Source organism: Myotis daubentonii, chromosome 2, assembly GCF_963259705.1.
Source record: "Myotis daubentonii chromosome 2, mMyoDau2.1, whole genome shotgun sequence".
Lineage (NCBI taxonomy): Eukaryota > Metazoa > Chordata > Mammalia > Chiroptera > Vespertilionidae > Myotis > Myotis daubentonii.
Genome location: NC_081841.1, coordinates 62,250,107 through 62,394,285, shown reverse-complemented (window position 1 = coordinate 62,394,285; position 144,179 = coordinate 62,250,107).

Below are 144,179 nucleotides of genomic sequence, written 5' to 3'. Positions count from 1 at the left end.
GTATACTTAGATTGCTGGTTTGGATATTTAGATTGGATAACAGATTGCTGAGGTTTTATACCTTAGTTCTTCTCCCAAAGTTAGTATGAAGTACTTTAATCTTATTCCACTGGCTCTATCTGTAGATCTTTTCTGCTTGATCTTGGAAAAGACTTGCTCATTTCATTGACTATTAAATAAAAGGTGTTCTCTGTATCTCCGTTTTATGTAGATGTGATATTTTAGAACTACTTTTAAATTCTACTGGTACAACCTAATAAACATGAGGAAGGGTTACTAAGATGAGTGAATCAGTTTTTAAGTGTTAAAGTAAATTGTACTGACAGCTAAGAGAAAAGTAAAACCTGTGTCAAGCTGGTGATATGATGGTTGAAAAATCAGCCTTTCTCACTTAAAAAATAGAAGCTGGAAGACTTGTTTAGAATTGAAGGGTGAGTGATGTTCCTTTCTTCCCAATAATTTTTGACTAATACTAATAAAGGCTTCTTTGAAGTGCATAATAAGTATGATATATAAAAATAACAAGTATATAAAAAGTATTTCTTTCCCATTCACCCTTTTTAAAATAGCCAATTTCAGTATCCCAATGGAGTATTTCTTTTCAGAGAACTACTGAGTTTCTTAAAGTTCATAATGAGTTTTTTCTCTAGATGTTCAAAGAGCTCAGTGACATATACCCTTCAGTTGCTTTAGGTCTCAGTGGAGCCCAAAGTAATCTCCATTTTTCCTCCCTCTGTTAAAAATTAATAAAATGTAACTTTCCCATTTACTGTATTACTTTTCATTTATTACATAATCATTTTTATTTTCTAGAATGGTGGACCATTCTCTCTGAACAAATAAAACTAAATAGAGGCTTTTTGATTCTGAGAAGTTTGAAAGATAATGTTGTTCCTCCTCATTTGGGCAGTCAGTATTAAGCCTTCAATTTAAACAATACACACATTCACACAGAAGTCTCTCAGAGTTATTGATAGACTTGTCATTTTTACATCATAATAGGACTTAATTTAAGTTCCCCAATGTCTGTCAGTATTTCCCCAATCTAGAAATGTCCCATTTGTTTTATGGCATTAAGCTGTGCTGTTCATATAGTAGCCAGTAACCACATGTAGCTATTTAAGTTAGTTAAAGTGAAATAAAATCAGAAATTCATTTTTTCAGCCACACTAGCTACATGGCAAGTGCTCAATAGCCACATGTGTCTAGTGGCTGCTGTACTAAATAGCACAGATATAGAACATTTCTTTTTTTTTTTTTTTTTAAAATATACTTTTATTGATTTCAGAGAGGAAGGGGGAGGGAGAGAGAGAGAGAAACATCAATGATGAGAGGGAATCATTGATTGGCTGCCCCCTGTACGCCCCCTACTGGAACAAGCCAGGTATGTGCCCCCTTGACTGGAATCGAACCTGGGACCCTTCAGTCTGCAGGCCAATGCTCTATCCACTGAGCCAAACCAGCTAGGGTGATATAGAACACTTCTACAAAGTTCTATTCAACAGTGATGATTAGAGAACAATATGATTAGTTTTTTCAAAAGGATAGTGGGGGAGTAGTACAGGGTAAAGAGAACCAAATTTTGGTGATGGATGGAGATTTGACTTCGGGTGGTGAACATACAATGCAATATACAGACGGTGTGTTATAGAATTGTATACTTGAAACATATATAATTTTATTAACCAGTTGTCACCCCCAATAAATTTAATAAAACATTTTAAAAAATCAAGGTGCTATTAACTACTTTTCTTATTCCCTCAATCCCTGGGGGACAGATATACAAAACATATTTAAAAAAAATACATTATTAAAATTTACTAATGCATTTATAATAATGTAAGTTGTGTAACTCCATCTATATGATCATTAGCTATTCAATTTTTACCATGTGTTGAGAAGGTCATGTTAACTAATTTGAATCAAAATTACTAATAACTTTCCATCAAAATTAGAATCAACAGAGATGGTTATCAACAACACAAATGACAAGAAAATTAATGGATCAGAGACCTCAGATTTTTGATAGGCAATAACTTAGGTTGAAGAAATTAACAAAGAGGGTAAGCATCACGTTACATGATCTTTCTATGCCCACTGATAGAAAGTGCATTTAAGAATTGTTTGAAAATGCTTACTGATATTGAAATTCAGTGCAAATAATCACAGGATCTTTAGGATCCTAAACTAATTGGAATTGAAAGACATGACTGTGGTAGAGAACAGTCCTGGTCCTTCATTATCTGCTTTCTCCCTTTTTCTTTTATAATAAGACCCTTCGAATTTCAGCTGGACACATGGCAACCCAAAATAAAGATCAAAATTACTAGCCTCCCTTGCAGGTAGTGGTGGCCATCTAAATTTTGCCAGTAAGATATGAATGTGCAGGAGTGATGTGTGCAACTACCTTTTTCTTCTCTTTTCCTGCTGGTCAACCATGTGGGTGAAGATGATTCAAGTACTGGCAGAGCAACCAGAAAGAAGGAACCTGAGGCTTTGACACAGTATTATTCCTCAATTGCTTATGCTCAGATACTTCCATAAAGGATAAATCAACCTCTATCTTTTTAAGTCACTATTATTTTGAGTTTTGTTTTAACAGTTAATACAATAGAACTAATACAATGATCTATATAGTACTGGAATATATGGGGGATAGAATGGAAAAATGTTCACATTAAAAAGTGCATCTACCCTCATTGTTCCATGTGGATTTTTAAACCAATTTATGAAAAAACACGCATTTCATCATGTGCAGTTTCCTGTGCAAAGGTCTATTTCCTCTCCTATCAGGGTTAATGGATTCTATTTATGATAATATTTACAGATGTAACTTTTATAATTTGAAAAGTCACACTTACACCCGTTATTTTAGTTTTTGTATGAGTTTGATAAAATATAACTATTTCCTTAATTTTATAGACGAGGAAACAGAGACTCAGAGAGTTTGAGTGACTTACAAAGTACATATAGCCCATAAGTTGTGGACTAAGTGCCAGGCTCAGAGGTGAAACCCACTGTGAATACAATTAATATGTAATTCCATTTGTGTTATTTATATAAAAATGTATGACTTTAAATGAAAGTGTTATTGAATTGGTGTTAAAATAGGGCAATTTCTAATGTGGAGATGATGGCCTCTATCCCAATAGCTAGTGTTCCTGAAAAGGTTCCTTGGTGAGCTAGTGACTATCGTAAAAGGGATTCTTTTGTCAGTTGTTTAGATAAAGCTGCAAACTCTATTTCTCTCCAGAAGAGTCACATTTCACATTTGTCTATTAAAGGCCCTCAGCAATCCCACTGTAAAGAGGTCTTTCAAATTTAAACCTTGACTTGATCAAATGCATTCACGACAGAACTCCCTTTTAATGAACATTTGAAGGCAGAACATTCTTTAGGAAGTTGTGCCTTATTACTAGAAAGTTCAGTGTTTGCTAGAGACGTATAATAGTGGTCTAAAACTTGAAGGCATTTTAGAAACAATGATTTAATGAGTTTCTTAAACCACAAAATCATATGCCCACAAAGATGCTTGGGGATTTGAGGTATGTGGGAAGTAGACAACTCATTCATTCTTAGACTTTTATGGACCCCGATTCTTGGGAAGTTCTTTTTATGGATTTGGCAATACAAGTTACTCCTCAGGGAGGTCATGTCTGCTCCACATCCGATTCTGGGTTACTAATCTTTTTGGACTTCTCTGACTCTAGGCAAGGCAAATACATTGAAGGTTACTTGCTGGAAAAGTCTTATAATGATATGCTCGCTACATGAGGCAGGACACTACAGTGGTTAGAAGAAATTTTTAAGATTGCAAAAATAAAATCTATCAGTTTCACATATATCCTATATAATAAAAGCCTAATATGCAAATTGTCCCCTTGACTGGGACCGGGAGTTTGACTGCTCGCTATGATGTGTGCTGACGACCAGGGAGCAGTGGAGAACATGACAGGTGTCGGCAACACAGTGCTGGCAGCAGGCAGCAGTGGAGGTGCTGCCAGCACTGATGGGCCCCGATAAGAGTGGGACCATGGCGGGATGGTGGAGCAGGTGAGTGGGCAGTGCCAGGCCAAGGCGGGTGCCAGCGGGGCCTGATTGCCCCACCGATCGCCTGGCAGATGGTGACCAGTGGTGGTGGTGGGGGGCACTGCTGCCCAGCTCCCAGGCACTGAGGGAGCCGGGCAGGGCCCGATTGCCCCGCTGGTCACCCCACAGACAATAAAGTTGTAAATACTTCATCACAAGGGAAATTAGTCAAGCACTCTTAAAGTGTTTTTACTCTTAATGTAGTATACAGGCAGATATTAGAATAAGTTTTCTCAATTTAGCAGTCATTGTTTTTTTCAGTGTTGTTTTTATATCATGTTTTTGTTGTTTTTATATCATGTCTTTGTTGTTCTATCATGTTATTGTTTATTTATTAATAAATTTATATATTATTTTCATATACATTTTACTAATTTTCTTTCATCTCTGATACTTCCAGAGAAAGGGCAAATAGCAATATTAAAATACTAGAGGCCCGGTGCACAAAAATTTGTGCACTCGGGAGGGAGGGGGATCCCTCAGCCCGGCCTGTGCCCTCTCACAGTCTGAGACCCCTTGGGAGATAACGACCTGCTGGCTTAGACCTGCTCCCGGGTGGCAGAGGGCAGGCCCAATCCCTAGGTGCAGCCACTGGTCAGGCTCAGAGCAGGGCCGATTGGGGAGTTGGGGCGCCGCCCTCTGTCACACTCAAGGCAGGGTCGATGGGGAGGTTGCGGTGCCACCCCCTGTCATGAACAGAGCAGGGCCAATCAGGGGGTTGGGGCACTGCCCCCTGTTACGCACAGAGCAGGGCCAATCAGGGGGTTGGGGCGCCGCCCTCTATCACCCACAGAGCAGGGCCGATCAGGGGGTTGGGGCACCGCCACTCTCACACTCAGGGCAGGGCCGATGGGGAGGTTATGGCTCTACCCCGTCACACACAGAGCAGGGACCGTTTTGGGGGCGGTTGGGGTGCCGCACCCTGTCACAGGCAAAGCAGGGCCGATCAGGGGGTTGGGGCTCCGCACCCTGTCACACACAGAGCTGCAGGGCGATCAGGGGGTTGGGGAGCTCTCCCCTATCACGCACAGAGCAGGGCAGATCAGGGGGTTGGTGCGCCTTCCCCTGTCACAAACAGAGCAGGGTGGATAGGGAGGTTGTGGCCCCACCTCCTGTCACACACAGAGCCTCAGGGCAGTCAGGGGGTTTGGGTGTTGCCCTCTGTCATGCTGATCCCGGTGCTGGGAGGCATATTACCCTTTTACTATATAGGGTAGAGGCCTGGTGCACAGGTGGGTGCCGGCTGGTTTGCCCTGAAGGGTGTCCTGGATCATGATGGGGGTCCCCACTGGGGTGCCTGGCCAGCCTGGGTAAGGGGATGATGACTGTTTGCAGCTGGTCACACATCCTTCAGGGTGGGGGTCCCCACTGGGGTGCCCGGCCAGCCTGGGCGAGGGGATGATGGCTGTTTGCAGCTGGTCACACACCCTTCAGGGTGGGGGTCCCCACTGGGGTGCCTGGCCAGTCTGGGTGAGGGGCTGAGGGCCGTTTTCAGGCTGGCGGGTGACTGAAGCTCCCAACCGCTCCTTTTTTTCTTTTTTTTTTTTTATTCTGGGCCAGCTTTAGCTCTGAGGCTTGGCTCCAGCTCTTAGGCCTCCGCTGCTGAAAGTAGGTTTCTGGCCTTTGCTTACAATGTTGCGATTCTGCTGGCTGAAGCCCGGCAGACTAAAACAGGTTTCTGGGGTTTTGTTTAGCTTCTATATTTGTTACATAGTTGCTTAGAGTTGCAGCTCAGAGGCTTGCAGCGGCAGCCGGGGAACGTTGGAGTCCTCCATCACTGAAGCAAGCAAGCCTCATGTTAGTTTCAAGCTGCCTGGCTGCCGGCCGCCATCTTGGCTGGCAGTTAATTTGCATATTTCCCTGATTAGCCAATGGGAAGGGTAGCGGTCGTATGCCAATTACCATGTTTCTCTTTTATTAGATAGGATTTCTTGTAATTATTTTCCTTTCAATGTGCACAAATCCGTGCACGGGGCCACTAGTATATATATATATATAAAAAAAGACTACTAGTTCCTCTCAAAATTCCCCAAACTGATAAATGATTATTATGTTTGCCTTAGATTTTTAGCTAGTTGATATATATTATTTACATATTAGATCATTAGTCACCAAAGAAGGATGGAGTTTCTCAATGTTCATGTTAGATATTGGATATGAAGCAAAAATAAAGATAAAACCAAGTTATTATTATTATTTATTATTTTTATTAGCTTTAAAGGCCAGTACATAACAATAGCCATGTTTATTACGGCTAAAGACAAGACTGTGAAATGTTTCCTGGTAAGTTTCAATTTAGGCTTATAGATGAATAAAAGTAGTTCTGAATTAGAGTAAGATGATTAAGGGTTTAATGCTGGCAAGGATGTCCAGAAGAGCAACTACATATTTTAAAAATCTAATTCTATGTAAAATAATTCTAATATAAATCTCAATAGACTTTTCTTTTGAGGTTTGAAAAAATCATTTCTAAAATCATCAGGAAGAATAAAAAGAATTTTGTGTGGGAACTTTTTTTTATCTTTTCACATATTTATTTTTATTTTTTCCCCTTTATTGAATAAGATATTACAAATGTGACCTTATCCCCCCAATGTCCCCTCATCCCCCCAATCCTGCCCTCACCCTCACCCCCTGTTGTCCACATCCATCACTTATGCTTATATGCATGCATACAAGTCCTTTGGTTGATCTTTCCCCCTCACCCCCACCCTCCCCTGCTTTCCCTCTGAGTTTTGAGCATCTGTTCGATGCTTCTTTGTCTCTACATCTGTTTTTGTTCATCCATTTACGTTGTTCATTATAATCCACAAATGAGTGAGAGCATGTGGTATTTATCTTTCTCTGACTGACTTATTTCACTTAGCATAATGCTCTCCAGTTCCATCCATGCTGTTACAAATGGTAGGAGTTCCTTCCTTTTTATAGCAGCATAGTATTCCATTGTGTAGATGCGCCAAAGTTTTTTAATTCATTCATCTGCTGATGGGCACTTAGGCTGATTCCAAATCTTAGCTATTGTAAATTGTGCTGCTATAAACATAGGGATGCATATATCCTTTCTAATTGGTGTTTCTGGTTTCTTGGGATATATTCCTAGAAGTGGGATCACTGGGTCAAATGGAAGTTCCATTTTTAGTTTTTTGAGGAAACTCCATACTCTTCTCCAGAGTGGCTGCACCAGTTTGCATTCCCACCAGCAGTGAATGAGGGTTCCTTTTTCTCTGCATCCTCGCCAGCATTTGTCATTTGTTGATGATAGCCAGTCTGACAGGTGTGAGATGGTACCTCATTGTCGTTTTGATTTGCATCTCTCAGATGATTAGTGATTTTGAGCATGTTCTCATATGTCTCACAGCCTTATGTATGTCCTCTTTCAAAAAGTGTCTATTTAGGTCCGTTGCCCATTTTTTGATTGGGTTGTTTATCTTCCTTTTGTTAAGTTGTATGAGTTTCCTATAAATGTTGGAGATTAAACCTTTATAGAAGATATCATTGGCAAATATGTTCTCCCATGCAGTGGGCTTTCTTGTTGTTTGTTGATGGTTTCTTTTGCTGTGCAGAAGCTTTTTATTTTGATGTAGTCCCGTTTGTTTATTTTCCCTTTAGTTTCCATTGCCCTAGGAGCTGTGTCAGTGAAGAAATTCCTTCGGCGTATATCTGAGATTTTGCTACCTGTGGATTCCTCGAATAATCTTATGGTTTCCTGTCTTATGTTTAAGTCCTTTATCTATTTTGAGTTTATTTTTGTGTATGGTGTAAGTTGGTGGTCTAGTTTCATTTTTTTTTTGCTTGTGTCTGACCACATTTCCCAGCACCATTTATTGAAGAGACTGTCTTGATTCCATTGTATGTTCTTGCCTCCTTTGTCAAATATTAATTGAGCATATTGGTTTGGGTCGATTTCTGGGTTCTCTATTCTATTCCAGTGGTCTATGTCTGTTCTTGTGCCAGTACCAGGCAGTTTTGAGAAAAGTGGCTTTGTAATACAGCTTGATATCTGGTATTGGGATCCCTCCTACTTTGTTCTTTCTCAGGATCGCAGCAGCTATTTTTTTTTGTTGTTTTTTTTTTTATTCCAGGTGAATTTTTGGAGTGTTCTTTCTAGATCTGTGAAATATGCTGTTGATATTTTAATGGGGAGTGCATTGAATCTGTAGATTGCTTTGAGTAGTATGGACATTTTGATGATGTTGATTCTACCAATCCATGAACACGGTATGTTCTTCCATCTGTTTATGTCTTCCTCTATCTCTTTTTTCAATGTCCTGTAGTTTTCTGGGTAGAGGTATTTTACTTCCTTGGTTAAGTTTATTCTTAGGTATCTTAATTTTTTTGGTGCAATGGGAAATGGGATTGTTTTTTGAATTTCTCTTTCTATAAGTTCACTGTTGGCATATAAAAATGCCATAGATTTCTTGGCATTAATTTTGTATCCTGCTACATTGCCAAATTCATTTATTACATCTAATAATTTTTTGATGGAGTCTTTAGGGTTTTCTAAGTACAGTATCATGTCATCTGCGAATAATGACAATTTTACTTCTTCTTTTCCAATATGGATGCCTTTTATTTCTTCTTCTTGTCTTATCGCTTTGGCTAGCACTTCCAGTACTATGTCGAACAGGAGTGGTGAAAGTGGGCATCCCTGTCTTGTTCCTGGTCTTAAGGGAAATGGTTTTAGTTTTTGCCCATTGAGTATGATGTTGGCTGTAGGTTTTTCATATAAGGCTTTTATTATGTTGAGATATGATCCCTTTATTCTGTGTTGGAACTTTTGACATCCAAATATTAAAATATATTATAAACTTCAGTAAATAATGTACCATATTATTGGCAAGAAAATAAGTTATATGTATAAAATGCAAGAAATAGACTCTAACATATACCAAAGATAAAGGTGCATTTCAAATTACAAGATTTGAAAGGCAAGATTATTTAATGAACAAAACAGTGGACACAGTACCATCATTTGGACAAAAGAATTTCCTCTCATACCCTTATTAAAATGAATTCCTGAAGGTCTAAAGAGTTCAAAGTAATATTGAGAAACTATAAATATACAAGTGTAAAAGATTTTCCAAGCTTAAAAGCAAAAGAAAAGACAAAAGTGAAAAACTCAGATTTTACTACACAAAAAATTCAAAATTAAAAGGCATGCAAACTGGGGAAGTATTTGTGAAATATGTGACTGACAAAAGTTTAATATCCTTAATATAACAAAATTCTTATTTTTTAAAAAATATATATTTTTATTGATTTCAGGGAGGGAAGGAGAGGAAGAGAGAGATAGAAACATCAATGATTAATTGGCTGCCTCCTGCCCCCCACATTGGGGACTGAGCTCGCAACCCAGGCATGTGCCCTTGACCGGAATCGAACCTGGAACCCTTCAGTCTGCAGGCTTATGCTCTATCCACTGAGCCAAACCAGCTAGGGCACAAAATTCTTATTAATTATTAAGAGATTCATTCATTAATAGGAAAATGGGCAAAGATGTGAAGAAGACATTTGAAAAAGAAGAGCTATAAATAGCTAAAGTGATATGAATACATGTACAAATCAGTAGTCATAAAGTACATGAAAAATTGGATAATAAAGTACAATAAAATATACTAAGATTTTTCAAAAAACTATCTTTGGTGATGGTTAAATAATAAAGGAGACTCCTTTCATTGCTGATGGAAAAGTAGATTGGTGTAATCTTCTTGATGGTCAATTTGGCATACACAGTATATCAAGAATCTTATGCATGCTCAAATGGAGATTTGTTAGTTCTACTTCAAGCAATTTATCCTAAGAAAATATTCTAAAATATGTATAAAATTTATGTACAGAGGTTTTTATTGTTAAAATTTGAATATTCCCTAAAAGATGAATTATTATCCCAGAGAAAATTGTACTTAAAACCATTATTAGCCTTGGAGGACACAGACCTAGTTTGAATCCTAATTCTTATTAAGCATTGTGTCTTGGAGCGAGTTAACTTCTCTGATATTGTTGCTTGTTCTGAAAGAGAGATATAAAAATGCCTGCCTTATGAGACTGTCCTAAAAATTACTTGACAATATATGTAAAGTATTTGGTAGGATACATAGAATTCCTCAATTGCAGAGCTTAATAAATTATAGTTACTACAATAACTACTATTATCCATAGATGAAAACATGTTTTTGGAGAATATTAATGCCACCAAGATATACCTATGATAAAATATTAAATGAAAAATCCAGTCACAAAGCTGTGATTCACATACACACATGCACACACGCACACACGCACACTCACAACATACCCATGGAGGAAGAACAATTGGTGTGTTGAATTTTAGATGACTTCATCTTATTATCTATGTTTTCTGTGTTTTTATTTTTTAAAGATGCACCTGTAGTAATGTATAATCTGAAAAAATGCTTTTAAAAAACTTTAGGGAGTTGCTTTAATATTTTATTAAATGGAATTGAGATAGATGCTAATCACTTCTCGGTCTTTTGGCTAAGGTTAAGTGAAGATGGATGCTAGAAAATTGCATCTAAGAGTTCCAGAATGAAAGATAAAACCTATACTGTTAGTTTATATTTATTGTCATAGAATATTATTTAACCTATTCGAATGTTATGATTTATCTGTTTTATTGTTTTTTTTTATTGCTTAAAGTATTACAAAGGGTATTACATATGTATCCATTTTATCCCCCCGCCCTAGACAGTCCCCTAGCCTCCCCTATCACCCAGTGTCTTATGTCCATTGGTTATGCTTATATGCATGCATACAAGTCCTTTAGTTGATCTCTTACCCCCCTACCTCCTGCCCCCCAACCCTCCCCGGCCTTCCCGCTGCAGTTTGACAATCTGTTTGAGGCAGCTCTGCCTCTGTATCTATTATTGTTCAAAAGTTTATATTGGTCTCTATTGTCCATGAATGAGTGAGATCATGTGGTAGTTTTCCTTTATTGACTGGCTTATTTCACTTAGCATAATGCTCTCCAGTTCCATCCATGACGTTGCAAATGGTAAGAGTTCCTTCCTTTTTACAGCAGCATAGTATTCCATCGTGTAGATGTACCACAGTTTTCTAATCCATTCATCTACTGATGGGCACTTAGGCTGTTTCCAGATCTTAGCTATGGTGAATTGTGCTGCTATGAACATAGGGGTGCATATATCCTTTCTGATTGGTGTTTCTGGTTTCTTGGGATATATTCCTAGAAGTGGGATCACAGGGTCAAATGGGAGTTCCATTTTCAGTTTTTTAAGGAAACTCCATACTGTCTTCCATAGTGGCTGCACCAGTCTGCATTCCCACCAGCAGTGCACAAGTGTTCCTTTTTCTCCACATCCTCTCCAGCACTTGTCGTTTGTTGATTTGTTGATGATAGCCAGTCTGACAGGTGTGAGATGGTACCTCATTGCTGTTTTGATTTGCATCTCTCGGATGATTAGTGACTTTGAGCATGTTTTCATATGTCTCTTGGCTTTCTGAATGTCCTCTTTTGAAAGGTGTCTATTTAGGTCCTTTGCCCATTTTTTGATTGGATTGTTTATCTTCCTTTTGTTAAGTTGTATGAGTTCCCTATAAATTTTGGAGATTAGGCCCTTATCAGATATGTCATTGGCAAATATGTTTTCCCACACAGTGGGTTTTCTCGTTGTTTTGTTGATGGTTTCTTTTGCTGTGCAGAAGCTTTTTATTTTGATGTAGTCCCATTTGTTCATTTTTTCTTTAGTTTCAAGTGCCCTAGGAGCTGTATCAGTGAAGAAATTGCTTTGGCATATGTCTGAGATTTTCTTGCCTTTGGATTCTTCTAGAATTTTTATGGTATCCTGTCGTACATTTAAGTCCTTTATCCATTTTGAGTTTATTTTTGTGTATGGTGTAAGTTGGTGGTCTAGTTTCATTTTCTTGCATATATCTGTCCAATTTTCCCAACACCATTTATTGAAGAGACTATCTTGGCTCCATTGTATGTTCATGTCCTTTGTCAAATATTAATTGAGCATATTGGTTCGGGCCGATTTCTGGGCTCTCTATTCTATTCCATTGATCTATATGCCTATTCTTGTGCCAGTACCAGGCAGTTTTGAGAACAGTGGCTTTGTAATACAACTTGATATCTGGTATTGAGATCCCACCTACTTTGTTCTTTTTCAGGATTGCTGCAGCTATTCGGGGTCTTTTTTTATTCCAGATGAATTTTTGGAAAGTTCGTTCTAGATCTCTGAAGTATGCTGTTGGTATTTTAATGGGAAGTGCGTTGAATTTATAGATTGCTTTGGGTAGTATGGACATTTTAATGATGTTGATTCTACCAATCCATGAACACGGTATGTTCTTCCATCTGTTTATGTCTTCCTCTATGTCTTTTTTCAATGTCCTGTAGTTTTCTGAGTAGAGGTCTTTTACCTCTTTAGTTAAGTTTATTCCTAGGTAGCTTAGTTTTTTCGGTGCAATGGTAAACGGGATTGTTTTTATAATCTCTCTTTCTGAAAGTTCACTATTGGTGTATAGAAATGCCTCAGATTTCTTGGGGTTAATTTTGTATCCTGCTACATTGCCAAATTCATGTATTAAGTCTAGTAGCTTTTTGATGGAATCTCTAGGGTTTTGTATGTATAATATCATGTCGTCTGCAAATAAGGACAGTTTTACTTCCTCTTTTCCAATTTGGATGCCTTTTATTTCTTCTTCTTGCCGAATTGCAATGGCTAACACTTCCAGTACTATGTTGAACAGGAGTGGTGAGAGGGGGCATCCTTGTCTTGTTCCTGTTCTTAGGGGAAATGGTGTTAGTTTTTGTCCGTTGAGTATGATGTTGGCTGTGGGCCTGTCATATATGGCTTTTATTATGTTGAGGTATGATCCTTCTACTCCCACCTTGCTGAGAGTTTTTATCAAAAATGGGTGTTGAATTTTGTCAAATGCTTTTTCTGCATCAATTGATATGACCATGTCGTTTTTTTCTTTCAATTTGTTTATGTGATGCATCACGTTTATTGATTTGCGGATATTGTACCATCCTTGCATCCCTGGGATAAATCCTACTTGGTCATGGTGTATGATCTTTCTGATGTACTGCTGGATCCGATTTGCTAAGATTTTGTTGAGGATTTTGGCATCTATGTTCATGAGGGATATTGGCCTGTAATTCTCTTTCATTGTGTTGTCTTTACCTGGTTTTGGTATTAGGGTGATGCTGGCTTCATAGAATGAGCTTGGAAGTGTTCCTTCCTCTTGAATTTTTTGTAGTAGTCTGAGGAGGATAGGTTTTAGTTCTTCCTTGAATGTTTGGTAAAACTCCCCTGTGAAGCCGTCTGGTCCTGGGCTTTTGTTTGATGGAAGCTTTTTGATGACTGCTTCAATTTCTTCCATAGTTATTGGCCTGTTGAGATTTTTAGATTCTTCCTGATTGAGTTTTGGAATGTTGTATTTTTCTAGGAATTTGTCCATTTCCTCCAGGTTGTCTAGTTTGTTGGAGTAAAGCTGTCCATAGTATTTTTTAACAATCATTTGTATTTCTGTGGGGTCTGTTGTTATTTCGCCTCTATCGTTTCTGATTTTATTTATTTGGGTCCTCTCTCTCTGCTTCTTGGTGAGTCTGGCTAGAGGTTTATCAATCTTGTTTATCCTTTCAAAGAACCAGCTCTTGGTTTCATTGATTTTCTGTATTGTTTTTTTGGTCTCTATGTCATTTATTTCTGCTCTAAGCTTTATTATCTCCTTCCTTCTGCTCACTCTGGGGTTTTCTTGTTGCTCTCTTTCTAATTCTTTGAGTTGTAGAGTTAGATGATTTACTACCATTTTTTCTTGTTTTTTGAATAGGCCTGTAGAGCTATAAACTTCCCTCTCAGGACTGCTTTCAATGTGTCCCATAGGTTTTGGATTGTTGTGTTCATTGTCATTAGTTTCCAGGATGTTTTTAATTTCTTCTTTGATCTCATTGGTAACCCAATCAATATTTAATAGCATGCTATTCAGCTTCCAGGTGTTTGAGTATTTTGGGTTGTTTTTATTGTAGTTTATTTCTAATATTATGCCATCGTGGTCTGTGAAGACGCTTTTTATGATTTCAATCTTCTTGAATTTGGGGATACTTTGCTTGTGACCCAATATGTGGTCTATTTTTGAAGATGTCCCATGAGCACCTGAGAAGAACGTATATTCTCTGGCTTTGGGGTGAAGTGCTCTGAAGATGTCTATTGAGTCCATCTGATCTAGTGAGTCATTTAGGATTGCTGTATCTTTGCTGGTTGTTTGTCTATAGGACTTATCCAGTGCTGTCAATGGTGTATTAAAGTCCCCTACTATGATTGTATTGTTGTCGATCTCTCCTTTGATATTTTCCAGGAGTTTTTTTTATGAATTTGGGTGCTCCTACATTGGGTGCATATATGTTTACCAGGGTTATATCTTCTTGTTGTATTGATCCCTTTAGTATTATGAAGTGGCCTTCCTTATCTCTTGTTAAGGCCTTCACTTTGAGGTCTATTTTGTCCGATATAAGTATTGCTACCCCAGCTTTCTTTTCCTTTCCATTTGCCTGAAAGATATTTTTCCATCCTTTCACTTTCAGTCTGTGTGAGTCCCTTCTAATGAGGTGGGTTTCTTGTAGACAGCAGATGTATGGGTCATGTTTTTTTATCCATTCAGCCACTCGATGTCTTTTGGTTGGAGCATTTAGTCCGTTTACGTTTAAAGTTATTATTGAAAGGTGCTTGTCTGTAGCCATTTCTTTTTTTGTGTGGCTGTTTTCTTTCTGAGCTTTTTATTTCTTATTTTTATACCAGTCCCTTTAGCATTCCTTGCATTGCTGGCTTGGTGGTGACAAACTCCCTTAGCCTTTTTTTGTCTGTGAAGCTTCTTATTTCCCCTTCAAGTTTGAATGATAGCCTTGCTGGATAGAGTATTCTTGGATTCAGTCCTTTGCTTTGCATCACTTTGTAAATTTCAGTCCATTCTTTTCTGGCCTGATGTGTTTCTGTTGAGAAGTCATTTGACAATCTAATGGGAGATCCCTTGTATGTAACTTTCCGTCTCTCTCTTGCAGCCTGTAAGATTCTCTCTTTGTCCTGAACATTTGCCATGGTGATTATGATGTGTCTTGGTGTGGGTCTTTTCGGGTTCGCCTTGTTTGGAACTCTCTGGGCTTGTGTGACTTTTTTCTTCCCCACCTCAGGAAAGTTTTCTGATATTATTTCTTCAAGTAGGTTTTCTAATCCTTGTTCATCCTTCTGTTGTTCTGGTACTCCTATTATTCGTATGTTGTTTCGTTTCATGTTGTCCCAAAGCTCCCTTAGGCTCTCCTCCTGTCTTTTAATTTTTTTCTCCAATTGCAGTACATTTTGGGTGTGTTTTGCTTCCTTGTCTTCTAATTCACTAATTCGGTCCTCCGCTTCTCCTAGTCTACTGTTGATACTTTCAATGGAGTTTTTCATTGCAGCTATATCACTCTTCATTTCTTCTTGGGTCTTACTTAGGTTGTTGATTTTTTCATCTGTTTCTTCTAGCTTCTTCCATATGTTATCGATTTTTTCATCTGTTTCTTCTAGCTTCTTCCATATGTTATCGATTTTTTCATCTGTTTCTTCTTGCTTCTTGCAGAGGTTGTCGATTTTTTCCTCCATCCGGTTTATGCACTCTAGGATCCTTATTCTGAATTCTTTATCTGTCATGTCGCATGCCTCTGTATTACTTAGCTGCTTTTCTGGAGAGTCCTCCTCTTTCCTTTGGGGGTTTCTTTGTCTACCCATGTTTGATCTCACTGACATATCTAGACGTTGAGTTGTTCAGTGGTTGCTCCCTTGGTGGCAGTGACTCCTTGGTCTGTGGTTGCTCTTCGGGTGGTTGCGGTAGCAGCTGCTCTTCAGTTGACAGCAGCTCCTCTGGTGGGTGCTGTTCACAGCTGTGGTGGCTCTTCTGGCTGGTGGGGCGAGGTTTCACGTACAGCTGCTGTTCCTCAGCAGAGGATGTGGTGCTCAGGAGGTTGCTGTTGCTTGGATCTGCTGCGTTGATTTAAAGGCACAAAATACAACACAACAAGGCACCACGTACCAGGCACTATACACAAATATATTCACGATATTAATAACCCCAATTAAAGGTGACCACCTGAATTAAGAGAATTAGGGGATAAGGAAGGAGGAAGAGAAAAAGATAAAAGAGAAAAAGGAAAAGAAAAGTAGGGACCAAAAAAAGTGAGTGCAAAAATGAAATTGGGAAAAAGGAAGGGGGAAAATAAAAGCGAGAAAAGAAAAGAAAAAAAAAAAAGCGAAAAGAGAGAATGAAGTGGAAGAGGGAAGAGAGACTTTTTATATGAGGAGAATACTCCTATAGAACAGCCATTAATCCCAACAAATTCCAGCAACAGCTCCCTGGATATGAATGCAAACTAGAAACAACCAATAATATAACGATGAAAATAGAATGGGGAACACTAATCCCAAAATAAAATAAAGAAAAAATAAAATGGCACTTTAAAAGATGGTAAAATGGTAGCAGTAATAATACTGGTTAAAAATAAGAAGGTAGTAATTAAAAGGGTAAAATCAGGTGATGGAAAAAGAAGAAAAGAAAGAAAGAAAAAAAAAAGAACAGAAAAAAAATTGGTTTCTTAGTTAAAAAGTGAAAAAAGAAAAAAAATTGCAGTAGTGAAGGTCCTTCGTTTCTTCTATTCTTCAGTGTGGCTCGCCTTAGACCTTCCAGGTATTCAGGAGAGTGTTGAGATTCCCTGCGATATACTGTTCCTCTGTGTTGTAAACCACAGTCCTTATTTTAAAGCATGCCGCATTTATTTCCCAGACTGCCTTATTTTGTGTTTAGCAAAGAGTCAGTTTGTGGGTCAGCCTCTGGGTGGCAGTGTTCTGGGGTTGGCCTCTGAGGCTATAGGGCCTCTCTGTCCAGTGGAAGTTCACTGCCCAGAGCTGACTGCGTAATAGTTAGTTACCGGCGCTATGTTGTTGCTGGGATTGAAAATCCCCCTATAGGCCAGACCCTGTTAACTCCCAGGGACTGATCAGGTTATCTTAATCCTTGATCTCGTACAGGATGGAATCTGGGTGTGGCTGTGCTCCTTGCCTGGGGGCTGGGGGGAGGAGACTCACTCTCAGGAGAGGGTGGTTGCCCCAGTCCTGGGCTCAGGGGTGTCTCAGCACTCAATTCACTACCACCTCTCCCGGCTCCCCCTCTTTCCCCAGTCTCTCCCCAGATTCCACTCCTCAGCACACTCTCCCTCTCTTCAGCACAGGTGAGTGTCTGTATCCGAAATGTCCCATGAACAGGATTCAGTGAAAACAAACAAACAAATGCCGGCCGCGGAAACGGGGAAGGCTTGGCTTCTGTAAGCTTCTTCTCTTACTGGGACTGCATGGTCAGGTCAGCTCTTCAGGCTGCCCCCTTTAGGCTCAGTCCTCCGTGATCACAGAACCCAGCTCTCAATTTCCCTGGCGGCGCCAGGAATCCCGCGGTTCTCCTTTCCCCCGTCAGGGGCTGTGCCTGTCCCAAGGGACGCGGCTGTCTGCCACGCGGTCTCCCTCCGACTCTCTGGGCTCAGAGGTCTGGCAAACTTTCCTGCCCAAATCCCTGTGTTTTTTTTTACCTTTCCAGGGGAGTTCTGCTCTTCCTGGCTGCAAACCCTCTCACCAGCTGAGCAATTTCGCCAATCCGGTGTGAGTGCTACTAGCTTCAGCTGCTCGCTCCATTTGCTCCGGGACACGACCTGGGACACGTCTGCCTATATCGCCGCCATCTTGGTTCTCTCCTGTTTTATTGTTGACTCTTTAAGATTTGATGATTATTTTGGCCACTTTGAAGAGTCTTATAAGAGACTTTATCAAAATTTAAATGTGTACAATGAGAAAAATGTACACCATATGAATATACAACAGGTAGGCACATAGACAACTCTTTTATATTTATTCAACTAACCCCTAATTATCCATGGGTATATTAATCATATTGTATGCTATTTTTAGTCTTTTAAACAAGAATTAATTACCTCCAATAATACAAAGTACTAGTATACGATAACTGAAATACTTCTTGCAATATAAAAGGTATTTTAATAGGCCGCTTCTTTTTATCAGCTTTAGAACAGTGTTCACACTTGTTCACATATGTGTCAGGATGGGTACTTTCTTCTCTTACAGCATATTTATCATCTTTGAGGTTATCTGCTATCAACACATAAACAAATGAAGAAAATGTGTACTCCCCATCTTCAAATTCTTTAAATTTGTTATTGTACAAAAACATATATATATCTAATTAAAGAGGTCTTTCACATGTCTTCATCAGTTAGGACAAGTCATGTTTTGCAGTGGTAATAGCATCCTTCAATATCTAAATGACTTAAAACCATAGAATTTCATTTGCTGTTGTTCCTGCTACATGTCTGATGAGGATCAACAGATATGAGCTCCTCATTAGCCATTCAGATCCCAGGATTGTTGGGGGCACAAAGGAGGAAATGAAGTGGAGTACTAAGCAACAGCAATTAAATACTGTACGTCCTCACATAATGACATACTCCACTTTGTTCAAATTTATTGGCCAAAAAAGTCACATGGCCATGGTGTCAGGGAAGTATAATTTTCTTGTGTGACTAAAGGAGAGAGAAATCCCATGTTGCTGAAAAGTTAGTAATGTCTACCACACATGTCCAATAATATTACAACATTGGTCTTAAAGTGAATTCTAATTTCCAAAATCACCTGGGGAGAAAATGGTTATTGGAAGAAAGCAACAGATTGCTTTTGATCGCGGTATTAACTAACTTTATTGTGGTAATCATTTCATAATATATATGTGTATCAAATCATCATGTTGTTCACTTAAACTTACACAATGTTACATGTTAATTATATCTCAATAAAGTCGGGGAAAACACCAACTTTAAAATGAAGCATTATTTTGTGATGTGCCTAATAAAAAAAGTAGCTATTGTATATCTCAAAGTTAATAAAAAACTTATTTTTTTAAATTATAAAAATACATGTTATCCATTCTGCAGGAAAGGATTTTTTTTTAAAAAAATTTTTATTTATTGATTTTGAGAGGGAGAAACAGAGAAACATCAATTTGTTGTTCTACCTGTATATGCATTCTTGGGTTGCTCTTTGTATGTGCCCTGACCAGAGATCGAACCCACAGCCATGGTGTACCCGGATGACGCTCTGACTCACTGAGCTACTGGGCCAGGGCAGGATTTCTCAAATATGAAATTTAAGCAGCAAGAGAAAAATGAATGAACTTGTAGTACAGACAAGATAGCAATTTTTCTTTCTTTCTTTTACATTTCCTTTTGGTGAATTTCATGCTTATCATCCAGCTATTTAAAACCAGAAAATGGAGCTGTGCAGCCCCAACCAGCCACTGGTCCAAGGATGAGAGACGTGCTGTCTCACAGACCAGCAGCAAGAAGTGGAGCCTCTTTGGCCACTGCAGCCTGAAGTGGGCCCCTCAGCCACGAATCAGCTGAACCCCAGCCAACCCTCAGACCCGTAAAAATCAATTCTTGCTGCTGCATGCCACTGAGAACTTGGGGTTGTTTTTATATGATATGATTATAGCAATCTTAAACTGATATAGCAGTCAAGGTAATTTACCTTCTCATCCTATATCATTAATCATCATATGTAATCTATCCCTAACAGCTAGAAGCTTCTTTTCAATACTTTAAAATCCATCCCAATTTATTATTAATGCTGAATAATAAACATTAATACGAGATGTAATTTTAAAAGACAGTAGAGGAGAAAAGAAATTGATAACTATTTTTTAAATTTCAGTTTAAATATCATTTCTTCAAATGGGCTTTTACTGACTCTCCAATTTGTATTAGGTGCCTCTTGTTAGATTCGGTCACAGAAATCAGCCCTTTTCCTTTATAAATTGTCCATATTGGACTAATTCCTGAAGGTGAGGCCATACTTTTTTTGTTTTTCACTCTCCTGTAAAATCAAGCACCATATTTGGCAAAGAGTAGGTACTCAGTACATATTTGTTCAATAAGTAAAAAGAAACAATTTGCGGCTCTAACTATTATGAGGGCACGTGTGATATTATCTGATTAAATTCTCTTATAGCACAGTTCTCTGACAGACTACTCTCTGCCACCATCTCTGTCAGGTGAAAAAACAACAACACTTTATATGCTAGTGTCTCTGGGTGGGTTATAAAATTCACACATGTTCACTCTCTAAAAATAGTGTCTTCAATGCCATTTACCACTTGGCACATTAAGGTGGGTTCTCCATATCACACAATGTAGTAACATCTTTAATGTCCTGTTTTCACTGCACAGGCTTCCCGATGATTATTTTTTGTTTCACTTTATTTATATTTATTCATGTGTTTTTATTTAAATCTTTACTGTTGAAATTATTACAAATGTCCCTCATTTCCCCCCATTGGCCTCGTCTCTTGCCCCAGGCCTTCACCACATTATTGTCTGTGTCCATGGGTTATGCATATATGCATACAAGTTCTTGGTGGATCTCTTCCCAGCTTCCCACCCCTGCCTTCCCTCTGAGATTTGACAGTCTGTTCCATGCTTTATGTCTCTGGATCTATTTTGTTTATCAGTTTATTTTGTTCATTCGATTCCACATATGAGATCATGTGATACTTGTCTTTCTCTGACTGGCTTATTTCACTTAGCATAATATCCCCCAGATCCCTCCATACTGTCCCCAATGATTTTGGAATCTAAACCATATGCAGATATTTTCATCCACAAGTACAGATGGAGCATATCATATCAATAGAGAATCAGAGTAATTCAGTGGAGAAAAACTGGGCTTGGAAATGAGATAGTTGAGGATGTGTGTGTGAGTCCCAATTCCACAACTTTCTCATTATGCTGTTAGCCGGAAAAAACTGGGATGATAACATCTATTCTGTGGAGTGGCTGTGAGGGTGAATGAATTAATTATGAAAAAATTATCAGTGAACTGTAGATTATTATATAAATATTAATAATTCTAATATCTATATATTTTATAAAATGCATGTAGAATACATTAAATCATACTTTAAAATTTTTCATAATCACTGCTAAAAATGCCCACTGCCATGCATTCTGGCTTATTTAAGTGTTTTTAAATTTAATTCCTACAATTAATAACTACAATGGCCATGTGATATTTTCTTTATTTTCAAATCTCTGCAACTGTGTCTATACTTACTGAAGGCATTCCCACTGACTAGAGTGGGGATGATTTTTGTATAGAAAATATAGAGGCTGAAGATTGCTGGTCTAATACAGTACCTGAAATACATGCTGAGCACTTCATTATTAGATTATTTAACTTTATTTAATGTTGCTAAATCCAAGAATCATGGTATTTTGTCACTAGTACATTGTCAAAACTGACTGCGCTAATCATTTTCAAAATTAGAAGTTTTATGAAGAACATGTGGGTTTACATATTGAATCTAATTTTTCTTAGTGAATTTGATAGAATGGATCAAATTCAGAGTTTTTTTTTACAGCACAAATCCATTGATTCAGGATGCTAATCCATACTCACAAAGCCAAACTTCAGCTGAGAAAAATATTATGTCTAAAATTCCTGATTCATTTTGTAAATCTTTGACACGAGCAAGAAGTTTATATGTAAACTCTTCTTGGTCTCATTTAAAAGAGTTAGAAGCAAAGTATTTCTCACACACACTGCTGCCTTATGAAGGGCATATTTACCACTATAATTCTTAAAAATGGAGAAAAATGTTTTATCCAGAGCAACCAAGTCACATAATACCTCGATTTCAATGTTTTGTTGCCATTTAAAATTGTAACCACTTCATGAATATTAAAGGGAAACCTGTAGAGTGGCATGCATTTTAATTATGATGTGTCTTGGTGTGGTCCTCTTTGGATTCCTTTTGTTTGGGGTTCTCCGCGCTTCTTGGACCTGTAAGTCCATTTCTTTCACCAGGTGGGGGAAGTTTTCTATCATTATTTCTTCAAATAGGTTTTCAATATCTTGCTCTCTCTCATCTTCTGGCACCCCTATAATTCTGATATTGATATGCTTGAAGCTGTCCCAGAGGCTCCTTACACTATCCTCGCATTTTTGGATTCTTTTTTCATTCCGCCCCTCCGGTTGGGTATTTTTTGCTTCCTCGCATTTCAAATCATTGACTTGATTCTTGTGCTCCTCTGATCTGCTGTCGGGAGTCTGTATAATATTCGTTATTTCAGTCCGTGTATGCTTAATTTCTAGTTGGTTCCCCAACATAACATCGAGGGTCTCATTAGATTTCTTGTAGATCTCATTAAGTTTATCGGCGGCTTCTAAACAGTTCTTGAGAGACCTTAAAAGTGTGGTTCTGAACTCTATATCTTCCATTGACAATTTTGTCCTGTTTCTTTGTCTCCGCATTTTGTTATGCTTTCTTGGTGCACCCCCTAGTGGTCTTTGTGCGCAGTCTTGTAGTTAAGCCTTGATTGTTGTAGCTAATACCAGGGAGGGTTTGACCTCCAGGCCAAGTGGCTATGAGAATCAGCTGTGTCTGCAGTGAGAGAACTTCTGTCCTCTAGGGAGGTGCTAATCTAGCCTTTGCCTGAGGCTATCCGGCAAATGCCTCTGTGCAGGGTTTGGGTGGGGCGGGTCGCACAGGATCAACAGGGTGGGCCAGAGAGAGCAGTTATGGCGGCTCTCAGTCCTGTCCCCAGGGGCTCTGCCTCTCTGAGTCCCAGCACCCGCTGCAAACCTCGGAGAGAAAGCTGCACTCGCTCTGACCGAAGCTAGACAGTCCCACTTCTCCCGTTTGAGTCTGGGTTCCTAAAGACTCGCCTGTATCTGGAGCTCAGAGTCTGCGACTCCCTCCCAATTGAAAACGCCAACCGCGCCCTCTGCCGCCAGCCGGCTCCGCGCACTCCGCATCTCAGAATTTGACTTCAGCACTGCGCCTCCTCTGAGTGTCCGTATGCGTTTCTCTTTCCTCCTAGTTGTAGGACTTCCACTCAGCCAGCGTTCCTGTGGTTCTGGGTGATGTCCGTTCCGTGTTTTAGTTTCACTTTTGAAGTAGCTGTTCAAAGCAGCAAACTCTGGCGTTAACCTATGCCGCCATCTTGGTTCTCCCAATAATTTTTTCTGAGGTAGTTTTGTTTTAATCTTACATTTTTTGGAGAAATTTCTCCTGATTTGAAGAATGGACTCATATTTTTCTTTGATGTAGGCTTACTTATTTGTAGTAATAGTCATTTAAATTCAATTACCACTAAAATTCATTTTTCTTCATAGTATTCATATGAAATTGAGGCTGGGAAATTTGTTTCATTTCACAGACACCTTATGTGTCTTCTGAGATAGTTTTTATTTTATACATCTGATACTTTGTGATGTGGACTGAGCTTTCAGACACTCTGCCAACATCAAAGACTTTGAAATACCAAAGTTTAGAATAAAAATATAGTTATATTTTAAATGAAAAAGCACTTGACTATATTTATCCTTTAAAATTTCATTTTAGTCCTTTTAACTTCAAATATAAAATAAAATTAAAGCTACCACTGATGTGATAGAGGGATTTACAGTTTTAGGATGCTTCAGTGTAATATTTCCTCTTGAAAAATAGAACCAACATTAAAAAAAAATGGAGTGAGGATGACTAGACTAATTCAGTTAATGTATTTAATATATTTTAAAAGTGGGCAGTAAAATTAGTGCTGGGTTTTGTGGCTTAGCGTGTAATTGTCTGAGGAATCCATTAAGACAAAATTATCCTCTGTACAAGCATCTCTTTATTAGGAGGCCATTTAATAATGGCCTTTTAAGCTCTTGGAACTTTCTCCAAAAATGTATTTTTTGAAAACATTTTTTTTTCTAGAGTTGTGTTTTAGACCCCTCATACAAGCATGCTACTTACTAAAAAATTATTTCATCTCAGTTTTCTCAGAGATAAAGTATGAATAATCATAATATCTAAGGTATAGCATTTCTATCTGATAATTGAATGATACTCCATGTAAAGCACAATAATTGTACATAGTACATACTCAATAAATAGTAGCTATAGTTAATATAATCATATTGTCTTTCATTTCTAGCTCCATCCTGAGTCTCATCCTCCTTGAATAAGTAAGGAAATTAAGATTAAGATATCAAGTTCAGAGATAGCAAGTCCAAGTTCACACAGCTAAGGAGACTCATGAGAATACAAAACCACAATCTCTCACCATCTCTGCATGCCATATCCCTCAGTGGGCAAATGATATTTTAAAGAATGGGTCAAAGCTAAATTTCCCAGGATCACCTTCTTACCTTTTCCTCAACTCCTCTTTCTTCAACCTCATGAACCAATTCTTGTCTCTGTTCACAGCAGACCCCTTATTATCCCTGCATGTGTGATGAATTTGCTCCTCATTCCTTTATCTTTGATAATCTCCCTGGCCTCCAGGTTTGCCCATTTCTTAAACCTCAATGCCATTGTCATCTCCTTTGCCCCGCTCTCTGCTGCTTCTCCACCTCCTGTCACCACACCTCCTTAAACATACGTGACTGTAAGAACATTATTTGTTTATCTTTCCAGTTCCTGGAGTTTCTCTAGGACACAGATTAGAATTTACTAATTTTCAACCCCCTGAAGTCTGGCATCTGATTGAAACTTATTCTGCGTTTCTTAAAAAGAAGAATAAATGAATGAAAGAATGAGTGAAATAAATGTATTTAAAGGACTTTGAAGGTGTGAGATGAGAGTTGGGAAGGTAAGTGTTTCATCTCTTCCCTATGTTTTCTGTGCAGAATCTTCCACTGGGCCGCCTTGTCCTGTGATTATCAGCACAGCCCCTCACGCTGTGGGTTACAGAAGGCTATTTCCGCCTTTGTTTCTAAATGATCACTTAAATAACGCAAAGGAAGTTAGGATAGCTTTCCTGGGTAGATATTACTGTGCATTTTCTTGTGTTTTCCCAGGTGACTGCATCGGTTGCTGGGAAGTCAATTGTAAAAGGCAGGGCTTACCTGGGCTGAGTGGTGCACATGACCTGTAAGTAATTAGAGTCTAAAAACTTCCAGGATATATATTTTCTTTGCCTTGGCAGGCACTGAAGTCTTTTCCAGCCTGGTGAACAGCGACGTGCAAAAGAGGAACATCGGGCCATGGGACACAGGACAATTTTAAGCAATTTAAAAAATGTGTCTAGGGAAACGTTATAAAGCCATAATCATGACCAGCAAAGGAGACATCAGACCATAAAACTGAGGACAACTCAATAATGTGAAATCAAAATATAAAGTATGAAGACAATCCACATGAAGAATATTCAAGAGGCATTAAACTAGACAACACAAATACTAAGAAAATTGGATTTCCAGAAGTGGCAAGACATGAGCAATCTAAAGGAACAGTTTGTGCAAATGAGCGTCCCCCTAGCACTGTAGTATATACAAAGAAATTAAGAATTGTTATTCTCCCCCTTTACTGCTACTCTCTTTGGGAACAGTAATTACTAGACAAACTAAAAAAGAAGGGATTGATGCTTTAAAACCTCTCCATAGTGGTGGGCAGTTCATATAAAATATCTCATTGCGTCCTCCCAACCGTTTACAAGGCAAGTATTACTGCTGTTGGCCTTGGTGGTCAAAGGATGTGTGTAAGGTCACATGGTGCAGTAGCAGATCCGGGATTCAAACCCAAATCTGGACTCAAATTTTACCATTTATCTCACTGTGCTACCTGTCAGAATATTCCAGAATAACCTCATTATAGGAAATGTCTGCTATGATTTGGTACCATTGCACTGAATCCAAAGATAGAATGAGAGTGATGTTCCTAAGTAATGATTTGGTTACATTAGCAGTTATAGAGCATGTATTTTCCCTTAAAAGAAAATTTTAAAATTGAGAAAAGTTATCATGAATATTGTAACCACACTCATGTACCTACAGAACGAATAATTATGAACTACCATATTTTATTTACATCATTTTTCCCCCTGTAGAATAATACAGATTAAGTTTAAATCTTGTTGTTTTTCCTCTTCCATTCTCCCCCCTGACCCACTTCCATGGGTAGAAACACACTAAATTGGGTGAGTTACAGATGGCCAGCCGTTGGCTAAAATGCCTCCTTTCTTTCTCATAGTTTAGAGTTGTCACTTGGAAATGGCTGTCCAGCCAGTGGTTCCATGTCCATATTGCTCTTCTGTTTAGGTGTGGCCTTAGGACTATTTCTTACCAATGAAATGATCAGAAGTCACTTCTTGCCAAAGCTTTTAAGAAGCAAGTGTGGGTGCGTGAGTGCGGGACGGGCAGGCATGGCGTCCCGGCAGGCGCTGCAGCCGGCGGCCTGTGGCCTGGTGAGCAGCTCGACTCCAACTGGGACAGGCGAGAACCGCTCTCCCTGGTCAGCCTTTGGAAGAGGAGCCTGGGCTCCAGAGACGAGGGCGTGGCATCCAGGATAGACAACTACAAAGCCAAGGCCACGCGGCACATCTCCCTCATCAGGCACTCCCAGTGCCACACGATGCCTCCCGGGGAAAGGACCGCACCTGACACCCCTGGGTCGTGAACAGGCTGAGCTCACTGGACTCCGACTTGCAAGCTTGGGGTTGAAGTTTAATGAAATGGTCCATTCCTCCGTGACCCGCGCAGTAGAAACCACCGACATAAACCGGGCAGATGTCAAGCAGCAGGAGGACAGTTACGAGACCTTCTCATGCCATGCGCACGTCATCCGCCAGAGTTCCCTCCCGAAGGCTGGCTCCGCCTCGCCCTCCACAATGGCAGCATCGGCCACCTGGTGGTCCGGCCTGATGGCTGCGCTGAGCTCAGGACCCGGGGACACGGGGTTCACGCCTCGGACAAGATCTCCCGCTCCCGAGGCCCCGCTCTCCTCGCCCATGCCCGGCTCTGGCATGGGAGCCGCCGAGAACACGAGCCCTGGCCTCCGTCCGCTCCACAGGCTGCGCTGGGTCACTTCATTTCTCTAGGACCAGGCGGAGGTGGAGTGAAGTGTCTCAATCGCCGCGGTTGCCTTCTGGCCCAGGATGGAAAGGGGGAACGTCCTGCTCCTGAGGTGTCCTGCCCCAGTCTCAGGAGCCTGAGGGGTGAAGGAGACCTCACAGGTGTCACCGTGGGGACCACAGCACCTGCAGTTGCCACTCGACCCCTTGAGGCACTCAGCAAAGCCCGCGGGACACAAGGGACTTGAGAACCCAGCATGTCCATCCATGACTTATTTATTTCGTACATTCTTCACATTCTTAAAACCCCTGTTACTTAAATGTTTGTCCAATAAAGATCTTCCATCTGGTTCTTGTATTGAAAACCAATGCCTCACTCCCAAGTCCTGCGCCCCTGATGCTGTTGGGTGTGAATGCACCTGTGTTTAGGCCTCTCCGGACACAGAGGCATCTGAGCAGGTGAGAGGGGGTGCCACCTGCTGGTCTCACGGAGAGGGGCCAGGTGGGGACAGCCAGAAGAGGGTCCTTCCTGTTTAAGTCACATAGCTAACTCACAGCTCATTCTGTTAAACTTTTATGCTTATGGATTAAAATATTTGGACAATGATGTGTTCATCCCAAATATTTACAAAAACAGTACAATTTCGATGAAGTGGTTATGAACATTTTCTGCAGTGCAACTATATGGGATATCTGATCCATGTCTCTGTCAACTTTGGAAATAACTACAAAACGAAACTTTATTTTACCGGTTAAAAAAAAAAAAAAAAAGCAAGTGTGTTCCCTCTATATCTCTTTTCCCTTCTGTTGGCTGGATGCAGAGGGCAAGGTCTAAAAAGATGTTAGATTTTAAAGATTGAAGAAGTCTGAATCCCTAAATAACAAGAAAAATTTGCACTGTTTTATGAGCAAGCAATAAATTATTGGGTTAACCACTGGATTTTTAGAATTATCCTATCTAATAATGGAGAAACATGGTAATTAGCCGTACCTCCGCTACCCTTCCCATTGGCTAATCAGGGTGATATGCAAATTAACTGCCAACCAAGATGGCGGCCGGCAGCCAGGCAGCTTGAAGCGAACAGGAGGCTTGCTTGCTTCAGTGACGGAGGAAGCCAACGTTCCCCGCCTGCCTTGCCAGCCTCTGAGCTTGCAGTTTAAGAAATATTGTTACAAATATAGAAGCTAAACAAAACCCCAGAAACCTGCTTTCAGCCAGCCGGGCTTCAGCCAGCAGGACCGGAACATTGTTTCAATTATAGAACAAATGCAGATCCCTGCTTTCAGCCAGCTGGGATCTCAGAGCTGGAGTGAGCAGGACCGCAACAGTGTTACAATTATAGAACCCAAACAAACCAGATACCTGCTTTCAGTAGCTGAGGCCTCAGAGCTGGAGCCAAGCCTCAGAGCTAAAGCTGGCCCAGAAATAAAAAAGAAAAGAAAAAAAGGAGCGGTTGGGAGCTTCAGTCACCTGCCAGCCTGAAAACGGCCCTCAGCCCCTCACCCAGACTGGCCAGGCACCCCAGTGGGTACCCCCACCCTGAAGGGGGTGTGACCAGCTGCAAACAGCCATCATCCCTTCATCCAGGCTGTCCAGGCACCCCAGTAGGGACCCCCACCCTGATCCAGGACACCCTACAGGGCAAACCAGCGGGCCCCCACCCATGCACCAGGCCTCTATCCTATATAGTAAAAGGGTAATATGCTTCCCAGCACCGGGATCAGTGGAGCTGGGAGGCCTCCTGGCCCCTGGAGCAGCGTGACAGGGGGCAGCGACCAAACCCCCTGATCGCCTTGCGGCTCTGTGTGTGACATGGGGCAGGGCCACAACCTCCCTATCCGCCCTGCTCTGTTCGTGACAGGGGAAGGTGCCCCAACCCCCTGATCAGCCCTGCTCTGTGCCTGATAGGGGGGAGCGCCCCAACCCCCTGATCGCCCTGAGGCTCTGTGTGTGACAGGGTGCGGCGCCCCCCCCTCCCCCCGCCCCACGGGCCCTGCTCTGTGTGTGACTGGGTAGAGCCATAACCTCCCCATCGGCCCTGCCCTGAGTGTGATAGTGGCAGCGCCCCAACCCCCTGATCTGCCCTGCTCTGTGTGTGACAGGGGGCGGTGCCCCAACTCCCCTATCGGCCCTACTCTGTGAGTGACGGGGGGAGCTCCTCAACCCCCTGATGGGCCCTGCTCTGTGCATGACACGGTATGGAGCCCCAACCCCCCTGATGGGCCCTGCTCTGTGCGTGACAGGGGGCAGCGCCCCAACCCCCTGTGATTGGCCCTGCTCTGTGCATGATAGGGGGCGGCGCCGCAACCTCCCCATTGACCCTGCCTTGAGTGTGACAGGGGGCGGTGCCCCAACCCCCCAATCGGCCCTACCCTGAGCGTGACTAGGGGTGGCATCGCAACCTCCCAATGCGCCCTGCTCTGTGCATGACAGGGGGCGGCGCCCCAACTCCCCAATCAGCCCTGCTCTGAGCCCGACCAGGGGCTGCACCTAGGGATTGGGCCTGCCCTCTGCCACCCGGGAGCAGGCCTAAGCCAGCAGGTCGTTATCTTCTGAGGGATCCCAGACTGTGAGAGGGCACAGGCCCGGCTGAGGGACCCCCTTTCCCCCCGAGTGCACAAATTTTTGTGCACCTGGCCTCTAGTTTTATTATATTACCCTGATTAATCATTCTTGTCAATTGCCAAATTAGTGACTCTAATTTCGTTTTATTTTTATAGACATATTGCTTTACTTAACCTTTCTAATTAATCCCACTTTATACATACATTTCCTAATTAATTACTCTAATTTAATATTTAGTCTTTTATGTAGAGATGTTACCCATATTTTAATTAACCCAAATATTTTTCTAAATAATCAATTTCTATTTTGTGTAGGTATTTATAAGTAAAATAACTTGTATTTGTATCTTTTAAAAGAAACAATACATAAAGCATATAATGTGAATATTGAGCTATGAATTATTTTTTTTTTTTGCAGAAGAGTAGAAATCTTTCTATGTTGATATAAGGAAATACATCCGTATAAAAATAGAACATTTCTATTAACTGCTATGTAAATTCTGTTTTATGAACATAAGTCACATTATTTATTCACTTCTGATAAACATTTAAGTTGCTTTCTCTTTTTTTCCTTCTATTTTGCTATTATAAATACTGCCACAGTAAATAGCTTCCTACAGTTTCCTTGAGTATAAATGCAAGAACCATTCTAGAATATAAGCCTACATTTAAAATTAAAAATAAATAAAAAATAAAATAAAATAATAGATAGTGCCCAATTGCTCTCCAAAATGGTTGTTCCAATTTCTACAGCCATGTATAGTGTTCCCATTTTCCTGCATCATTGTCAACACTTTAATGTTCTTGAAAAACTGATGATGAGAAATGGTATCTTCTTGTTGTTCGAATTTTAAGTTTTCAAATACCTGAGCATTTTGTCAGGCCAGTTCTTTTACAATTATTACCTGTTCATATCCTTTGTCCATTTTCTATGGGGTTTTCCTTTTCTAATAGATTTTAAAGTTTTTCAAAAAAATTTTGTATTTGAATTTGGTTATGTTTTCTCTTTTTGTGCCCCTCAATTTCAACTTTGATTATATGTCTTTGTTGAACATACATTTTAAATTCTGATGTAAAATTTATCAAATGTGTTTTTATAATTTTTCTTTTTTAATATGACAATCTTTCTTACCACAAATATTACAAATTTGTTTTTATCTTTTATTCTAATGTTTAAATTATTTCATCCTATGTCTCAATCTAGATGGGACTTATTAAGATAGAGTTCTAATTTTATTTTTTCCGTGTAATAAGCCAATAGCCCCAATGTCATATATTGAGGAGTCTTATTTTCATCTATTTATAATGTTATTCCTATCACTTTCTAGCTGTGTAATTTAGGCAAGTTACTTAATGTCTCTGTAAAGTAGGAATAATAATAATAACAACTTCCTTATAGGGTTATTGTGAGTAATAAATCATTATATACTAGAGACCCAGTGCACAAAATTTGTGCACAGATAGGGTCCCTAGGCCTGGCCGGCAATCAGGGCTGATTGGGGCCTTCTGGCTGCTGGCCTGGGCCTGCCTTCATTCTGCGCCACCCCCTGGTGGTCAGTGCATGTCATAGGGAATGATAGAACTCCTGGTCTCCCGGTTGAACTCCCGTGGGGACACTTTGCATATTAGTCATATATATATATATCACTTTGAATGATAACTGGCATATGGTTAGCTATATATTTATTAGTCATTATTGTATCATGTTACATCAATAATATTCTTTGGAAATAAGCATGTATCAAAAATGTGTAAATGAAGAGTACACAATTTTAATGGGAAGTACATATTTTCACGATCTACTAACCTTACTAAAGCTGGCCCTGTCAAAGGCAGCCATTGTAGACTTGTTCTGCTCACTGGAAATAAGAAAATCACATTCGACATGTGTAATATACATAAACTGCATAAACATTTTTTTGTGTACAGGAACATGGTAAGCATGTGATGATGTCTTTGAAAAAATAATTGACTTAATATTATTTAGCATGAATGAAAATGACAGTTGAGGTAATGTCAAAATATCCAGCCTTCAATTTCAGAAGCACTAAGAGATACCAGCACTTAAGTCTGAATTTGACAAAGTGATGGAAATTGCAGATGGAGAGGGGAAATATAGGCTTATGACGACTTATGGGCAATGAGAAATGGAAACAATAATAGACACCTATCAACAGAAATGACAGTTAGAACAAAGGCTAAAAGAATATAAAACTGGAAGCAGCCATGGCTCATAGGTAAGTTGCATCATTCTAGGTCTCAGACATAATAACGGCAGAGGAAAGGTTCAAATCCACATCTGTCTGACTTAAAAATCTGAGCTCTTTGCTATACTAGATCCCCTCTTATGTACAGAATGTGAAAAATACATGAGATGAGGTATCAGAAAGATTTAGATTTGAATTCTGTCTGCACCACTATTAGATCTGTGACCTTGCCTAGTTTCTTTCTCACTAAATTGGGAAAAATAATAACTACCTTGCCTTAGTTGTTGGAAGAATTGAGATAATGTTTGTGATGCTCTTGGCATTTCCAGGTGCCAAAATAATGTTCGTTCCTAGCTCCTTTCCTGAGAAATCATAGTCTGTATGATTAGCAATTAGATTGAACCATCCTCCACTTCTCTGTACAAAGTACTTCTACAGAAAAATTGCACTCACTTAACTTTGTACCCTTTTAAGAATGAAAACTTTCAGCAAAATAAAGGGTGATTTTGTGACTTGGAGATGGAAACAGCAGCCTAATTCTGAGCACACATAAGCACACGCACGTGCATGTGCACACACACATCTGGTGTCCTAGACATAGTCCCCCCAACACAGCCCCAAGGTTCTGTCTCTTTATCAAAGCATGTTCCTAGATTATTAAAAATGCCAGGCCTGCCCTAGCTGGTTTGGTTCAGTGGATAGAGTGTCAGCCTGTGGACCAAAGGGTCCCAGGTTCCGTTCTGGTCAAGGGCAAGTACCTCAGTTGCAGGCTCCTCCCTGTCTCGGGCCATGGTCAGGAGGCAACAAATCCATGTGTTTCTCTCACATTGATATTTCTCTGTCTTTCCCTCTCTCTTTTCTACTCTTTCTAAAATTCAGTGGGAAAATATCCTTGGGTGAGGATTAAAAAAAAAAAAAGCCAGGCCTAAGATGAGTCAACCTTTAGCAAGTATCAAATATTCTAGAATGATGAGGAAATGTCATGATGCTATGCTTATAATTTAGTTATAGGTACTAGCAAACAGGTAGGGAAAGTAGTTGAAGGGAAGAGAAGGTTCCCCTGCAGACCTTTGAAAAATATGATTTCGAAACTCCTTTTCAGACAAGAGCGAACTTGGGGTGGTTGACCTGCCTTAGATCACAGGGGAGCCCCAATTATATATCACACTGCAGGGTGCTCCAAGGGACAGAATTTGGAGCATAAAGCCAAGAGGATAGTCTGAGTATTTTGTTAGCATGAAGATGCTAGGCAGGGAGACAATCCAGGTCTGAAAAATGGGACAGAAATTAAGAAGAGGGTTCATGATGGAAGGGAAGAGGTAGGACAGGAAACATAACCTGAGTCCCCGGAGTGTGTCCACACAGAGCTCTGTGGGGAGAGGACGCCAGGAGGCGCCTCAGGCACCTGGGAGGTACCACCGCTGAGTCAGCTGCCTCTGCACATAGCGCTATAAAATGGCATGGAAACTGTCAACTCAGTGCTGGAGAACACAGAGCGCATCCTTCCAGAATAAAGAACTTGTAAAAGGAAATAGCGGAATGTCTGCAAACAGCTCCTGGAACAGTGAGCACATATTCTGAAATAAGTGCAATTGTCCAAACGGCAATAACGAGATTTTGTGGACGTGAAAAGACTTCAGAGCCTGTTTTGCTTTCAGTGATCACACCCCCCCCTCCCCCATATTAATTTTAATGAGTTAATCACATCACAGTTTTGTGTCAGAGTTGTACTTTTTGTGTCCAGCATGTGTTAGTTCACAGCTGGGACTTTTAAAGACACTTGTTGGCAGCATTATGCAACTTTATAACCACAGCTTTTTTTTTTTTCAGATGAAACCCAGCTTATTTGTATTCAGTGGACATTCTGTCTTTTTAATTTAGGAGTTTGCCCAGCATTGGAACTCTATATCCATGTGTGTGTGTGTGTGTGTGTGTGTGTGTGTGTGTGTGTGTGTGTGTGTGTAATTCTTAGTTAAATACAAAAGAATGAGGCGGGAAAGGGTGAAATAGAGAAGCCTGCGGCCTGGCCGCCAGGGAGGAGGGCAACGTGCTGTCAGAAAGTGTCCCGTGTTTCAGTTCATGCTGCAATTCCATTTTCCAGTGGGGCACCAAAGTGGATATTGCTCTTCCACTAAAAGGTTTGGACGGTAGCTTCACTCATCAATAAAGTGCACGCAGAAGAATAAGATATCGGATGTGAGGGCGATCTGGCTGCGACATCTGTCACCCCATTGATCGCCAGGGTTGATTCGGCTGATCTGGCTGGTAGGCGGGTGTACCCCTCCTTCCTCACCTATCCATGTGCTTCCCTCCCGAAGCTGCGCGCTCGGTCGAAGAGGACGACCTTCCCCCCCAAGGAGAGGACCCGTCTTCGGTCAAGGGAATACGAGTAGCTGTGCTCCCCTGCTCCAAACAAGCTCTCAAGAATAAGATATTGGTGGGAGGAATTTTGCCAAGAGTTGGGAGAAAACAAGAGCCCTTAGAAACACGACGGAAGACAATTGCTCCTAACGTGAAAGTTGCGCAGGTACATCATTAGAGACAGAAAGCACGGACCCTGATCTTCATAGAGCAGGAGCCACGTGAAACACACACGAGGGGAATCAGCAGGATGTGGGCTATGCAAGGAGAAAGAATACGGCGGCATCAGAACAGAGGTGAATCTTCTAACTGCAGCTCATCCTCCACTGTCTAATACTCAGATTAAATATTTAGTAAAAGTGGGTATATTTCATATTTCATAGCATGGTGTCAGCCACACTCAACTAATCTAGTATTTTCATTAAAACCTCAAACATGAATTTTGAGCTTGCTTCTATTCTATGTGTGGAGTAAGGGGGAATCATCTATTTACTACATAATGGACCTCTGAGAATTGAATGTTTTTGCTTTAACAATTGCTATGCTAATTCTGACACACAGAGTGATCTGTTTCTACTTGAAAAAAAATTAAATGTCATTATGATATGAACATTAATTTTATCTGACTGAATTTTTCCTGCCATTTGAGTATCTCAAAAGAGCATAATGAAAACCAGGATCTCATCATATGCTAGCTTCAAGTATCTTTCCAGCGGAGTTTTATATTTGTGGGCACAACAAACAGGATGACAAATGCATAATAGGGGCTGCCTATCTCTTATTAGAGACACAATGGGGGTCCATCAATAAAACTTCCATTCGTTTTGAGGTTTTATGGACAATGTTCCTTAGAAGCATGGATTGGCTCACAAACCACATGTGAGATAGTCGTCCATTACAAGAAACCCTCTACAACGTATTGGTCCTCCTGAAGGTACTTACCACCTTACACACGTTATGCCTCCCAGTGTACTTATCAGGTCCATGTCCTGCTTCTCCTCCTTTGTCCTTAGCACAAGCTCACACCCCCTGTCCTAGCCTCGGGATTACAGTGCGTCCTCACATGGCACTGTGTGCTCTTCCTACTGCAGCAATTAACTTACTGTTTTATGATTTCCTATTTAAGTACCCACAGTAGACAGCAAACCCTTGAGGATAGACTTGTTCACTCTTGCATCCTGCCTGCTACAGGCTAACGATAGTGAAAGCTGTATTTGTTAAGCACTCACTGCTAAATGTTCTGTCCTTCACAACTTGGAGAGAAGATACAATATTGTTCTCAATTTGCAGATAAGGAAAGAAGCTTAGGAAGAGTTAAAAGTTTGCACAAGGCTATTCAGCTAGTACTGTCAGAATTAACATTGAAAGCCAAGCATGTCATCCTCCAAAGACCATGTTCTTAATTAAGGATGAGCCTGGGTACACACAGTTAAGGGAGTGTTGGTGGAATTTAAAATTGGCAATGTAGATTTAACATTAACACAAGTATCCTAGACTTGTTACTCAAACCAGTTTATATCTATTCATAAATACAGACTAAAATATCTCATAATAATTGCTTGTTTTTCCTATTTTCCGATAGTGACTATTTGTAGTTTTTTTTTAGTTAAAATAATTCAAATGATAGCTACTATTTATTGAGCCCCTACCAAATAGCATCCTGTACCTGTTTGGTTACATGCATTACTTTTATTAATTAATTTTTTTTTAATCCTCATCTGAGGATATTTTTCCCTTGATTTTTTTAGAGAAAGTGGAAGGGAAGGGGAAATACAGAGAGAAATATCGATGTGAGAGACACATTGATTTGTTGCCTCCCTCATGGGCCCCAGCCAGGGCTGGATCGAGCCTGCAACTGAGGTACATGCCCTTGATCAGAATCAAACCCAGGACCCAGTCCTCGGGCTGACACTCTATCCACTGAGCCAAACTGGCTAGGGCTGCATTACTTTCTAACTTGTTCAATGTTTGCCTTTGAGGATGGAGACCATGTATTTCTCATTTATTCCTATTTCCATCTCCCTTTTCCTCCATCCAGTATGGTGGGATTAATAGATGCTCAATAATTATTTGTTGAAAGAATCTGCCACTCATATAGGTATATTTTCATACTTAATATTCACAGCAATCTTGGGGTATTATTGTAGATAATTTAAATAACTTGTGCAGGGCCACACAGTAAATGCCAGAGCTAGAGGCGCCCCCGCCCCCCGCCCCCCATTCTGTTTGGTCCCGTGCCTCACTCTGGGATCACATTGCCTCTTACAAGCAGGCCTTCCTCTGTGAGGCCTTTTGAATGCAGACTTCCAATTTTCTATGAGTGTACACCATATATGATGTCACAATAATAGTTGAATAATATTTTCTCTCTCAGTTGATATCAATTGCTATGGGGGAAGCACCATTTTTGAACAGCATATTTCTGGAACTATATTTCCCAATACTATCTTGGTTGACTTGTTCTTGAGAATCATAGAATAGTTTCAGAGGTGACTGGTTGTAAGTCATTCCGTTTTGCTACCATTGACAACCAGCTATCTGGCTCACCAGTTCATTCCCTCAAAGTTGTATTTTATCAGACAATAAGCAAATGGAAGAAAGCGAAACAAAACAAAAACACAAAAAAGGGGGGAGGAAAGGAAATTGATGGATAAGTAGGGTCTGATTTTTCCCCACTATTCCAGCAAAGCAAAACTCCCCTTACTAGACATTCAGTATTTCTATAGAAATTTCTAGGAAGAAGGCTGCTGCCAAAGTAAGCTCCATCTGGACAGGGAGTGGGGAGACAGATTTTTCATGGAAGGAGCCATTCCTCCAGCCTCCGTCCTCCCTGCACCCCCGTACACAGCAGCTGGCACCCAGATTCTTAGCAAAAGCATTGCTGAAATGGTTTTAAGTCCCACACCCATTGACACCTGGAGACATCTAAGTAAATAAAAAGTAAGTTAAAAGTAATACTGTAAAAAGAGGATAATAACACTGCTACCCAGTTGGGCTAATTCGTTGTGAGGAGTCAGAGGTACATTATAATATGTAGTGCATTGCCTGCAACAAAGAAAGAATCCAATCATTTCATTTTCCCTTTTCCCAAGCCTCTATCTAAATCTATTCCTTAGCTGTATGAATTCAGTGTTTCTTAACTGGGTTGCCTGCTTTTTGTTTCTCCATATCCAGATCAGTCCTATGTTCTATAGAAGAATATAGCTCAAATCATGTCATATTCCTAATCAATAGTCTTTCATTATTTTACTGCCTGAAATAATATTGAGAATGGAGGCCAAACTACTTTGCTAGGTATTAAAGATTCCAGTATGCTTCTTGGGTTTTATTTTTTTCTATTTCATGACTCTCATAGGTCAGCCAAACTGATTATCTTGTTCTTTCAAAAGTGTTTGCTCCAGCCTGGCCAGTGGTGCTCAGTGGTTGAATGTCAACCCAGGAACCAAGAGGTCTCCTGTTTAATTCCCAGTCAGGGCACATGCCTGGGTTGTGGGCTCGATCCCCAGTAAGAAGCGTGCAGGAGGAAGCCAATCAATGATGTTTCTCTCTCATCAATGTTTCTCTCTATCTTTCTCCCTCCCTCTCTCTCTCTAAAAATAAATAAATAAATAAATAAAAATTAAAAAAAAATATAAAAAATGTTTGCTCCAGCCATTCCCTTTTCCTGGAAGGTCCTTTCTTCCATCAATTTTACTAGGTAAAGCTTTTCTGTACATTTAATGTATATCTTGCTAAATAATGAGCTCCTTAAGAACAGAGGCTAGCTTTTTCTCATCTTTACATTCCTAGTGCTGGTAGTGTTACTGATGTGGAGTTATGTATACATTAGTCAACTCAAATATTTGCTGAATAAATGGAAAATAAAAAAACCAGACAAACTTCCTTGTATTCCCCAAATGCTTTGAAATGCTTGATTTTTGGTCTTTTATTCGTCCACCCACACCATTCCCAAAATTACTAGCAGAAAAAAAATTATTGTTTTATTACTGGAAACAATGACTACAAAATTTCCAATATGTTTTGACTGTTTAATTTTTATTGCCTTTTCATTCAAGAAGTTTTCTTTTCTGGGTTTAATTAAAGAAATACAGTCTAAAGCTTTTACCATGAGCCACAATTAATTTTGAAATTATTCATAAGACTTTGTTTTCTTAATTAAAAAAAAACTTCACTTAGAGATATTTTTCCATTGATTTTCAAAAATAGGAATGAGTTTAGCATATTCTAAGAACTGACAGAAAATAAATATGGCTGAAGTGTAGTGAGTGATGGGGAGAGAGGTATAAAGAGAGGTTGGAGTAGTTGTAAAATTATATTTAAGAATTGAAGTTGGGAGACCAGTTAAAAGACTGTTACAGTAGGGCAGAAGACAGATAATGACTAAGCTTGTGGCTACAAAGATGGAGAGAAGCAGAAGTATTTGATATGTACTTGATTTTAAAGAAAAAAAAATCAAGGGACTTGTTAATATATGCAGAAAGTGATAAAAAGAGAGAAATACAAGATGATTTTTAGATTTCTAGGTTAGCATCATGGTGGAGTGAGAAGACCACTTGTATTTCCCTTTACGTTTACAACTAGTTGGGCATCCATAATCCAACAAAGGTTATTCTGCTCAACACACAAACATGCCTGGGAGATCCACACTTGGGTACATCTGAAGGTGGGTGTGTTGGACTTGTTGGGGAGGAAAGATAGGGGTGGGAACAGGGATAGTGCATGGATGCAGTTCCCCAGCCATGACTCTGGCTAATGTGGTAGCAATGGAGGAATAGGAATGTGGGAGAATCCATCAAGAAGATATACTGTTTATTAATATATATGCACCCAATCTAGGAGCATCAAGATATATAAAGTAATTTTAACAGACATAAAGGGAGAAATAGAAAGAGAAACAATAATAGTAGGAGACTTTAGCACTCCACTTACACCAATTTAAAATATGTGTTTATTGATTTTTAGAGAGAGACCAAATGTCCATTTATTGAGATCCTACTATGTTGAAAGCATTTGAAAAGTAACACAAAAACTGACAAACCTTTTTGCAGTGGCGCAAGCATTGCTTGCTTTCTGGCTTAGAACCTGAACGATCGGGTCTGTAGGCTGCATGACGCCAGGGCCTGTGCTGTCCACCTGGGTTGACTCATGTGGACTGGCTTCCAACACAGCCTTCTCTCCCTGTTTACTAAGCAAGGAAAGAGCAGTGCTCTCTTATGTTATTCGCAGCCAGAACATATAGATGATGCTTATTGGTATTAATAATAAAAACTAACATTATCGAGTGTCTGCCATGTGTCAATATTGTTCCAAGAATTTACGCATTTAATCTTCACAAGAACCCTACGGAGTAGGTATTAATATTCCCTCCCCCCTTTTCCTATGAGGACTTTGAAGTTTTGAGAGGTCTAGTAACTGGACTAAGATCAGACATCTGACAAGACAGAGTAGCCTTTGAATCCAATAGCCTGGTCCTAGAGATTGGGCTATAAACCACTCTGCTCTACTCTTAGCAAAAGAAATTTAGATAATGGCAATGAAGCTTCTCAAGGATAAATCATTACTAAAGAGGCCAGGTGTATCCTAGCCCGATATTCCAATTCCTGATGTATGCAGAGGTTTTACTGCCCTTCACTTTTCGTTTCTTTCCTGTATTGTTTAATTTCATTCTCAAGTTTGAAAATCCTGCAAATAACACACTAATACTGCTTTGTAAATATTTATTATTAGAGAAGTACCTAAAGAGTTACTTCTCCCTCTACCTCATTCTCTACCCTCTACCTCACCCAGGGGGGAGGTTCCATTCAAAACTTCTAGGAATACATACTCCTATTTCCCCATATGCCAACACTTATTAATATCTGTTTTTTAATGTGCTCATCTAATGGACAATAACATATCATTTTTAGATGATTTTTATCAAGTTGAATATCTCATTTATGTTATTGACTACTCCTTTTTCTATCCTTGCATCTTTTCTTTGCATATTTCGTCCATTTTTCTATTATTTTTCTCATTCTTATTTATAGAAGCTTTTACATTTTCTAGATATTAAATGTATATTTATTAATATATTGCCAATATGTTTTCCCATCAGTTGTTGGCCTTTTAATACTTTTCAGCGTTATTGAGTTATAATAAAGGTGCCTTCCTGACCTCAATATTTGAGATTATGTGGTGGTATTAAGCATCTCTTGTGCACATGGAGAGTCCTTCTTCTGTTGCAGGCACAGATTTTAGTTCTTTTAAAATCAGTGAGTAAAATATAGTGGTTTGTGGATTGGTTTTTCTGAAGCTATTTGAGTGTTAGTGTGTCAATGATTGCTTTCTGGAAGTAGCCAGAAATACTTTCCAGTAAAAATGGTTCTCTTTTGATCTGGGAACCGTGGGAAGGATCATATCTCAGGGTAGTTGTCATAGTTAAACTAATCTGAGGATGGGTTCATGAAAATGGCTTGATTAAATGGACACAGACAGTAGGGGGGATGAGGGCATGTGCTGGGGGGTGGGAGCAGCCAGGGTGAGGTCAATAGGGGGAAAAGGAGACATATGTAAGACTTTAAACAATCAAGAATTTAAATTACAAAAAGGAAATGACTTGATTCATGATTTCAAGGGGAAAATGGGCCAAGTGCCTTGGCTGGTGGAGGTATTCCACTAATGGTTAACAATGGAAGGAATCTCCTTTGTCTGGTTCAATGTCTGTAATTCCCTATGTCTGGATTATAAATGAGGAGACTGAGGTAAGAAAGCATCATTTGTCTATGTAAGGTCATCCAGCTAGGAGGACAGTGATAAAAATAATGTACAGATGATGTGATAAACAGAGAGCTTTGTTAGGCTTAGCAACAACCTCTGCGGCTTGCTGTGCTGACCTTTCAGTATTTCTGACATTTGGGAAATATTTCAACTTTTGAGGTTATTTAGAATTCCATCCCAAAATATAAAAAGCAAATATAGTCCTGTAAATGCCCCCATGAACCCATTCTGTGATAGAGAAGTCCTCATTTTTCTCATACCCTAAAGGAACTACAGATCTCTCAGATTTTACCTAACATTAAAATTGTATTACTTATTCTCATTTTCAAAATACTTTCCCCTGCATGATTTCATTTGATGTTCATTCTAATTTGACTCAAACGTTAAAATAAATAAAAACAAATTTTTAAAAAAGTGAATAATGTCCTTTGTTTGGGGAGTATCACTAGAACATACTATGATCACCACATAGTACTGCTTTTTCACCATCCCACTACCTTAGACATTTTTTTATTGATTAAGGTATTACATATGTGTCCTTACCCCCCCCCCCCCCACAGCCCCCCATTCATGCCCTCACCTCCCTGATGTCTGTGTCCATTGGTTAGGCTTATATGCATGCATACAAATCCTTTGGTTGGTCTCTCCCCCGTACCCCCAACCTCCCCTACCTTCCCTCTGAGGTTTGAGCACCTGATCAATGTTTGCCTGTCTCTGGATCTGTTTTTATTCATCAGTTTATGTTGTTCATTATAATCCACAAATGAGTGAGATCATACCTTAGACTTTTTAAAAAAAATATATTTTATTGATTTTTTACAGAGAGGAAGGAAGAGGGATAGAGAGTTAGAAACATCAATGCGAGAGAAACATCAATCAGCTACCTTTTGCACACCCCCTACTGGGGATGTGCCCACAACCAAGGTACATGCCCTTGACCGGAATCGAACCTGGGACCCTTCAGTCCGTAGGCCAATGCTCTATCCACTGAGCCAAACTGATTAGGGCATACCTTAGACTTTTTATGATGCAGCATTACCTTCAAGTTTATTGGTTCTGTCAGTAAAACACTAAGGCATTGCCTGGCATACTGTACGCCTGGCATACAGTAAACTTTAAGAAGGATTTGTCTGCCTTTTTTTTTTTAATATATATATTTTATTGATTTTTTACAGAGAGAAAGGGAGAGGGATAGAGAATTAGAAACATCGAGAGAGAAACATCGATCAGCTGCCTCCTGCACACTCCCCACTGGGGATGCGCCTGCAACCAAGGTACATGCCTTTGACCGGAATCGAACCTGGGACCCTTGAGTCCGCAGGCCGATGCTCTATCCGCTGAGCCAAGCCGGTCAGGGCTGTCTGCCTTTTTATAACTGTGTTTGTTTATTTATTTATTAACTAGAGGCTCAGTGCACAAAAATTTGTGCACTTGGGGGGGGGTCCCTCAGCCTGGCCTGTGCCCTCTCGAAGTCTCGGACCCCTCGGGGGATGACCACCTGGTGGCTTAGGCCCACTCCCCAGGGGATTGGGCCTAAGCTGGCAGTCAGAAATCCCTCTGGAAGCCTGGGAGCCCTTGGGAGATGTCCACTTGCCAGCGGGGACCAGGCCTGAGCTGCAGCTGGACATCCTTAGCACTGCTGAGGAGGCGGGAGAGGCTCCCACCACCACCGCTGTACTGGCAGCTATCAGCCTGGCTTGTGGCTGAGCAGAGCTCCCTCTGTGGGAGCACACTGACCACCAGGGGGCAGCTCCTGCATTGACCGTCTGCCCCTTAGTGGTCAGTGTGTGTCATAGTGACCACTCATTCCCAGTCATTCTGCTGTTAGGGTCAATTTGCATATTACCCTTTTATTATATAGGATAGAGGCCTGGTGTATGGGTGGGGGCCAGCTGGTTTGCCCTGAAGGGTGTCCCTGATCACGGTGGGGGTCCCACTGAGGTGCCTGGCCAGCCTGGGTGAGGGATTGAGGGCAATTTTCAGGCTGGCCACACCCCTTTCAGGGAGGGGGATTCTGCTGGGGTGCCTGGCCAGCCTGGGTGAGTGGCTGATGGCTGTTTGCAGGCTGGCCAAGCCCCACAGCGGGGACCCTCACCCCATGAGGGTGTGGCCATCCTGGGTGAGAGACTGAGGGCCATTTTCAGGCTGGCCACACCCCTTTCAGGGAGGGGGGGTTCTGCTGGGGTGCCTGGCAAACCTGGGTGAGGGGCTGATAGCTGTTTGCAGGCTGGCCACAGTCCCCAGCCATCCAAGCTCCCAGTGGAGGCTGGCTGAAAGCAGTTATCTGGGATTTATTTACCTTCTATAATTGAAACTTTGTTGCCTTGAGCAGAGGCACACCAGCCAGGGCATGCGGCAAGCTTGGCTTCCTCCATCGCTGGGGCAACCAAGCCTCCTGCTGGCTCCAGCTCCGTGTCTGCCGGCCACCATATTGGTTGGGTTAATTTTCATATAGTCGCTCTGATTGGCTGGTGGGAGTGGCTTGGGGCATAGCGGAGGTGCGGTCAATTTGCATGTTTCTCTTTTATTAGATTAGATTAATTTATTTATGAATAGGTGCTATTTTACAAAAGGATATACTATAAAAAGTTACCCTCAACCTTGCACTCAGACCACCCAGTTCCCTTTCCACAGGCCAACTACTAGGCAGGCACCTAGCAGCTAACTTAGAACTGGTGTGTGTCTGGCAGTGTTCCAGCTCTGTCATCCAGGAAACTGTCAGTCTCTGCACCTGAAAGCCCCACTCTGGCCTTTGGGAACTAATCAATGTTTATTTGAGTGTTTTTTAAACTTTAAAACAATCACAACCCACAGTAAGAACTACATTTAAACACATGCATTTCAAATGACATAACACATTTCAGGAAACAATACTTACTCTTGCTGGATAAGGCATACAGTAATGTTTTCTGTTCTGTTTAATTTTTTAACCATCTACTAAACATGCACATATACATTTTTATCTCCCCAACACAATTTAATTTAAGGATATTTCTTGGAGAATCCAAGATGGTGGCAGAGTAGGTGGCAGAGTACACTCAGCTCCTCCCAGGACCAAAATGGAATTACAACCAAATTATAGAACAATTACCCTGAAAATCCAACTGAAGACTAGCTGAAAAGAAATCCTATATCCAAGGATTTATAGAAGAAGCCACATTGAGACTGACAGGAAGGGTGGACACATGGAAAGGACTGGCCCCACTCCCATAGGCAGAGGCTGAGGTTTCAGAGGGATAGTTCAGGTGTGGGGCATTTCCCCTGAGAAGGATGAGGTCTCAACCCCAACTTGGGCTCTCCAGCCCAGAGGACCAGAGTAGAAAAGAGGCACACACACACACACACACACACACACACACACACACACACACACTCTAGTGGCCCAGTGCACAAAATTCATGCACACTGAAAGGGAATTAATTAGAGGATGTGAGCGTGAGGCAGTCCGCATTTCTGAAATTCAATGACATGAATTTTAGCTATTACTTTACCAAATAAATGGAATTTACAGATATCATTTAAAGAGCATTCAACTTCATATTAAAAACTTTGGCTACCAAGTCAGGTCTGTTTTCAACTTTTACCAGCGTTGTAAATTATTTGCAATATCTGCCCATTTGGGGTTGCACGTCATGGTTATGAATAAATCGGGCTTGCCATACCTTGTTACAATTACCATAGCATCCTGATATCGCTGCTGCATATTTCTGGGACTACCCTCAAAAGATGATGGAAGTATTATTATCTTACCAATCAGCACATTGTCCTTTTCAGATCTAGATTTGAGATAATCCATCAAACCACTATATTTTTCAACTCTCAACTTAGATTGTTTTGCTTTGATGAAATTTATCCAATTGGCCTCCATTTCTGAATACGAATCCACGTTAAACTGTTAAGTTAATTTTCCTGCATTTAAAATAGGATTTAACGTGTCCTGCACAGAGAGATGAAATCCATAATACTGCATTTGTGTGACTCGTGTGTCCTTACATTTTGTCTAGTATTATTGTTGATTACACTGTTGTCTCTGAGTCTTAATGCAATATCTGTTCCCCAGCCTTTTTCACCATGTGGAAAAAGAATAGGATATGTCATTGCATCTAATGCAGGAAACAGGATATTGATTTGTTTCATTTTAGTGGCATTTGGATTATTGGGATCTGGTTTACAATGAATGAGAAAGTCCCTTTCAGAAGAAAGTTCTCCATTTTCATTTTCTGAATATGACAGCAACCTCAGTTACACGGGGAGAATTACATCTACCCGGGTCACTGTTATGATTGTATTTAATCGCCATTGTTACTTCTGTGGGAGCAATACCTTTTGCTGCTGCTTCAGATTGGGTTTCCTTTTCTACCTCATGTAGCATCTTGTACGATTTTGTTAATTCATTTATGTCATGCCTGAGGTTGTTGATGTTGATCATGAGCCTTTCTGAGAAGCCCTGGTTTTCTGGCATTGCTAATCTTTTACTTGTAGCTTTGGCTGTATCCAAAATATAGAGTTGAGCAAACTTCTGAGAAACACCATCTGAAGGATGTAAAGTTCCAGTATGGTGATAAACTTATCCATGTATTCTAAAACAGTTTGGCCCATATCCTCATGGTGATGCAATATTTGCACCTATGGAAGCAAAAGCAAAAGAACTATTTATGGAATGAATATTTTCCATGAAATTTTTATTGTCAGAATCTTCATTTGTCATTAATCTTTTTAAATATGCTGGGTAATCTGAAAATGTATATCATTTGGACAGACTTTTCCTTTGCTACAACATTGAGTAAATTTCCCATCAGATGGTTTTTCTTCAGAGAAATTTAGTGATAGGCAAAATTCACATTGAACCATCATTCTGCCACAACTATGTTCAAGAATTGCATCCTCATGTACTCCATTTTTTCTGAGAAGGCAGTTCCTACCAGAATTGGTAGTACTTGTTGATGACTGTTCTCTAGACATATTCTGTCGTCACCACCGCCTTCTTTCAACTTCAAAGGCATGTTGGTCTTTAGACATTTTCTGTTAATGACACCAGTGTTTTTTGACATCAGAGTGATGTTTTTCCAATAGCTGGTCTTCAGATACATTCTTTCACAGGCGCCGCCTTCTTTCAAGATCAGATGCATGTTGCTCTTCAGACATTTTCTGTCAATAATGCCGGCATCTTTTGGCTGCAGAGCTACGTTGTATTAACAGTTGTTCTTTAGACATAGTCCCACCTCTCTACCGTCACGGTCTGAGATGCAGGTGAATGAGAGTCCTGGCTGTCAGGCTACTGAGAGCTGTCTGACCAATGGCTGATTCTGTCTGATTCTGTGGGGGTGGGACTTCCTCCTTCCTGCTGTCAGTTTTCACAGCTGTGATGAGGAAGCTGGGGTGACAGAGGGAGCCACACCCTCCAAGCCGCCCCCTCTCTCGCTCTGCTCTATGTCCAGTGGCCTCCTGCTCTGCCAAGTCTTCCAAACCTCCTGCTCTCCATCCACTCTCCCACTCTGCTCTCTGCTGGTGAAGGTCCCGGGAGCCCGCAGGCGTGGCTAGGCGCAGGCAGCCTCACCTCCCAGGGCCGGCGAAGGTCCCAGGAGCCAGCAGCCACCATCGCCTCCTGGGGTGCTTGACACCTGCATATGCAAATTAACCCGCCATGTTTGTCACATTAATTTGCATACCCACTCTTGACTGGCTGGTGGATGTAGCGGAGGGATGGTCAATTTACATGTTTCTCTTTTATTATATAGGATATATACATACATATATATGTGTATATATATATATATATATATATATATATATATATATATATATATATATATATACACACACACATACATATATATCTGATTGTGAAAAGCAGTGGGTTTCTGTCTATCAGGGAAAGATGGAGGTTGCTAGAGACACAGGAACCCTCTCAAAGGGCCAATGCACAAAATTTCATTTGTAGCCACTCACTCTGCTCTCTAGTGAAGGGAAGGCTGAATAAATTAGAGTTGTGTGAGGAGAGTTTGGGGTTTGTGGCTCTGGGGAGAGAGCTGAAGGGACAGCTGCCAGGATCCCTGTGTTGAGTCACTTTCTCTTACCAAAGATGCCATCTTTCATGGGTGGAGCACTTCCCTCCCTGTGGCATCAGCCTGGAGAAAGCTACTGTAGCAGGCTGAACTGCTTAGAAGGGATTGAAGGAATTTCCCAGCAGCTGCCAAGAATTCTTTATCTTAGAGACCTTTCTCTCCCTCCCAGGCCACCAGAAACTTAGCTAGTAAAATTTCTGTCTGTATGTCTGTCATGCAATTTTGGCTTTCTAACTTTTAGGGACTTTAATTTGCTCTTACCTGATTTATGATTTTGCTGTGCTGTGTTAAAATTTTAAGATTAATTTGAAAGTATAAAATTTGTGAAGATTACAACCCAGGGAAATTTAAACAGGCCAGCTAATTCCAAGCCTGTCTGTGATTAACAAACCATTATCTTCCTCACCTGAGGCAAAGCAGGAAGGGAAAAAAACAAAACAAAACTGAGGTTTCAATCTCCAGGCCAGGCAGAATGAGAGGCGGTACTTGCTGAATTTGGCAGTGCGGGGAAATTTGCAAAGCCCTTCCCAGCATCATGTCCATTAAATATCCAGTAGGCAGTGTCAGTATTACTGGATCAGGTGGTCTGGCGCCTGCCTGTGACATCACAAACCAGCCCTGGGGACATGAAACAAGGGAATGGGCAAGTGGCAGGCGTGTCTCCCCCAGCATTTTCTCTACAGTTCAAAGTATATTCTGTACTTCTGTGGTATTACTAAAATATAAGAATTTAATGGCCAAATTGAAAATGATTAATTCTGTGGTCAAGACCAAATCTTTAATGTTAAAACCAGTTTAAGTTTTAATAATCTTTAAATTGGGTATAATTGACAGTTTTTCTGAATGTAATGTTTCAAGAATTTAACTGAGAGACAGCTTTATGATACCCTGAGGGCCCTGAGGTGATGCAAAGATTTATTCTCTCTTCCTAAAAGAAATATTTTTGGACTAAATTAGACCAGTACAATATACTTGAAGTTACATAAGGAAGTAAGCTATGCATGCTGGGTTGGACAACAAAATTAATGCCTCCACGATAATGGGCGGTTCTTGGATGAGGATGGGCCACATTCCAAGGGTGGTTCCTGGTTCCCGGGGGCATATGACTCCCAGCCAGAAAGGGCAATTATGGTTAACAGCATAATTAAAATAAAATAATACTCACATTGAGTTACCTCAGTTATAAAATTGGCCAAGAAAATGCTTTAGGTAATAATTAGCTTTAAAAATCTCAAAGTTGTTAAGATATAATAAATAGATGTAAGTGAAATGAAGAATTTGTGATAAAGCTTTTCAGTAATAATTATAAATACATTAATAATAAAAGTCCAGTCACTCAAGAGGAGACTGACTGTGCTCTCTATTGGAGGAAGGGGCCGGTTGCTCTTCTCCCTGTAAAAGTAGAGAAGCCACAGCAGAACCTTAGATGTTATCTCTAAGGAAAAATGTTATCTCTAAGGAAAAAGCCGCTAGAGCAGTGCTTCTCAACCTTCCTAATGCCGCGACCCTTTCATAGAGTTCCTCATGTTGTGGTGACCCCCAAGCATAAAATTATTTTCGTTGCTACTTCATAACTGTAATTTTGCTACTGTTATGAATCGTAATGTAAGTATCTGATATGCAGGATGTATTTTTATTGTTACAAATTGAACATAATTAAAGCATAGTGATTAATCACAAAAACAATATGTAATTATATATGTGTTTTCTTTTTTTTTTAATTAAATCTTTATTGTTCAGATTATTACATTTGTTCCTTTCCCCCCCCCCCCATAACTCCCCTCCTCCCAGTTCCCGCCCCACCCTCCGCCCTCACTCCCCACCCACTGTCCTCATCCATAGGTGCACGATTTTTGTCCAGTCTCTTCCCACATCTCCCACACCCCTTTCCCCCCCAAGAATAGTCAGTCCATTCCCTTTCTATGTCCCTGATTCTATTATAATCAACAGTTCATTCTGTTCATCAGATTATTTATTCACTTGATTCTTAGATTCACTTGTTGATAGATGCATATTTGTTGTTCATAATTTGTATCTTTACCTTTTTCTTCCTCTTCCTCTTCTTAAAGGATACCTTTCAGCATTTCATATAATCCTGGTTTGGTGGTGATGAACTCCTTTAGCTTTTCCTTATCTGTGAAGCTCTTTATCTGACCTTCAATTCTGAATGATAGCTTTGCTGGATAAAGTAATCTTGGTTGTAAGTTCTTGGTATTCATCACTTTGAATATTTCTTGCCACTCCCTCTGGCCTGCAAAGTTTCTGTTGAGAAATCAGCTGACAGTCGTATGGGTATTCCCTTGTAGGTAACTGGGTTTCTTTCTCTTGCTGCTTTTAAGATTCTCTCTTTATCTTTTGCTCTTGGCATTTTAATGATGATGTGTCTTGGTGTGGTCCTCTTTGGATTCCTTTTGTTTGGGGTTCTCCGAGCTTCTTGGACCTGTAAGTCCATTTCTTTCACCAGGTGGGGGAAGTTTTCTGTCATTATTTCTTCAAATAGGTTTTCAATATCTTGCTCTCTCTCATCTTCTGGCACCCCTATAATTCTGATGTTGGTACGCTTGAAGCTGTCCCAGAGGCTCCTTACACTATCCTCGCATTTTTGGATTCTTTTTTCATTTTGCTTTTCCGGTTGGATGTTTTTTGCTTCCTCGCATTTCAAATCATTGACTTGATTCTTGCGCTCCTCTGGTCTGCTGTCGGGCGTCTGTATAATATTCGTTATTTCAGTCTGTGTGTGATTAATTTCTAGTTGGTTCCCCAATATAAGATCGAGGGTCTTATTAGTTTTCGTGTAGATCTCATTAAGTTTATCGACAGCTTCTAAACAGTTCTTGAGAGACCTTAAAAGTGTGGTTCTGAACTCTATTTCTTCCATTGACAATTTTGTCCTGTTTCTTTGTCTCCGCATTTTGTTATGCTTCCTTGGTGCACCCCCTAGTGGTCTTTGTTCGCAGTCTTATAGATAAATCTTGATTGTTGTAGCTAATTCCAGGGAGGGTTTGAACTCCAGGCCAAGTGGCTATGAGAATCAGCTGTGTCAGCAGTGAGAGAACTTCTGTCCTCTAGGGAGGTGCTAATCTAGCCTTTGCCTGAGGCTATCTGGCAAATGCCTTTGCCTGAGGCTATCTGGCAAATGCCTTTGCCTGAGGCTATCCGGCAAATGCCTCTGTGCAGGGCTTGGGCGGGGCGGGTCGCACAGGATCAACAGGGTGGGCCGGAGAGAGCAGTTATGGCAGCTCTCAGTCCTGTCCCCAGGGGCTCTGCCTCTCTGAGTCCCAGCACCCGCTGCAAAGCTCGGAGAGAAAGCTGCACTCGCTCTGACCGAAGCCAGACAGTCCCGCTTCTCCCGTTTGAGTCTGGGTCCCTAAAGACTCGCCCGGATCTGGTGCTCAGAGTCTGCGACTCCCTCCCGATTGAAAACAACAACCGCGCCCTCCGCCGCCAGCCCGCTCCGTGCACTCCGCACCTCAGAATTTGACTTCAGCACTGCGCCTCCTCTGAGTGTCCGTATGCGTTTCTCTTTCCTCCTAGTTGTAGGACTTCCACTCAGCCAGCGTTCCTGTGGTTCTGGGTGATGTCCCTTCCGTTTTTTGGTTTCACTTTTGAAGTAGTTGTTCAAAGCAGCAAACTCCGGCGTTAACCTATGCTGCCATCTTGGTTCTCCCTATATGTGTTTTCTGATGGTCTTAAGGTGACCCCTGTGAAAGGGTCATTCGACCCCCAAAGGGGTCGCGACCCACAGGTTGAGAACCGCTGCGCTAGAGGCTGAGAACAGGCTGCGGACCTGCTCCCTCCTCCCCCTGCCTTTTCTTCTGCCTCATATGCCTATACATAATTTTCCAAAGTCTTTGGTAACTTAAAGACTTTGGAGCATTGCTAGGTTAAATGATAAATATCTAAATATTTTAAAATAACATAACAAATGGAAACATAGATTGCTAGACACGTTTTAATTCTCCTGCTCTTAGTTTTTATTCCAGAAGGTTCTTTTGTACTTTGTTGAAGGTATATTTTCTTGAAAGTAAGAGTTCATTTAAAATGTGTTCATAAATGTTAATCTAAGAAATGCTGACTGTTTACTTTTTGGCTATCATTGAAAAATTAAGGTTTAAAGAAAAAAAAAAGGTCTGTACAAGTTGCTGAAGGTATGACAGGAAGAAAGAATATTAGAGTAGAAATACTTAATAGAAGGTCTGAGGCATGGTTATGCATTTTGAAGGAAAAAGAAAGTGGTTTCTAAAGGTGGTTATTTCTGAAAGTTGTAAGAATGTTTCTGAAAGTTGTAGGAATGCCTGTGGAAGTTATAGGAAGTTTGTAGAAAGAAATGTTAAAAGGAAATTGATTAAATGACACAGGCCAGTAAGCCAGGACAAGCAGAATAGGGAAATTGAGATAGTAAAACAGCAATTTGGAGCCATCTAGTATGTCCTATCTTCCCTAAACCAAGGACATTTAAAAGTAAATGATTTGTATTTTGCCTCCCTAAACCAAGGGTAAATAGCTTATGTCAATGTACTCAGGGAGAGCTGGCTTTCATAGTGTAAAGGATTCTAAAGTATTTCAGACAAATTACTCCTTTAAACAATGAGTATAAATCCAAGCCCTCATTTATGCTTTAGAAAATTTTGCTTCTGAGCCCATCAACATCTACAGTGACAGTGCTTATGTAGTAGGAATGGCTACCATTATTGAAACGCTACCATTGGGCATACAAATTCTGAAGAGCTATTTCATTTGTTTACAACGTGCAAAGGGTTATTAAAAAATGGCAGTTTCTATGTTTTATTCACCATATTAGACAATAATGGCCTCTCGGGTTCCCTAGCTGTAGGTAATAAGGGAGTAGATTGCCTCATTGCCTTGGTAGAGGGGGTCACTCCATTTTCCATGGCACAGGCCTCGCAGGCCCTGCATCATCGAAATGCCTCTGCCTTATGCAAGGAATTACATATTTCCTGAGAGCAGGCTCCCCAAATCATTAAGCAATGCCCCCAGTGTGTTATTCACCTCCCTGTGCCGGCATTAGGGATAAATCCCTGAGGATTTAAACCTAATCAAATCTGGCAGATGGATGTCACTCATATACCTGAATTTGGCAGATTTTGGTGGATCCATGTCTCTGTGGACACATGCTCATTCTTCATTTTCGCTACTCCCCAAACGGGAAAGTGCAAAGCATGTAATTAATCACTGCCTAGCTACTTTTCTAGTCATGGGACAGCCCCTAGAGATAAAAACAGACAATGGACCTACTTATACTAGATCCTCCTTTCAGCAGTTTTGCAAGCAATACCAAATAATGTATAAAACAGGAATTACCTATAATCCCCAGGGACAGGCAATTGTAGAAAGAGCTAATTGGACCTTGAAGGCTCAGTTGCAGAAACAAAAAGGGGTAGATGGGTATTATCCTACTCCACAGAATTAGTTAAATTATGCTCTTTGCACTTTAAATTTTTTTAAATTGTAACAATGAGAGTCACACAGCAGCCGAAAGGCTTTAAGCTCCTGGTACCGTGGCATCTGCAGTTATGGCACAACAGAAGGATTTACAAACAGGGCAGTGGAGAGGGCCGGATCCAGTGATGATGTGGGGAAGAGGCCACGTTTGGATCTTTCCAGAAGGTGCCTCTAACCCCATCTGGGTGCCAGAGCAAGCAGTACCTCACGACCATGGATCCAGGAGAACAACTCATCCTGCTGTTCAAGAAGCTGAAGATCATGCCTCTGGTGATGATGCTGGCTCAGCCACTGACCCGGAAGGAGGAGGAGAGCAAAGGGCAGGTGACCAGTCCACCAGAGAAGCTAGTGTCCCCACATGGGGTCAACTAAAGAAGCTGACCATCGATGCTCAGCAAGTGGTAGAAGGACAGGGGATTCAGGTAACCCCCTCCACCTTTTTTTGTCACTATGCTGGCACTTGTCAGCTGCCAGGTAGGTATGGCTACAGCAGAAACCTACTAGACATATGTTACAGACCCCCTGTGGTTAATCCAGCCACCTGGACCGGGGAACCAGTGCCAGTGTTTACTAACAACACCAATATGGTCGGGAATAACTCTGACCAACATATAACTCCTTCCTCCCAAGGTAATTATACTTATAATTAGAGGCCTGGTGCACGAAATTTGTGCATGGGGTGTGTGTGTCCCTCAGCCCAGCCTGTACCCTCTCCAATCTGGGACCCCTCGAGGGATCAAGCCTAAATGGGCAGTCGGACACCCCTCCACAATCTGAGACTCCTGGCTCCCAACTGCTCACCTACCTACCTGCCTGATTGCCCCTAAGCGCTTCTGCCTGCCAGCCTGATCACCCCTAGCCACTCCCCTGCCAGCATGATCGATGCCTAACTGCTCCCCTGCCGGCCCGTTTGCCCCCAACTGCCCTCCCCTGCTGGCCTCATCACCCCTAACTGCCCTCCCCTGCAGGCCTGGTCGCCCCCTACTGCCCTCTCCTGCTGGTCTGATTGCTCACAACTGACCTCCCCTGTCAGCCATCTTGTGGTGGCCATCTTGTGTCCACATGGGGGTGGCCATCTTTGACCACATGGGGGCGGCCATCTTGTGTGTTGGAGTGATGATCAATTTGCATATTATCTCTTTATTAGATAGGATAGAATAGTTTTAGTGCAGAGGTCCCTATCTGTCTTGAAACGGGGCTTCAGGATGTCTGCAGCTTGGCCAAAAAAATAAGATGTCCTATAGGGGCACAAGCATTGCTAACATTGCAGGCCCTTGGGATTTTAGAAAATATATTCAGAGAGTTACTAAACTGGGGTTTCCTAATACCACCCTATGGCTGTCTGATAAGCATCCCCCAATTCCCTACTGTCCTAATAGCACCACTATTGAGCTAGGGGCATTTCCTCAATGGCAAGATTGTGCCAACCCTGTACCAGTAAGACATAATATTTTTGGCTCTGACTTGTATGCATTGAATTGGTCTCACAGGCTTGATGCTAAACATCCCCATCACGAGTCTATGTCTCTAGGAGGGTGTGTAGGTAATGCCCTGACCACAAAAAGAGGAGGTTTGCAGAAAGATCTTTGGCGTTTAGCCACTGCCCTTGACTTTCTTCATTTTACTAGCTCTTCCTCTGCTCATATTAAAGGAGCATGTTCATTGAACCCTTGCTATGGCTTATGAGCCTGTGTCCAGCCCCCATATGTATTGGTGACTGGAAATGTGAACATCACCAGAGTAGGCAACCATTATGCTGTCCAATGCCATCACTGTAACCTTACCAGCTGTGTTTCCAGGTATAATCTGAATAAAGATATATTAATTTTAAAACAACCCTCTTTTATTATGCTTCCTACCAACATAACAGGAAAATGGTATCATGATACAGGCCTCCAGGCATTGCAGGAACTGCCTAATCAACTGTCCCAGGAAAAGCGTGCCTTGGGACTTACTATTTTTGGTCTTGTTACCCTAGTTACTGTTATCGCATCTGCTGTTACTGCATCTCTCGCATTGACCCAGAGCACCCAGAATGCAAAGTCTGTTAATGAATTGGCTCAGAACACCTTGGCTACACTTCATAATCAAGAAGATATAGACAGAAAGCTAGAAACAAAGCTAAATACTTTGGAAGCTGTAGTAATAGGACTAGGAAATCAATTAGAAAGTGTCAAGATTAGACAACAGCTGCAATGCCATAATGCTTTTACATATAATTTGTGTAACTTCAGCCCACTATAACAGTTCTCTATGGAATTGGAATAAAATCAAAATGCACCTACAGGGAATATGCCATCATAATAACATCAGTATAGACCTAGTGTGGTTACACAAACATGTGCAAGCTATTCAGAATAGTCATGATGAGATTATACCTCCTGCAAAGCTAGCAAAATAATTGCTAGATGATTTAAAAGGATTTAATCTATGGAATATGTTAAAACACACCACCTAGTACCTAATAGGATTCCTTTGTGCACCACTAATATTACCCTGCTTTCTTTCAGTCACCAGCAAACTTCTGTAATCCCAAGTTTGAAGGCTCCAATTAGATGTCCATAAGCTACATTTAAAAAATAAAAAAGGGGGAGATGTGGAGAGTGCCTGGGAGAGCAACTGAGCAAAGGTCGTCAACTGAATCCTGCAGTGTTAGCAAAGCCATGCCGTGGAAACATATCTCACCAAAGGCAGGAATATTGTCAGTCCTGACCTTTAGCTCAGGTGCCAGGGAGTGGGTGCCATTATCTAGGTTCACTCAGGCACCCGGGGTGGATGCAATTATCCGGGTTCAGCCAGGCCTGACAATTACAAGAAGCCACAAGAATGAAGAATGCAACCTGATCTTTAAGCATGACTTAACATAATTTCCCTTTGTCTTAAACTCTAGTAAAACTTCCTGGTATCATGCTGTATATAATAAATGCACTGCACTAGCTCTGGGTCACTGGGTCTCCATCTGAGAACAGTATCCCACCTGGTCCCAGCTTTACTTGTATAATATTTCTGTGTCTGTCTCTTTCTTAATCCTCAGTTGCCCATACTCAGGTCTTGTTTACTCTCTAGCTGTGCTGGATGCAGAAGAATAGAGTCTAAAAAAGACCCCCTTCCCACCCCTCCAAAAAAACCAATGAAACCAAGAGCTGGTTCTTTGAAAGGATAAACAAAATTAGCAAACCTTTAACCAAACTCATCAAGAAAAAAAAGAGAGAAGGCATAAATAAATAAAATCAGAAATGAAAGAGAAGTAACAACTGACACCAATAAAATACAAAAGATTATAAGAAAACATTATGAACAACTGTATGCCAAGAAAGTGACCAATCTGGGTGAAATGGCTAAATTCCTAGAGACAAAAAAAAAAAAAATCTTCCAAAAATGAATAAGTAAGAATCAGAAAATTTGAACATACAGACTACAACTGGTGAAACTGAAGTACTAATTAAAAAAATCCCAAACAAACGAAAGTCCTGGACCACATGGCTTCACAGGCAAATTTTACCAAATATTCAGTGAAGCACTAACATCCATCCTTCTCAAACTATTCCAAAAATCCAAGCTTCCAAGCTAATTTTACTAGGCTAGCATTATTTTAATTCCAAAACCAGATAAAGACACCACAAAGAAAGAAAATTATAGGCCAATATTCCTGGTGAACATAGATGCTAAAATCCTTAACAAAATATTAGCAAACCAGATCCAGCAATACATTAAAAAGATCACACACCATGATGAAGTGAGATATATTCATGGGTTGCAAGGTTGGTACAATATCCACTGTACAGGAGAACATATTTGCCAATTATACATCTGATAAACAGTTAATATTCAAAATTTATAAAGAACTTATACAGCTCAGCACTAAAAACAAACAAACAATCCAACAAAAAAAATGAACAAAGGACCTGAATAGACACTTCTTCAAAGAGGACATACAGATGGCCAATAGACATATGAAAAGAGGCTAAATATTACTAATCATCAGAGAGATGCAAATTAAAACCACAATGAGATATCACCTCACAAATGTCAGAGTGAGTCTCATCAATAAATCAACAAACAAGCGTTGGCAAGAATGTGGGTAAAGGGAACCCTCATGCACTGTTGGTGGGAATGTAGATTGGTGCATCCCTATGTTCATAGCAGCGTTATTTACAATAGCCAAGATGTGCAAGCAACCCAAGTGTCTATCAGTAGATGAGTAGGTTAAAAAGCTATGGTACATTTACACAACGGAATACTACTTGTGCCGGGGTCCAACCCCAGCGGGTCCAGGGGTCCCCAAAGGTGTGGACGGAGTCGGCGAAGAAGGAATGGTCTCGATCTCCAGAGAGGTTCTGCTTCGGATCTCCAGCGAGGTTCTGTAGCCATGTTCCCTCGCTAGGTTCTCCAGCCAGGTTCTGTCCAGGCTCTCCAGTCAGGTTCAGTGTCCAGGTTCCAGTCAGGTTCTCCTGCCAATCTCTGTAGTCAGGTTCAGTCCAGGATCCCTTGCCATGTTCTCCCGCTAGGCTCTGTCTCTAGGCTCCGAGGCCAGTCCCTCTCCAGGATCCTCCGGCATGCTCTCTCCAGCGAAGTTCTTCTGTCTCTAGGCTCCGTGTAGGTTCTGTCTTCTTGATTCTGTTCTAAGTTCTGAGTTCTGAGTTCTGAATTCTGTCTGTTGTTGTCTTGTTGCATCTGTATTTATACCAGTTGATTCTAATCCTGTCAATTTCTATTACAAAGGTTAGGGCGTTTCTTATCTCCATTCCAGGGAGTAAAGATTATGTAGCTTAAGCATGATTGTTTGTAGTTAAATTGATTAACTACCTGCCTGGCACTTAGTTAAGGAGTTTCATCCCCTCCCTAACTTCAGGGAAAAATCCCTACCTGGGGAAACAACCTTTCTCGGAGAGGTGACCTTGGTTAAAACACAGCACCAAGAAGGTGAGCAAACATATTAAGAAAAGTATGCCATATATGCCAGGTCACTTGAAACAGCAAGCATGGACCGGCTCCCGGCAAATTCCCCCTTTTTTATTTTTTAAAAGCAGGCATTAAAAAGAAAAACCTGAAATGCTCTCTTGTATCCATTTTAAGAGTAGGATTGGCGCTTTCTGCTATTGCCTGAGTCCTGATCTATCACCCCAGGGAGAGCTTGCCAATCCTGCACTTTCCCGGGGTGGAAAGGCTGCAGTGGGGTTAAGGATAAGGCTCCTTGGGCCTACCTTCTCCCATGCCTCTACATTTACCTTTCCGGCACCTTTCCTTCCTCAGAAAAGCATGGACGTATTTCTTGTATAAAATGTTCTGTCTGACTGGGAGTAACCTTAATTCCTCTGCTAGCAAGCATATATGTTAAAAGATCAATACAGAGTCTTTTTTCTTTAGACTCAGTATGGCACATCTTCTTAATCTAAAGATCAATACAGAGTCTTCTTTCTTTGTACTCAGTATGGCACATCTTCTCAATCTAAGGATCAATACAGAGTCTTCTTTCTTTGGACTCAGTATGGCACATCTTCTCAATCTAAGTTCTGTACTATCCACCTTCTTACCCTACTTATCCTCTATAGGGGGGTCTGTAGCACCCTGGTGGAGTCCTATCCGTCCCGAGTGTGGGGGTTTTCAAAGGGGGGGGGCGGCTTTACCTAAGGGAATCCTGTTCCAGGGATTCCCAAAGGTGTGGACGGAGTCGGCGAAGACTATCCACCCTCTTCTTACGGTGGAGTCCGATCCGTCCCGAGTGTGGGGTTCTCAATGGGGGGGCTTACCTAAGGGAATCCTGTTCCAGGGGTTCCCAAAGGTGTGGACGAAGTCGGCGAAGACTATCCACCCTCTTCTTACGGTGGAGTCCGATCCGTCCCGAGTGCAGGGCGCTTACCTAGGGGTCCCTGTTCGGGCGCCAGATGCCGGGGTCCAACCCCAGCGGGTCCAGGGGTCCCCAAAGGTGTGGACGGAGTCGGCGAAGAAGGAATGGTCTCGATCTCCAGAGAGGTTCTGCTTCGGATCTCCAGCGAGGTTCTGTAGCCATGTTCCCTCGCTAGGTTCTCCAGCCAGGTTCTGTCCAGGCTCTCCAGTCAGGTTCAGTGTCCAGGTTCCAGTCAGGTTCTCCTGCCAATCTCTGTAATCAGGTTCAGTCCAGGATCCCTTGCCATGTTCTCCCCCTAGGCTCTGTCTCTAGGCTCCGAGGCCAGTCCCTCTCCAGGATCCTCCGGCATGCTCTCTCCAGCGAAGTTCTTCTGTCTCTAGGCTCCGTGTAGGTTCTGTCTTCTTGATTCTGTTCTAAGTTCTGAGTTCTGAGTTCTGAATTCTGTCTGTTGTTGTCTTGTTGCATCTGTATTTATACCAGTTGATTCTAATCCTGTCAATTTCTATTACAAAGGTTAGGGCGTTTCTTATCTCCATTCCAGGGAGTAAAGATTATGTAGCTTAAGCATGATTGTTTGTAGTTAAATTGATTAACTACCTGCCTGGCACTTAGTTAAGGAGTTTCATCCCCTCCCTAACTTCAGGGAAAAATCCCTACCTGGGGAAACAACCTTTCTCGGAGAGGTGACCTTGGTTAAAACACAGCACCAAGAAGGTGAGCAAACATATTAAGAAAAGTATGCCATATATGCCAGGTCACTTGAAACAGCAAGCATGGACCGGCTCCCGGCAAATTCCCCCTTTTTTATTTTTTAAAAGCAGGCATTAAAAAGAAAAACCTGAAATGCTCTCTTGTATCCATTTTAAGAGTAGGATTGGCGCTTTCTGCTATTGCCTGAGTCCTGATCTATCACCCCAGGGAGAGCTTGCCAATCCTGCACTTTCCCGGGGTGGAAAGGCTGCAGTGGGGTTAAGGATAAGGCTCCTTGGGCCTACCTTCTCCCATGCCTCTACATTTACCTTTCCGGCACCTTTCCTTCCTCAGAAAAGCATGGACGTATTTCTTGTATAAAATGTTCTGTCTGACTGGGAGTAACCTTAATTCCTCTGCTAGCAAGCATATATGTTAAAAGATCAATACAGAGTCTTTTTTCTTTAGACTCAGTATGGCACATCTTCTTAATCTAAAGATCAATACAGAGTCTTCTTTCTTTGTACTCAGTATGGCACATCTTCTCAATCTAAGGATCAATACAGAGTCTTCTTTCTTTGGACTCAGTATGGCACATCTTCTCAATCTAAGTTCTGTACTATCCACCTTCTTACCCTACTTATCCTCTATAGGGGGGTCTGTAGCACCCTGGTGGAGTCCTATCCGTCCCGAGTGTGGGGGTTTTCAAAGGGGGGGGGCGGCTTTACCTAAGGGAATCCTGTTCCAGGGATTCCCAAAGGTGTGGACGGAGTCGGCGAAGACTATCCACCCTCTTCTTACGGTGGAGTCCGATCCGTCCCGAGTGTGGGGTTCTCAATGGGGGGGCTTACCTAAGGGAATCCTGTTCCAGGGGTTCCCAAAGGTGTGGACGAAGTCGGCGAAGACTATCCACCCTCTTCTTACGGTGGAGTCCGATCCGTCCCGAGTGCAGGGCGCTTACCTAGGGGTCCCTGTTCGGGCGCCAGATGCCGGGGTCCAACCCCAGCGGGTCCAGGGGTCCCCAAAGGTGTGGACGGAGTCGGCGAAGAAGGAATGGTCTCGATCTCCAGAGAGGTTCTGCTTCGGATCTCCAGCGAGGTTCTGTAGCCATGTTCCCTCGCTAGGTTCTCCAGCCAGGTTCTGTCCAGGCTCTCCAGTCAGGTTCAGTGTCCAGGTTCCAGTCAGGTTCTCCTGCCAATCTCTGTAGTCAGGTTCAGTCCAGGATCCCTTGCCATGTTCTCCCCCTAGGCTCTGTCTCTAGGCTCCGAGGCCAGTCCCTCTCCAGGATCCTCCGGCATGCTCTCTCCAGCGAAGTTCTTCTGTCTCTAGGCTCCGTGTAGGTTCTGTCTTCTTGATTCTGTTCTAAGTTCTGAGTTCTGAGTTCTGAATTCTGTCTGTTGTTGTCTTGTTGCATCTGTATTTATACCAGTTGATTCTAATCCTGTCAATTTCTATTACAAAGGTTAGGGCGTTTCTTATCTCCATTCCAGGGAGTAAAGATTATGTAGCTTAAGCATGATTGTTTGTAGTTAAATTGATTAACTACCTGCCTGGCACTTAGTTAAGGAGTTTCATCCCCTCCCTAACTTCAGGGAAAAATCCCTACCTGGGGAAACAACCTTTCTCGGAGAGGTGACCTTGGTTAAAACACAGCACCAAGAAGGTGAGCAAACATATTAAGAAAAGTATGCCATATATGCCAGGTCACTTGAAACAGCAAGCATGGACCGGCTCCCGGCATACTTGGTCATAAAAAAGAAGAAAATCTTACTCTTTGGCACAACATGGATGGACCATATGCTCACTGAAATAAGCCATTCAGAGAAAGACAAACACCATATGATTTCACTTTTAAGTGGAATACAATGAACAAAATAAACTAACAAACAAAATAGAAACACACTCACAGAGAAGAGACTGGCAGCTGTCAGGGGAGAAGGGTTTGGGGGGGCTGGCTGACAAAGGTGAAGGCATTAAGCAAAAACAAACAAACTTATGGATACAGACAACAGTATGATGATTATCAGAGGGTAAGCATGGTGGGGGAGTTAGAAGAGGGTATAAGGGGATAAATGGTGATGGAAGGAGACTCGACTTGGGGTGGTAAACACACAAAGCAATACACAGATGATGTATTACAGAAATGTGCAACTGAAAACTATATCATTTTATTAATCAATGTAACCCCAATGAATTCAATTTAAAAGCTTAAAAAATGAATCTTATTTTCCTTGTTGTAAAGTTATAGACTTTTGGTTAAATATAGGACTGAATATACAAATTTGTGGGAGTATCCTAGCAACCATGCTCCCACCCCACACTATGATAAAGGAATTTAAATAAAAGGGCAAAACACAAGGGCTAAGAGGGAAAAATAGGAACTACCATTTAAAAGTTGGACATTAGATGGACAAGTGATAACAGATTTAGCAAGAAGCTTTTCCCTGGGAAAAGCACAGGAGCCCAATGTTTTCTGCTACAGAATCTCAGAAAAACTCCAGAAATGGAGTCTTGAGCTGCTTCTGAAAGAAGCGATAAAATCCAGACCTGCCTCCCTTCACCAAGGCTGCATTGGCCAGGAGAGCAGGACTTTTCCATCCAGAAATTTTCCACCTGGGTTGGAGGAGGGGTACGAACTGGATGTCCAAAGAATCTCCCTGTTTTCTTCTTCACTTCTCATTCCTGCCCAGCAGAGCTGACATTTCCCTGGGCCAGATGTCTCTATGGCAGTGATGGCGAACCCATGACATGTGTGTCAGAGGTGACATGCAAACTCATTTTTTTGGTTGATTTTTCTTTGTTAAATGGCATTTAAATATATAAAATAAATATCAAAAATATAAGTCTTTGTTTTACTATGGTTGCAAAGATAAAAAAATTTCTATATGTGACACGGCACCAGAGTTAAGTTAGGGTTTTTCAGAATGCTGACCCGCCGAGCTCAAAAGGTTCGCCATCACTGCTCTATGGGTTCTGTGGGGCTGTCCTTCCTCAGATTCATGCTCTGCTCCACACACGCATTTTGGCTGTAGCTCCCCACTCCGGCACTCCCCAGTGTTCTTTAGCAGCCCTCTCCATCCAGTTTCTGTCTCAGGAGTGAGTAGAAAGCTTTTGTTAGCTAGTGGCTCTTCTTTTTTTGCTTTGGGTTTTTCTAAAAATGTTATTATTATTGTTTTTCAATTATTTATTTATTTATTTTAATTTTCTTTATTGATTAAGGTATAACACATGTGTACTTATCTTCCCATTACGTGCCCCCCCACCCCTCCCGCCACCTCCTACTCATGCCCTCACCACCCTGTTGTCTGTGTCCATTGGTTAGGCTTATATGCATGCATACAAGTCCTTTGGTTGATCTCTCCCCTTTACCCCCACCCTATCCTGCCTTCCCTCTGAGGTTTGATCAATACTTCTCTGTCTCTGGATCTGTTTTTGTTCATCAGTTTATGTTTATTATATTTCACAAATGAGTGAGATCATGTGATATTTATCTTTCTCCAACTGACTTATTTCGCTTAGCATAATGCTCTCCAGTTCCATCCATGCTGTTGCAAATGGTAGGAGTTCCTTCCTTTTTACAGCAGTGTGGTATTCCTATGTGTAGATGTACCACAGTTTTCTAATCCACTCATCTGCTGATGGGCACTTAGGCTGTTTCCAAATCTTACCTATTGTAAATTGTTCTGCTATGAACATAGGTGTGCATATATCCTTTCTGATTGGTGTTTCTAGTTTCTTGGGATATATTCCTAGAAGTGGGATCACTGGGCCAAATGGGAATTCCATTTTTAGTTTTTTGAGGAAACTCCATACTGTTCTGCACAGTGGCTACACCAGTCTGCATTCCCACCAGCAGTGAAGGAGGGTTCTTTTTTCTCCGCATCCTCTCCAGCACTTGTCATTTGTTGATTTGTTGATATTCATTCTAACAGGTATGAGATGGTACCTCATTGTCGTTTTGATTTGCATCTCTTGGATGATTAGTGACTTTGAGCATGTTTTCATATGTTTCTTGGCCTTCCTTATGTCCTCTTTCAAAAAGTATCTATTTAGGTCCATTGCCCATTTTTTGATTGGGTTGTTTATCTTCCTTTTGTTAAGTTGTATGAGTTCCCTGTAAATGTTGGAGATTAAACCTTTATCGGAGATAACATTGGCAAATATGTTCTCCCATGCAGTGGGCTTTCTTGTTGTTTTGTTGATGGTTTCTTTTGCTGTGCAGAAGCTTTTTATTTTGATGTAGTCCCATTTGTTTATTTTCTCCTTAGTTTCCATTCCCCTGGAGCTGTATTGGTGAAGATATTGCTTCGGCATATGTCTGAGATTTTGCTGCCTATAGATTCCTCTAGTATTTTTATGGTTTCCTGTCTTACATTTAAGTCCTTTATCCATTTTGAGTTTATTTTTGTGTATTATGTAAGTTGGTGGTCTAGTTTCGTTTTTTGCACATATCTAATTTTCCCAACACCATTTATTGAAGAGACTGAATTGACTTCATTGTATGCTCTTGCCTCCTTTGTCTAATATTAATTGAACATAGTGGTTTGGGTCTATTTCTGGGTTCTCTATTCTGGTCCATTGGTTTATATATCTGTTCTTGTGCCATATTATTGCTTTTGTTATCAGTATTTTTCATTTTATGAGAGTCTAGAAAGGAGATCAAGCAGAGTGTGTGCTTATACTGAACAGGAATAAGATAAAGTTTTTCTTGGTTAATATCTGTACATACAAATGAATAGTGATCATACATATGCAAATTACAAAGCACATATTTAACCCACCCCAACCTGAGAATTAGAATGTGGGAAATTTGGGTGAAGCTTCCAGATGTCCCTCCTCAACTGTACCTCCCTCCACTCCAGAGGCTACCATCTTCTAGCTTATGTTTTTTACAGTATTTTGCTTTCTTTAGTGGCTTTATCATATATATATATATATATATATATACACACACATATATATATATACACACACACATATATATATGCATATATATATATACACATATATATACATATATATTCATTTTGCTATTTTGGAGGGGTTTATAAACATTGAATCATATATAGTCTCTTGTGAATTTTTCATTGAACATTTTGTTTCTAAAGCCATCTCTGTTGATGTGAGTGATTGTATTCTTTTATTTTTTACTGCTGTGTACTGTGGATGTACTGCCATTTATTTATGTATTTACCTGATGGTTCGTCATCCCAAAGTTCCTTTTTTTAAAAAGAATCCATGAACAATGCTTCTATGAACATTTGTTGTTGTTGTTAATCCTCACCTGAGGAAGGGCAGGAGAGAGAGAGAGAGAGAGAGAGAGAGAGAGAGAGAGAGAGAGAGAGAGAGAAACATTGATGTGGGAGACACACCTCAATTGGTTGCCTTCCTCATGTGTCCCAACTGAGGTGGGAGATTGAATCCACAATTCAGGTACATGCCCTTGTCAGGGACTTGAACCTGAGAGCCTTTGGTGCACAGGTCGACACTCTAACCACAGCCACGCTGGCCAGGGCTGAACATTCTTTTATAGGTTTTCTGCTACACATATGTCAGAATTTCTCTGGCTTAGGAATGGAATTAACTAAATTGTAAAATATGCACATGTTCAGCCTTACAAGATAATGGCACATCGTTTGCCAAAGATTTTTTTTGCCAATTTCCATTTCTAAAAATGACTTCCCATTTTCCCCAATCTTGAGAAAACTTTGCTTAGTCAGGCTTTAAAGCTTTTATTATTCTCTTGAGTATAAAATGGTTTCCCGTTGTATCATTAATTTTTTTAACTTTATATTTCTCATTGTGTATTACTATATAATACAGAAAAGTGCACAGATCATAAGTGTAGTTAAATAAATCTTCACAAAATGAACAGTTAGAACCAGAAACAGAGTATTACAAGCACCCATATGCCACTCCATGCTCCTTTCAATCCACTCCAAGGTAAAGAACCACTATCCTGACTTCTATCAGCATGAATTAATTTATATATGTACATTTTTTATGTGTGTATGTCTGGCTGCTTGTCTCAGTGTAATGGTTTTGAGATTCATGCACATTATGGCGTGTGGTATTAATTTTGAATTCCCAGAAAGCTCCCTGTAACTCCACCCTTTCCTTTCTTTTTGCTCTGTGACTCAACACATTTGGGACACAGAGGTTTAGAACTGTTGCCCTAAGAAGCTTAAAAATCTGAGTTCTGTTGTCTTGTCCAGAGGGAAAACACAGACTGAGAAATGAGAGATGGAGCCAAAGAGACTAGATGCCAGACGGACACAGCACCAGAGTGAGGAGAAACAGGGTAAGAGGGTCCAGGAGAACTTCTGCCAATGGTCTGGGAGTGTCTGAGCCTCCTGGCCATCTTGGTGGTCAACTTGCTCTAAGTAGACTTAAATAAGTAGGACTTATAGTCATTCACTATGTAGGGTGCTGAGGATTGAATAGTACACAGATCTCACCCTCAAGAAACTCAGAATATGGGAAAGAATACCGACACATAGACAAGTAAATTACAGTATAAAGTAATAGGAACTATGTGATAAGTGTAGCATGGGGGGAGGGAGGTATCTCTGGTTTGGGTGTGGGGGGGGTGTGTTTGGGGGGAAGTTCAGGAAAGACTTGTCCAAGGAAGTGCCCATTGCCTTAGTTGCTATGTAAACAAAAGTATAAAAGCAGAAGACTTTCCAGACAGAGAATAACAGGCAAAGGAAAGACATCTGAGAAAACAGGTTTAATTATGGGATCTTTTCACTAAACAGTCAGCAGAGTATGTGTTCAGGCACTGAACACTGAATACTTAGGAAGAATTTTGATCATGAAGCCCCTTGCATACCATGGGGTGGATTAGGACTTATCCAGTAAACCACTAAAGTTTTTTGTGTAAGGAAATAATTTTGGATCACTGTTTTGGAGGGACTAAGGAACATTGATTGGTGAGTAGGAGATTGGACAGAAATGTTCTTGCTTATTTTATTCTTGCTCTTTGGCTAAGTGTCCTTCCCACTGGATGCTTTTATTTAGGACTTGACAACAGAAATTGCTTCTATGATTTAGAAAATATAGATGAAGGAAAGATAATGAATTCCATATAAGAGTCAAGCCTAGGATGTAGATTAGATGACTGAAAATGGGGTAGAATGAAGTCTTAAGAATCAAGGAGATGACAAAACTATTTATTTATTTATTTATTTATTTATTTATGTACTTATTTATTTATAATTTTATTTTATTGTTTAAAGTATTACAAATAGCAGTACATATGTCTCCTTTTTCCCCCCCATTGACCTTCCCCCAGCCTCCCCTACCCCCTGGCACATGCCCTCACCTCCTCCCCTCCCTCCCCCAGCTCCCAGCATATTGCATCCATTGGTTATGCTTATATGCATGCATACAAGTCCTTTGGTTGATCTCTTACCTCCCTGGCTCCAACCCTCCCCACCCTTCCCGCTGTAGTTTGACAGTCTGTTCAATGCTTCTTTGTTTCTGTATCTATTTTTGTTCATCAGGTTATAATGGCCTTGTGCGATTTTGAGGCACACGTGGGTGGGCGGGGACTTGACTCTGCGTTCTGTGGTGCGCCCCAGACTCTGTCAGGAGGAAGATTTTCATATACATTTTACTAATTTTCCTTCATTTCTGACACTTCTATTATAGAGAAAGGGCAAATAGCAATATTAAAATATTTCCTCTAATTAGTCCACGTTTAATGTGCATGAATTTCGTGCACTGGGCCACTAGTGTTTTCATGTTTTTTGGCTTTCTGTATGTCCTCTTTCGAAAAGTGTCTATTTAGGTCCATTGCCCATTTTTTGATCGGATTATTTATCTTCCTTTTGTTAAGTTGTATGAGTTCCCTGTAATTATTGGAGATTAAACCCTTATCGGAGATAACATTTGCAAATATGTTATCCCATGCAGTGGGCTTTTTTGTTTTTTTTTGTTGATGGTTTCCTTTGCTGTGAAAAAGCTTTTTATTTTGATGTAGTCCCATTTGTTTATTTTCTCTTTAGTTTCCATTGCCCTAGGAGCAGTATCAGTGAAGAAATTGCTTCAGCAAATGTCTGAGATTTTGTTGCCTGTGTATTCCTCTAGTATTTTTATGGTTTCCCATTTTACATTTAAGTCCTTTATCCATTTTTATTTTATTTTTGTGTATGGTGTAAGTTGGTGGTCTAGTTTCATTTTTTTTGCAAGTATCTGCCCAATTTTCCCAACACCATTTATTGAAGAGACTGTCTTGACTCCATTGTATGCTTTTGCCTCCTTTGTCAAATATTAATTGAGCATAATGGCTTGGGTTGAACTCTGGGTTCTCTATTCTGTTCCACTGGTCTATATGTCTGTTCTTGTGCTAGTACCAGGCAGTTTTGAGAACAGTGGCTTTGTAGAATAGCTTGATATCTGGTATTGTGATCCCTCCAAAATTGTTCTTCTTTCTCAAGATTGCTGCAGCTATTCGGGGTCTTTTTTTTATTCCAGATGAATTTTTGGAGAGTTTGTTCTAGGTCTTTGAAGTATGCCGTTGGTATTTTAATGGTGATTGCATTGAATTTATAGATTGTTTTGGTTGGTATGGACATTTTAATGATGTTGATTCTACCAATCCATGAACATGGTATATTCTTTCATTTGTTCACGTCTTCTTCTATCTCTTTTTTCAGCATCCTGAAGTTTTCTGAGTACAGGTCCTTTATCTCCTTGGTGAAGTTTATTCCTAGGTATCTTAATGTTTTTGTTCCAATGGAAAATGGGACTGCTTTTTAAGTTCTCTTTCAGTGAGTTCATTATTGGTGTATAGAAAAACCATAGACTTCTGGGTGTTAATTTTGTATCCTGCTACTTTGCTGAATTCATGTATTAAGTCTAGTAGTTTTTTATGGAGTCTTTGGCATTTTTCTATGTACAATATCATGTCATCTGCAAATAAGGACAGTTTTACTTCTTCTTTTCCAATTTGGATGCCTTTTATTTCTTCCTCTTGTCTGATAGCTATGGTTAGCACTTCCAGTACTATGTCAGGAGTGGTGAAAGCGGGCATCCCTGTCTTGTTCCTGTTCTGAGGGGAAATGGGTTTAGTTTTTGCCCATTGAGTATGATGTTGGCTGTAGGTTTGTCATATACGGCTTTTATTATCTTGAGGTATGATCTCTCTATTCCCACTTTGCTGAGAGTTTTTATCAGGAAAGGGTGCTGGATTTTGTCAAATGCCTTTTCTGCATCAATTGATATGATTGACTTTTGTCTCTCAATTTGTTTATGTTATGTATCACGTTTATTGATTTGCAGATATTGTACCAGTTTTGCATCCCTGGAATAAATCCCACTTGGTCATGGTGTATGATCTTTCTAATGTATTGCTGAATCCAACTTGCTATAATTTTGTTGAGGATTTTAGCATCTATGTTCATCAGGGATATTGGCCTGTAATTCTCTTTCTTTGTAGTGTCTTTATCTGGTTTTGGAATTATGGTAAAGCTGGCTTCATAAAAAGAGCTTGGAAGTGTGCTTTCCTCTTGAATTTTTTGGAATAGTCTGAGGAGGATAGGTTTTTGTTCTTCTTTGAATGTTTGGTAAAACTCTCCTGTGAAGCCGTCTGGCCATGTTCTTTTGTTTGCTGGAAGCTTCTTGATGACTGCTTCAATTTCCTCCTTTGTTATTGGCCTGTTGAGATTTTTTTGATTCTTCTTGATTGAGTTTTGGAAGGTCGTATTTTTTTTTAGGAATATGTCCATTTCTTCTGTGTTGCTTAGTTTGTTGGAATACAGTTGTTCATAGTATTTTTTTTTTTTTACAATCTTTTGTATTTCTGTGGGGTCTGTTGTTATTTTGCCTCTTTCATTTCTGGTTTTATTTATTTGGGTCCTCTCTCTTTGCTTCTTGGTGAGCCTGGCTAGAGGTTCATCAATCTTGCTTATCCTTACAAAGAACCAGCTATTGGTTTTATTAATCTTTTGTATTTTTTTGGTCTCTATTTCATTTATTTCTGCTCTGATCTCTATTATCTCCTTTCTTCTGCTCACTTTGGTCTTTTTTTGTTGCTCTCTTTCTAATTTTTTAAGTTGTAGAGTTAGATAATTTATTACCAGTTTTTGTTTTGTTTTATTTTTTTGAGGTAGGCCTCTAATGCTATGAACTTCCCTCTCAGGACTGCTTTCACTGTGTCCCATAGAATTTTGGATTATTGTGTTTTCATTGTTGTTCGTTTCCAGGTGTTTTTTATTTCTACTTTGATCTCTTTGGTAACCCCCTATTGTTTAATAGTATGCTATTATCCTCCAAGTGTTTGAATTTTTGTGATTGTTTTTATTGCAGTTGATTTCTAATTTTATGCCATTGTGATCTGAGAAGATGCTTGATATGATTTCAATCTTCTTGAATTTTGAGAGACTTTGCCAGTTTCCCAATATGTGGTCTATCTTTGAAAATGTCCCATGTGCACTTGAGAAGAATGTATATTCTGTAGTTTTGGGGTGGAATGTTCTAAAGATGTCAATTAAGTCCATCTGATCTAGTGAGTTGTTTAGGATTTCTGTTTCTTTGCTAATTTTTTGTCTAGAGGATTTATACAGTGATGTTAAAGGGGTATTAAAGTCTCCTACTATGATTGTATTGCTGTCAATCTCTCCCCTGATATCTTGCAGGATTTTTTATGCATAGATGTTCCTGCATTGGGTGCATCTATGTTTACCAGAGTTATATCCTCTTGTTATATTGATCCCTTTAGAATTATGAAGTGGCCTTCCTTGTCTCTTGTTATGGTCTTCACTTTGAGGTCTATTTTGTCAGATATAAGTATTGCTATCCCAGCTTTTTTTTCATTTCCATTTGCCTGATAGCTATTTTTCCATCCCTGCACTTTGTCTGTGTGAGTTCCTTGTTCTGAGGTGGGTCTCCTGTAGACAGCATATATATGGGTCATATTTTCCTATCTATTCAGTCACTGGATATCTTTTGATTGGAGCATTTAATCCATTTATGTGTAATGTTATTATTGATAGGTACTTGTTTGTAGCCATTTCTGTGCTTTATGCCTGTGTTCCTTCCTCTCTTCCTATTTCTTCTTTTTACAGCATTCCCTTTAGCATTTCTTGCATTGCTGGCTTGGTAGCGATAAACTCACTTAGTATTTTTTTCTTTGTGAAGCTCCTGATTTCACCTTCAATTGTGTTTGATAGTGTTGCTGAATAGAGTATTCTTGGATTCAGTCCTTTGCTCTGCATCACTTTGTATACTTCATTCCTTTCCCTTCTAGCTTGATGTGTTTCTTTTGAGAAATCCTTTAATAATCTGATGGGGGATCCTTTGTAGGTAACTCTCTGTCTCTCTCTTGCAACCTTTAAGATTCTCTCTTTGTCATTAACATTTGCCATTGTAATTATGATGTATCTTGGTGGGGGTCTTTTGGGATTCATTTTGCTTGGGACTCTGTACTTGTGTGACTTTTTTATTCCCTATAGCAGGGAAGTTTTCTGTCATTATTTCTTCAAATAGCTCTAATCCTTCCTTCTCTTCTTGTCCTTCTGGCAGCCCTATTATACATGTTATTTCGTTTTGCATTGTCCCAAAGCTCCCTTAGGTTCTCCTCCTGCTTTTTATTTTTTTTCTCCAGTTGGTGTTCAGATTGGGCTTGTTTCTCTACCTTATCTTCTAACTCACTAATTCAGTCCTTCATTTCTTCTAGTCTACTGTTGAAACCTTCCATAGCATTTTTGATTGTAGCTGTATCACTTTTGATTTCTTCCTGATTTTTGCATAGGTTGTTGATTTTCTCGTCCATCAAGTTTATGAACTGTATCATCATTACTCTGAATTCTTTTTCTGTCATATTGCATGCCTCAGTTTTACTTATTTCCTTTCTTGGTGATTCCTCATTTTTTTCCCCCTTTGGGAATAGTTTCGTTGTCTCCCTATTCTAACTATCACCAGAAGGTCCAAATGCTGTGGGGGCCTGGGCCATGTGCATTGGGAGTGTTGCACCATCTGAGTATCACTGAAGAGCTCCAACACCAAGATGTGTGGAAGCTGTGGGTCAGTGGGAGCCATGTATGCCGAGAATCGGAGTCACCAGTGCTTAGTGCAGCCTCGTGCACTCACCTAGAATCAGGGACCCTGCATGTGCCATGCTGAAACAAAGTCCCTGGGGCATACACTGAAAATCAGAGTTTCCTAGTGCATGCCAGGAGTCAGAGACCGTAAGTACACACACTGAGAATCGAGTATCAGGGTCTTTGTTGCTTGGTGTGGCCTTGCGCAATGAATTGGGGTCCTTGTGTGCACGTGCGCTGAGAATTGGAGTCACTGGTACTCAGTGTGCATGCACTGAGAATCAGGGATCCCGTGCGCACACGATGAGAAACAGAGTCCCCATGTGTGCTGAGAGTCAAGTCACTGGTGTTCAGTGCTGCCTCTTGCATGAAGAATCAGAGTCCCTGGTCTGCTTGGGGGGCTGGGTTTCACAGCTTCCCTGTGTCAGCAGGAGGCCTAATCCTGTGCCAGGAAACAGACTCCCATGTGCATGTGCACCCAGAGCCAAAGTTACATTGCATAGCCGCCCTGTGTCGGCAGGAAGCCTTGTCACAAGGAGCGGATCTGGCAGGTCCTATGCGGCCGCAGCAGGCCGGTGGGGAGGGGGACGGGCTCCGTGACTCATGATAATCTGCGGCCGGGATGTCTGGACTCTTGGTGTTCGTGGGTCTGAAGGTCTTTGTCCTGAGTGGTTGTAAGGTCCCAGCTTGCATTTGAGACCAGATTGGGTGGTGGTGAGGCTAGGGTCCTAGTTGCAAGCAGTCCTTTTCTTCAAGCTGGCATGGTCTCTGTGCCTGCACTGGCTGCCCTGGAGTCCAAAACTCTTTATTTAAAGGTGAGTCAGTACCATGGGCGCTGAGGTCACCCATGGGAATAGTAGAATCAAGTTAAGAAGGAAATACTGCAAGTTGGGTGTGAGAACCTTAAATGAATGTGAGGGATTGACCAGTAGGAAATTGATAGTGACATGAAGAGGTAACAGGTGTCATAACCTATTAGCATAAGCTTGAAGGAAGATAGATTTCTGCACACAGTGGGGGAAAATGGTCTGGAAGTGACACTGGGCTACTAAGAGAAGGACAACATTGTTCTGAGCCCCCTGGCCATGGTATATGAGAGGATGGGTTGCCTCTGTGAAAGAAGGAACAAGGAAAGCAGTTTCATTGTGGGAAAGCCAGGTCTCATTAAGGTAAGAAATTAAAGAAAATATTTTTAAAAACCAACTATGTATTATTTTTCTTTAATGTGATGGTTAATTTTATGTGTCACCTTTTGATGATATTAGCATTTATATTTGTGAACTTTGAGTAAAGCAGATTGCCCTCCAGGATGTGAGTGGGACTCAGCCTACCTGTTAAAGGCCTAAATAGAGCAAGGAGGCCAGCCTCCCAAAGTAAAAGTGGGTTCTCCGGCAGACTCCAGTGCATGTTATCTGCACCAGTGGTTCTCAGGGGTCTCCAGCCTGCCAGGAAGTACTGCAGATTCTGAACTTGCCAGTCTCCATCATTACATGAGCCAATTCTTAAAATGTGTGTGCGTGTGTATGTGCACGCACACACATCCTATGGCTTCTGTTTCTCTGGAGAACCCTGACTAATACATTCATATTTCTGATTTTCCTTGTATAGTATTTCACATAATCCTCAAGAGACTGAGGATTCATGAGAGTTTGTTTACAAAGCAGCAGAGGTTCCAGAGGGCAAAAGGCAACAATTTAACAAGGAGGCCAATTAAATCTTTGGAATGAGTGACAGTACATGGAAACTAGGAAGACTATATGATGAGAAGCCCATGATACTAATATAAATTATTCTTCTTCCTACTGGAAATTGCAAACCCCAGGAGAGCCTGGAAAAATTCCAAAGAAAATTTAATCTAGATGCTGCTTGCACGTTGGGAGAGAGCTCCAGTCTGCCCCTTTAGGTCCCCTGTAGCACCACAGGGCTGAGACCGCCCATCTCAGCACAGGGCTGTGGTGCAGCAGGACCTAGGTCAGTGATGGCAAACCTTTTGAGCTCAGCGTGTCAGAATTTTGAAAAACCCTAACTTAACTCTGGTGCCATGTCACATATAAAAATTTTTTGATATTTGCAACCATAGTAAAACAAAGATTTATATTTTTGATATTTATTTTATATATTTAAATGCCATTTAACAAAGAAAAATCAACCAAAAAAAATGAGTTTGCGTGTCACCTCTGACACGCGTGTCATAGGTTCGCCATCACTGACCTAGGTCTAACAGTCTCTTCAAAAACCTTTGACTCCTCTTCTCTGAACATCGAGCTTAGGTGTGTTAATGTCTGGGTCACTGAGGAAGAGAAAGTCCTCATGCTTTCCTAGACATGAACCACCAATGGCCTGCCTCCCTGCTTAGATCTCTCCAGGTAGAGGAAGCCACCTTCTGGTGTCCATACCTTACAGCTGTAGACAACAACGGCCTGTTCCTCAGTTTGTCTGCAGCAAGGCTGTGACTACCCTCTCCTCTTCCCATCAGAATTCGTCTCTAGGAAATGTGACTCACTGCAATCACCTTCAGCCACACTGGTGATTAAGTGGCTTGTCTTTCAGGGTCCTTACTGTACTCTCCTGACCCCAAGTTTTTCCTGTACAGTCCATCACAGTGCCTGGAATTTCCACTATTAGAGATCACTTTTCAGTGGTGGCAAAAAACAAAACAAAAACCATTCCTGGTGTCTATTCTCCAAGCCAATAATAACCAGAAGGAGGGAGAGCAATGAATTGGGGATGATGTTTGATTACACCTAATTATTTCCTCCCAAGAACCATTCAGAGAAGGAAGAAATGTATTATTTGCCACAACTGCTCTGTTTTCCTTTTGTTAACAAAGTTTAGAAATACTTAATAATAAGGACACTGTTTTACCTGGGTGCCTCCGGGATTAACAAATTGTCTCTAATTCACATGCTTCCAATGATACATTTTACTAACAATACTTCTCATTCCATGCAAGTGGATAGTGCATCATCAGTATTATATAAAACCTTCTCTATACCAGGACAGTGCAGTTCATACATCCCAATGGGACTTGAAGAATGCTCTGGGAAGCCTCATATGAACATCTCATACACACATGCAGTTGCTCATCTCATCATCAGTGTCATCTCAGTGTCCTTCCTGCTGTTTTGCCTCTGGCCCATCGTCTTCAGGGCTAAGATAGTGTAAGTCACTATTTAAAGTGGAAAAGATGAATGCTCAAGTCATTATAAATGACTAAAACCTTAGTCATAAATAGGTTTATCAGATTCAATCTGGAAGCAATCAGGAGTTCAAAGGACTGGAATGAAAGATCAAAACGACTTAAAGCCTTCCGGAGAGGACAGACGTGGTGATGTCCACAGGAAGGCCTCCGGGAGCCAGAGCAGCGCGGACTCCAGGCCCTTAGTGGGGTTTCTGTGCGGCAGAGGCTTAAGAATGTTGGCGGAAATGGAGCTATATCCGCAGCAGGATCTTCTTCCCTGTTCTGCCTGGGCTCAGAAGCTTCATTAACTTAACGCATCAGTGTCCTGGAAGCAACCACAGCGACTGCCTTAGAACTGAGGGCTTGGCCCGGAAATCCTTTGCTGTCTGGGGTAGAGAGTAGGACAGCAGGAAGAGTTCTTATAGGCACAGTAGGCAAAGACAGAAAATATGCACTTTTTAAAGGTTTCAGTTGGAGGTTTCTGAGACAGAGCATAATAGAAATTGAGAAATAAAAATAAAGGCATAGAAAGGAAAGGGACAGACATAATAATGCTAATGGCTAGGGGTATTTTGAATAGCTGAGAGACAGAGAGAGAGAGAAAGAAACAGGAAGAGGGAGGGAAGGAGAAAGAAGGGAGGGAGGGAGGGAGGGAGGGAGGGAGGGAGAGAGAGGAGAGGCTTACCAGCATAGGCCTGAAGAGATCGCAGATAATATCTAAGCAGCTCTGAAACTTCAGGTATAAAACAATCTTAGGAACAATACATTCATCTGAATAGAAGACCAGAGTTGACATGATGGCCGTTTGAACAAATGAAAAGCACTGTGGGATGTTTTGTGGAGCATCAGCCCAGCAAGAGAATAAATAGTGGCCTGTTTGATGTTCTCTATTTCTGACTCATCTAGTTCTATGATATGAGACCTCTTCTTGGAAAACACCGTGGCTGAGATGTGCATATCAAACGTTTTTCTAATTTCATATAATTCCTAAGTGAACTTTCCTGATCTATACAGATAAGGAATAAGATGTAGGGAAATAAACTATTTCAATTTGTTGTATTTAATGGTGATTTAACTAATTTTACCTCCTCTTATTTAGTGCACACATTTTTTTTTATTATGTTCCCCTCTCTAACCCTTTTAGCACTAATACAAATTTCAGACTAGTTCAAGAAGTTATCCTATTTGTGTCTAACTTTGGAGACATAAACACCAATTATAGCTATTATATTGCAGGTGTCTTATCCTCATACCTAATAAATAGTGGTCTCTTCCAGGTAATAGGAAAGCTCAAGACTTAGCCAAAGCACTGAATTAGGTGAATTAAACATCCATGCAAAGATCTAATCAAAAGGAGACTATGGAAGGGTTTATAACCAGAAAATGATTAACTTTACCCCCCACCCCATGAAAAACATGGTAAATGTGCCCATCAAAAGTTGGCATAACCAGCCCTGGCCAGTGATCTCAGTGGTTAGAGCATCATCTCACATATACAAGTGTTGCTGGTTGATTCTCAGTCAAGAGCATATCTGGGTTGCAGTTTTGATCCATGGTTCTGGTCAGGGCATGTGCAAGAGGCAACCAATCAATGTGTCTCTCTCACATGGATTTTTTTTTTCTCTTTCTCTCTCCCCAACCCCCTTCCTCCCTTCCACTCTAAAAACCAATGGAAAAAATATCCTCAGGTGAGGATTAACAAAAAAAGTTGGCATAACCAATTTAATGTACAGGAAATATTTTATACTTAGACATAATAACAGACAATCCAGAAACTAGAGGTAGAAATAACTTAGAGTTATAAAGAACCTGGGAGGTGATTTGGCACAGCTACCTGGCTTGATGAAGATAAGATATTAATATTTTACTTGGCAGATGAGGAGACTGAGTTCTGAGGCAACCCAGCAAGTTAATGGCCAAGGGAGAATTAAACCCTATGCTCCCATCTTTGGTACATGTTATCTAGAGTTAGTAAAATATTTAAAAAGTTTTATGCTATTTTAGGAAAGCAGAGTCAAAACCCCAATATATTAAATGAGAGGCTTCAGAAGGGAGATTCGTGGAAATAATATTTATTATCAAAAGAATAACTTAGAAATTTATGGCTATATGACCTAGCTCAGGAGACCTTGAATAAAGAAAACTTTTCTTCAATTAAAGTGTGGAAGAGGAAGAAGGGAATATTTTTAAAAACAACTTTTCATGATATGTGTTCATCTTTCAAATTTTTCTTCTATATTATTTCCCCTAACCACAAACATCGTCACAGAAGCGCAGTGGAGTTCACTAACAGATCAAACACTTTGGCATCTCTTTTCTCTATTACAAACACATTACCACTGAAAGTTTCCCTGGGCTATTGAGAGAAAGTATGTTTCCCTCTTTCTATATAGCACAAATATATTTAATTCATATTCTATGTGCATAGATTTTAAAATATCACTGATATTTATAATGAAAGTTATGATCAAAATGACAAATTCTTGCCCTGGCTGTTGTGCTCAGTGGTTAGAATGTCGGCCTGCACACCAAGAGGTCGAAGGTTCGATTCCAGGTCAAGGGCATGTACCTGGGTTGCAGATTCAATCTCTGGCCCTGGTCAGGGCACATGCAGGAGGCAACCAAATGATGTGTCTCTCTCATACCGATATTTCTCTCTCTCCGTCCCTCCCTTCCCTCCCTCCCTCCCTCCCTTGTACTCTCTTTAAAAAGCAATGGAGAAAATATCCTCAGGTGAGGATTAACAAAAACAAGAAGACAAATTCTCTTTCCTGTTATCTATATATATAAAAGGCTAAGCGACTGGCTGACCGGACAACGGGCCAGTAGGTATGATGCACACTGACAACCAGTGGGCAGACACTCAATGCAGGAGCTGCCGAGCAACAGCAACTTTGCAGAGTGCCCTCTCGCACTCCAGGACCCGTTGAGGGATGTTGTTCTGCTGGTTTCGGCCTGATCCCCACAGGCCAGGCTGAGAGACCCCACTTGCCGGAGAGACCCTGCTCACTCCACAGATGCCCTTTGAACCGCAGCACTGCCCCAGGTGCGGCAGGCCTGGGAGAGACCACAGGAAGTTGGCTCCAGGGTGTGTCTGGCCCATCTCGCCCAGTCCCGCCCTGCCGGCCACCTTCTAATTAACTTCCTTTCAATACTCATGAATCTGTGCACCGGGCCTCTAGGAGTGTAATAAAAATATCAAATTTCTTCTTTGCTTAAAATAAATTTTAATATAGTAATCAATAGTAGACAGGACAATTTTTCTCTTTTAGAATGAATTCTATATTTCCCTTCTCCTTTTGGGAGCTTTGAAGTGAACTTTCATAAGACTTACTGTAGACAGAAAAAAATAAGATAATGTACAAAACCTGTATCTTCACAACTCAAAAGACTGGAGTGGACCAAATATTATAAGGCTAAGAAGACATGAAATGGTTGTCTGGATAATTATGATCAAATAGAGTTATAGGACTTGAAGCAACTACAGAGACGATCTCTTTGCCCTTACATAGAATTATAAATAGATCTGAGGCTTTTTTATTTAAATGCAGAAAAATACATCCTTCTCTGAGGTAATTTTCTTGAATTCCCAATTGGAGCGGAAGTACCTAAGCAATTTTTAAGCAGTTGAAGGAAATGGAAAGTGCTCATCAATGGAAATTTTAGTGGACTAACAGGAGTAAGTTACATTTGCTGCCTATTCAAGATGTCTTCGAAATGAGATGATAAACCAAGTAAAATTTTTCTTCTCTTCAAATGACTCATTTTTAGATTAAATTGAAGAAGACCTTACTTCATGTGATAGAACATGAAAGAAAACCAGAATCTGATTCTTGAAGAAAATCTCAGACATCAGTCAATATAGCTTGCATTATTACATTAATGTTGACAAAATATTTCTTTGAATTTTAATGTCATTTCACTCCAAGGCATCTCTGTACTTGATAATCTCATTTTGGTAAGGTAGGATGTGTATTATTTTACCCATTTTATAGATAGAAAAAATGAGGTACAGAAAAGTTAGGTGATCTGTAAGAACTGATTCTAGATTATAGTATTTTCTTCCTAATATACAACGTCTTTCTAATAAGGAGTGGTTTCTGAAATGGGGACATGGGGGCTATATATATAGAGATATATATGGCTTGGGACAGTAAAATCAGAGGCAAACATAAGGAGAACTGAGTCAGCACAAGGTCAGCACTGTTGGAACTATGCCAAATTCAAAAGAGCCTAGGGCTCTGGACCATGTGCATTTTAGGAGCTGAAGTACTGAGCAGCTTATAATTAACAGCAAGTAAGATAGTAAATGAACAATTAATATTCTCATTGTGATTTCAATAATAATTGGACTAGAAATCAATTTAATTACACAACAAAGTTAATGTAAAATGAACTAAACAGATTTATGTAATTATTAAGAGACAATGAATTAAAATTGGCACTTAAGGAGTGATGGTTGTCTGGGTAATACATATGAAGTGAGATTATTTTGAACTAGTCAAGAAAGACAAAGTTTTTAAAGATAATTTTACATATTCTATTTTTGTGAACAAGCATCTTCTGTATTGGTACAATAAAGTTAAAATACAGATACAGACCAAACCAATATGGTTAATTTGTTTTTAGCAAACTACACTTATTACATTAAATTTTTTAAAAAATGTTTTTATTGGTTTTTAGAGAGAGCGAGGAAGGGAGAAAGATAGAGAGAAAGAAACATAGAAGAGAGAGAAACATCATTTATCAGTGGCCTTCTGCACGCTCTCTACTGGGGATGGAGCCTGCAACCCAGGTATGTGCCCTGACCAGGAATCAAACCAGTGACCTCTTGGTTCCTGAATCGATGCTCAACACCTGAGCCACACGGGCTGGCCTATTACATTTAATTAATATTTGAAAATTGATACACTGAACAAGTGAAACTCTTTAGAAGCAAATAAGTTATATTTTTGTCTTCCATTGTTTCTTAAAATATATTTGACTAGAGGCATGGTGCATGACATTCATGAACTGGGGGGGGGGGGAGTGAGGGAGGAGTCCCTCAGCCCAGCGTGCGCCCTCTCACAATCCAGGACCCCTTGGGGGATGTCCGCCTGCTGGGTCTAAGCCAGCAGGAGGATATCCCCCAAGGGGTCCTTAGTGGGCTCACTGCTCCTTAGCGTTGCCTCAGAGGTGGAAGAGGCTCCTGCCACCACCGCTGCACTCGCCAGCTGTGAGCCCGGCTTCTGGCTGAGCGGCACTCCCCTGTGGGAGCACACTGACCACCAGGGGGCAACTCCTGCGTTGAGCGTCTGCCCATTGGTGGTCTGTATGCATCATAGTGACTGGTTGTTCCGCTGTTCAGTCAATTTGCACATTAGATTTTTATTATATAGGATGAGGATGAACTTTCCCTTCTATGAAATAATGCATGAGACCAGGGCGAGTCCAGTAGCATATCATAGTCCAACCATTCACCCAAAGGTAATAAAAAGTTCTCTGGCCATTTTAAGTTGCAAACACAGTCTCCATTTTGTATTTAAAATGGTCTAGTTCAATGTATTAACCAACACTTCAATCTTAAGTCAAAAGTAAGACCTATAGTCAACATATACAACACACAAACACCACACACACACACACACACACACACACACACACACACACACACACACACACACCTCCTGGCTGAAATCAGCTACAGGCTGTAGACATGACACCTGCATGGGTCCGCAGGAGAGGGCAGGTTCTTCACTCCTTGCCTTCCCCTTTCTCCCCAGCTTTCTAGAAACTTTAGAATTGGCATGAACACAAAGGAGCAAAACGGGTTCAGGAAAGTTCTCACTTATCTGGTAGTGTTCTGTCAGAAACTGACTTTGGAATCTTAGAGACCAGCTTAAGTTTAACATGACCTTCTTGGGTCTTCCAGGACTCTTTTAGGCCTACTGTTGGGCCCCTCCTTAGCCTGGGTGATGCCCCTCCATTGCCCTTGGTGGACAAAGACTGTCTTTGCTGGAGTTCCCTTAGCTTCCCAGTTGGTCCTCTCGACAATAAGAAACAAAGTAACATAGCAAAAATATATTTTTATAAATATTCCATAAATGACATAATTTCAAAATGCCTAACTTGGACTATCAAGTATTTGATTAAACTTGAGTTACACTGTATTTTCAGGAAGTGTATTAATCTAAATAGAACAATTAGCAGAACATTTCACAAGGCCTTAGTATGTCTAGGCAGAAAAGTCCAATCATACACAGGCACTGCCAAATGTTTCTTGTGCTTATAAGTATGTGAATGCCTCCTTTCTTTAACAAGCCATTGCAGAGTTGCTTATTTTTGTGTGCAAATTAATAGCTTATTTTGTGTGCAACTCTCTTCCTTGAAAGAAAATATAGTTCCAAGAATTCCTAATTCAATCCTGAGGACAATACATACATATTTGGAGTCATGGGAAACAATACAAAGAAAGCACCATCATACAAGTTCAAAATAGTCTCATAAAGTACATATAAAAAGTTCTCTCCCTCCACTCACTTGCCCCGTCTAAAGGGAGGCGTATTCTTTTAAAGTATACCATCCTAATTTTTTGTTATGGTTGAATGGACAACTATTTACAAACAGCAACTATAAAATAGTTTCTTATTTTCATTTATACTTATTGCTTGAAAACAGAGGTTTATGACAATTGTGCAATGTACTTGTGGAACATACCAGGTGCACCAGTTAATAATGTGGATTTTGTAACCAAAGAAAACACAATAATTTCAAGAGAAACATCAAAAGTGCTTTAAAATTAAAAATTGAAAATTTTCAAAGTGCTTTAAAATTGAAAATTTCAAAGGTGCTTTAAAATTTAAAATTGAAAATTTTCAAAATTTTTTCAAAGTAATGTCCCTCGCTAGCCTCTCCATTGCCTTTGGTGGACAAAGGCATTTCCCCCATCTTTCAGGTAATTTGTGGATACCGTCCCAATAGAGCTTTTCTTATTTTGAGGCAAACCATTCAGAGACCCAATTTTCCACTTCTTCGTACATTTTGAAGTGGTGCTCAGAAAGTGCATGTGCCATTGATCAGAACAAGTCATAATCTGAAGGAGCAAGGTCTGGTGAATATGATGGGTGAGTTAATACTTCCCAGGCAAGATCTTTTAACGTGTCTTTAACTGGTTTTGAAGTGTGATATGGTGTGTCATCATGAAGCAAAATTACTTTGCCGTGTCTTCTGGTCATTTCATGATCAAAGCATGGTTCAAATTGATTATTTGTTGTCGGTAGTGATCAGTATTAACGGTTTCACCTGGTTTTAGAAGCTCATAATACACCACACCTTCCTGATCCCACCAAATGCAGAGCATTGTCTTCTTTCCGAAATGATTTGGCTTTGCAGTTGATGTTGATGGTTGACCTGGATCAACCCATGATTTTGTGCATTTGGGATTCTCAAAATAAATCCACTTTTCATTGCCAGTCACAATTCGATGCAAAAAAGACTTTCTTTTGTGCCGTTGAAGCAACATTTTACTAATGACTTTTCAGTTTTCCATTTGTCTTTCATTCAATTGATGTGGCACCCATTTTTCTTCCTTTAAAATCTTTCCCTAGCCGAAACCGGTTTGGCTCAGTGGATAGAGCGTCGGCCTGCGGACTGAAGGGTCCCGGGTTCGATTCCGGTCAAGGGCATGTACCTGGGTTGCGGGCATATCCCCAGTGGGAGATGTGCAGGAGGCAGCTGATCGATGTTTCTCTCTCATCGATGTTTCTAACTCTCTATCTCTCTCCCTTCCTCTCTGTAAAAAATCAATAAAATATAAAAAAATAAAAAATAAAAAAAATAAAATCTTTCCCATTGCTTATAAACGATCAGAAATTGTTTGCTGAGCAACATTTAATCTTTCTGCAAGTTGTTTTTGAGTCTGACATGCATCTTCATCCAATAATGCTTGTAATTGTTGGCCTTCGAACTTTTTCGGTTGACCTGGACATTCTTTGTCTTTCAAATCGAAATCATCACTTTTAAAGCGTTTAAACCAGCGTTCACAAGTATCTTGAGATGGAGCATGTTCACCATAAGCTTCCCGAAGTATACAATAACTTTTTCTTCAAAATAAAGTAATTAATTAAAACTTCCTGCAAATACGCCCCCCCCTCCTTTTTGGCACAAAATGCAACATTTTAAAGCTAAAAATATCTATGATGTTAACACCTTCACAAAATTTGACATGAAGTTTTGAAGCTTTTGTCAATACAACAAAATAACATACATATCAAATCACATACACATCAGCATATGTGTAACTCCATCTCTTGAAAAAAACTGCATTATTAACCAGTACACCTGGTACATCACCATTGCATAAGTTTCAAACTTTAAAAACAGTTCTTGTCTGTTTTCACACTCAAAACAAGGCAAGCAGCCAAATGAGAACTTTTATAGCCCAATTAAAATTCTACTTTTTTCACATGGTATAAATCCCAAATGACCAAAAGATACTCCTTTTAAAGCTATATCTACCAAGTGAAGAACTAATTTGGTAGCTGACCAAAGATATGGATAGTGTTATGGAGGTGTTCATAATTGACTAACTGTATACAGAGCCCCCCTGAAGGAAAGGTTCTATTTGTGCTGAAATGACTAGAACCAAGAGCCTGTCTCTTGAAGGAGCTTAGAGTCTGTCAAGGCCAAATCTACCTACTGAAAGCACTTTGTGAGAAATTGATATTAAAATTTTTAAAAAATATATTTTATTGTTTTTTTACAGAGAGGAAGGGAGAGGGATAGAGAGTTAGAAACATCGATGAGAGAGAAACATCGATCAGCTGCCTCCTGCGCACCCCCTACTGGGGATGTGCCCGCAACCAAGGTACATGCCCTTGACCCGAATCGAACCTGGGACCCTTGAGTCTGCAGGCTGACACTCTATCCACTGAGCCAAACTGGCTAGGGAGATATTAAATATTTTATGAAAGCTAAATAAAATGGAACGGTAAATAGCTGAAGGAATAGAGAACAAGAGTGCTTTGAGTGAGATGATTTTAGAAGGCTCTCTGAGCACTTTGGCAAAAATAAAAATGTAGAGTAAACATCATCTTCCAAACCCCGTTTCTGGAGTTTTCTCATCTAACCATAACTTTAGTAATGCCATATAAGGTCCCAAGAAATGCACACATTATTCCAAGAAAAATGAGGCGGGGTCTGTGTAATGCCACATGTCTGAAAGGTTGAAAATAATGTTTATCAAGGGTATATTTTCATATGTAGACTAGTAGATATTTAATATTGGGTATATTTTTTTAGGTATTCAGGGTGGGGGAGATAATGTTAAATAGAGTAGAATATCCCCAAACGATGGCTAATGATCTTGTATCAGAGTCACCAAAGAGAGGGCTGTAGTATAGAAAAACATCTTGCTTTTGACTCAAAGGCAGATTGGATCTGTGATTTGCATTTTTATGGAATTCTTAGAATACCATTTACTAACTGCATTTGTGGGAGTAGATTACAATATGCATTGTTAAACTCTGAACAAAACAAAGAATAGAATTGTACTCTGAACTAAATGTGATAAGTAGAAAACCCCTTACTGAGAAAAAGATCTCTGTGTGCTCCCCATGCACTCCTGTGAAGACTGACAAATAAACCCTGGTAAGCCATGCGGCAACAGCAACGTGTAAGGCAGAAGAAAGAAGATGCAGGAATAGAATCAGCCAATTACACTGCAACTAAATTGGTCTAATCCAAAGGAACAAGCCAGTAGTTTGATAATATGACTTCAGAAAGCAGCATCATTAAATGTCATTCAAACGTGTCTCTTTAAACAAATAACTCCTTGGAAACTTGGATCAAATAAATGAGAATAAATAATGTTAAAAGAGGAAACTCAGATGAAACAGAAACATCAAAGGTAATGAGGTTGGCTGCAGTTAGACCCACTTGGAGACACTTTTGCTCCATGGATTTCAAGGTTAAAGGAAGTTCAGCGTGTAAAGCCCTGCATGACAGCAACCAGTGACCATTACACACGGACAGAAGGGTGTTTATTTTGCAACCACCTGTGGGGACCACAACAGGGCTTACCATTCCTCTAGATTGACTTCACGGATATATTGCATCCCTTCAAGGAAGATTAGCAGAAGGCTAAGGGCAGAGGCCAAAACCTTTCATCTATAGACCTACCCCAAATCTTCTTCCCACCCCATATATGTACAAATAGGCTCCCCCCTTGCTGTTCCTATATTCCAGATTGTGCTGGGAAAATGCCATCCACAAATAGGCTCAAGTGGGTTTCTAGTCCTTGGGGAGAAAGGAGAGGAAGAGGGAAAGAACAGAATCATTTTCTTAGGAGGAAAAGCACAACAACAATGCCATTCTGATGATTTCCTAAAGGATTAAACAAACTTCTGTACCTGAAGGTGAAATGTTTTTGCTGGAGGAGTTACTACTTCTTTTGGAAGTACGTTTTAGATTTTATTAATCAATGTTTTGTCTTCTTGAGTGCTTACTCTATGCCATGAAATATACTAGACATTTTGGAAATAGGATATATGCATAATTCCTGCACCCAGGAGTATAGTTGGACTCATTAAACAGCTGGAAAACAAAGCAGGATGCTAATTGGTGAGGCACAGAAGGAAACATTTCCATGAAGTTAGAACATTCGATTGGGATGAGCTGACAGGGAAGTTTTCAGGGAAGAGTGGTAACTTGTGTGAGATGTCAAGTGTCATTTCAAGACTATGCTAAGAAATACACGTAGTTGGAAAAATCAGTAAGTTTTCTCATGCTTGTTATTTTCCAACTCTAGCTCTTTGCTCATGATATTCTTTTTCAGCCTGGGTATAGCTCCTGCCAATGCAATCACTTATTTTCCAACCTGGCTCAGAGCACACCTCTGCAGGAAACCCATCCTGCTAACTCCTTTGCACTTTATCATTTTCAAAAAATTCTGACTGTGCTATTTGTCACTTTAGCTGTTCTTATGTCATTGGCTTGGGTGTGCTGGTTTTGCTGATCTTAACCTACTACTAATGACCAAAAAATATAGCATCTTGTTCATTTGAAATTTTCTGTTGTTATTATTTTTCTTTTACTAATTTGGCACCCAGTACAGGTTTTTGCACCTAGAAGGTTGCTTGTTTCATGTGAATTTATTATACTGATCTTTTCACAGTTTCTCCCTTTTTTGCCTACCCTGCCACTTTTTAAATGAGGACTTATTTTCTGGGTTTTTCTTGCTCTGTTCCCTTCTGCCACTTGGATATAAACTTTCACTTTCCTTCGTCTCTGCTGTCCCTAACTTGTTCAATGTTTTTAAATATGCTTTTTTGAAGTATAATTTTCATATGACAAATTGCAAAATTTAATGTTTGACACATTTATACATTATCCTAACTATCATCACAATCATGATCTAGAATATTCTATCACCCTGAAAGTTCCCTCAAGTGCCTTTGAAGGCAAACCCCACTCCTAACCCCAGCAAGCCTTGATGTGATTCTGTTAACACAGGTTTGTCTTATCTAAAATTCTATACAAATGGAATTGTATAGCATGTAGTCAGTCTCATGTTACAGCTCATGTTCTTTACCTGCACTTATTGCCTCTCTTTAACAGACAGAAAATGGCGAAGTCGTTTAAATAAGTTGAAATTGAACACATTGCCCAGGATTGCCTCTTGGCTGCCAAGGGAATCCAATCTGGTCCCATTCAGACCCAACAGCCTTATTAATAATCCATAAACTTAAAAAATTGGGGCAACTACATTTACATTAATAATTATAAACAACTGAGAGAGCTCTTAGGGATCCACAATGAGTGAAATATGTTTCCTGCCTTCTAGAGCTTGCTGCTACTAGAAGAGATAAGACAAAAGCAGAAAAAATGCTGCTATACCAGAAAGTAGGGGACAGGGAGGTACCGACAAACATTCTGGGAGTTCAGTGGAGAAGGAGAGCATATTTAATGAGAGGATTGAAAAAAATCTTTAAAAAAAGATTTATTTGACCTTGATCTTGAAAAATCACTAAGGTGTCAAAAACAAGTGATGTTGAAGTGATATTTCAGGGAGAGACAGCAATGTGGGTGTGGAACGCAGAATAATGGTCTGCTAAGGATGGCCATATTCTGGTGCCTGAAACCTGTGACTATGTTACCTTATATGAAAAAATGGTGTTTGCCACTGTGAGTAAGTTAAGGATCTTGGAACAAGGAGATTACCCTGGGTAGGCCAATGTAATCACAAAGGTCCTTGTAAAAGGGATGCAGAAGGGCCAGGGATGAAGAAAGAGATGTGATGAGAAGCATGGGTGAGAGGGAGTCAGGGAGAGAGAGAGGAGACAGAGATTCTTGAAGCTGCTATATAACTAGCCTTGAAGGTGGAGGAAGGGGCCATGAGCCAGTGACTGCTGGGTCTCCCAAAGCTGAAAAAGGCAAGAAAACAGATTCTCTCCCAGAGCTTTTAGAAGAAGGGCACCTCTGCCAACACCTGGATTTAGCCTGTAAGACCCATTTCTGACTCTCACCTCTGGAACTGTTAGATAATAAATTTATGTTTTTAGGTTCCTAAGTGGTAATTTTTACAACAGCAATTGGAAACTAACACAATGAGAAAATACGGCTTTAAAAAATATAGTGAGTTTGTAGTCTAAGGTATTTGTAGGGAAGCACTGGGAAATCAGGCTGAATCTGCAGGTTGGGAAAAGAGCGTGGCTTCTTGGCATCTGGTGAACACTCATAACTGTGTGCTAAATGCATTTGCTACATGTTATTTTGGCTTAAATTGTGTCCCCTTTAAATTCATACGTTAAAGTCCCAAATTCCTAGGACCTCAGAATGTGATCTTACTTGAAAAAAGGATTGTTGTGGATGTAGTTAGTGAAAATGAGGTTATATTAGGGGTGGGCCCCTAATCCAATTGGACAATTTTTTTAAATCCTTACCCAAGGATATGTTTTTATTGTTTGAGAGAGAGGATAAGGGAGAGGAAGAGAAAGAGAAACATCAATGTGAGAGAGAAACACCGATCGGTTGCCTCCCATACACACTTAGACTGGGGATCGAACTCACAATCCAGGCATGTGTCTTGACAAGGAATCAAACCCATGACCCTTTGGTACATGGGGTGCCTCTCCAACCAACTGAGGCACACTGGCCAGAGCTGGACTGGTATCTTTATAAAAAGGGAGAATTTGGACACAGACCCATCCATAGGGAGACACCAGGCAAAGATGAAAGCAGAGATGGGGATAATGATTTTATAAGCTAGGGAACACTGAAGATCATCAGCAAGCCACTAGGAACTAGATGAGAGGCATGGGACAGAGTCTTCCTCACAGCCCCCAAAAGGACCAAACCTGCAGACTCCTTGACCTCAGACCTCCAGCCGCCAGAACTGTGAGATAGGATGTCGTTCTGTTGTTTAAGCCACTCAGTTTGTGGTACTTTGCTATGGCAGCACTAGGGAATAATACACATACATTTAGGGAAAAAAAATGGGGAGACTTGGAAGAAGTTCAAACTGTGACTTAAAAGATTAACTGGATAGTGGTGTGTGGGGTGGTCCGGAGAGTGAGAAGTCATGAGTGAGTGCAACAGAAGGGAGAGTACTTCGAGTTAGCAGAGCAGTGCATTTTGGTGATTAAAACTTCCAAACCTATAGTCAGAGCTCATAATGCTTACAGAGACAACAGGATAAGATATTTGAAATCATGGCTGACCTAGCAAACCCAATCTGTCAGTAGTTCCCAAGTGTATTACATAGAACACTAATCCCATAAAATGCTCTGAAAGAAAAACATTTTTTTTAGCCAAGTAAATGAGGGAAACAATATTTTAAGTATTAAAGTTTAGAAGGAGTCTTGCAAAAAAAAAAAAAAAAAAAAAGACTCCAACTTTGTATAATTCAGCACCTCTTGAATTTATTTGAACATGCAATCTTTTTTTTTAATAGAACCCTATTTATATCCATGGAAGAGCCTTGGTTCATGTTGTTCTAATTGTACCCCATCCATCCAAAACCTATGCTGTCTAATGCTGTGTCAGGAGGCACATGTGACTGCTGAGCTTTTGAAATCTGGCTAACCTGAATAGAGATGTGCTGTGGGTAAAAATATAATTTGTTTTCAAAGCCTTAGTATGAAACAAAATGCAAAATATCTCAATAATATTTTATTGATTACCATGTTAAAATGATACTTTGGGTATACCAGGTTAAATAAAATGTTATTCAAGTTAATTTGATCTATTTCTTTAAAATTTTTAATATGACTATTAGAAATTTAAATTTACACATGTGGCTAAAATTATATTTCTGTTGGACAGCTCTGCTCTTGAGTATCCTATTTGCTTAGTATTCTCTCTGATTTCTAGGTGCTTTTTGAGAACTGTGAAGGGTCTTGAGGCTTTATCCTATTTGCACACCAAAAAGATAGCTTGCCATAGTTTCAAGGATGCTAGTACAAGACATGAGACTCATGGATCAAATATAAAGGATAGTTTATTATTCATAGCAATAGCAGAAGCCAGAATAACAGCTTGAGTTCCCTGAGTCCCAATTCCCATGGGTGATATGATGATACTTACACACCGAAAGGGTGACATTACAGTAGAATCCTGAGTTTAGGAAACGCAAATCTCTAATGATCAACCAGCATGCATAGCCTTTGCTCTAACGGGATGCATTATCTTTATTATACTAGAGAGTAAGCATGTCTGCCCTTTTCTCAGGAAGACTATACCTATCTTCTAAGACTATCAGTAAACCTGCCTTTTGCTCTGAATAGAGACTCATTATCTTTGCTACACAAATACTCATGAAAAGACAATCTGGAACAAAGACCAATCAGTGCCTTGCTTTCAAGATGGGAGACAGTTCTTGTGTTTCTGCACAACAGTTATTTTTTCCAAGACCTTGTGACTAAGAACAGATGTGGAAATGGAGACCACTCTTTGACTTCTAACTTGTACTTAAGAAATGAAAGATGAGGAAAACCTTCTATGGATATCCAAGAGAGAATCTCATTTCTTAGTATATAGGAGAATGTCAGAGTCTAAAAAGGGTTTTGCTTTTTCTGCCACATTTTTGTCTTCCTGGGAAAAATAAAAGATAACCTCTAGTACTTGGATACACTTTCTGGACCACTCTTCTGTGTGCTAAAGCCTGCCCAGGGAGCTCAAGTGTGCACAGGACCCGGCGCTCCTACCATCCATCTTGGTGGCACCAATCCTGCCTTAATCACTTGTTTCTCCTACATAATAATAATAAAATGCAACATTATAGTAACAAATCACTACATATATAAAATATGTAAGTCAAATATACAAAGTACAATATTTATAGAACTTATATGGCAAAATATATATCATTCACTTTTAGAAATTCTTAGGGTAGCAGACATTAAATTTAATAATAATACCATTGCACAAAATACCTTCCGTAATCATCATCTGCATTTTTGGAATCTTGTTTTGATTATGCCCAATGATGGAAATTTTTCTCCTTTGGCAGATGGTCAGATTTCTGTAAACATCTCAAGGTTATTCATAGCCAATGTGAATAAGTTGAGTAATACAGTAGGCTATTATTACTTCTTAAAAAAACAACAACTCTGATTTGAAATCCTTGCATTAAATGGCTAATAAAGTAGTTATAAGGGAATTTCAAAAAAAGTTCAAAAATTAACTGAGTAAAGACAACAGCTCCTAAATAATTCAATAACTTCATAAAGTGACTGATTTAAAAGTACATGCCTTTCTGATTGCATAAACATTAGTAATAGTATTTGGAAATAAATCTTTTGTTCAACAGCCATGCCCTATTCCCTGTGCATTAGCTATTATTACTAATGGATCGCTTACACTGTAATAAATACCTTATATTATTAATCATCAAAAATTCTATTTATATGGAGAAAAATGAGGCACAGGAAGTTTTAATAACTTGTCTAAGGTCACCCAGCTAGTTGTGGTAGACTCAGAATTTGAACAAGGGCATACTTTGCATCTGTATTATTTCATCATGACAAACTAAAGTGACAAAGTTTGAAATATGCATAATTACATGCCAACTTCTATATCTTCAAAAACATTTAACCAAAAATTTGTACTTATTATGCTGAAAAGACAAAGTTCTTTTTAGAACTTATATACTCTATACCATATATTTTGGTTCCATTCAGTTTCAATAGTTCATTTTCATATTCAGTGTCTCTCTTGAGTACAAAAAGAATGTGAAAAACTCATTAGAGATGTAAATCTATTTTTTTCTTTAAATGGGTTTTCAATGTTATATTTATAGATTCAAAATAATAAATAAAAATAAGATATAGAAGCCTTTGAATTCTAGTTATAGGAAAATTGTAATTGAAGTTATTCTTTAAAATCTTGGAAATCCTATCTAATAAAGGGTAATATACAAATTAACCATCACTCCATCACAAAATGGCAGTGCCCATAACCACAAGATGGTGGCTCCCAGTCCTCTCAGCCCCGCCGGAGTCCCCCAGTCCTGGGGGGGTGGCTGCTGACAGCGGGCAGTGTAGCAGTCTGGTGGAATGCTTGCTTCATCGCCACGGTGACAAGGCAAGCGTTCTACCCCGGCCACGGAGGGCCTCTGGGCAGCGGGCACAGAGCGGCTGGGGGTGGGGAGAGGACTCTTGTGTCATCGCCCCAGCAAGCATTCTGTGCCCGGCCGCGGATGGGTCTCTGGGCTGCGGAGAGCCTCTGGGCAGCAGGCACGGAGCAGCCAGGCCCCGCAGAGAGCTACTGGCACATAGATTCATGTGCAGGGCTACTAGTAGAATATAAATGTTAGTCTCTGATTTTGAAAAGTAGTATAAAAATGTATCCCTGGAGAATAGCTTAGAACAGGGGTGGGCAAACTTTTTGACTCGAGGGCCACAATGGGTTCTTAAACTGGACCGGAGGGCCAGAAAAAAAGCATGGATGGAGTGTTTGTGTGAACTAATATAAATTCAAAGTAAACATCATTACATAAAAGGGTACGGTCTTTTTTTTTTTTTTTTAGTTTAATTCATTTCAAACGGGCCGGATCCGGCCGGTGGGCCGTAGTTTGCCCACGGCTGGCCTAGAACTAAGATTCATTCATTCATACATTCAGTCATTCATATTTTTAATTTTACTAGTAGTTATTTAGGGTATTCTATGTGCATGCTACAGTACTAGAGGATATAAAGACACAGGAAACAAGACACCTCATAGAGTTTACAGTCTAGTTAGGGAAATAAAACATGTGCATAAAGCATGAAGGTAGTATAAGACCCAAGGAAATCTACTTCAATTCAGTCCAACCAACTTCATTGAGCACTTGTGTGTCTATGTTTTACTAGTCATCGAGGATACAAATATGAATGAAACACTTTAAGCTAGAAAAGGCCTTAACGTTGGTCCTATGTCACATTTAGAGGTTAAGGGAGAAGTAAGTTTCTTGTCATTAGAGGTGTGATTCATAGGCTAGTGGTGACATCCTGGGAATATCAAGAAAGAGAGTTAAAACATTGACTCATTGGTTGTAGTATTTGACCATTACATTTCTTCAAATCTTGAGACTCTGTGACTTTAAGCTTCTATGTGCTTCTTTCAGGGGTAGATAGGTATTTTAGAAATCTCAATTATGTGTCTGCAGCTGCCAATTCTAGGGTTAAATGGAGTATTCCTACTATGGAGAAGTTAAAATGCTTCTTTAGAAGTCCTAGCCAGTGTTTTTAAACATTTAATTTCTCATTAGCCCAGAAAACAATGTTTGCTGTTGGTTATTCTTTTATTTTCTTTTTTAAAACCTCATTCAAGAAGCATGTTTCTCCACTGAGAAAACTGTGAAGTAATCACAAAGTTGTTCCAAACTTAGTACACAATATTAGGCCTTTACAAAATGGATTCCCACAATTTGTCCAAACCCAATGCTCTCTTCTTGAAAGGATTTGATTCACTTCAAACAGCATGCAGAGGACTGCACTTGGGCAACTGACTGGATTTATTATCAAAAGGGAAAGAGAAAATGGAGGTCTATTGTAGCAAATGGCATGATGTGGCTACCATGCTCATTTATAAAATACATTTTGAGGTATTGTTTTCTAAGTTGGTCTGCTTTCTTATTTGGGTTTAAAGTCTTGAGAATAATGGAAATAATTTTCACATCCAAAAAGCAATGCACATTTATGCTTTTGTCTTTTTTTCTATAAAATTAACCATAAATAATTGGATTTTTAAAAAATATATATCTTTGAGACTTAGAATTTCCATTGTAAAATTTTACTTCTCAGCCATTCTCCTTCCAGCTTCTGTTATAAACTTTTATCTCAGGAGGGAGAAAATGTTTACAGTGATTGTATCACTGCGTGGGCTTCTAAGCAGGAGCTTTGTTCTGTCATGAGCCCTTACCAGACATCTACTAGGACAAATGGTGTTAATCTGGTGGTAGATTAAGGGATTTGGATGAGTTGGAGTTATAGAAATAAATCAACCCCATGTTTAAGTCATTTGAACCTCAGTGTATGTGGACAGAACACCAGGGTCATCTGAATGGCAAAAAAGGGTTGGTCCAGCTACTCATAGACAGGAGGTCAAAGTGGGAAACAGTGGGAGAGCATGTTTGCTTTTGAAAAGTGGGTTTGGAAGTTCGTTCCTGTTTTAAACTAATTTTCAAAAGTGCAGTGTGTAGTAGCAACTAAGCCTGTAGGTTTATAACCAGATAGTTTAGGTTCATAGCCAGACTCTACTGCTTACTAGCTTTTGATTTTTTTCTTAGACAAATTGCTTACCCATTCTGTGATTTTTGTTTGCTATTGTTAAATTGGGGATAATATTAGTACTTTAGTAGTTGTAAAAGAATTGAAAGAATAATATATAAAAAGAGCTTTGACTAGCACCTGGCATAGTAAATACTCAATAAATTCTCAACCCTTTGAGGTTAAGTGTGACAATTAATTTCATGTGTCAACTTGACTGGGCTAAGGGATGCCCAGGTACTGGTGAAACATTATTTCTGGATGTGTCTGTAAGGGTGTTTCTGGAAGAGATTGACATTTGAGTCAGTAGACTGAGTAAAGGAGATTGCCCTCATCATTCCAGGTGGGCATCATGCAACCACTAAGGGCCTGGGTAGAACAAAGAAACAGGAAGAGTGAATTTGCTTTACTGGCTTGAGCTAGGACATTCATCTTCTATTGCCCTCAGATATTGTCATGCCTGGTTCTTGGGCTTTCAGACTTGGACTGAGACTTAATCATTGGCTCCCCTACCTGGTTTTCAGGCCTGTGTTTTATTGGAACTACCCACTAGCATTCCTGGGCCTACAGATTGCAGTTGGCAGGTCAGGAGACTTCTCAGTCCTCATAATTGCATGAGCCAGTCTCTCATAATAAATCTCTGTCTACATTCGTACCTATATATATCCTATCAGTTCTCTTAATCTGGAGAACCTTGACTAATATTAATATCAAATCATACTTTATAGATGAAAAAGAAAAGGCACAAAACAATTAAGTAATTTGCTCAAGAGCACACAGCTGGTCAGTGGAAGAGCTAGGATTTGAGCCCAAGCCCTGTGGCTGGAGACTGTATATAATGACTCCAGTAGATCTGAGAAATTGTGATTAAACTTTAGTAGCATTGTCGAGATTAGATCTCAGTTTATAAAAATATTAAATACTAATAGGAAGAATGCTTTGAAATAGGACTACTGCTAATAAAAACATAGTTAAGCCTATTAAGCCTCAAGATAAAAAGAACCAAAGTTTCCTACAACTATGTAACTGAATACTGCTTTAATAGATAAAAGGAGAATGTTGTCCTAAAGGCCGCATTTAGATGAAATTTGAACCAGTGGGTAAGAATAAATGGGTTATGGTACAGCTCGCTCAGGAATATTAATCTAATAAAATTAAATAAATTCCTTCCATTATTTTTCTTGGCCCACAGGAAAGTCAATAAAGCTAAGAGTAGGGGTTTTGAGGAAATTGAATTGTGACAAATGTCTTTTTGGCTTGTGTGGACGGGCCAGAGTTACATTTATATTGAGCTTACTATCTATAAGTTACAGTTCAAAGTATTTGCTTCCTGAAGCCACTTGCTTTCTGAAGTACTTGAGCATGACACAGGACAGTGAGAAATGCCATTCTGATATTGCAGTGCAGCCCAGTGACTTAAGAGCATGGGTGGTGAAGTCAGACCAAGGGAGTTTGTAATCCAGCTGTGCCACTTCCTGGTTACACTGGACAAGCTACTCAATGTCTCAGCACTTCATTATTTTATTTTTTTTTTTTTTGCGTACAAAAGGGAGATAATAACAAAACTCACCTCACAGGGTTATTGTGAGTATTAGATGAGTTAACATGAGTACATCTTAGATGGATGACCAATAAAGGGCAGATTGGCACTTGGTAATGTTATTGCTGGTGGCACCAGCTTGCCTTGTTCATTTGGCTGACGTATCCACTGCTGATAAATGTGCATATGTCTACCAGTATATGATAGTCATAGTGGTTTTAGTAGAGTGAAACCTCAGTTTAAGTATCACGAGGCCAATCAGACCTTTTAATTAACATAATTTTAAAAACACTTTGATTTTTTAAGGGAAAAGTAAATAAAAATGACACTATCATATTTTAAGGACTGAGTAAAGAGAAAACAACAGTGTTTAAGCAAAATGGCAGAAAACGCCCTATCTTAACCTTTCACAATACCTCCTAAGATCAGTTCAAGTTCAGTCCCATTTCCAATAGCCTTGAAATCTAGCATATGATGAACTCATCACTGATAAATTCTAACAGTATGCCTCATGTGTCCCAGGTTATTCCCTTAACATTTCCAAGTCTCAGCATTCTCATTTATAAAACCAAAGTACACTTTGCCCTGCCTGACTCACTGGATAGTCGGGAGGGAGATGAGTTGCTATTCTAAAAGAAGCCCGTCATATCTAAAATACCCAGCTAGTAAATGTTGGGCAAAATATGGCATTACTTTATGATCCTTAGGTATCATAACATCCTGAGGTTTAAAAAGGCAAATTAATCTAGTCCCCTAAAATCACAAGGAGAGAAAAATAAAATGTATAAAGATTTTCACCAAGCCTTACAAGAAAAAGATGTGCTGATTAAACTAGATACATACTTCCCTGCCAACATTTCAGCTGTAGAGGAGGTTAGCACTCTCACATTGTGTAAGGATATTGCTCCTTTGAAGAGGGACGCAGAAGTCTACTAAAGACTTCAGTTTTCTTCTGGGAATTCCAGGCTTTCAAACAGGCCAGAGAAGAGATTCATTCTAGTCAGGAAAGCTTTGGAAGACGCCACACCATGTGAGATGGGTGGCCCCTTTCTCTGCCGGTGTGTCCTGAATTCCTCTGCTGAGGTTCTGGAGCCTGGAGAGCAGGAGAAATCAGGCTGCAGCCGCTGCTTCTCCCTTTGCATCCACAGTAGAAGGGAACACACTGGCCCAGCAGCTCTTATAAGAATTGGTCCTACAGAAATACTTGCACTAGCAGACACTGCTATATGATGTTACCCTGTGACATTGCTTGTAATACTGATAGCTAAGCCCTAACCGGTTTGGCTCAGTGGATAGAGTGTCAGCCTGCGGACTCAAGGGTCCCAGGTTTGAGTCCGGTCAAGGGCATGTACCTTGGTTGTGGGCACATCCCCAGTAGGGAGTGTGCAGGAGGCAGCTGATCAATGTTTCTCTCTCATCGATGTTTTTAACTCTCTATCCCTCTCCCTTCCTCTCTGTAAAAAAATCAATAAAATATATTTTTAAAAATATACTGATAGCTAAGAACTGGAAACAATCTAAAGGCCTATCAATCCAGAGGTCTTTAAATAAATTATGGTACATTCAATCTATGGAATACTTATTCTATGTTTTCAAAGCATTAAAAAATGAAGTAGATTTCCATGAGTGGACATGGAATGGTGTTCATGATGTATTAGGTGAAAACAGAGAGCTACACTACAATATGTGAAGTGTGATCCTACTTTTGGAAAGAAATATAAAGCCTTTTCTCCCTCTCCTGTCCATCTGTAAACATGTATACATAACATATATGTACAAGTGCAGAGAAGAGCTTGTGAAAATGTACCCCATATGTTAATAGCGGTTCCTTTTGGAAGTAGGACTTGGGAGAAAGGACAATTACATTTTTTACTTTATGCATTTGTGGACTGTTTGGATCTTTTTTTTCTTTTTACAGTGAGTGTTACTTTTTAATTAGGAAGAAAATTTAAATATACATTCACATACAACCACATACATGAACTAAAGTCTACGTAAATGTTATAATCGCTCTCTTTAGTCCCTTTCTGTTTTATTCTCCTCCCCATTATCCTTACCTAGCCTAAAGAATCAAAGTTCGTCTTTGGATGATTTGTGTAGGTTCCAGGTCTAAATTGAACAAGGAGGATCCTTTAAATGTAGACTGGCAGGGGTGAACGCACCCACCTCCCTTGTTCTGGGATAGATGTTAGTAGCAGTTTGTGTAACAGCCCCTGAGAGCCCACACTAAGCTGCTGCCAACTCATCTTGCATTTATGACCTCAACACGCTATTCAGAATGCAGCTGCTGAGAGTCTGTTTTTAATTTTCCATCGTTATATGTGTGTTTTGTCACATTCAGAAGTTTGCTGCTGGGTTGAATTTTTACATTTTTATATCTAAAAAGCAACATTTGTATATGTTTTCTCCTAAAATTTTCTTTAGCAACATGTTCTCTTGGTGCAGATTAGCAACTACATTGATCCATAAGTCCTGTTAAATTGGTGAAGCATCTGTTGAAACCAGAACAGCTGTGCTATTCACATCGCCAATATTGGGCAGCCATGTGACCACCGAGTGTAGCCAACCGAGAGCTGTACTACCAAATATGCTCATAGTTTGCCTTTACCTCCTTCCACTGTCATGCCTGTCTCAACATTTTCTCATGATAAATGAATGCCTTTTTGGTCTAGAATTAAGAGATCTCCTGGCATTTAAATAAATAAATAATAGCATGAGCCCCTGACGTTTGCAAGGAATACGTTTTAGAAAGTTATGGTTCTCAAACACAATTTCCCTCAGAAGATACAATAAGGCAGCACTAAAATACTTAAAAAATTACTCAAATCTCCAATAATTTAATAAATACAACACCGAAGTTATGCTCGAATCATTTGAACTTCTTTATGGAGGTTTTTATTGTTATGCATTCTTGAGTCAAACTTGTTTAGCATTTATAAAAGTCCTCATGTACAAGAAGCAAGTAGAAACAATGGGGCCAATTTGAGATCCAGATACTGGGCAGGCAGCTGGGCTCACTCGCTGGTGAAGAGACTCACTCCCACATATCAGCCTCACAGGACCTTGGTGCAAATTTGGAACCTTAGCAAAATCACAGCCTATCATGGGAATCAGAGTCACTTACAAATGGTTAAACCATGAAGGTTAAATTGGTGCGTGCTAAAACCCACTACATTCAGGGTGAATTAGCCAACACTAATTAGCCCCCCCCTCTCTCTTTTTGTTGTTGTTACTTATCACTTTGTAGAAGAAAAGTTAACCACCAATATACAGCTCCATCCTTGCAACTGCCTTCAGTCTGCATGAACCTCCCAAAACCTCTACGTGCAGCTCAGTGGGAAAGGGTCAGATGGGATGATATAGTTTCTTTGTTTCAGGGTCCATGTTTTTCTTGGAAAAAGAGTAGAGATCTCCCATTTCTAAGCTATGATCTTGATCAGGTGACTTAATTTCCCTGGTCTACAGTTTCAACAGAAACATGACCTGTTAGGGCAGGAAATCTATATATATAAAAAGCCATCAATTGTAATGCCAGAACGACTGGAACGACCGGTAGCTATGACACCCACTGTGGCCAGCGAACCCACCCAATTGGGGGGTGGGGCAAGCCGGCCAACCTTCCACTGCCCCTCCCCCCAGCCGGCCCTGCCCCTGATGGGCCTCTCCCACCCCAACCTCCTGCAGCCCCTCCTCCTGCCAGGCCCTCGTCAGGCCCCAACTGGGGCAGGCCAAATGGCCAACCTCCCACCATCTCCTCTTCCCGACAGGCCCTGCCCCGATCTGTCCCCATTGGGGCCCGGCTGGCCTGACCCCACCCGTGCACGAATTTGTGCACTGGGCCTCTAGTAAATCTATAAAGCTACTGAGCTTCAGAATCAAATGTCCATAAGCCTGTTTGATAATTCCCCTCAGATATCCTTTGCAATCCACTAAACATCTCAAAGGTAACAAGTCAAAACAAACTCGTAACTCTTCCCATCAGATTTGTTTCTATTTTGGTCTTTACTTGTTCCATTTCAGGGAAGGGTTTCACCATGTGCCCAGTTTTTCAGGACAAAAACCTAGGCGTTAGCTGTCACCGAGACGGCAGTGTAGAGACCCCAGACTCCTTCTCCCCAAAGGCTAACAATTAAACAGCTACCCACAAATAAGACACTTCAGCAACACAGTGGAACAAAAAAACCTGAGAAGAACCACACACAAAAAGGAAGAACAGCTTCATTTTGCCCGCATCATCCCCTTAGCCAGGCTGGCACTGCTCAGCCCCAAGAGGAACTTCCATCTGGAAAGGGAAAGGGACAGCGAGGTGAGCAATGAACTTCCCCAGCCGTTTGTGGTACCACACAAAGGCTCTGCCACTTCACCCCACCCGGACCAGTAAAGCTGAGAAGTAGAGGCACAGTAGGAACAAGGAAGAAAAAGAGCAGGGGCTACCAGTGTAAGCCATGCAGCAGAAGCAGCTGTGTTTCCCAGTGACCTGCTCTGCAGATGGCCCTGGCAGCTTCTTCATGGAAGAAACCAAGAGCCAGCACCTGCAGGTTTTATGACAACAGATATTCTCGTTCACTGACTGCAGTCTGAGTCCCTCTCTGTTTCCTCTCTTCCCTCTGCCCCCAAAGAGCCCAGGACCTTCTCAGGCAGCCAGCCCAGGCCTCTGCAGCTGTGTGAGTCTAAGATGCCAGTCTAGACTTTCCCAGTTGATGCTGTGCAAGCACTCCCTTGGGGCTAGCCCCTCCAGCTGTGCACTTGCTCGCCTCTGGCCGGACAGCTGTCACTGGCCTCCACTAATGTGTGTGTACCCGTGGGAAGATCACTGTAGCCATGGAAATGCACGCTGACAACCAAGGCTCACACAACTGCATGTGGGCCCAGATTTGGCCCTCTCGCCTGTCATTAGATTGTATGACTGGGCTCATCGGCTACTAGTTCACTCAGCTGTGCACCTGCACACCTCTGGCCTGCACCTGCTATGTGCACACCTATTGGGAGACTGTGCAGCCATGGAGAGCTCATTGCTAGCTGCTTGTGGGCCGGAATTCAACACTGTCTCCTGTCACTGGCCTGAACTACCAGGCTCAACTGCAGCTAGCAGTTCCCAACACTGGCCTCCAATGCAGAGTGCCCATGGCATTACCCAGTAGCCACACTAGTGCCCATGGACAACCTGGGCCCCATCACTATCTCTGTAATCGCCTCCTGTCACTGCAGCACCTGCTGCCAGCCCCTGCAGCTGCGTGTGTGCATACCACTGACTCTGGCCACCACTACTATTTTCCCTGGTCCCCAACCACTGGACTTGGAGGCACCACTGAGAACCCCAGGAACCCTTGCAGCTTCCACAAACTTTCCTCAGTTCTTGCCAAAGACCACACAGCTGCCAATGCTGTGGACTCCAGTGGCCTGAGTGGACATATCACCAGGCCCCACCCATCCTCTGGCCACCAGACAGGGAGCTGCCACATGCCCCGGTGTTTGGCACTCTGTACTGCTAGACCCAGGGTCATAGCATGCTCCAGTGTGCCCCAACCTAGGTGAAGGCTTTTTTTTTTTTTTTAATCAGAGTCCATAAAGCCTGGAAGAGGTGACTGCTTTTCCAAATGTGCAGACATCTGTCCAAGGCTGCAGGGATCACAGAGAATCAGGGAAAGCTGACTCCACCAAAGGAACACAGGAAACTTCCGGTCACTGACTCCTAGAAACGGAGATACAGAAATCGCCCGGCAAAGAATTCAACGAATTGTTTAAAACGGGCTAAGAGATCCACCAGAGAACACAGATAAACAACTTCTGCCCTTGGAAAACACCAAGCTCATTCCAATCTTAGGGCCTTTGCACGTGTGGCTATTTCTACTTGCGAAGCTCTGCCCAAGACCTATGTTTGAATGCCTCCTCTTCTTCAAATGTCACTTTCTGAGAGAGCCCACCGTGACAGTCAGCTGACAGGGGCACACGTACTTTCCAGTCACTCTCTGGCTGACTACCTTGCTTAATTTTCTTCAGAGCACTAATCACCACTGAAATTATCTTAAATTTTTTTTAAATCTTCACCTGAGGACATGCTTATAGATTTTTAGAGACAGGGTAAGGGAGAGAGAGAAAGAGAAACATCAACGTGAAAAAGAAACTCTTCGGTTTCCTTCCCTTGTGTGCCCCAATCAGGGATTGAGCCCGCAGTCTTTTGGTGTACAGGAGAATGCTCCAACCAACTGAGCCATACAGGCCAGGGCTCTTAAATTTTTATTGATTTATTTGTAAGTTCTCCAAGGACAAGAGTTTTGTTTTGTTCATCTCATCCTTTGTATCCTTAGTGCCTGGCACATAGTAGGTCCTTAATAAATATTTGTTGAACAAACTAATGTAACTTATGTACTTTTAAACACTTTAATCAGATACTCTCCCACGGACTAGCCTGATCTTGGGAACTCCAGGATTCTGGGAATACTAAACTAAGAAAATCTTTCTTTTTTTTTTAATCATTCTCTGAATGTCCCCACACCCTAAAGGTGACTCCCTTATCAGTGGCTTTTTGAGGGCTAAAAAGTACTTACTTTGACGATTATCACTGTTGGTTCTTTCAATATGAGAACAATTTGGTTGTAGCATCACACTGGTTTCTATATTGTGGGAATTCTGACTATTCTTACTATTGCTCCTCTTGGATCATGATTTGAGAAGCACCAATTGGAAAGGAGGCTTAGCTGTCACTTGCTTGTCAGTATCTCCTCCCCTTTTCTGCATCCAAATATGAGACCAAACACATCATTCTCCACTGAAATGTAAACTGCTCACCCCTTGCTGGAATTCATAATTATCTGTAGCATCCCACTCTCAGAGAGTGTGAATCAGCCTAAATGTATTCAGAGGCCAGTCAGAGTTCTGAATTTTGCTTCCAAGGAGAAAGCTATGACTAGAGACTTGAGAGAAGAACAATAAGATAATTTGCCATAGAACTGAATTTGCCTTGGGAGGCTAAATTAACTTCCCCTAAGAAGTTGAGAGCTCTTCAATAAGCCTTAGGTCCACTGCTGAGAAATTGGCTTTCCAATATTGTTTTATTTACGAAAACACTTTCTAAGTGATATACCCCTTCTTAATAATTATGATGGCCTTAACAAATAAGAATTATTTTAAAAGGATACATTTTGTAATTATATTTTGTTAGTCAATAAAGGATGAGAGAAGAAAGTAATGTTGAAATACAACTCTATTTCCAAAGGCTGTCTTTATTTTATTTTACATCAGTGATGGCGAACCTATGACACGTGTGTCAGAGGTGACACGCAAACTCATTTTTTTGGTTGATTTTTCTTTGTTAAATGGCATTTAAATGTATAAAATAAATATCAAAAATATAAGTCTTTGTTTTACTATGGTTGCAAATATCAAAAAATTTCTATATGTGACATGGCACCAGAGTTAAGTTAGGGTTTTTCAAAATGCTGACACGCCGAGCTCAAAAGGTTCGCCATCACTGTTTTACATCCTTACATTTTCTTGCCTGAAGAATGGTATTTTATGCCCATTTAATTTCCAAAGTGTAAGAGACATGTCCCGCAGACATCCCTACCAGTATTGGCAGGCAACATCTACTTTCCTTTTTATCATATATTCACTTAGTATATACTTAATGCTTTCCTGTGAATCATCATCAATTCTTAAATAAATTGACCTGGTGCCAAGTCAAGCATAAATATATAGGTGAAAAATTAAAGCAGAGATTGTAAAAATAGCCAATTGCAAAATAGGCAAAAACTGATCTAAGGGAGCAAAGTAATTTGTGTCTCTGCTATTGTTGCTGAAGACAGACCATTTTGGCTTAATCACTGACATGCTTAGAATCCAATCTGTAGAGGAGTCTATTGCAGAGTGATTAAAATGGATGAATACTTTAGTGTTGATTCAATTTGCACTGACACCTAACTAAAACAAACCACAAACAAAACAAACCAATAACTGGGCTATATTGGTTCTCTATTGCTGCTAAAAGAAATTACCGCAAACACAGCTGCTTAAAATAACACACATTCATTATCTCTCAGCTCTGTAAGTCAGAAATCCCGGTGGATCTGACTGGTTCTTACATTTGGGTTGCACAAGGTGAAATCAAGGTGCTGGCCAGCTTGGGCCCTTACCTGGAGGCTCTGGGGGAAAACTCACTTCCAGGCTCATTCAGGTTGGTGGCAGAATTCAGTTCCTTGAGGTTGCAGGGCTAAGGTCCCTGTCTCTTTGCTGGTTATCAGCCAGAGCCTTTTTCAGCTCCTTGGGGCTGCCTGCACTCCTCATCATGTGGCCCTCCCCTTCGAAGGCCTTCAATCTCTCTCATTTCCTGTCAGCCTCATCGCTTCACCTTCCACCAGCTGGGGCTCAAATGATTAGATTGGGCCCACCTGGATAATCTAGAATACCCTTTCTCTCATTAGGTCTGTAATTGAATTGCATCTGCAAAGTCCTTTCTACCGTATTCATGGGTTTCAGCTGTTAGGGTGCGGGCATCTCTGCAGGGCCATTTTGCAGGTCACACTGGCAGATAAAGCTGCGCCTTGAGGTAGGGTCTGCCTCACTCTCCTTTCAGCGTGCTGCCTTCGCACTGGCCTTCTCCCTGACTCTGAGTGTGCCACGTCTGTTCTTGCCCCAGGATCTCTGCACTGGCTGTGCCTTTTGCCCGGGATGCTGTACCCTCAAGACTTCATAAAGCCGATGCTCTCTCCTCATTCAGGCCCAAGTGTCAATGGCACCTCCGTTGAAAGGCAATCCCTGGTCTTCCTTGCAAAGCTGCCTCCCCGTCCTTTAATCACTCTATCCCATTACATTATTTTTATTTATAATTATCTTTGTTACTTGTTTGTCTACCTGTTTATTGTTGTGCTTCCACCCACCATGATGGAGCTTCCTGAGGCCGGGGCTAGAGCTGCCTTGCTTAGTACCGACTGCACCACCTGTATCAAGCCAAGGTGTCAGCACCTAAAACGTGGGGGCGGGGGAGAATCAGCATTTGTTGCCTAACCTGTTTTATTGTTTTTTTCTTTGAATGAATAAAATTAACAAACTTGTATCACTTTATCTTTCAGTTTCGCCAAAACGTTATTTTAATAGAAGATATTATAATAAATACATTTCACCCATGAAAATAAGTACGTGTCTGTCTGAAATAAAGCCAGGTTGCAAGGAAATTGGGCAGCTGACTTGGGCTGTGAGCAGCAGAGCAGGGCTTCTCCATCCTGGGAAACATGAAAAAGAAACTGATTTTCAGGACCCATACCAGACTGACTGAGGCAGAAGCTCTGGAAATGGGGGTCTGGTATATTTTAAAGTGTTCTCAGTGCCCTCCCCTGATGACCAGCACCTGTTGCAAGAGCTCCAGAGCCTGAAGCAGAGCTGAAGCTGGAGAAATGCAGTTGCAGGGCCCACCCCAAGGGCCCCAGAGGAAAGGGCAGCAACACGAGGGCTGAGTTATTGGCACTGGACCTATTCCTCCAGCATGGATTCATTAGTTTGCTAGGGCTGCCACCATAAAGTACCACGAGCTGAGGGTGTCAACAACAGAAATGATTGTCTCACAGTCTGGAGGCTGGATGTCCAAGATCCATTGAGTTTTAGAGAGTGGAAGGGAGGGTGAGAGACAGAGAGAAACATGGATGTGAGAGAGACACATCGATTGGTTGCCTCCCACTGGTGCCCTGACTGGAGCTGGGGATCGAGCCTACATCTGAGGTACATCTTAAGTAATTGCATCTGTAACAACCCTATTTACAAATAAGGTCACAGGTTAGGACTTCAACATACAATTTTTTTCTTTTTTTAGTGGGGCTGAGGGAAGGAAAAATTGAACCGATAACACACAAACATAAAACTAGACAAAACACATGCTGTGACTGTTTTCAGTCCTGGTCTAGGACCGAGGTCCTTGTGAGAGTAGAAGCACATGCAGTGAGACCTAGCGCTCAGGTAGGGGCAATCTCCAAACTAGGAAGGTGGGAGTGCAGCCCCAAGCAGAGCACCGGGGTCTCCCTGCGCCGAGGAGGCAGAAATGGGCCACTGCAACCTGTGTCCAGGAGAGGGAAACTGCGGGAGGCTGGGAGGTGGGGCAGAATTCTACCAAGAAATATTCCCTGCCTGTGCTTGTCCAAGGGCAAGCAGGGTTGCATATGCACAGGGCAAAACTCCAAGAAACCTAACAGAGGGTGACCGCTGTAAAGCTGCAAGCTGAAAGGAGATACCAGAGACAGCCCAGTGCTGGAATGTACAGGTGTCAGCTCAGCCACTCTATTGAGAACAGATAGGCCTTGAACCTACTTAGAACCTAGAAAGTTCACACCCTAGGACTAACGACAAAACAAATGCACTCACACTAACAAGAAGATAAAGAAATGAATCCAAGCCTGAACAAAAGGATTAAATTAACTGCCTGCCATGATAACACACAATCTATATATAAAAGGTTAATATGCAAAGTGTCCCCACAGGAGTTCAACCAGGAGACCAGGAATTCGATTGCTCACTATGACGTGCGCTGACCACCAGGGGGCAGCGTGGAATGAAGGAAGGCCCCAGCGGGCAGCCGGAAGGCCCTGATTGGCCCTGATCACCAGCCAGGCCTACAGACCCTAACTGTGCATGAATTTTGTGCACTGGGCCTCTAGTACTGAATAAAGATAACCAACCCAGATTCTCTACAATGTATTATTCACAACACCTAGTGTATTATGAAAAATTATGGAAATGCAAAGCAAGAGCAAAATGAGTCAATAAGCCTCAACTCCTACTTCGCACTACATTAAATTAATGTAAGATGTAAACATTTAAATTATAAAACATCTAGAAGGAAAAGTAGTGTATCTGATATATACCCTTAAAACTAGGATGTATGTAGAACTACAGATCAATGAGAATAAGACAAATACTTAAATTTTTTTCAAGCAAGGCAAAAACATTCTGTATGCAAGAATTTATACAATGGCCAATAGGCACATGAAAAGGCAAATTAAAAACACTGGGGCCCTCCTCCCTTCCCCACCCCAGTATCCGTGTCCATTGGTTATCCTTATATGCATGCATACAAGTCCAGGGGAGGTCAATTGCCGGAAGCCAATTCCAGCATGACAGCAGGGCTGAATCATCTGGAGTGGCAAGGGCATTTCCCCAAACCTGAAAAGGATGCTTAAATTGATTGCTTGCTGCCAGACAGCTCAGGGCATCTTAATCTACATGTTATTGCCTCCTACTGGCCAAACACCTGAACAGTTGTAGGCGATTCTTCCAATCTGACAATGGACCCTGTAAATGAAACCTGACCCTTTGAAGTGTATATCTCTGCCTCATCTCAGGACAATTTGTGTTAATAAAAAGCATAGGGTCCTGAGACAAGGAGAACTTAGTTTCTTTAACTAGGCTCCTCTGACTCCCATATGCCTTTCAAAATTATGCTTCATCACTGGACTCTTTATTAAGTTACACACAGCCCCTTCTCCAGATTGCTGAACCCTTTTTAATGCCAGAACAAGAACCCCGGCAGTCAATGTCTACTATCTGTAATACTTAGTTTAAACAATAAAAACAAACAAACAAACAAACAAACAAATAAATAAATAAATGGAAAAAACCACTAGGGCCAATTCACATGTATAAAAAATAGCAAACATTTAAAAAGAGACTGAAAAAACAAATGCTGATGAGAATGCAGAGCAAATGTAACCCTCATACATTATAGATGATAGAATGAAATGGTATAGCCACCCTGAAAAACTGTTTGGCAATTTCTTACATAACCATTTCCATTACTAGGTATTTACCTAAGATAAATGGAAATTAAAATTCCATCAATAGTTAAATGGATAAATATATCATGGAATATTTATACAATGGCATGACGGGAAATTAAAAAGAGTGAGGTACTTACTATTCCACTCATCAACATGGATACAATTCAACAAGATTGTATTGAATAAAAGAAGTCAGACACAACAGATTGCCTCTGAATGATACCATTTTTAGGAAGTTCAAGAACAGTCAACATTAATGAGTGGTGACAGAAATCAGAATGGTGTTACCTCTGGGGTGGGGGACTGAGGCACAGACGGAATTTCTAGAGTGAGGAACATTCTAATCTGGACTGGCATATTGGTTTCACAAGTCTAACCTGTGAAAAGTCATCAAATTGTACAATTAAAATATGTGAAATGTATAATATGTATATTGACTTTAATAAAAGTTTTATAATTGAAAAAGTTAAAAAAATAAAGAGAAAATAAAGGTCAAAAGCACATTTTCAAAGAAATTGTACCCATTCTCCGCCTTGGCCAGCTCTACTGGTAGACTGTTTGCCCAATGTGAGCTGGGTTCCAGGTGGAACACTGTGGGGCTCTCAGTGGTTTGTTGTCGGTTGTTGGAGCCATGACTACCCAGTGGAACTCTGTGGTGGACTTCAGTTCCACAGGAGGGGTTGTGAACCCTCATGGAGCTTGGCTTTTGGCTGATCCTGGGGAAGTCACAAGAAGTGGTAGCAGAACTACTGCCAGATGACATGAGACCAGGGTTTGTCTACAATAACCTTCAGTGGGAGTCAGTGGTGTGTGTATCTGTCATTGGCTTTTTGGTGAGTCTCTTATATTTGTTCAGGCTTAGGCATTAGATTAGAAGCTGATTTTACCTAAAAAGGAAATCGGAGTTGCACAAAGACTGGCTGCATTGATTCAGGGAAGCATCCATTTTTTGACAACCTTAGTTCTGTTCAAAAGGAATATTAAGATATTGAGTCACTCTTAGAAGATACCAGACTAGAAAAAGAGTCATCAAAAATACAGACCTTGGTGGGCATATATGGAAAGTTGAAGAGAACCAACTTGATACTGGAGAAGGAAATGACTTACTTAGTAAAAAGAAGTTAATGAAGAGAGATCCAAACCATCAAGAGAAAAAGAGATGATAGCTGAAATTATAAGAATGACCCAGTCACCAGAAAATGACTCATCACCTCACGAGAATTTCCAAACACTGCAGTGGCTGGAAGCCTGTATCTCCACTGTCCCGCACTAAGGGTCTGAAAGCAAAGCTGTTCACTTCCCTCAACTCAGATCCCTTGTGCTACCAGGTTCTGTCCTCTACCTTCCCCTCCAACATGAGGTCTTTTGTTGTCCGTGCTTCTGGGAAGCAGTTCAGAAGTCTTGTTTGCCACCTTCACACTGTGAAAACAGATGTGAATTCCTTTAAGGTAAATTCAAACTTCAACTCAACCAATCATTGGAACTACAGAAATACAACAAGAAACTTGGGACTCTTTAAAATGGTCAGTCTTCAAAAGAAATTTTAACGTCCTTCATTATTTTAAGAACTGATGATACAAGACCAATTTAAGCTCAAAATAAAGCTTGATGAAACAGTTCTCAGAATAGTGTTTTATATTATTTTCATATGAATTTTATCAGAGAATTACTTTTATTATATTTTTATCTTTACATCATATACATTGTTTTTATTTAATATGTACAATTTAGCAAAAGGAGATATTTTAAAATGCAAAGGCAATTTTGGTTTGCCCAGAACTGTATTTATTATAGTTACTAGAGGCCCGATGCATGGAAGTTGTGCAAGAGTAGGCCCTCACAGCCCTGCCTGCCTTGCGGCCCCATGGCCCTGCCCCCTTCCCACTGGTCATTCTGGAAGGTCTTTCCACCCCGCTGTCCAGCCTAATTAGCATATTAGCTCTTTATTATAATGGATAAGTCAAATGAAGGGTTTTTTTTAAATGGACATGCCACATGTCATTATTGGGGAGTATAGCAAAAGTGGTATAGAGGGAAATTGATAGCATTTAATGTTTCTGTTCAATAAAAATAATATAAAAGTTTATATAAGAATAAAGGCTGCCCTGGCTGGTGTGGCTTAGTTGCTTGGGCATCATCCTGTGCACCGAAAAGTTGCCAGTTTGATTCCTGGTCAGGGCACATGCCTGGCTTTCAGGCTTGATCCCCAGTAGGGGGCATGTAGGAAGCAGCTGACTGATGTTTTATTCTCACATCAATGTTTCATTCTCTCTCCTTTCCCTTCCTTTCTCTCTAAAAATCAATTAAAAAAGAATAAAGGCTAGAATGAAAAAAAATAGTTTATACTTCTTTACAGCAGTTTTTAGTAATTCTACTTCCTAGGCCACACCACAGACCATTTAAGTCTGAACCCCAAGGGATGGGATCAAGCACCAGTATTTTGAAAAGCTCTCCAGGTCATCCTCACATGTAGAAAAGTTAAGGACCACTGATTTTTATGTTATGCAGAATGTTATATATAATTTCACTGTAAACCCATGCAAAACCTTTCAGTTACTTTGTCTCAATTGTATAACAGAATATTTCAACCACAAAAGAATAATTTCATATAAATGAAATTTAAAAAAATTGTTAACAAAAAGTACTCCCATATAAATTGATAAAGAGATGGTGTGATATAATAGAAAAAAATATTATGTTTTAAATCAGGAGATCTATTTATGGATGTATTATTAATGAAATAGTCACGATTAATTTTTTTTCTCATTTTGCATGGTGTGGTTGGGTTCTTCCTCTGTCTTCAGTTTCCTTGTTTCTAAAATGAATGAGTAAACTAAAATGATTTCCCAGGACTTTTATAGCTATAAAATTCTTTGGTTATAGAATGGGTAGAAAATTTTGGAGATAAAGGGATTAAGATTGGCCGAAACCGGTTTGGCTCAGTGGATAGAGCATCAGCCTGCAGACTGAGAGGTCCCGGGTTCGATTCCGGTCAAGGGCATGTACCTGGGTTGCGGGCACATCCCCAGTGGGGGATGTGCAGGAGGCAGCTGATCAATGTTTCTCTCTCATCGATGTTTCTAACTCTCTCTGTCTCTCTCCCTTCCTCTCTGTGAAAAATCAATAAAATATATTTTTTTTTAAAAAAAGGGATTAAGATTGAATTTTGACCTATTCAGCACTGGACTTTATTATTAACCTTCAGTACAAAGAATGAAGACTCTCCTCCTACAGATACATCTTTATATATTCCCCATCTCACTTTCTAATTCTTCATCACTGCCTTTTTCTAATGCTGGAATTTCATTTCTTCCTGAAATTACATCATAGCCCCAGAACATTGTACTGAATAAATTTCCTGCTATCTGAGTATAAACAATCACCTTTTCAACAATGCCAATTACCAGTATGGTGTCTCCAAACTAAAAATTTCACAACTTCAGTTCTTCAGATCATGAACAGGAATATTTTCTTATTTTATCAATTAAATGAAGTCAAATATATATATAGTAAACTATTGCTAAATCATATATTCAGTAAGCTATTGCTACAGTAATGCTCTTAAACTACTCCACAACTCAGAGGCAAAACCAACATGATTATTTCTTGCTCTTACATACATGGTGGGTTGGGTGTTTACCGGGGATTCAGATGATTGAGGCTGGGATTGGCTTGGCTTGGTTTTAGTCTATGGCTTGGGTCCACGTCTGTTCCAATGTCTCGCATTCTCTATGGCCCAGCAGCTTTCTGGGACAAAAGGCAGAAACACAAGAGGGATGAATGAAAACACACAATGCCTCTTAAGCAATTAGCTTTGAATTTACACCCTATTACTTCTGCCTGCATTCCATTGGCAAAAGTTCATGGCCAACCCTCATATCAATGGGACTGGAAGTATACTCTACCTAAATGGATGGGGAGTGAATATTTACTATGCAATAGTCCACATTATCCCATCTATCTACCTATCTACATGTAAAATGAAGGCTAGCTGTGTTCTACATGATATCTCTCTGCAATTTTTATTTTCTTAGGATGGCTTATTTACAGAAAATCTTCATATATCTGCTTCAATAAATGTATCCTGTTAGCTTTAAGATGGGCAAACTATTACTTCTGTTTTTTTATCTTGTGACTTGGAAACCCTATACATGCCTCAAATTTTATTAAGCCATAAGGCAATTAAATTTTTACAATAATTATTATAACTTTTTCAGATCCCGTGTTATTGCCTTATATATATTATCTCTGATGTAAAACAAAACAAAATCCAAACAACATACCAACAGAAAAACCATGATAAGGAGGTATTATTCCTATTTTAGAAAATGTAGAAATAGAATTTAAAAAGTGTAAGCAAACTGCCTAATGTCACATAGGTTCTCTTGCATGCAAAGAATGTGTTCTCCCCTTGAGTTGTAGACATGCTCATTAGGAACCATTTCAGCAGAATTTCCTTGGTAAATGAGGTAACAGTGAAACTCATTTAATTAATCATTTCACAGTAACAATAATAGATCAATTGTCATTCCAAGGATATTTGGTAAATTGAGTTTTCTTTGTAATTGAAAAGTTGGCATTGTCTATATTTCATGATATTATGTATCCCAGAGGAGAGTTTTATCAGTCATTTGGGTAAATTGGAAGAAAACAGATGAAATCTTTCATCTAAGAAACAGTTATAATGGCCCTGCTATGAATTCCCCTAAGCAATTCTCATATAGCAAACACAATTATCCCCCTTTAGACTACTAGATATTCACAATTTTGAAAACTACAATAAAATGTAGGCTCTCCTTTATTATTACTACTAGGGGCCCGGTGCACGAAATTCGTGCACTGGGTGTATGTGGGGGGGAGTGTCCCTCAGCCCAGCCTGCCCCCTCTCATATACTGGGAGCCCTCAGGCGTTGACCCCCATCACCCTCCGATCGCCTGATCAGCCCCTTGCCCAGGCCTGACGCCTCCGCCAGAGGTGTCAGGCTTGGACAGGGGACCCCCATCTCCCCCTGATCACTGGCTCTGGCCCCTACCCAGGCCTGAGGCCTCTGGCCCAGGAATCATGCCTGGGCAGGGGACCCCCATCTCCCTCTGATCGCTTGCTCCACCCCTCGCCCAAGCCTGACGCCTCTGACCCAGGCTTCAGGCCTGGGCAAGGGGACCATCATATCCCCCCAATCCCCGGCTCTGCCCCCCGCCCAGGCCTGATGCCTCGGCCAGAGGAGTTGACCCTCATCACCCTCCGATCACCAATCACCGGATCGGCCCCTTGACCAGGCCTGAGGCCTCCGGCAGAGGTGTCAGGCCTGGGCAGGGGACCCCCAGCTCCCCGCGGTTGCAGGCTCTGCCCCTGCCCCTGCAGGATGCCTCTGGCTGAGGCGTCCGGCCCGGGCAGCGGGGACCCGCAGCTGCAGCGGCCCCACGATCGTGGGCTCCGCTTTAGACCCAGGCAAGGGACCCCTAGCTCCCGGGACTGCCAGCTTCAACCGTGTCCAGCTCCCATCGCTGGCTCCACCCCTACTTCCTGCTATCACTGGCCAGGGCGGCAAAGGCGCCTGATTCTCCGATCATGGCTGGGGGGCAGGGCAAAGGCGGCCCCAGGGGCCGCCTTTGCCCTGCCCCCCAGCTCTTAGCTCCCCCCTGGGTTTCCGATCACTGTCAGTGGCAGGGGGCTTCTTCCTGCTTTCCCTTTTGCCTCCCTGCATTGTGCCTACATATGCAAATTAACTGCCATCTTGTTGTCAGTTAACTGCCAATCATAGTTGGCAGTTAACTGCCAATCATAGTTGGCAGTTAATTTGCATATAGCCCTGATTAACCAATGAAAAGGGTATCGTCGTACGCCAATTACCATTTTTCTCTTTTATTAGATAGGATAGGCCAAGAAAACATTTTCAAGCTTTACAGTGAGACTATATTAATAAAAACCATTATAGCTAGTCTGACCCCTCTAGGGGATATGAACTAAAATTCAATGATAAAAAAAAAACTGAGGCCAAAGCAATATGTGAATAAGAATTTTTTTAATATTCCAGGGATAAGGAATTTGAAAAGGTCCTTAGTTATTGGTTAATGAATGACATTAGGAAAGAAGCCAGCAAGTCAATTGTTAGCATATCCTTTCCCACGAGATACTATGGGTAACATGATCATGATCAGTCTCTCCAGTTATCATAAAATAAAATTAAATAAAGCAAGGCTCCCTTCCCTGCTGTGTGTGAGTCCTTCATGGGGATCAGAGGCAGATTCCCAGTGCTCCCCCAATCTTAACCATGGCTACTTCTCCAGAAGTAGGATTCCCTGAGGTTTCACCCTTCGGAACCAGGACAGCAGTTTATTTGGTCACACTGTTGTACCATTCATAAATCCCATATTCTGAGTACAGAGTATTAAACTCTATCAGGACTACAAGGCTTCCTTAGTAGGCCCCCTTTCTAGACTCTGGTGTGTAATTTCTTAGTCCTCTAGCCCCATGAAAATGTGAAAAGAAAGCTGGAGTTTACATAATCTTACTGGAACAAGGCAGGCATTCTTAGCAAGCGGTTATAAAGCCAGGCAAGTGCTGCTGCAAACAATATGCAGTAAAATAATTGGAAAGGGATAGGGTTTGAGTATGTATTACCTCTGCTTGTTTGTTAATTTGCTTAGTGATAGGCAGTTCTATGAGTTTTAACACATATCAGGATGTGGGACAGTTAAAAAAACATAACAACTCCCTCTCATCCTACTAAGTTTTATTTGTTGCATTTTCATGTTTATGCTCATGAAATACTTTCTAATTTCCCTTACTTTCTAATAACCTATTAGTTTATTTTTAGAAGTGTTTAATTATTTTACAAATATTTGGGCATTTTCTAGAGCCTCTTCTATTACGATTTCTAATTTAATTTCAGTGTGATCAGACATACTTGAAAAGAATATTTATTCTACTGTTGTTGGATAAAGTTCTCTATAAATATTAATTAGGCCTAATTGGTTGATAGTGTTCATCTAATCTTCTATATTCTCACTGATCTTTGTCCGTTTGTTCTATCAGTTATTTAGAGAGGGATTTTAAATATCTAATTTTATTTGTGACTATGCGTATTTATTCTTCAGGTTCTATCAGCTTTCGCTTCATGTATTTTGAAGCTTTGCTTATTAGGTACATAAATGTTAAGATTGTTATGCCCTTTTGATTAATTTCCCCCTTTATGATCATAAAGTGACCTTCATCTTTGACAGTATTCTTTGCTCTGAAGTCTACTCTGCCTGCTTTAATACGCACTCCAGTTTATTTTGATTTTTGTTAGCATGGTATATCTTTCTCCATCATTTTGCTTTTAACCTACCTGTGTCTTTTTTGTTTAAAGTGTGTTTCTTACAAAACTAATTGCTTTTTTAAAAAATTTAACCTTAGAAAATCTTTACCTTTTAAAAAAATTTTAATTTAATTTTATTGTTTAAGGTATTACAAATAGTAGTACATATGTCTCCCCCCTTTTTTCCCTTTTTTCCCACTGACCTCCCCCTGGCCTCCACTACCCTCCGACATTTGTCCTCATCCCCCCGCCCCCAGTGTCTTGTGTCTGTTGGTTATGCTTATATGCATGCATACAAGTCCTTCGGTTGATTTTTTACCCCCCCCCCAACCCTTCCCGTTGTAGTTTCACAGTCTGTTCGATGCTTCTTTGCCTCTGTCTATTTTTGTCCAACAGTTTGTAATGTTCTTTATTATCCATAAATGAGTGAGATCATATGGTATTTATCTTTCCCTGACTGGCTTATTTCACTTAGCATAATGCTCTCCAGATCCATCCATGCTGCTGCAAATGGTAAGAGGTCTTTCTTTTTTACAGCAGCGTAGTATTCCATTGTGTAGATGTACCACAGTTTTCTAATTCATTCATCTGCTGATGGGCATTTAGGCTGTTTCCAAATCTTAGCTATTGTAAATTGTGCTGCTATGAACATAGGGGTGCATATATCCTTTCTGATTGGTATTTCTGTTTTCTTGGGATATATTCCTAGGAGTGGTATTACTGGGTCAAATGGCAGTTCCATTTTTAATTTTTTGAGGAAATGCAATACTATTTTCCAATTGAAGTATTTATAGTTTTTATATTTAATATATTTTGTTCCATCTTTTCCTTCTTCTTTTTTATCTGCCTTCTTTTGGATTTAATTATACATTATCCCTTTTGTTTGTATACTAGCTATAACTTATGTTATGTTAGTGGATGGTTTAGTGTTTATAGTATACACTAGGGGCCCGGTGCACGAAATTAGTGCACTGGGTGTGGGGGGGGGGAGTGTCCCTCAGCCCAGCCTGCCCCCTCTCACATACTGGGAGCCCTCAGGCGTTGACCCCCATCACCCTCCAATCGCAGGATCGGCCCCTTGCCCAGGCCTGACGCCTCTGACAGAGGTGTCAGGCCTGGGCAGGGGACCCTCATTTCCCCCCATCACTGGTTCTGCCCCCCGCCCAAGCCTGACGCCTCTGGCCAGGCATCAGGCCTGGGCAGGGGACCCCCAGACCCCTCCGATTGCTGGCTCTGCCCCTTGCCCAGGCCTGATGCCTCAGCCAGAGGCGTAGACCCCCATCACCCTCCGATCACCTGATCGGCCCCTTGCCCAGGCCTGACGCCTCCGCCAGAGGTGTCAGGCTTGGACAGGGGACCCCCATCTCCCCCCGATCACTGGCTCTGACCCCCGCCCAGGCCTGATGCCTCTGACCCAGGCTTCAGGCCTGGGCAAGGGGACCATCATATCCCCCCAATCCCCGGCTCCGCCCCCACCCAGGCCTGATGCCTCAGCCAGAGGAGTTGACCCTCATCACCCTCCGATCACCAATCACCGGATCGGCCCCTTGACCAGGCCTGAGGCCTCCGGCAGAGGTGTCAGGCCTGGGCAGGGGACCCCCAGCTCCCCGCGGTTGCAGGCTCCACCCCTGCCCAGGCCTAACGCCTCTGGCCTAGGCGTCCGGCCCGGGCAGCGGGGACCCGCAGCTGCAGCGGCCCCACGATCGTGGGCTCCGCTTTAGGCCCAGGCAAGGGACCCCTAGCTCCCGGGACTGCCAGCTTCGACCGTGTCCAGCTCCCATCGCTGGCTCTACCCCTACTTCCTGCTATCACTGGCCAGGGCGGAAAAGGCGCCTGATTCTCCGATCATGGCTGGGGGGCAGGACAAAAGCGGCCCCAAGGCCGCCTTTGCCCTGCCCCCCAGCTCTTAGCTCCCCCCTGGGTTTCCGATCACTGTCAGTGGCAGGGGGCTTCTTCCTGCTTTCCCTTTCGCCTCCCTGCATTGTGCCTACATATGCAAATTAACCGCCATCTTGTTGGCAGTTAACTGCCAATCTTAGTTGGCAGTTAACTGCCAATCTTAGTTGGCAGTTAACTGCCAATCATAGTTGGCAGTTAATTTGCATATAGCCCTGATTAGCCAATGAAAAGGGTATCGTCGTATGCCAATTACCATTTTTCTCTTTTATTAGTGTTGATATTATCACAGTCTAACTTTAGTGATAAGGACCTTACAATAATACTATAAACAAAATGTTCATATCCCCCCAAAATTAATATGTTAAAACCTAATCCCCAATGTGATGGTTTTAGGAGGGTGAGGTCTTTGGGCAATCACTAGGTCATGAGGTCAGAGCCCTCCTGAATGGGATTAGTGCCTTCATAAAAGAGACCCCAGAGAACTCCCTTTACGTGAGGACACAGTAAAAAGTCAGCCTATGGACAAGGAAGTGAGCTTTCACCAGACACTGTATTTGCTTGTGTCTTGATCTTGGACTTCCCAGCTTCCAGAACTTCGAGAAATAAATTTCTATTGTTTATTAACAGTCTGTGGAATTCTGCTACAGCAGCCTGAAAAGGACTAAGACAAACAGTGTACTTCCATTTAGAGTTCAGTGGTCAGGTTCTGCTTATGTTCTAGCCTGCACTGCACCCAGAAACTTTGCCAAGGCAGTAGGCTGAGGCCATTGTAGAACTCGCCTCATTTGCTTCTCTTCTCTCAGGGTTCACTGTTTCTCATTGCCTGATGTTCCGGGTCTTGAAAATCATTACTTAATATCTTTTTGTTATTTCATGGTATAGGATTAATCCAGTTCTTACTACTACATCATGACCAAACAGAAGAAGTCCTCAGTTAATTTTCTTGAATAGCAGGCATTATGTGAAAAACTGTACGAGTAATATGAGTTAGTATATATGGTCTCCTTTTAAAGAGATTAGATTTTTTCTTCTTCTCTTAGGTGGTTAAGAGCAATAGAAATCCCATATACCTACCATAGAGTTTCTACAAATGTTAACTTTTTGTATATTTTCTTTATTTAAAACATATCTATTCATCTTAATTTTTAAGCCTTTTTAAAGTAAGATGTAGACATCAGTATGCTGGACCCATAAACAGTTCAGCATGCATATAGCTGGAGTTTAATATTTTGCTTATAGATTTTTAAAGTAAAATTTACATAGAGGAAAATGCACAGACCTTCATCGTTCTATGATTTCTTACGTATGCATACAACTATGTAGCCAAACCACGAAGAAGACACAGAACATGTTTGTCCTCCCAGAAGGGTCTCTCGTGCTCCTTCCCAGTCAGTTTCCCACTGCCTCCCCGAAGGCAACCGCTGTTCCGACGTGTTCATCACAGCTCAGTGTGGCCTGCTCCGGAACTTCATCGAACAGGTGTAAGAGATAAGTCGTGTTGTGTTTTTGCCGAGTTTGTTTTATTCAGCATAATTATTTGAAGACCCATCCATATTTTTATTGTATGTAGCAGTTCACTTCTTTTTATTTATGAGTTGAACATTATTGTATAAATGTATTATATGTAGCTTATTCATTCTCACATTAGTGAACATCAGGAATGTCCTTAGTTTTAGACTAATTGGAACATTTCTTATACAAGTGCTCTGGTGGACCCGTGTTTTCATTCTTCTCAGATAAACACCGAAGACTGGAAGTGCTTGCTTACAGAGTAGTTGTGTTTATGAGAAAGTACCAGACTTTGCTACGGAGGGCTGGATATATATCTTTTTTTATGATTCTGAAAGAAATGCATGAAAGACTGAAAGGAAGAGGAAATATGGGTTACCTGATCTTTCTCTTTCCTTCTAGGTCATTTTCTTTAGCACAAATGGTCAGCTAATGTGAGGAAGTAATATAAATTAAAAGGACCCAAAAGGTTCCTTGGTTGTTTTTTTCTTAGAACATTGCCTTTTTAAAAAGTTCTTCAGCCCTAGCTGGTTTGGCTCAGTGGATAGAGTGTCGGCCTGTGGACTAAAGGGTCCTGGGTTCGATTCCGGTCAAGGGCACATGCCCGGGTTGCCGGTTCAATCCCCAGTGCAGGGCATGCAGGAGGCAGCCGATCAATGATTCTCTCACATCATTGATGTTTCTATCTCTCTCTTCCTCTCCCTTCCTCTCTGAAATCAATAAAAACCTTATTAATAAAAGTTCTTCATAGATTTTATTTATTAGGCAGTTTTAGGTTCACAGAAAAATTGAACAGAAAGTACAGAAATTTCCCATATGTCTCCTGCCCCTGCACAATATGTAGTCTCCTCCACCATCAAAACCCTCCACCAGAGAGGTGTACATTTGTTACAGTCAATGAACCTACTAGACACATAATCACCCCAAGTCCATAATTTACATTAGTGCTTTCTCTTGGTGCTGTGCTTTTCACAAGGAAATATAAATACATGTTATTAAGTGGAAGAAGCCAATTTGAAAAGACTGCATATTGTATGGTTTCAACTATAAGACATTCTAGAAAAGGCAAAACTATAGTTTTATAGACAGTAAGAAGACCAGTGGTTGCCAGGGGTTAGTGAGGAGGGAGGGATGAATAGGTGAACTACAGAGGGTTTTGTAGAGAAGTGAAATTATTAAACGACACCATAGGAGCAGACACATGTCATTTGCCCACACCTGTTATTGCCTTCTTTTTGTGTACAGAGTAAATTCTGGTTCAAATGGAACTGGAGGCCTTTCAGGGATGGTAAGGGTGGAGTTCTGTGGTGCTGCTACCAGAAGCATAATTACAAGTGTGTTGTTTAATTGTTGTTTAAATGGTGGCTCTGCCTCCAGACCAGAGTGTAAACGTCTATTGAATTTACTCTGTGGCTATGGAATTTAGCATCTGAGGTAGCCTGGGACCTAAGGACAAAAGTTCTTAATAGGAAATGGCTTCAGTAGACCTGTGAAGCCACGACTAGTAAATCTGTCTGAAAAACTATGCATATGAGAATTTTTCTAGGAAGTGTGTCCACAACTATTAATAAATTCTCAAAGGAGTTCATGACACAAAAAGCCAAAGAGCTACTAATTCAAAACATTGTTTATAAGAGGAAAATGGCTTTTCAGATCCAGAGAAACAACATACAAACTAACTTTTGGAAAACAGCCTGTTGGAAAGTTGAGGGCTCACAAATACATTTTGTCATGATGAGTAATACTAAAAGATGGTTTTATGAAATTTTCAGTAAATGCTTGCTTTGATTTCTCTCATTCCAAAGGGAACTAAAAAGGGTTCTTACACTTCTTACCTACTCTCCCCTTACCCAAATTATCCAAGGGACCTGGGGCTCCAGTATCAGATATTACCATGAAATGGTTTCTCTAGGCTTTTGTATTTCTTATTTTGCATTTAAAAGATATCTATATCCTTAAAGGTCATTCATTTGCTTTGGGGAATCAATGGGTCAAAGGAGAGAGAGAGAGAGAGAGAGAGAGAGAGAGAGAGAGAGAGAGAACACAGGAGGCTGTGTTTGGGGCTAAGGACACCCTGTCGGAGAGTGATACTGTTGATCTTTAGGGACTCGTAAGTCATTCTGAATAAACTCAGCCCTGACCCCGGCCTTTTAAAGGTTCAAAAGCTGAGGGCTAATTTTGTGTGTACTTGCTGAGTTTTCACATGGTCTGGAGTGCCTGCTTCCAGCTGGAACTGGACATGGAAATACTTATACTGAAATACCATTAGGAAGGGGGCCCCTCTGAGGTTTCCGATCAAGCAGGAACCAAGAAAAACTAAAAATCCCAGGAGACTGCCTCATTTATTATTTTCATCTTTTCTTCCACCTCATCCGAAGAAAGTCTCCGGGCTGACAAGGATCTGTATATGAGAGACATTTTTGAGACATATCAGCCTTAGAAAGTGAGTTTATCTGCCTGTGAATTGCTCAAGAAATCATCTTTCAACAATGTTGATATTACTAGGGGGCCATATTTTTGAGTTAACCTCTTATTTCTCAATTTTTGATTAAAGAATTAATTGAACTTTTTAAGAAATAGCAGCTTCCTAGTTCTAGTCAGATTATGTTTTGAGTTTCTCTCAAAAAGCAATTTATGTATTTATTTTTGCCTAGAATCTACCAAGATTACAAAAAGCAAAACACATATAAATCAAAACTTAAATATTGATTCTACTTGATCCAGAGTAGACTTGTATATTCTATTTATCCACGCATTGCACATGATAACCAATAATCTCTTCAAAGAATGTTTGTGTCGGCGAGACGGGTGACTCTGTCTGCCTATGTAAGAGCAACACGTTCTAACAGGAGCAACAGAAGCAAAGAAAACAGCTCTGGGCATTGGACCGCTGAGCTCTTTGCTTCTGCATCCACCGGGCAGGGGTGTCGGGTCCCTTCAGTGACTTCTCCACAGACCCAGTGCCTCTTTCCCAGCTCTGAGGCCGCATGTGAGCTGGAATCAGTTTTGTCTTTGGCTAAAGCAGGTAAGGCAGGTCTATGCTTTGCTTATTATCATGTTGTGCTGTTTATCAAATACAAAACCAATTGACCACATTTTCACATTTTGTAGCAAAATTGTACTTTGACAATATAACACTTCTAAGGAAGAAAAGGATATTCCCAGGATTCCCCTCCCCCTAATCCCAGAAGGACTCCCAAGTCTTAGCTAGGTTGGAAAATGCTTTTTAAAATATACCTTCATTTTTCCTAATGGATACTAACTTAATAAAATTTCTTTTTCCTGAGTGATCTCAGGTAAACAAGCAGAATATTCTTTCTTGAATGTTCCAAAGTTGCACTATTATATCATGTTATGTGTTCTTCATGAGCAAACACTAGATCTTGTTTGTCTTTGTTACTGCATTTTTTTTTCTTTAATTCCTCAGAACTTGGCATGGTGACTGGCACATAGGACACACTCCATAAATGTGGTTTTTTTTTCCTTCATTTGCTCAATTTGGTCAAATGGAGGGTTCAGGCTCAAATTTCAAGTATGAACATCTTTGAGAAAAATTGTTAAGTGGGGGAAATGTGCCTCCAGAAACTCTCTCCCCTTTCACTGTGTACCTCACAGGTGCCCGTGTACTTTTGCTGTTCTCTGGTTGAGATTATAGATTTCCACTGCGACACTGTCACCAAGACTATTTCTCTTGATCAAACTGTTTCTTGATCAATAAGAGCAGGTTGCGGTGATTCAATATGTGGGATCTTCGCATAACTTATTTCCTTTGAGCCTCTGGGAATGATACTCGTGGTAACAGGAGAGAGATTTTTGAAAACCTCTTGGATCACAAGTCATATCAAGCAGGAAACAGCACTGATTTCAGTCTTAGTTTTAAGGACTAGAGAGAAAGCAACACAGTATCCCCTTGAGACAATGCAGTTCCTCATTTTGCAGATGGGAAAATTGGAACATAAATGACTGCTCAATTTGACATTATGAGTTAGGGTCAGAGTTGGAAACAAAAAACAACGGGCTAGATTAAATTTTCTATCATGTGAAGCACTTATTTACCCAAAGATGTATAAATTAACTTGGTTTACAACTCTGAATCTTTCTTCAGAAAGTGGTAATTATATTCCTCAAACTGTAATTAATCTATGCAATAAATATAAATCTTCCTCATGGGATCCTGACGTACCCAGTTTTCTGGGTCACTACGTATTGTGTTCATAAATGTCAATAAACCTTTTAAGTGCTATTTTGAATTAATTCAGATATAGCCACAGTTTTTTCTTTTTGAAGGAAATCATATTTGCTGTGTACTAACTTAAAATGAAGTGCTTTTCCTCCACATGTCCGTCATTTCAGTTAGATATTGAAGACTGAGCAATAACATGATTATTTGACTGTGGCATTAATGTAACATTTATATACAAAGTTTTCTTGATTTTGAAAAGCTATTTTAAGAGTATATTTTTGCAATAAACTGTAATTATTGTTAAATTCTTTCAGCATAATTTTAATGTTCTACTCTTTTCTCAAAAGCACAGGGTAGAACAAAAGTAATAAAATGAACTAGTTAAGTTATTTTTAAAACCTCAACTTTGGAAGGCAAATGCTTCTTCATAAACAAAGTGTTTTATTCATTGGGTTTTATCAAATTTATGTAAGAAAATTTATTTAATAAGACAATTTAAGGCACAGAAATATTCTGATCATATTTTGAGTGTGTGAACTAAAACACAAAATAGAATTCCCTGAGTCCATCTCACGTGGCAGTAGCAATTGTATGGAGAGCTAGGTTGAATATTTTGGGCAAGAAGAATATGGTTTTCAGATCAGTGTTCATAAGAGAAATATCTGGGTCACCTTTATATAATACCCTTTATTCATGATTCTAGCTGAATGCTCTGGTCACACACAGTAAGTCAGTAGTTTTGGAAAAAACAGAACAGAAAACAGCTTTCCCCAGATGTCTTTCAGTGGCCAATTCCAGATGAGGTCCCTGATAGTTTACTTAACACACGACACCCTGGTAATTGTAGCACATTTTAGAATAGATCACTTCTAAGATAAATTCCCAGTCCTTAAGGGTAAGTTCCTACCTCAAAGACTGATTCATCACTGAGTTTGACTGGTTATGTCCCAAAATTCTCACACGGCTTTCCTAAGTGCTAAATTGTACTGTGGGCGTGCGTGGAACCTCTGGGGAATTAGAACATCCATAGAGGAATGAGGCTTACAGCACAGCCCTATGTTGTTTGAGATGCTTAGTAGGCATCCAAGCAGAGCTATAAAGTACAAAAGAGTACAAGCTGACCCTACCCACTTTAGAACTGCATCTCCCATCAGCACTCCGCTCATTGTTAACGACACTCAAGTCACACTGGTTTTGATTCTGTCTTAAGGCTTTTACAGTTATTTCCATTACCAGGACTCTCCATCTTCAGATGTTGGTGTGCTATTATGGGACCATTTACATATATTTTGGAATAAAGCAAATGAGTAATTATGTTGCTGTCACTGAGAACTGGGAATGTCAGCATTGGAGAGGGAAGATAAAGATGTAAGTTCAATGATGTTTAAGTTAAAAAAAAAAAACCTGTAGTCTGAATTTGAGTTGAAAATAATATGAACTCGCCAGCACCAGTTTGGCTCAGTGGATAGAGCCTGTGGACTGAGGGGTCCCGGGTTCGATTCCGGTCAAGGGCATGTGCCTCGGTTGCGGGCGCATCCCCGGTGGGAGGTGTGCGGGAGGCAGCTGATTGATGTTTCTAACTCTCTATCTCTCTCCCTTCCTCTCTGTAAAAAATCAATAAAATATATTTTAAAAAAGAAAATAATATGAACTCATTGAATAATTTACCTTAAAATTTTAAAAAAAGATTTTCTATTTCTGTCTACTGAAGCAGCCAAGAAACAATGAACAACCCAGTGGCAGTGAGAATCCCAGTGCCTAGACTGTTGTCTAAAGATACCAGTTTTTAATAAACATAATCAGGGCCCCTTGAGGAGATGGTTTATTCTAGATGCGAGGCAGGAAATTTATAAGATAAGCCTGGAACATTTTGTCAAAGCAGGGACCCAGAAAGTTATTAAAAATCCGTAGGGCCATGTCAGGAACCAGGAAACAAAGATAAGATAGCTCAGCTCGATCATCAATACAGACAATAACGTCAACAAACTGAAATACAATAAATGTCTAAATCCATGAGTTCATAATTATAAATAAGAATTTTTTTTTGGTTTTTAAATTGTCACTGCAGGGTGTTATCTTAAAATCTGGTAAGAAAGAATTAAGCACTTATTCTGCCTTTTCTACAAATGCATCTCAGGCTAACCAAATATTTAAGGAAAGGGGATTTTTTTCCTTGTAGATATATTCTAGCCAATGACTAAAGAAGATATTAAAGACTGTTACTATTTTTCAACCATATTTAAAGTACTTATGAATCCAAGCAATGATCATTCATAATTGCCAACATCTCAAAAATATACAATGAAAATATTAAATATTTTTGATGGAAGGACATAATACCACCCATACGGTATAGACAGGGGTGGGCAAACTTTTTGACTCGAGGGCCACAATGGGCTCTTAAACTGGACGGGAGGGCCAGAACAAAAGCATGGATGGAGTGTTTGTGTGAAGTAATATAAATTCAAAGTAAACATCATTACATAAAAGGGTACGGTATTTTTTTTCTTTTTAGTTTTATTCATTTCAAACGGGCTGGATCCAGCCCGCGGGCCATAGTTTGCCCACGGCTGGATAGCACCAAATAAGAAAAAATAATCCAACCTGAATCTAATCAAGCCTCTACCAATTTCCCAACAATATAGAAGGAACAAAGACCATGTTGAATGACACTATTGGAATGCAATCAGCAAAATCCAGACAATAAAAAACAGTACAGGACAGACCACACCATTTATTTAAAATTATATATTGCAAGGGATGAAAAAGAGAGTTAAAGAGGGAATTTATAGATTATAATAGACTTGAGAGACCTGTTGCAATGCATGGACTTTATTTGAATTCTGATTTGAACACACACACAAAAAAATAAAAAAAAATAAAAATCATTTAAGAAACAATTTTGAGACAATTGGGGAAGTTTGAACACTGGATATTTGATGACATAAAGGACTTATATTTCAAGTGTGATAATTGGGTTTAAGTTTTCTTTTTAATAGCCCTTAGCTTTTAGTGCTATAAATATCACTACAAATGAAATGATATGATATCTGCGATTTCCTTCAAAACATGGGGAGATGGAGGATAGGTAGGTCAAGTAGGGAAGAGTACAAATGAAAAAGATTGTCCATGAGCTGAAAATTGCTGAACTGGGTGATGGGTACACTATATTTTGGTTTATGTTTGAAATGTTTCATGGTAGGTAGTAAAGACATCATCATAATAACCATAGCCCTGGCACACAGCATGGGCACCCTGGAGCCTGGGCTGAGGCCTGAATCCTTATGAATGTCTCAGCATTGAGTGAGCACAAATAGTCCGCTCACCTGTGCAGGACCCTCCTCAACAGTGTTACCACGTGACAGAAATGGACAGACTGGCTCCAGCGCCTCCTTATTTGGAGTTTTAGAAGCTGGACTTAAACACTTTGGACTAGACCAGTGATGGCGAACCTTTTGAGCTCAGCGTGTCAGCATTTTGAAAAACCATAACTTAACTCTGGTGCCGTGTCACATAGAGAAATTTTTTGATATTTGCAACCATAGTAAAACAAAGACATATTTTTGATATTTATTTTACATATTTAAATGCCATTTAATAAAGAAAATCAACCAAAAAAATGAGTTCGCGTGTCACCTCTGACACACGTGTCATAGGTTCGCCATCACTGGACTAGACTAAGGCCCTAGTGTTCTTGGATAAATTGAGGCATGGGAAATGCTTCCAGAAAGATATCCTGAAATTCTGGCCAACCATAAACAAGGGGAGCTCCAAAGTAAACTGGAATAATAAAAGAGACGAGAATATATTTTGTACATGTCAACTTAGTAAAACAGTTATACCAGTTAATTAAGACAGCACCAGTAGATTTTAATCCCCTGTTGGTTCCCAGCCCCCACCCCCCTCCCGACACACACACGCTTATTAGAAAACACATTTTCTAACACTTCTGGAATTCTATGTTCCAATGCTGACCAAGAGATAAGATGATTTTAATGTAAATTACTATTTGAACAAAAACTGAGGTGCCTTCATTTGCTGGCTAAAGAGCTTTCCATTGTTCTTAGGATTATATAGAAACTTACACAGCCTAATGAGCTATTACCCCCCTTCACCACACTCTAGCTTCATTTTCCCTCTTTCAGTTTTTAACTCTCTTCACTGCCTAAGATATCTTGAACTTAGTAGTCCATCTTCCCCGAAGTCCCTTTTCCATTCTCCCACCACCATCATTGCCTTCATCAATTCGTAGTCATGGTTAAGGGCCAGATTAAATGTCTCTCAGGGGTGTCTTCATTGATGGTTCTGTGCAGGATATGTCTGGTGAATGTTTAGCATCCCGCCCTTCCTCTTCCATAGAACTTAAACCTATAATTATATAAGTATCTGAATTCTTTTTGCTTACTGTTCGTCTCCGTATCTAGAATGAATGCTCCATGAGGCTGAAACCATGTCTACCTTATTCACTGCTTTATCCCCAGCACCTCAATAATATTGCCTAATAAATATTTGCTGAATTAATGAATGAAATCATCACAGTGTTTTCCTTATTAAAAAATCCCTAAAGCCATTTCCTCATATTTGGCAACCTTGGGATATTTATCAAGATTTGTTTTATTTAAATTCTTAGCTGTGTGTCATTGGCAAAAAACACTTTCCTTACAATCTGTTTTGCTTCATCTACTGACAATGTTTTCATCAAAATGTCTATTGTATAAGCACTATCTTCAGTTTTAAGTAAAATGAGACAGGAAACAGAGCAGTTTTGCCTCTTTGCAGACAGAATGAGAAACAATAAGATTGTCAAATATTCAAACACAGATGTGTGGACTCCAAACTTACTCTCACTGTTTTCAGTCTCTTAGTCCATCAATTATACTAGCATTTCCTACAGTAGTTCCAGGTCACAGATCCTTATTTTTAGGTTTGTAGAATGACTTGGTCGTCCTTTCTTTAAAAATTTTTTTGAATTTAACATTACACGAAAAAAGTTTATTATTGAATGATCAGAAGATATAAACAAGAAAGAAATCACTACCCAGAGATACCCTCAGTTTGTATTTTATTGTATCACCTATACACTTTTTAACTCCACAAAATGGATCCTATTGTATATGCTGTTTGTAATATGATTGTTTTAACTCCAAATATGCCACAAATACATATATTATATGTGTGTCTACTAAGCAAGAAAGCCCCATCTATTATTTCTAGGAATGGGAGGTTTTGCTGTGTGCTCCTCAGACTAGCATCATGCTCCTTGTGGACACTCAGTGAATGGACACCTGTTGGCTGAGTCATGCTTAACTGCTGTTTTGTTTTTCTACATCATGAACCCTTTAACACAAACTCAGCAGTACCTGTGATGGTCAGTCAATATGTGGCATTCAGTTCTCTGCTCTTTGTGGAAACATGTGATCTTGTTGTTCCCACATGTGGACTGATCGATTCCTCAGTGACCTCCCATGGAACTGATCTCAAACACTATCATTTGAAATTCATTACTTCTCAGTATAGCTCTGTACAAAGTTACAAAGTTTTGTATTCTGGAATTCAACACTTCAACACTCAAAATTCCCTATAAGTTTAATGTATTCTAAGTCTTTAGGTTTAAACCAATTTAATGTAATTTAGTTTGCCACGCCATAAAACTTCTGGTTGTAGTTATTTTACTAGACTTGTGGGAAATATCCCATTATCTGACACTTTTTTAAAAATATATTTTATTGTTTTTTTACAGAGAGGAAGGGAGAGGGATAGAGAGTTAGAAACATCGATGAGAGAGAAACATCGATCAGCTGCCTCCTGCACGCCCCCTACTGGGGATGTGCCCGCAACCAAGGTACATGCCCTTGACCAGAATGGAACCTGGGACCCTTGAGTCCGCAGGCTGACGCTCTATCCACTGAGCCAAACCGGTTAGGGCAACACTTTTTCTTTTTATAGTTAAGCCTAGGCATCCATAAATCCGTTTTTACATCAACAATATAATAGGTAGTACTGCTTATCACATTAGTATATATGAAGGCCCATCTGCTCAAGCAAAGCCAAAACAAAACAAACACAGCAGCAGCAACAATCTGTTTTCTCTCCCAGTGTGCTTCATTATCCCAAATTGCAGAGAATCTACCATTAAATGGTGATGTACTTTCTCATTTGTTGGCTCAACATTCTAACATCCTTCCCATGAGATAAACTTATCTCCTCACTCTTCTCAAAACAAACCACACAACTCAGAAATAAACAGATACTCCTACAAGAACACAATGACTTATTGTATAATCATTATGTAATTGTAGGAATGTAGAAACACTAGAATAAAGGTGAAAAATTAGTTCATTCTGGAGGTCTTTGTTTATTCTAGTCTTTGGACCTTGGCCGCACAATTTTTGAAAATATACCTTGATCCACACCTTTTTAATCAAAATATTCTGAGTATTTTCTGTTGTGTTTCACTAGACCCACACCCCTAAAGTAAACACTCAGTGGAAACTACATTGTCCAGGCGCCAAATAATGGAAATTTATTTACAATCACATGTTGGCACATCATGCATTTTTATTGCTTCCACAGTTCACAGAAACAGTGCAGACATAAACATGCAACTCAAATCCCAAAAGCTTTAGAAGAATTCCCCTCTTTGTCATTCCAAGGTAGTTGTGGTTGCCTCAGAAAAGAGGAAAAAAAGGGATATAATGAACAACATAAACTGATGAACAAAAACATGGATCTGATCCAGAGACAGAGAAGCATTGATCAGATCATCAAACCTCAGAGGGAAGGTAGGGGAGGGTGGGGGTAAGGGGAAGAGATCAACCAAAGGACTTATATGCAAGCATATAAGCCTAACCAATGGACAGAGACAACAGGGGGGTGAGGGCATGAGTGGGGGAGGTCGGGGGGGTAATGGGGGGATAAGGACACATGTGATACCTTAATCAACAAAGAAATTTTTTAAAAATGAGGAAAAAAAGGGCCCAACGCTACCAGAACTGAGTTCCTTTTCATGATACTCTGCTCACATTCTTACTGTTGTCAGTGACAGATTATCTACTGCCAATCTGGGCTCAGAAGGAAAAGTTGCTTGACTAACATAAAGTGAAGCATGGTCAGTTTGATGGGCTTTCTCTTCATTCAAAGCCTTGGCCACACTGCAAACAGGATTGCACAGAACTGGAAGGCATTCCACCCCGTAGGCACCTGACGTCTAACAAAGAAATATCCAAGCTTCATGGAAACGACTTCCACTAAATAAGAATTATGAAGTGTACATTTCCATAGAAACCTCTTCTGTGGAGTCCCTAGAGACAGAAATTATAAATACAAATACAGCTAAGTATATGTACAGAGCCATATCTCCAGGTACCAAGACAGAGAATATAGAGTACGTTTTCTGGGCTCTTCTTCTGTTTCACATTTATTGCTCCTCCTATCCTGCAAAGCCTTGTATTTATTAAGGCTTATTTTACATTGCATAATCGAAATACTACGTAATTTCTCTTATTTTACAAATAAGCCTTGTATTTATTGTAGTTTTGGCTGTTTGTGGCATTCATACTGGCACCATATATACTAACAGTTTCAGTAATAATCAACAGGAAAGTGTCACTATTTGTTAGGCTGGGTTAAACTCTTTATAAACTCTTACAATAAGCCTATAAGGATAGATAATTTTACTACCCCCATTTTATTTTTTAAGTATATTTTTGATGATTTCAGAGAGGAAGGGAGAGTGAGAAAGAGATTGAAACATCAATGATGAGAGAGAATCATTGATCGGCTCCCTCCTGAACACCCCGAACTGGGGATTGAGCCCACAGACCAGGCATGTGCCCTGACCGGAATCGAACCTGGGACCTTCAGTCCGCAGGCTGATGCTCTATCTGCTGAGCCAAACAGGCTAGGGCTACTACCCCCATTTTACATATAAGGAAACTGGCGTAAAGAGGTGTTAAATAATGTATCCAAGATTAGTTAGCTAAGAAAAAGCAGGGGCAGGGTTTTCAGTTGAGCAGTTGAGAAGTTGCTTGCTTCCTCAGATATTCTGACTCAAATTTAGGAGCGCTGTCCACCAGGAGCTGCCTCTGTCGTGCAGCTCTTGTCTAAGCAGCAGGTGTGCACCTGTTCACATCTGGGGATAGCGGAGCGCTCTCTTTAACGATTTGACCCCAGGTGTTTTCACTTCTTTTACTTTTGTTTACGTATTGATGTGGAAACAGTGCTAAAGGGGAGAGAAGCATTGATCGTTGTCACCCATCAGCTCCCTGCCCCCCCCCTTGTGCCATCCTTGCAGCAGCAGTCCAGACAAGATCTCACCTGCACTAACTGGCCAGAGAAACCTAGACATCTCTGTTACTCTTGTAAGTCCTCCTTTTCAAAAGAAGAACGCTGCCCATTAGCCGACAAGTGGATAAAAAAGCTGGGGTACATTGATACAATGGAATACTACTCTGCTACAAAAGAACAAAGGAAATCTTACCTTTGTGACAGTATGGATGGACCTGGATGGTATTATGTTAAGTGAAATAAGCCAGTCAGAGAAAGACAAATACTACGTGATTTCACTCATATGTGGAATCTAATGAACAAAAGAAACAGACAAAATAGAAACAAACTCATAGATACAGAGAACAGACTAACAGCTGTTATAGGGGAGGGGTATTTGGGGGCTGGGTGAAAACGGTGAAGAGATTAAGCAAAAAAACAAACAAAAAAAGAACTTCAGAGATACAGACAATAGTATGGTTACCAGAGGGAAAGGGGGGATGGGAGGAGGTCGAAGAGGGTAAAATGGGGATAAATGGTGATGGAAGGAGACTTGACTTTGGGTGATGAATACACAATACAATATAATACAGTATAGAATTGTACACCTAAAAGCTATATGTTGTATTAACCAATGTCACCCCAATAAATTCAATAAATTTAAAAAATCAGGTTATAAGTAATTAAAATAATACTTCAATTTTAAAGCTATTGTGGTGCATGTACATATATTTAAAATACCATATCATGTACCATATCAATTGTTTTTCCTTTTTTATTGTGAAAGTAAAAGGTTTATTTAATGAACATTCTGGGATATATTTCCTCATGCAAATATGCCAGGGTTTTTCTGGGGTATATGAGTAGAAATGAAATATTTGGGATACAGGGCTTAAGAATGTCTAGGAGTAGCTATTGTAAAGCAATTACATAGAAATCATTTGATTTTAGTAAAGTTAAGTTCAGCAATTGTATTAAACTTTTACTAATTTTAATGATAAATTTATTTAAAATCATTCTCCAGAAATGTTTACATTTCTATGAATAAAGGCAATTAGATTTCTATATTTTTAAGTTATTTTTTTCTTTAAGAAATCCAGCAAAATGTTGCTTAGAAAGGGTTTTTGCTTTCTTAAATATACAATTGCTTTTATTATTTCTTTTTTTTTGCTTTTATTATTTCACTTTTAAGTATTATTATTCCTTTTCTTGCTCCTCTTTTGCCTGGTAAATCTCTTCCCATTACTGTATTATATTTTTAACCTTTCCATGCCCTTATGTTTTAGACGTGTCTTTTATTTGTTTTAAATCCTCACCTGAGTATATGTTTTTCCATTTTTTTTTTTTATAGAAGTGGAGGGTAGGGGAGAGAGAGAGAGAGAGAGAGAGAGAGAGAGAGAGAGAGAGAGAGAGAAAGTTTCTTTTTCTTTGAGTTCAGTCTTCTGGACTAAAAGTTATTATTATCATTTTTTCTTTTGTATTCATCTTAACTTGAGATTGGTTGGATTTCCTCAGTCTGAGGATTGATTTCTTTCATTAATTCTGGAAAATTTTCAGCCTGGCTGGAGTGGTTCAGTTGGTTGAGTATTGTCCTGTATACGAAGGGTTGCCAGTTCCCAGTCAGGGCACATACCTGAATTGTGCATGGACAGAAGGCAACTGATAAATGTTTCTCTCTCTCTCTCTCTCTCTCTCTCTCTCTCTCTCTCTCTCTCTCTCTCTCAGCATGTCTTCAGATGAAGATTAAAAAAAAGAAGGAAAAATTTCAACCATTATCCATTTCAGTATTGCCTCCCTCCTATTTTCTTTGTTTTCTCCTTTTGGAAATCTAGCAAGATGTAAATTGAACCTTTTCTATCCTCTACATCTTCTTTTACTTATTTTTGCTATATTTTTTTATCTTGTCCCTCTGTGCTTCTATCTCCTATCTTCCAGTTCACTGGTACTCTCTTTAGCTGATTCTATCTGCTATTTAATTTGTCATGCTGAATTTCTAATTTGAATTATTGTATTTTTCACAAATTATATTTTTTACTTTTTCAAATCTTTCTTGTCAGTTAGGATAGTCTCTTTTTCTTAATGACACTTTTGATTTCTTTCTTTACTTATTTGAAGATATTAAACATACTTGTTTAAATGTCTTATATATCTGATAATTCCAAAAGCTACATTCTTGGAGGGCTTAAATCTATAGTTTGTTGTTTCAGCTGATGCCTGCTCAGGAAAATCTGTTTCCTCAAGTATTTAGTGAGTTCTTATTTTAAGCCCTTGTTCCCTGAAACTTCATTATTAGGGATTATTTGAAACTTTGTTTAGCACATTCTTCTAGAGAGGGTTTGTGTTTGCTTTTGCTAGGAACCCGGGAACACTATCAATTTAAAGTAGGCTTTAAATTCAACTTCTAATCTGCAGTTTGGGGAGCCCCATAGGCAGAGTGGTTTCAGGCCCAAACCTGTTAGAAGAGGTGGTTAGAGATTTCCCGAGAAGACATGATCTGCTTTATCTTTAGAGCGGAAGAAAAGACAGAAAAACTGTCTCTCTCTGCAGGGTGACTGTTTTCTTTTTCGGGACTGTGCCTCTCAACAGAATGGGGTTTTTGCTTAGTCACAGATGTTACTATCTTTTGGGTTTTCTGCCCTTAAGTGGAGGTCTCTGGACCAAACCCCTGACTTCTTTTCACCTCTCCCCAGATCTCTCTCCCATCCAAGGTGAGGTAGCCCTAGCACTGGACCACCAGGATTACCAGATCCTCTCAAGGACATGCTCACCTTTGTGGATTCTTTTCTTTCTTGTGACTGCTGGCTTCTAGAATTCTCTAATTTAGTCATAACTCAGTCATACAGTAAAACATCTATTATTCATTATTTTAATATGAGCTGTATTGGGAAGCCTTCTCTCATGATATTGCTAAAAATTAAGTCTAAACTGGCTATCATCAACAAATCAACAAACAACAAGTGCTGGAGAAGATGTGGAGAAAAAGGAACACTTGTGCACTGCTGGTGGGAATGCAGACTGGTGCAGCCACTATGGAAGACAGTATGGAGTTTCCTCAAAAAAACTAAAAATGGAACTCCCATTTGACCCGTGATCCCACTTCTAGGAATATATCCCAAGAAACCGGAAACACCAATCAGAAAGGATATATGCACCCCTATGTTCATAGCAGCACAATTCACCATAGCGAAGATCTGGAAACAGCCTAAGTGCCCATCAGTAGATGAATGGATTAGAAAACTGTGGTACATCTACACGATGGAATACTATGCTGCTGTAAAAAGGAAGGAACTCTTACCATTTGCAACAGCATGGATGGAACTGGAGAGCATTATGCTAAGTGAAATAAGCCAGCCAATAAAGGAAAAATACCACATGATCTCACTCATTCATGGACAATAGAGACCATTATAATCTTTTGAACAATAATAGATACAGAGGCAGAGCTTCCTCAAACAGATTGTCAAACTGCAGCGGGAAGGCCGGGGAGGGTTGGGGGGCAGGAGGTAGGGGGGTAAGAGATCAACTAAAGGACTTGTATGCATGCATATAAGCATAACCAATGGACATAAGACACTGTGGAATAGGGGAGGCTAGGGGACTGTCTAGGGCGGGGGGATAAAATGGACACATATGTAATACCCTTTGTAATACTTTAAGCAATAAAAAAAAATATAAAAAAAATAATAAAAAAAATAATAAAAAAATAAAAATTAAGTCTAAAACTTCTTAATGTGTATTTGTAAAGGGATTCTTATTGTAAGTCAATGTACAACAAACAAATGCACTTAGAAAAATGTTTAAAATAAATAGAAAACTTCAAAAGAGATACCAAACTATTACTGGAATTTCACCATTTGGATTTGTGTTTACTTACTTACTAGAAAATAATTTTTATAACCAACTAGATAATTATTGACATACACTAACCTTTCACATATTTATGTGACAATTTTTCCACTGTAGCAATTTAGCTGAGAAGCTAAATATTTTCCATAGAGCACCATTATATGATACAATTACTGTACTAACTAGAGTCCAAAATGCTTCCCAATGAGTCTTGCCTCTTGGCATTCATGTCCTTGTAGAGGCTCCCTCCGCCACCCACCCCCTCACACACACATACTATATAGGGCTGACCTTTGTAATACTAAGGTATAGAGGAAATTATGATGTGGGGCTTGCAGGGGGCTAGGTCATAAAGAACATTGGGGCTTCTCTGTGGATCATTTGCTCTGGGATAAGCCAGTCCCCATGTCAAGAGGGCAGTCAAATAGCTTATAGAAAAGACTCCTGTGAAAAGTAGCACCAACGGCCCTGCCACATAAATAAGCCATCCTGGAAGCTGCTCCTCCAGCTTTCTCAAGCCTTCAGCTTCCAGTCTCTCAGGATATCTTGACTCATGAGAGACTCCTTGCTAGAACCACCCAGCTCATCTGCTCGTGACGTTCTGCCTCACAGAAACTATGTGAGACAATAAATGTTTATTGCTGTGGTAAGCCGCTAATCGTGGGGGTACTTTGTTATTGTAGCAATACACAAATCATACAATTGCTATGCAAGTTGGGTATGCTGCTTTTTTCACTTAATTGAAACTTTTACATCACTTTTTTTAACAACCAACTGGTGATCTCATCTGAACATCCATTAGAATAACAAGATCCATGTAGGGACTGCACTCTGCTCTTGCTGCTACACGCAACTACCAAACACTGGAAAGATGAGCTTATCTCTGGAGCTCAGAGCGATGTCTGTGACACACTGATGGCTGGCTCAAGCAATAGCAAATATGTGCATTGTTTATATACAAAAGCTCTTAGCCCTGGGCTAGTGGCTTAAACACACACACACACACACACACACACACACACACACACACGCACACGCACACACGCACACACACACCAGTTCTTTAGGAGGGTTTGTGTAGTGTGAGTATGTGTTATACATCAAAGATATGGATTGCATCACTTATTTCATATGACATCTAATCTTCTTACATACTCCATAGTACTTAAGGAGACTCTAGAAAAAACTGTAGGGTTGACATTTTTTTCTTTTATCTATCGTCCTACCACACAAAACTTTTACTCTGAACCCTTTTTTACCTTCTATACTTGATCCTTCTTGTGCTGAACTCTCAACTCCCCTCTCTTCACCTAAGACATGTTGCTTTCAGCAATAGAATAAATGTAAATTCCTCTACAATTTGGAATCAAACTAGCTTCCTATCTTCTTTCTCATCCTGCTGCCCCATGCAAACCCTTCATACTAGCAAAAATACCCCCTTCCTGTGCTTCACATATTTCTGCTTCCAAGGGTTTCACTCGAGCCATTTCTTCCCACAAGAGACCCTCCTCCTTGGCTCAGGCATGTCTTTCTACCCTTCAAAGCCCAGCTATGATGTCCTCCATGAGGTTTTCCATCACTGTCACAGTGACCCCTGTTATAGCAACCTTTTGTATTGCCCCTTTGGCTCCTGGGACTTGCAGCTATCTTTTTACAACTGCTTGTGCCTGATAAGATCACCCTCCCTCACCACCCCCACTCCCTAAACGCACTCAGATGAGCATCACTTCCCCTCTGACCAACTAGCCTTTAAGTTCTTGGAAGACAAGATTGATGTCATCTTTGTCTTCTCCAAGGCTCTTAGCACAGTTCATTCTTTATACCCAGTACTTGTTCAGGGGAGAGGGCCAGAGGAAGGGATAAACGCCTCTCTGGACAAGGGGAGCCACAATGTGTATGGTGGTCAAGGCCCTCAAGGGGGCAGTAGAGGACTGGTTGTTTAATATCCACCACCAGAAGTATTGAATTTGGGGCTCTTAAAAGTTTTGTCAACTGTTGTGTGTATGTGGTGGTGGTGGGGGGGGGGGGCGGTTAGGGGGAGAGTCAGGGGTTAGTTAAATCCAGAAAGTGGGAAGGAAACACACAGGAGTTATTTGGAATTCATTTAAAATAGAATCAAAACCTGGAACACAAACCAGATACATGATGATCATCAAATGAGGAAAAAAACAGTAAGGCTGTAAAAAGAAAGGCATGAAGGTTCCAAAACACACATAAAACCTAGAATTCAGGTTGGTCAAGAGACAAGATCTAGGCCAGGTTCATGTTTTGAAAAGAAAGAGAAGCTCAAAGTATGGGAAATTTGATTCTGAGAAGGTGGCAGGAAACCATACATTATCCTAAAACTTCGCTAAATTTTTGAAAATTGCACTGCAAATTTGTCTATGAATATAAGACAAAATCATAAGTAAAATATTAGTAAAGAGAATTCATCATCATCTTAAATGGGGTTTATTTCAGAAATATATAAGTATAGTTCAATGTTAAGAAATATATTTATCAGAACTAATATAGTTAAGAAATATTATAGGATCTCCATAGATTTTTAAAATGACTTTTAACAAGGTCCAACACCCATTGTTGATAACACTTAATGAAATCAACAATTTCTCAACATGTTAATATATTAATATAGGTGGTATTATCCAATGCAATTTAGACAACTAGATAAATAAGAGCGAGCCATGAAATATGCATATTATATATTTTTAGATATTTTTTATATAACAGAGACAGAGAAGCATCAATCAGACCATCAAACCTCAGAGGGAAGGTAGGGGAGGGTGGGGGTAAGGGGCAGAGATCAACCAAAGGACTTCTATGCAAGCATATAGGCCTAACCAATGGACACAGACAACAGGGGGATGAGGGAATGAGTGGGGAGGATGGGGGTAATGTGGGGATAAGGACACATATGTAATAACTTAATCAATAAAAAAAGAGTAAAAAAATAAAAAGTGACAATTCTGCAAGATTAAACTAAAAATGTACTGCAAGTAATAACAGACTTCAATAAAAATTGGGTAGAATAAAAATAGTATGCAGAAATTAATGTCCTTCAGAAATACAAGCAATAAGTAACTAAGATATATAATGAAGAAAAATCTCACCTACAATAGCAACAAAATGATAAAACACTTAGAAACAAATATAACAAGAAATGTATAAAACCTTTATAAGAAAAAACATTAAAACATCCCTAAAGAACACACACAGATTTTTATTCTTTTTGAATAAAAAGACTCAAAATTGTAAAGATTTTATTTCTACTTAAGGTAATTTATAAATTTAATATGATCCTCATTAAAATGTTGATAGTTTTTTCCCTTTGATTTGAGTTTCTCTTTACTACAAGCAAATCAAGTTTGTCTTCAGAAGTAGAATAATGACTTCTCAAAGTTTTCCTCTCTCCCTCCACTGAGTCAGGACATAGACTAATATGAGAATGAGGCCAAGAAGTATATTCCTAGTGAAGGGTGAAAAAAGGAAGAAGGAAGAGGGGAAAAGAGAAAGAAAAGGAATGAGGATGGAAAGAATGTATGGAATCTAAAGTTCATATATAAAAAATGAAACAAGAATAAATAGCCAGAAAATTTCTTATAAGAGTAATAAGGGTATCAGATACTAAAACACATTATAAAACCTCAATAACTTCCACATTGTAAGATATAAATAGAATGGTACATAGAACCCTATATAATAAAAGCCTAATATACTAAGTGTCTGGTCCTCCAGTTGTCCATTCAACCAATCAAAGCATAATATGATAATGTTATGCTAAGGCCACTCAACTGCTTGTTATGACATGCACTGACAGTCAAGGGACAGATGCTCTGACCGGTAGATTAGCTACAGATAATTGGTAATATTTCTGCCAACATTTTCAGTCATAGCAAATACTTTAAGCAAAGAAAATAATTTCAAATATAAATGATCAAGGAGTGGTTTGTAAAAACATTGGTATTGCTTTTTGGAGATGCAATTGACCACTATTGACTTAAGACTATCAACCATTTCATTGAAGACTCACGTGAGTTTATTGAGCAAGTACTTTGTATGAGGCACTATAACGAATGTGTTATATAGTTTGGGGGAAAGTTGTTAATGCAGCTTGCCTGTGAGTCATTCACTTCCATTATGGGGAATGGGGTGGGATTGAGGGACTCTTCCATGGAAAAGAGAAGACAGTTGACTGATGGACTCAGACTGATGATATTTGCTAGGAGGAAGAGTCCTTAAAGATAATATGGATGTATTTGGCTAAATGATCTTTTAAAGTAAATAAACCTATGGATTTATTAGACATGGTTCCATGAACAATGCCACATATGCAAAATGACTCACTAGTGTATAAAATGAAGATGTTTTATAACAAATATTCCTCAGTGCATCAAATTAAAACCTCACAAAACCTTACTTGGAGGCCTCAGTTGATATTCTAGGCCAGAGACAACAGGTTTGTCATGGAAAGAAAGAACCTAGGAAACCACAAAGTCTGCCCAGATCTCTCTGCTTTTTCTGTGCCTCTTTATTGCCTGTTTTCTTAATATCATTAGTAAAACTTGATACTAGATACTATTTCTGATTCATGTGAGTTGGGTTGGACAATTTGATTCTGTACCATAGCACACATTATCTGCTTAATTCTCACAACCTCCACATTAGGTATTAATCATGCACTGCATAGTGACATTTCAGTCAGCATATGCAACAATCGTCCCAAGATTATTATGGAGCTGAAAAGTTTCCGTTACCCAGTGATAGCGGAGCCATTGTAACATTGCAGTGCTATGCATTACCATTGCTTACAGTATTCAGTAGAGCAACATGTTAGAGGTTTTTAGCCCAGGAACATAGGCTACACCATATAGCCTAGGTCAGTGGTCGGCAAACTCATTAGTCAACAGAAACAAATGTCAACAGGACAACGATTGAAATTTCTTTTGAGAGCCAAATTTTTTAAACTTAAACTATATAGGTAGGTACAGTGTTATTAACTTAATTAGGGTACTCCTAAGCTGACCTTTGCTAAAAATGTTTCATTTTATAATAATAAAGCCACCAACACAAAATAATTACAATTCTTAAATTGATGACAAAAATACCTGTAGGATTTGCAGCTGGTTGGAAAAATACAGGTAACTTTATGCTTTGAGTAGGTACTTTTGTCACCCACACGCGATTTGCGGACGCGACTAGCACTGACCACTGCACAATGAGACTGCTGACTGACTGGCTCACTCAACTTGTGCATGAATCTCGCGCCTCCCACCGCGCTGCATATCCCGACCCCCCACTTCTTCTAATGCCACTTCAAAATAGACTCACCCAGGCCGAAAACCGACTTCTGCGCATGGGCCACGAAGTTTTAATCGCACTGTACGTGTGCGCCCGCATGTGGTATTTTGTGGAAGAGCCACACTCAAGGGGCCAAAGAGCCCCATGTGGCTCACAAGCAATGGCTTGCCAACCACTGGTCTAGGTGTATAGTAGGTTATACCACTGATGTTTGTGTAAGTGCATTCTATGATGTTTTCACAACAACAAAATCTCTCACAGACATATTTTCCAGAATGGTGCATGTCTGTATTTATTCCACTTTGTAAATGAAGAGACTGAAACATACAGAACTTAAGAAACCTACCCACGCCCTGGCTGGGTAGCTCAGGTGGTTAGAGCATCGTCCCAATATGCCAAGGTTGTGGGTTTGATCCCTGATCGTGGCACATATGAGAAACAACCAATGAGTATATAAATAAGTGGAATGACAAATTGATCTCTCTCTCTCTCTCTCTCTCTCTCTCTCTCTCTTTCTCCCTCTTCTCCCCTCTCTCTAAAACCAATAAATAAATAAATTTTTTAAAAAGGAACCTACCCTAAGTTACACAGCTAGTTAATGGGGTGCACAGTTATGTCCATTAATTTCCGAAGTTCTCATTCTTTCATTGTAGCTTTTACTGAGTTTAAATACAGTATGACTTTGAATTTTAAATGTTATTGCCTCTGGAAAGAAGCCAGATGATTCAAAAGTAAAGATGGGGGGGGGCAATAGGGGATGGGAATATGGGGGACATCTGAAATGCTGTCAACAATAAAAATATATACATTAAAAAAAGACACTGGGCTTTTAAGTCATTTTCATTGCCAAATTATTTGTTTCTGCAGTGTAAAAGTTGCCACAGCAGTGGCTACAAACTGGGCTTTACAGATTGCATTGGGAAGTGTATGATTAAACAAAATATAGTACAACCTCAAGTGGCTGTCTCAGAGGGTATGTTTAAAAGAGTATGAGACAGTATTAAAGAATGGATGGCCTTTGTGCAGAGGGAGGATTGCCTTCTCATCTACGGCTACAGCGACCTTCCTGGCTATGAATTTGGAAGCGCCTGAGGCACAGACACAGTCTAGAGCAGTGACAGCGAACCTATGACACGCGTGTCAGAGGTGACACGCGAACTCATTTTTTTTGGTTGATTTTTCTTTGTTAAATGGCATTTAAATATATAAAATAAATATCAAAAATATAAGTCTTTGTTTTACTATGGTTGCAAATATCAAAAAATTTCTATATGTGACACGGCACCAGAGTTAAGTTAGGGTTTTTCAAAATGCTGACACGCCGAGCTCAAAAGGTTCGCCATCACTGGTCTAGCTAGAAAGCCATCCTGGAAGAAAACAAAAACGGCAGCGGGGATTGTGGAGAGCAGCTCAACATCCGCCCAATCCTGGGAAACAAACAAGTGTTAGATACAGACGAGGAGAAGAGTCTTCCAATACATGAACCCTGAGCAGTTAGAGTTAAAAGGGCGGGAGAGACTTTACAATTGAGATAAAATTGATTGTTTTAGTGCAAGGACATAAAAGATTAGCTGCAAATTATGCAGAACAAGGAATACTAGCCAAAGGAAATGCTCTAACGAAAACCAGGTTCTCAGGCTAAAAAGAACAAGAACAGACAATCCTGTAGAGAAGAAATGCAAAAGGATAATAAAACTGGAGAAATCCAACCTTTCTAATATTTTTATCAAATTGCCAACAATTAAAAGAATGAAAATGATCAGTTTTCTTCTAGAAGGTAAAATTCTGTGGGAGTTTATCTTCTAGTGAGAGTTTAACCAGGCATCACCTTTCTGGAAAGCAATTTAGGGGCATATTTTAAGAGCCTTAAACATGTTTATATATTTGACTGAGTAAATTTGGCATGGATTCACCTGAAAGAAAAAAATTACATATTAGGATATGTGTTGTTATTTATTTACAATAGTAAAAAAAAAAAAAAGTAACACCTGGAAATAGCTTAAAGGAACAATAAAAATTATTTCAGCTAATTATATGGCAAAAAAACCCAAAACACCCATACACATACAGGCATTAAATTATGTTCTCCTTAATATGATATGAAAATGTACCCAATGTGTTATTTTTATAATAAGAATGGTACTTTACAAAAATATTCTGGTGGCCAGCATGGGCAGACTGGGCAGACTTGGTCGAAAAGAAAAAAAGCCTCTTCTGGAATTCCTTCTGGGCAATAAATCGTTCTAGATGCCTTTCCAGAGATGGCTCTGATTGCTAGAGGAGACCGGGAGGTCATGCTGCAGGGCTCAGATTTAGAGAAGAATAGCATGCAGAACCTAAAAGGTTATTCAACAAAGGAGACCTTCCAATGAAGCACAATCTAGGACTGTTTCTTCATGTAGGTAAGGCAAACAGAATAGGTTAGGGCACTCAAAAACTTCCATTTATGAAAATGGCTTTATTAATAAAGGCAACAACAAAATAATGAAATTCCAAATGATAGTAATGATGACAGCTTCTATGAATTCAGGAATACTTTAAAGGATTGACATTTTGTCAAGGGCAAGAATAGCTACCCACATTTGAAAGACGGAGGTTTGCATTTGCATGAGACACTGCTTATTCAGCTTGTAATCGAAGCTTGGAATTCTATATGAGTTCACAGATTTGTTCCAATAATTCCATGACATCCTAGAGTGAACGGGAAACACTTGCATAGCTATTTGTGATAAGATAAACTAGGAAAATCCTCTTTCCTCCCTTCTATTAGAAGAAGCACACTAGATTCAAAAAAATTAATCATGGTTGGTGCACTGGAAATGGCATACTTTCTGATATCAGCAAGATACAGGAGAACAAACTCTGGCAGCTAATGTGGTGACTAATCATGTCAGTTGCTCTGAGGCTCTTCCCATTTAGTGAATCAACGACATTGATTGTTTCTGAGGAAGGGGAAAGGTGAAGGTCAGATATAGCCTTGGACTAAGAACTAATCTGAAGTGAAATTCTTTTTAAATTACAGAAGGATTCACTTTAAACGAAAGGCTTTTAATTTATAAGAACAACTGTAAAAGAGAAGTGAATATATTTTGAAATCGACAAGGACCTAGAAAATCTGAGACAAAGCTTGGAGGACTAAATCACAGAGCTTATAAAAAATTATACAACATAGAGAATAATGAAAAGTGCATGTGAGTAATTTCTCATATACAAAGGTCAGGAGAAAAAGCACCATCTTGCTGGGCTACACCATCCTCCTAAAGAGAAAAAGAAGGGAGTAGATTTGTCTTCTCAGGCTGTCATAACAAATTCTCACAGACTGGATGGGTTAAACAGACATTTATTTTTTCACCATCCTGGAGGCTGGAAGTATAAGATCAAGGTGCCAGTGGGGATAGTTTCTGGTGAGGCATCTCTTCCTGGCTTGCAGAGAGCCACCTTGTCAGCGTGTGCTCATATGGCCTCTTCTCCTTGCATGTGGGGGGAGGGGGCGAAGAGAGGGGGGAGAGAGAGAGAGAGAGAGAGAGAGAGAGAGAGAGAGATCTGGTGTCTTTTCCTCTTACAAGGACACTAGTCCTATTAGATTAGGACCCCAACCTTTTGACCTCATTTAACCTTAAACACCTTCTTAAAGACTCTATTCCCAAATCCAGTCACATTAGAGTTAGGCCTTCAACATACGACTTTTGAGGAAACACAGTATTGACCAGAATGAGGAGAATAGAGAAAAACGATTAGGTGTAGGTGAGGTCCCTGAAAGGACTTTGGCTCTGTTTCTTCCAAGAGAAGACCTGGAGTTGGGTGCCCTTTCCTGTCACAGTCAGAGGTCATTCAGTAAGTTGTATTTGATGAGATATCATGCTGCCTATATTACAAAGAGACGGCTTCCTGGCTCTAGGACTTACTACCCAAAACACCTCTGTGGGAAAGAACTATTCCTTAGCAGTGGAGCTGACTCAGCCTCAACACAGAATCAAAGAGATGAGAACCAGAGCATTAAACTGATTACTGTGTAGGCCTGGTCACTAGACATGTTCCAAGCCATGGTTAAAGCTTGGCAATGGAGCAGAACTACATGTGTTCTAGCCCCAGCTCAGGGATCTTAGGCAAGTTATAGAGCATTTTTGCATCTCAGTTTCCTAAGTAGTAGAAGATGATTTGACTTTTGGTGATGGGAACACAATGCAATATACAGATCATGTGTCATCGAAATGTACTGTATGATCCTATTAACCACTCAAAATTTAATGAAATTTAATGTCACCTCAAAATTTAATGAAAAAATCCTATATAATAAAAGCCTAATATGCTAAGTGTCCAATCATCCAGTTGGCTGTTCAACCAATCAAAGTATAATCCTATCTAATAAAAGAGAAACATGCAAATTGACCATAACCCCGATGCCCTTCCCATTGGCTAATCAGCAGGATATGCAAATTAACTGCCAACCAAGATGGCGGCTGGAAGCCACACAGCTGAAGCAAACAGGAGGCTTGCTTGCTCCAGTGACAGAGGAAGCCAAGGTTGCCCGCCTGCCACTGCCGGCCTCTGAGCAGCAACTCTAAGCAACTATGTTGCAATTATAGAAGTTAAACAAGCTCCAGAGACCTGCTTTCAGCCAGCTTCGGCCTCAGAGCTTAGAGCTGCAGTGATGGCAACAGAGTTTCAATTATAGAAGCCAAACAAACCTAGAAACCTGCTTTGAGCCCTTGGAGCTGGAGCCGGCTCTCAGCTCCAATGACAGCTATAGAAGGTAAATAAATCCCAGAATTAAAAAAAAAAGAAAAAAAGGAGAGGCTGGGAGCTTAAGTTGCCCTCCAGCCTGAAAACGGCTCTCAGGCCCTCACCCAGACTGGCCAGGCACCCCAGTGGGGACCCCCACCCTGAAGGGGGTGTGACTAGCTGCAAATAGCCTTCAGCCCATCATCCAGGCTGACCAGGCACCCAAGCGGGACCCCCACCCTGATCCAGGACACTTTCAGGGCAAACCAGCCAGCCCCCACCCATGCACCAGGCCTCTATCCTATACTACAGGCAGGGTGGGACAGCACGAGCTGCCATCCGGGCCCCATGTGCAGCCCTGGGCAGCGGGGCATAAGCCCCGCCCCCAGCCAGGATACCAGTGTGCCACCTGAGCCCCCAGCCGGGACCCCCGTGCTGCCTAAACCCCCCCCCCACCCCCCGCACTGCTAAGCCCCACCCCCAGACTGGACCCTATAACTATTGGAGAGCAGGAAAGTGCTGCTGGGCCCTGGGTCACTGTGGTGATCCGTCATCGGTAAGTAGAAAAGTGCGGCCTGTAGGCAGCCCCCAGCTGCACCTGATCTGGGAGCAGGAAAGCAAGCCCAGCCTGAGGACAGCCCCCAACTAGGCCTGATCCGGGAGCAGGAAAGCAAGCCTGGCCTGCAGGCAGCCCCAAACTTTCCATGCTCCCGGTTGCCATGGTGAACCGGGAGCAGGAAAGCAAGCCTGGCCTGTGGGCAGCCCCAAGCTGGGCCTGATATGGGGGATGTCAGAGAGCTGGTATTGGCCGGATGGCGGAAAGACTGGTCACTATGATGCGCACTGACCACCAGGGGGCAGACTCTCAATGCAGGAGCCGCCCCCTCACCAGGAGGAGCACCGCTCAGCCAGAAGCCGGGCTCATGGCTGGCAAGTGCAGCGGCAGTGGTGGGAGCC